The sequence below is a fragment of the Heterodontus francisci genome, chromosome 15 (genome assembly GCF_036365525.1).
Source record: "Heterodontus francisci isolate sHetFra1 chromosome 15, sHetFra1.hap1, whole genome shotgun sequence".
NCBI classification, from domain to species: Eukaryota; Metazoa; Chordata; class Chondrichthyes; order Heterodontiformes; family Heterodontidae; genus Heterodontus; species Heterodontus francisci.
In genome coordinates this window covers 13,398,513-13,542,691 of record NC_090385.1, presented here as the reverse complement: position 1 = coordinate 13,542,691, position 144,179 = coordinate 13,398,513, and the positions used below count along the sequence as shown (strand labels likewise).

Here is a 144,179-nt window from a genome sequence, read left to right as displayed (position 1 = left end):
AGACATAAATATTGAAATCTGAAACTTTCATTCTTGTGACAGCAAAAGAAAAATACCATCTTGCAAGGATTTATTGCAGTGATTAATGGATTTGCATCCCACAACTGTACCTCTTTCACAATGCGAATGCACACGTAAACACCTCTTCACCACCCCCCCGCAACCCTCCTGCCCCTGCACATCTCCCAGCAGTTACCTGAATCTGACCCTTTATCTTTCTTTCTGCTCTATCCCCTCTACAGTTCTCAGCTTTGGTTTCATTTTACAGAGCTCATGTTAGGCTAATATCACACATCTCTAGGACACAGGGCTAGTCATTGCACCAATTCAACTGAGTACCATACACAGAACAAAAAGCAATTTAGAACACAAATTCAGATGTACCTCTCAAAAGAATTTGGGTAGTAGACTATTCATAAAATGACCAACAAAATTCATGTGTATCCAGGTAGCTGGTAGGTTACTTAATTATTGGTATGCCACAACTTTATTACCAGCCTACCTGATCAACAAATTTGACCAACATTGTGATCAAACTAATGAGGGGTTTTCATCGAGTAGGTAATGAGAAACGGTTTCCACTGGCAGGAGGGTCAATAACCAGAGGATACAGAATTGCCAAAAGAACTGGGGGGAGATGAGTTTTTTTTTAAAACGCAGTGTTATGATGATCTGGAATGCACTGACTGAAAGGGTGGTAAAAGCAGATTCAATAGGAACGTTCAAAAGGGCATTATATACTTGAAAAAGAAACATTGCTGGATAGCTATTTCAAAGAGCACAGACACAATGAGTCTAATGGCCTTCTTCTGTGCTGTACGAATATTTGATTCTACAATTGCAGGCAAGAGAAACTGCTTAAGCTCACCTGCCATTCAAACTCACTGTCTGACCAATCCCAATAGGTACTGATTGATGAAGATACGTCACTACAAACGCTACCCTCTGGAAAGAGGTCAAAGGATGCACTTTGAGTGAATTCCTGATCGTCCAGCAGGGAATAGCAGTCCTCCTGATCTCCGCATGAAACGGATGAAAAGAGTTCCTCACTGCATTCAGAGCTCGCTACACTTGTTCCACAGGAAGTCAAATTCCATCTACACTTGAACAGAAAAATGTTTTAATTTCTTGAATTTAGTGAAAAGACAGTTTCATTCAGTTTAAAAATAAAAGCACCTTAAATATATTAGCTTGCTGCTGGTTAAGTCAGGAGCTTAAACCAGAAGCTCTGGACTTTGCTGGCAATTCCTTTACTTTCTCAGAGGAGACATGAAAGTGAACGTACAAGCCAGAGTCACCCCAAGAAATGTCCACAGCAGAGTGGAAAAAAAGTGGGAATTTCTTTTTGCTGTTACTCAAACAAAACTGCTCTCCTTCCTCACTCTTGTCATTCACACCAAGTATCCAAGCCGGAACTCACTAGACCCCTGTACCCAAGGATCCAGTGACCAAGATGTCACCCTCAAAAGGTAAAAAAAAGGCTGAAATGCAGAATCTTTGCTGGTCTCAGCCCGCTACTATTGAGCTCCATGTGTGCCTGTTGCACAGGTCTGGTGAGACCTACCGATGCAGACAGCAGCACAGTTGCTAGGTGGAGGAGTCTCCAGCAAAAAGAGATGGCACCAACTTTCACTTCCCATCAGCTGGTCACACTGCCTCACCATATACGCCATCTACAAGTTAGGTGGCACAGTAAACGCTGTAGATAGGGTCAGAAAGTTGCAAAGGAATATTGACAGATTAAATGAATGGGCAAAACTGTGGCACATGGAGTTCGATGTGGTAAAGTGAGGTCATCCACTTTGGGCGCAAGATAGATTACTTTCTAAATGGAGAGAAGCTAGGAACTGCAGGAGGAACAACAACTTGTATTTGTATAGCACCCTTAGCATAATAAAACGTTGCAAAGCACTTCACAGGAGTTATAAAACCAAATATTACACCAAGCCACATGAGATATTAGGTCAGGTGGCCAAAAGTTTGGTCAAAGAGGTAGGTTTTTAAGGAGCGTCTTAAAGGAGAAGAGAGGGAGAGAGGCAGAGGTGTTCAGGAAAGGAATTCAAGACCTTGGGGTCGGAGAAGGCGCAGCCACCAATAGCGGAGTAATTAAGATCGGGTACGCTCAAGAGTAGAGCATGGCTAACTGACCCGAACCCGACAGGACCAGACGCGTGTCAGGTTCGGTTTGGGTCGGACCCACTCTATCACCACCTCCAGTAAGTGGCACCAATGTTAATGTACTTTTTGGACTTGAAAAGGTGGTTTTGTTACAGTTTTTTAAGCTTGTGTTGATAAGTGAAAAACGAAAGGTTGGTTAACTGATGGTGGGGTCGGTTAGGGGTCGGATGTGGTTCTCGGGTCGGGTTTCATTTTCAGACCCGAGCCAGCCTGTACTCAAGGGGCCAGAATTAGACGAGCGCAGATATCGGAGAGGGATGTGGGGCTGGAGGAGATTACAGAGATAGGGAGGGGTGAGGCCATGGAGGGAATTGAAAACAATGATGAGAATTTTTAAATCAAGATGTTGCTTAATCAGGAGCCAACGCAGGTCAGCGACTACAGCAGTGATAGGGGAACAGAACTTGGTGCGATTTAGGACAGGGGCAACAGAGTTTTGGATGAGCTCAATTCTATGGCGAGTAGAATGTAGCAGACCAGCCAGGAGAGTGTTTGAATAATCAAGTCTAGCGGTAACAAAGGCATGAACGAGTGTTTCAGCAGCAGATAAGCTGAGACAGGGATGCAGTCTGGTGACGTTGTGGAGGTGGAAATAGCTGGTCCTCGTGATGGTGCAAATATAGTCGGAAACTCATCTTGGGGTTTAAATATAATACCAAGGGTTGCAAACAGACTGGTTTAGTCTCAAACTGTCGCCAGAGAGAGCGATGGAGTCGGTAGCAAGGGAACAGAGTTTGGACTAGGCAACGAAAAAGATGGCTTCAGTCTTCCCAATATTTAATTGGAGGAAATTTCTGCTCATCCAGTACTGGATGTCAGATAAGCAGTCTGACAATTTAGCAACAGTGGAGGAGTCGAGAGCGGTGGTGATGGTAGATCTGGGTGCCAAAAGGATACATATGAAAAATAATGCAGTGCGTTTTCCTGCCACTCAGTCAGAAAGGACTGACACTATAATGCTACCCTAAAAACCAGCACCACCAACCTGTCTACTGACCAGAACACATTGGGTTCCATGGTCAAGCTTTTTCCAGCTGGAAGACACAATTACACTCGATCTCTTATAAACTACAATACTTTGCTCCATGTGTAGCTAGGCCCTGGCACCTCTCCACCTACAAATACGCTTCCTCAAACCCACCAACAGCTTTCAGAGGAGTGCAAGGCACACAGCCTTCCAAGTTGACACCTCCTCAAAATACACTCAACCAGCATGACCATTCTTCTTGCTGTGGACAACTGCTCCAGACCAGAAAGCAAAGACAATGTGTTGGATCAAAGATGCCATCTTTACTCCAGAACCCAGGAAAACCCACACCATGACCAAGACTTTCACATCACATCACCCTCTGAACCAACAACTTGGGCATCCATGCAAGCCAATCCAAATCGGACCCAGGTTCAAGGTAGATGGACCTCAGGAGGCCATCTTATCTGCTAGCAGAAATCAGCAAGCTCAATGAAATATCTGCAGCGAGCCATCCGTTCCTCAATACTCCATAAGTGAGCTGGACATCCTGCTGTGGCTCCACTTCAGCAACTGGGTCAGAAGCGACACAATTGCTGACATTTTTGCTGTGCACATTTCGTAGGCTTTGGATGCACACGAATTACAGAAAAATTATTTTGATGGTCAACAGTTACCAAGGTGGGTAAGCAGAAATATTTCTCAGCGTTAACCTTTCATCAATATCGAGCTTGCAAGAAATGCCATTGAATGTTTTGTGGATGTGACCACCCAACCCCACCCCCTCTCATCCCAACAACCAAACTGCACCACCCCCTCCAAAACCAATACATAACAATCCTAGAGAACCTTGTAATCTCATGTATATAAAATTGGATTTGGCTTTACCATGCACCAATATGCCTTATTATAAATAGGCAGATTCATGGCATCTGATCTCAAAACACTAATAAAATTCCAGCAATCCGGGTAACAGAATTCAGTCACTGTAAACAAACAGACTTGAATATAAGCTTTTAAACTTTTTTGTTTCGGGAACAAAAACATTGGATTGTGGGGACCCCTGGTTACTCTGGAGGTTGCTTTCTTTTCTGAGAGGGTGAGAATGTATTGCACTGGAGTCACGGCAGCGAGCAGCAATGGTAAGAGATAAAATTTATGATTTGAGCTTGATGCCGAGTTTCATTGAGATAGAGGAGCTTTGGTGGACAGTCAATCTTCCCAAAAATCTTGTAGAGCTCTGCTTTGCTGACAGTATCGAATGCTTTACTGAGATCCACAAAACAAAGGTAAAGGGGTATACTCTGTTCCCTACACTTCTCTTGTAGCTGGTGTATGGAGACAACCATATCCACAGTAGATCTGCCAGCACAGAAACCGCACTGCTCTTCCGGTACATTCGGTTTGCAAGTTAATGGAGTCTTTCAAGTATGACACTAGCAAAGGCTTTTCCCATGACATTAAGGAGTGAGATATCCCTGCAGTGTTGCAGTCTCATCTGTCACCTTTTTTTGTATAGTGAGATTATTTTGGCATCATGCATCACCTGTGAAACAGAGGTGGCTTCAGTGGATCGGACATGTCTACAGGATGGAGGACAGCCGCAGACCCAAGGACCGTCAATATGGTGAGGTAGCTGGGTCCAGATGACCAGTGGGGCACCAAAAGCTCCGCTTTAAGGATGCTTGCAAGCGTGACATGAAGACCCTAAATGTCGACTATCGCACTTGGGAGTCACTAGCTGGTGAAAGAGGGAAATGGTGACACATCCTGTGGACTGGTGTACACTACCTCGACAAGCAGTGGCTACAGCAGCTTGGCAACAGGCACCAACGTCAAAAACAGCAACTCACAGCGTTACTTGGCAGTTTCATATGTAGCACTTGCGGCAGAACCTCGTCTCTCAAGGATTGGCCCTCACAGCTATCAGCAAAGGTGCACCATGAGAAGACACCCCACTTAAATAGATTTTTTGCTGCATGTCCATCATCTTCCATAGATAAAAGACTGCCAACCATGAGCTTCACTGCAATTTCCTTGCTTTCTGATTGTGAGCTTTGTACATTGCAAAACTTCAAGACTTGTAAAAAGTTATGTTTTAAGTTGCACAAACATTTTTCAACCCTTTCTTACCCACACAGGCACAGACACGGAAGGGGCAAGAGAAAGTGCTGGTGTCAATCCATCTTTCCAATTGCTGGTGAAAACCTTTGCAATCAGCACAGGTAGATAAATTTCAAAGCAACTTAAGTCAGAGGGTGAGAAAAAGCAAGGAAAAACTTTTCCAAATTAAAACATTTGACAGTGAATACGTATTCAAGAACCAGCCATTCCTCCAGCAGTGAGAAAACAAACCTGTGAAAAGGCAACCAGAGAAATCTACTCAACACATTTTCTTTAAGGTAACTCTGCCTTAGAGAAACATTTTTAGTTGAATTTAAAGTTCAGACAAGTTAGCTCTCCCTGTGGATTTTAAAGAGAGATCAGCTGCTCCTTTCATGGAAGAAAAAACATTGCACAAGTGAAGTAACAGTTTAAATGAGCATCAAATCATGGCTGGAATACATATCATATACAATCAGTGGAGCAATTAAACCACTATGAGTGGCATGGACAGAGTGGATAGTCAGAAGCTTTTTCCCAGGGTGGAAGAGTCAGTTCCTAGGGGACATAGGTTTAAGGTGCGAGGGGCAAAGTTTAGAGGGGATGTGCGAGGCAAGTTCTTTACAGAGGGTGGTGAGTGCCTGGAACTTGATGCCGGGGGAGGTGGTGGAAGCAGGTACGAAAGCACCGTTTAAGAGGCATCTTAACAAATACACGAATAGGATGGAAATAGAGGGATACGGTCCCCGGAAGTGAAGATTTTAGACAGGCATCAAGATCGGCGCAGGCTTGGCGGGCCGAATGGCCTGTTCCTGTGCTGTTCTTTGTTCTATTATGGGACTAGGTAACACCCCACGGTTTGCTTGCTATTACCCACCTGTTGGTATGGAGTCTGTGCAATGGGTCAGTTCTGTGGCATGACGAAAGCTGGCAGCCAAAATCACTGAAGTCGAGACTGGCGACATCACTTGTGTGCCCCCTTTGTGGTAACAAGGGGAATGGTTCATCTGGTGCCAGGAACTTGCCATACAAATCATCTGACATTTTCTATATGGGTATAAAACCTGCCAATGAAAAAAAGGATAATTTAATACATTATGTTGATGCAGGAACTGTTAATGTTCAGTCTTGAGGTGTTGACATTAACTCCAATAACATTTGCCACTTTACAACAAAAGACTGACAATCCACATTAACAGTCCTGCTCATTCCCTTCCCGTTATGATACGCACTGATTTCACAGGAGCCTTCTGACCTGTAATGTCATAGCGTTGGGAACATGGCCAAGCTCGTAGGACCAAAGAATTGAACTAGCACTTTTCTTGATTGTGGATTCAGAGACTTGAGCACATAATCCAGGCTGACACAACAGTACAGTATTGCCGGAGTGCTGCACTGTTGGAGGTACCGGCTTTCAGATGAACATTAAACCGAGGCTCCATCTGCTCTCTCAGGTGGACATAAAGATCCCACGGCACTATTTTAAAGAGCAGGTGAATTCTCCCCGGTGTCCCGACTAATGCTCACCCCTCAACCAACATCACTAAAAATACCTGGTCATTATCACATAGCTGTTTGTGGGAAAAATTTTGCTGGGCAAAAATTTGTTGTCACAATCCTACATTACAACAGTGACCGCACTTCAAAAGTACTTAATTGGCTGTAAAGCGTTTTGGGACATCCGAGGCCACGAAAAGTGCTATATAAATGCAAATCTTTCACTTTAATTTTTAGAAAGGACATATTGGATCATATATTCTTAGCAGTTAACCACATCACTCTAGTCTTCCAACTTTTCGTTTCTACTCTGGAATTAAAAAGCATTTTGCCTCGACTCTGAATAACTTGCTCAGAAATTCAGTTCTATTTGTAGGACAATCCGATATGCAAAGTAGCCTTAGGCTTAGAAAAGGCAATAAGTGCATTTTTCAGGGTTGGATGCTCCCACACAGCTCCAAAGTCAGTCCATAAGTTGCAAAGCCCACTAAACGCAAGTGGAGACATTACAGGGTCAAGCAGCTTCACTTCACATTGCCAATACCTGAGTGCAGGAGATCCAAAATGGCAGATCTGGCAGGGAGGGAACTTACTTTTTCAAAATAAAAATGTATATTTTTTACAATTGTTTAAAACGACACAAACACTGGGAAACATTTTCCCCTCTCATACTTTCCCTTTAACTGAAACGCTTTTCAAAGTATGTGGACTGGACAGGTTATAAGCCGTATTGTTAACTTAAACATTACACTGGACATGGTTTTAAAGAAAACAAAGTTATTTGTTTACAAGTTCTTTACACTTTCTGGACATGCCAAACATATCAAGGCTGAAAGGACAAGTGAGCAGGCATCCGGTTCCTAGTCCTTGACCTTTGCCAAAATCATTCAGTAACCAACATTTCTACTCTGGAATTAAAAAGCATTTTGCCTAGACTCGGAATAACTTGCTCGGAAATTCAGTTCTATTTGTAGGACAATCCTATATGCAAAGAAGCCTTAGGCTTAGAAAAGGCAATAAGTGCATTTTTCAGGGTTGGGTGCTCCCACACAGCTCCCAAGTCAGTCCTTAAGTTGCAAAGCCCACTAAAAGGTGACCTTGGACATCTCATCTGACAATTTTCCCTGCCCTGCGCTCTATGGGACAGTGTTTGGCCAGATGGCAGCTTCGCCATGACACAGTGAGTCACCGAGAGCCAATGCGGACAATTCAAAAAGCCTGAAGTCGCCATCAAACTAAGTGAGGCTGTTTTGCACGTTCTCCCATATCAATCTATTTAACAGAAAGTCCATGTCTAAATTGGTGGCTATAATGCAGTAATTTTTCTCACCCTCCACTGAATGAGATTCTTTCTTCAAAGTTGCATTTGTTTCAAATCTTGGCAACACTTGTAACACACTGCAGCTTCTATTGCACTGTTAGTTGTTGCATTGCACATCTGGCCACTTCTAGTTGAAGTACCTCTGCCAAAAAGGTGATGTTTAACTGAAATGCCATGAAGATCTCTGCACAGCCTCCAAAAAATAACATGGTAATGATCAAGAAGTGGTATTTACATGAGTGGGAAAATCTTTAGTGAAATTAGATGCAACCCACAGCATTAATGCATTGTGTCCCAGCACAAGCAGAAATCTGTGCTGACAGAAACAAGGGTTAGCTTGAGTTTTAACCTGACACAACAGAAGAGGTCAGGAATTTGTACTTTGTGGACTCTATTATGTTTTTATAGTCAGATTCCAATGTTGAGCCCACTTGCACACTCTCCACAGGCTGCTTCCACTTGTAAAGATATTGCATCATATTTATTGGTAAAATTGAGACTTTGATTTATGTGCAGCAACCACAATTATCTTTTAGATTACGATGTCAGAGAAATGACAGCCCACATTTGTATATAAAGGAGATTAATGACTATCCTTGGGAGTAGGGAATGTCAGACAAGGCCTGATTAAGAACACACTACGCTTCGGAATTTCAGATAGGTCGCGGGCATGAAATAATTCCTAAGTGTGAGGGAAGGTATGATTGTATGACAGGTACCTTTCTCAACAAAAACCAGTGGCAAAAAGGCGGGTAACCAAGAGGACACAGATATAAGGCAAAAAGGAACCAGAGGCGACACGAGGAAACTTTTGAAAATGCAGTGAGTTATAACAGACTAATAGATTTTTGGACACTCAGGGAATCAAGAAATTTGGGGATAGGGCAGGAAAGTGAACTTGATGTAGATGTGTGTGTGGAGCTGGAGGACGTATGTGAGGTTTTAAATTATTACTTTTCATCTGTGTTCACAATGGAGAAGGACAATGTAGGTGCAGAGATCAGAGAGGGGGATTGAGATATACTCAAACAAATTAGCATTGGAAGGGAGGAGGTATTAGCTATTTTAGCGGGCTTAAAAGTGGATAAATCCCCAGGCCCAGATGAGATGTATCCCAGGCTGTTATGTGAGGCAAGGGAGGAGATAGCAGGGGCTCTGACACAAATTTTCAAATCAGCTATGGCCACAGGAGAGGTATCAGAGGACTGGAGGACAGCGAATATGGTACCATTATTCAAGAAGGGTAGCAAGAATAAACCGAGTAATTACAGGCCGGTGAGTCTAACATCAGTGGTAGGGAAACTATTGGAAAAAATTTGGAGGGACAGGATTAATCTCCACTTGGAGAGGCAGGGATTACTCAAGGATAGAGAGCATGGCTCTGTCAGGGGGAGGCGTCCAACAGACTTGATTGAATTTTTTGAGGTGACTAGATGTGTAGATGAGGGTAAAGCGGTTGATGTAGTCTACATGGACTTCAGTGAGGCTTTTGATAAGGTCCCGCATGGGAGATTGGTTAAGGTGGTAAGAGCCCATAGGATGCAGGGTAATTTGGCAAATTGGATCCAAAATTGGCTTAGTGGCAGGAGGCAGAGGGTGATGGTCGAAGGTTGTTTTTGCAATTGGAAGTCTGTGACCAGTGGTGTACTGCAGGGACCGGTGCTGGGACCCTTGCTGTTTGTAGTGTACATTAATGATTTAGATGTGAAGATAGGAGGTATGATCAGTAAGTTCGCAGATGAACGGAAATTGATGGTGTTGTAAGTAGTGAGGAGGAAAACCTTAGATTATAGGACGGTATAGATGGGCTGGTAAGATGGGCAGAGCAGTGGCAAATGGAATTTAATCCTGAGAAGTGTGAGGTGATGCATTTTGGGAGGACTAACAAGGCAAGGGAATATATGTGTGGTAGGACACTAGCAAGTACAGAGGAGCAGAGGGACCTTGGTGTACTTGTCCATAGATCACTGCAGGAAGCAGCACAGGTAGATAAGGTGGTTAGGAAGGCATATGGGATACTTGCCTTTATTAGCCAAGGCAAAGAATAGAAGAGCAGGGAGGTTATGACGGAGCTGTATAAAACGCTAGTTAGGTCACAGCCGGAGTACTGTGTACAGTTTTGGTCGCCTCACTATAGGAAGGACGTGATTGCACTGGAGAGGGTGCAGAGGAGATTCACCAGGATGTTGCCTGGGCTGGAGCATTTCAGCTATGAAGAGAGACTGGATAGGTTCAGGTTATTTTCCTTAGAGCAGAGAAGGCTGAGGGGTGACCTGTTTGAGGTATAAAAAATTATGAGGGGCATAGATTGGGTACACTTTTCCTTAGCGGAGGTGTCAATAACCAGGGAGGCATAGATTTAAGGTAAGGAGCAGGAAGTTTAGAGGAGATTTGAGGAAAAACTTTTTCACCCAGAGGTTGGTTGGAATCTGGAACACAATGCCTGAAGGGATGGTAGAGGCAGGAACCCTCAACATTTAAGAAGTATCCAGATGAGCACTTGAAACGCCATAGCATATGAGGCTACAGGCCAAGTGCTGGAAAATCGGATTAGAATAGATAGGTGCTTGATGGCCGGCAGAGACACGATGGGCCGAAGGGCCTGTTTCTGTGCTGTGTAACTCTATGATCAGCCATGATCTTGTAGAATGGCGGAGCAGGTTGAAAAAGGGACTTAAAGCCTACTCCTATCATATTTTTATGAAGAGGAAGTGATGGGAGAATCGGCACAAAGCCGGGTAGTGTCAATACATTCAAGAACACAGGCAAAATGGGATGTTGGTGTTAGGATAGAGACAATTGGTATCAATAGTGTTTTTTTTGTGACAAAAGGAATTATGGAAGCTAACCTGAAAAATTGGGTGAGGGTGCAGAGGGGCAGCAGAGAGAAGATTGGAAATCAATGATATCGGACCACATGTTGGTTGGCAGAAGCAATTTAAAGTGATACGGGTTCAGAGCAGTGTCTGGTGACAATGGGCAAAGAGGAGAATCTGTTTGAGTTGATGAAATGTACAAGATGACACTGGCCAGCCAGGTGTGTCAAGCTCTGGATGTGATACAACATGCGAACTTAAGAGGACAGGGCTGCTGCTGATCACAAGCTACATCCAGATGTGGGAGGCCATTCAGCCCATCTTATCCTGTTGAAAGTAAATATACATTTCTCCTGCCCATACAATTCCATTAATTGCATCTTGACCAATGTACCCTCTAATTTTGTTTTGGAGTGCACAGGCGATCCCCTTAAAATTTGTTTTTGCACAACTGCACATGCACAGTAACTTAAAGGGGCCGACTTGTGCGCGGTCTGCGCAGGGACTTTAGGGTTGCTGTGCGCCCATGAGGCTTAGAGGAAACATTGATAATGACCGAATCTAAGGATTTCATTTACACTGCCCTGCCTGGAAAATCTGTCCAATTGTTGTTCATTTTGTATGAAGAAATTCTTCCTACCATGTGTCCTAAACTGACCTACCAGCTGCATTTAACCTATGACCGCCTTGTCCTGGTGCCTTGACTCTGTTTGAGGTTGTGCTTCAAACTTACATAATTTGTACCATTTAAACTCATGCAAGTTTCTGACAATTTGTTCCTTCTCTCTCTACACTCAATTGACAATGAAATGAATCAAGCACATAAGAGAAAGACTTGCATTTCTATAGCACCTTTCATGACCTCAGGATGTCACCGAGCACTTTACAACCAATGAAGTGCTTTTGAAGTGTACTCACTGTTGTAAATGTAGGTAACATGACAGACAATCTCCACACAGCAAGATGCCACAAACAGCAATGAAATAAATTACCTGATCTTCTCTTTTAGGTGGTATTGAGGGCTAAATATTGGCCAGGAAAAGAGGCAGAACACCTCTTTCTCTTCTTCAAAAGAGTGCTATGAATGTTTCACACCTGCTTGGGAGGGAAAACACAGCCTTGGTTTTAACGTCTCATCTGAACAATGGCACTGATAGTGCAGCACTGAAGAGCCAGCCGAGATTACATGCTCAAGTCTCTGGAGTGGGGTTTAAACCAACAATCTTCTGACTCGGGCAAGAGTAGTACCCACTGAGCCATGGTCTCTCCTGTAAACAGCCTTCCTGATTTGGTGATTAAAACTGAACACAGTACACCAGGTGGGTTTTTAAAAAAGGTAGTTTGAGCACAACATCTTGTGACATATAATCTACTGATCCAGAAATACTAAGCAGCATGTTAACATGCAGGTGCAGCAAGTAATTAAGACAAATGGAATTTTGGCCTTTATTGCTAGGGGGTTGGAGTTTAAAAATAGGGAAGTCTTATTACAACTGTACAGGGTTTTGGTGAGGCCGCACCTGGAATACTGAGTACAGATTTGGTCCCTGTATTTAAGAAAGGATATACTGGCATTGGAGGCAGTTCAAAAGAGATTCACTAGGCTGATTCCTGGGATGAAGGGGTTGACTTATCAAGAATGGCTAAACAGGTTAAGCCTTTATTCATTAGAGTTTTGAAACGTAAAAGATTCTGAGGGGGCTTGACAAGGTAGATGTTGAGAAGACGTTTCCACTAGTGGGGAAGTCTTGAATTAGGGGACATAGTTAAAGAATAAGGGGTCACACATTTAAAACTGAGATGCGAAGGAAGTTCTTCTCTCAGAGGGTAGTGAATGTCTGGAATTCACTACCCCAGAGAGTTGTGGAGGCTAGATCACTGAAAGTATTTAAAGAGGAGGTAGATAGATTTTTGAAATATCAGGGAGTGAGGGCTATGAGGAGCTGGCATGAAAGAAGAGTTGAGGTCTGGGGAAGATCAGCCATGATCTTATTGAATGGTGGGGCAGGCTTGAGGAGCCAAATGGCCTACGCCTGCTCCTATTTCTTATGTTCTTATATTCTTATTGCTGTCCTATAATGATTTGACTTATGAAGTACCAAACCTGGTTACCTTCAGACCCCTTTCCACTTCTTTAGCTACATTCTCACTACCCATTGTACACTTATGGCACCCAATTTCTGATTCAATGTGCAGTCTTTTGCACATGTCATGAATTTCACTTGCCACTGAAACATTCATTTGTAGATATCAACGCCTTTAGTTATAATTGCTTCTTCCAGTTTTGCTGTCTCACCTCAGGGACCAATTTGAGCAGTTTCCAAATCCATGGTATTAATGTAGATTGGACCCAGTTTCTGAACTTCCAGCCACCCCCAAACACATAAATCCTTAATAAGAGCTCACAACAATGTGCATTTATATGGTGCGTTTATCATGAAACGCCCCAAGGTGCTTCACAGGAGTCTAACCAACACCAAGCCACATGAGATATTAGGCAGGTGACCAAAAGCTTAGTCAAAGAGGTAGGTTTTAAGCAGCATCTTAAAAGGAGGAGAGGAGGGAAGGTTTAGGGACGGAATTCCAGAGCTATGGGTCTATGTAGCTGAAGGCACGGCTGCCAACAGTAAAGCAATGAAAATTAGGGATGTGCAAGAGGCCAGAATTAGACAGCGCAAAGATGTGAGAGTTGAAGGAGGCTACAGAGATAGTGATGGGCAAAAACATGGAGGGATTTGAAAACAAGGATGAGAATTTTAAAATCAAGGTGGTGGCGAACCAGGAGCAATGTAGGTCACCGAGCACAGGGATGATGGGTGAACGGGACTTGGTGGGAGTTAGGATACTAGCAGCAGAGTTTTGGATGAGTTTATGTTTATGGAGGATAGCAGATGGGAGTCCAGCCAGGAGAGCATTGGAATAGTCAAGCCTAGAGTAAGAAGTCTTTCCTTCCTTCAGACAATTCCTTGTATCCAGATAAGGGTGGAAACCAATATCAATGATATTTCCTAAAAAAGGTGATCACTATAAAATCAGAACATTTCTGAAAGAATTTCTCAGTGAACTCCTTCTAGACTAGTGAATCGCACAAAAGTGACTCAAGAGTCTCTTTTCTCTTACCTACAACCTATATCAAACTGCAAGAGGAAAAAACACAAGACACCCATTCTTACCTGCAGCACTAAGTAAAAAGCCAAAGAGCAACCCGATCGACAGATGTCCCCACCCCAATCCACATCTCTTAAAACACTCCTTTCCTTTTCGGCCTCCTTGTCTCGAGAGACAATGGGTAAGCACCTAGAGGTGGTCAGTGGTTTGTGGAGCAGCGCCTGGAATGGCTAGAAAGGCCAATTCTAGAGTGACAGACTCTTCCACAGGCGCTGCAGGTGAAGTTGTTTGTCGGGGCTGTTGCACAGTTGGCTCTCTCCTTACACTTCAGTCTCTTTTCCTGCCAATTGCTGAGTCTCTTCAACTCGCCTTTATGGCTGTCCGCCAGCTCTGGCGATCACTGGCAACTGGCTCCCACGACTTGTGGTCAATGTTGCAGGACTTCATGTCTCGTTTGCAAACGTCTTTAAAGCGGAGACATGGACGGCCAGTGGGTCTGATACCAGTGACGAGTTCGCTGTACAATATGTCCTTGGGGATCCTGCCATCTTCCATGCGGCTCACATGGCCAAGCCATCTCAAGCGCCGCTGGCTCAGTAGGGCATACATACTGCGGATGTTGGCTGCCTCGAGGACTTCTGCGTTGGAGATAAGATTCTACCACTTGATGTCAAGGATTCTCCGGAGACAGCGAAGAAGGAACGCGTTGAGACACCGCTCTTGGCAGACATACGTTGTCCAGGCCTCGCTGCTGTAGAGCAAGGTACTGAGGACACAGGCTTGACTTTTGTGTTCTGTGTCAGTGTGCCATTTTCCCACACCCTCTTGGACAGTCTAGACATAGCAGCAGACGCCTTTTCCATGCGCTTGTTAATTTCTGCATCGAGAGACAGGTTACTGGTGCTGGTTGAGCCTAGGTAGGTGAACTCTTGAACCACTTCCAGAGCGTGGTCACCGATATTGAGGAATGGAGCATTTCTGACGTCCTGTTCCATGATGTTCGTTTTCTTGAGGCTGATGGCTAGGCCAAATTCGTTGCAGGCAGCTGCAAGCCTGTCAATGAATCTCTGCAGACACTCTTCTGTGTGGGGTGTTAATGCAGCAAAGAGTACACATTGCTTGTAAGCACATTTACTACATGCTACACTTCAGCCTATTCTGCATCACCATAAGAAACAACACACAAAATTTATTAAAGGTAAATTTAACATCGTGGAGTTTCCTCCATTGGTGCAACCCAAATTGGACCCAAAATGCACACATTTCCGAAGCCATTCTGCCAATGTCAAGTTACCCTCAAATCTTCTGTCACTATCATTAAAGTAAGCCCGATCATAAAATGGAGTAAATTAACGTAAACAATCAGGGAAAGCACCAAACTCACACCATAAAATTCCATACTTGTGGAAGAAAAATAAATTCCAATTCATTTCACCATGCACATCAAGTTTAGGAATCTGCCATTGGAGAAGCTTTACAATTTTTAATGTGACTTACATTTATGCTATTAAAATCGAAAGAAAACAGAGTAGGTTTCAGTGAGGATTAATTAAACAAAAACTGCAGCCAGAAAATTGATTTTTCTGCCACAGTTGAAATCTGGTCATACTGTAAGTGTAAATGCAGGAAACTTGCAGACAAAGCCACTGTTGTAATGTCAGAAACGCAGTAGCGAATTTTGGAGACAGCAAGTTCCCACAAAATACTAAAATAAATTAGATAATTTTTTTGTTGTTGCTTGAGGGCTAAATTAGGGTCAAGGCAGTGGAGAAAACTCTCCTGCTCTTAAAATAGCATCATGAGATCTTTACATCCACCTGAGAGCACACACGAGCCTTGGTTTAACCTCTCATCTGAAAGATGGGACCTGTGACAGAGTAGGCATAAATGGGTCATTCTTGCGTTGGCAGGCTGTGACTAGTGGGGTACTGCACGAATTAGTGCTTGGACCCCAGCTGTTCACAATATATATCAATGATTTGGATGTGGGGACCAAATGTAGTATTTCCAAGTTTGCAGATGACAAAACTAGGTGGGAATGTGTGTTGTGAGGAAAATAATAAGCGGCTTCACGAGGATTTGGAAAGACTGAGCGGGCAAGAAAGTGGCAGATGGAATATAATGTGGAAAAATGTGAGGTTATCCACTTTGATAGGAGGAACAAATGTGCAGAGTATTTCTTAAATGGTATGAGATTAGAAAGTGTAGATATACAAAGGCACCGACCTGGGTGTCCTTGTCAATAAGTCACTGAATGCTAACATGCAGGTGTGGCAAGCAATTAGGAAGGCTAATGGTATGTTAGCCTTTATCACAAGAGGATATGAGTACAAGAGTTGTCCAGTCTTGCTTCAATTGTATAGAGCCTTGGATACTCTGCATTTGGAGTAGCATGTGCAGTTTTGGTCCCCTTACCTTGGGAAGGATATTATTGCCATAAAGGGAATGCAATAAAGGTTCACCAGACTCGTTCCCCAGATAGCAGAACTGTCCTATCAAGAGAGATTGGGGAAACTGGGCCTGTATTCTCTAGAGTTTCGAAGAATGAGAGGTGATCTCATTGAAACCTACAAAATACTTAAAGGGATAGACAAGGTAAATGCAGATGTTTCCCCTGGCTGGGGAGTCTAGAACCAGGGGACACAATTTCAAAATAAGGGGGAAGCCACTTAGGACAGAGATGAAGAGAAATTTCTTTACTCAAAGGGTTGTGAATCTTTGGAATTCTCTACTCTGGAGGGCTGTGGAAGCTCAGTTATTGAGTATGTTTAAAGTAGAGATTGATAGATTTCTGAATACAAATGACATAAGGGGATATGGGGATAGTGTGGGAAAAAGGTATTGAAGTGGATGATCAGCCATGCTCACATGAATGGCAGGGCATGCTCGATGGGCATGCACTCCCTCAGTACCACACTGGAGTGTCAGCAAAGATTTTGCGCTCAAGTCAAAGTGATGGTAAGAAAATCATACAGCGCAGGAGGCCACTGAGACCATTGCAGCAGTGAGCTATCACATCGGTCCCATGCCCTCGCCCTTCCCCTGTCGCCCCAGAGTGGGGCTTCACAACCTTCTGCCTCAGTGAGCTAGGGCTGCCAGCAGATGCCCCACACAGCAGTATACACAAGTCAATAGATTCACACAACTGTGGCTGGAAAACTGTAGTTTGGGGCGGGGGGGGGGGGGGGGGGAGAGGGGTGAAGAAAAGTGGAGGCATGTGGAGGTAATTGGGGGGGGGGGGGAAGATTGTGCGATTAGGGTTATTGGGGAGTGGAGATTGAGGAGGATTGGGTCAGTAGGGGATGGGGGGGTGGGAAGAGATGTTTGGGTCGGTGGGATGGGGGGTTGTTTGAGTGGAGGACGACTGGGGGGGGGGGGGGGGAGAGACGTCTGAGGGTGGGGATTTTTGGGGGGGAGGAGATTTTGGGGAGGAGGAGATGTTTGGGGGGGGGGGGAGGAGGAGATGTTTGGGGGGGGGGAGGAGGAGATGTTTGGGGGGGGGGAGGAGGAGATGTTTGGGGGGGGGGGAGGAGGAGATGTTTGGGGGGGGGGGAGGAGGAGATGTTTGGGGGGGGAGGAGGAGATGTTTGGGGGGGGAGGAGGAGATGTTTGGGGGGGGGAGGAGGAGATGTTTGGGGGGGGGAGGAAGGAGGAGATGTTGGGGGGGGGGGAGGAGGAGATGTTTGGGGGGGGGGGAGATGATGTTTGGGGGGGAGGAGGAGATGATGTTTGGGGGGGGAGGAGATGATGTTTGGGGGGGAGGAGATGATGTTTGGGGGGGGAGGAGATGATGTTTGGGGGGGGAGGAGATGATGTTTGGGGGGGGAGGAGATGATGTTTGGGGGGGGAGGAGATGATGTTTGGGGGGGGAGGAGATGATGTTTGGGGGGGGAGGAGATGATGTTTGGGGGGGGAGGAGATGATGTTTGGGGGGGGAGGAGATGATGTTTGGGGGGGGAGGAGATGATGTTTGGGGGGGGAGGAGATGATGTTGGGGGGGGAGGAGATGATGTTGGGGGGGGAGGAGATGATGTTGGGGGGGGAGGAGATGATGTTGGGGGGGGAGGAGATGATGTTGGGGGGGGAGGAGATGATGTTGGGGGGGGAGGAGATGATGTTTGGGGGGGGAGGAGATGATGTTTGGGGGGGGAGGAGATGATGTTTGGGGGGGGAGGAGATGATGTTTGGGGGGGGAGGAGATGATGTTTGGGGGGGGAGGAGATGATGTTTGGGGGGGGAGGAGATGATGTTTGGGGGGGGAGGAGATGATGTTTGGGGGGGGAGGAGGAGATGTTTGGGGGGGGGAGGAGATGATGTTTGGGGGGGGGAGGAGATGATGTTTGGGGGGGGAGGAGATGATGTTTGGGGGGGGAGGAGATGATGTTTGGGGGGGGAGGAGATGATGTTTGGGGGGGGAGGAGATGATGTTTGGGGGGGGAGGAGATGATGTTTGGGGGGGGAGGAGATGATGTTTGGGGGGGGAGGAGATGATGTTTGGGGGGGGAGGAGATGATGTTTGGGGGGGGAGGAGATGATGTTTGGGGGGGGAGGAGATGATGTTTGGGGGGGGAGGAGATGATGTTTGGGGGGGGAGGAGATGATGTTTGGGGGGGGAGGAGATGATGTTTGGGGGGGGAGGAGATGATGTTTGGGGGGGGAGGAGATGATGTTTGGGGGGGGAGGAGATGATGTTTGGGGGGGGAGGAGATGATGTTTGGGGGGGGAGGAGATGATGTTTGGGGGGGGAGGAGATGATGTTTGGGGGGGGAGGAGATGATGTTTGGGGGGGGAGGAGATGATGTTTGGGGGGGGAGGAGATGATGTTTGGGGGGGGAGGAGATGATGTTTGGGGGGGGAGGAGATGATGTTTGGGGGGGGAGGAGATGATGTTTGGGGGGGGAGGAGATGATGTTTGGGGGGGGAGGAGATGATGTTTGGGGGGGGAGGAGATGATGTTTGGGGGGGGAGGAGATGATGTTTGGGGGGGGAGGAGATGATGTTTGGGGGGGGAGGAGATGATGTTTGGGGGGGGAGGAGGAGATGTTTGGGGGGGGAGGAGGAGATGTTTGGGGGGGGAGGAGGAGATGTTTGGGGGGGGAGGAGGAGATGTTTGGGGGGGGAGGAGGAGATGTTTGGGGGGGGAGGAGGAGATGTTTGGGGGGGGAGGAGGAGATGTTTGGGGGGGGAGGAGGAGATGTTTGGGGGGGGAGGAGGAGATGTTAGGGGGGGGAGGAGGAGATGTTAGGGGGGGAGGAGGAGATGTTTGGGGGGGGAGGAGGAGATGTTTGGGGGGGGAGGAGGAGATGTTTGGGGGGGGAGGAGGAGATGTTTGGGGGGGGAGGAGGAGATGTTTGGTGGGGGAGGAGGAGATGTTTGGGGGGGGAGGAGGAGATGTTTGGGGGGGGAGGAGGAGATGTTTGGGGGGGGAGGAGGAGATGTTTGGGGGGGGAGGAGGAGATGTTTGGGGGGGGAGGAGGAGATGTTTGGGGGGGGAGGAGGAGATGTTTGGGGGGGGAGGAGGAGATGTTTGGGGGGGGAGGAGGAGATGTTTGGGGGGGGAGGAGGAGATGTTTGGGGGGGGAGGAGGAGATGTTTGGGGGGGGAGGAGGAGATGTTTGGGGGGGGAGGAGGAGATGTTTGGGGGGGGAGGAGGAGATGTTTGGGGGGGGAGGAGGAGATGTTTGGGGGAGGAGGAGGAGATGTTTGGGGGGGGAGGAGGAGATGTTTGGGGGGGGAGGAGGAGATGTTTGGGGGGGGGAGGAGGAGATGTTTGGGGGGGGGATGGGGAAGAGGGGACGTTGAGGGGGGGGGAAGAGGGGACGTTAGGGGGGGGGGAAGAGGGGACGTTGGGGGGGGGGAAGAGGGGACGTTGGGGGGGGGGAAGAGGGGACGTTGGGGGGGGGGAAGAGGGGACGTTGGGGGGGGGGGAAGAGGGGACGTTGGGGGGGGGGGAAGAGGGGACGTTGGGGGGGGGGAAGAGGGGACGTTGGGGGGGGGGAAGAGGGGACGTTGGGGGGGGGGAAGAGGGGACGTTGGGGGGGGGGAAGAGGGGACGTTGGGGGGGGGGGAAGAGGGGACGTTGGGGGGGGGGAAGAGGGGACGTTGGGGGGGGGGAAGAGGGGACGTTGGGGGGGGGGAAGAGGGGACGTTGGGGGGGGGGAGAGGGGACGTTGGGGGGGGGGAGAGGGGACGTTGGGGGGGGGGAGAGGGGACGTTGGGGGGGGGGAGAGGGGACGTTGGGGGGGGGGAGAGGGGACGTTGGGGGGGGGGAGAGGGGACGTTGGGGGGGGGGGAGAGGGGACGTTGGGGGGGGGGAGAGGGGACGTTGGGGGGGGGGAGAGGGGACGTTGGGGGGGGGGAGAGGGGACGTTGGGGGGGGGGAGAGGGGACGTTGGGGGGGGGGAGAGGGGACGTTGGGGGGGGGAGAGGGGACGTTGGGGGGGGGGAGAGGGGACGTTGGGGGGGGGGAGAGGGGACGTTGGGGGGGGGGGAGAGGGGACGTTGGGGGGGGGGGAGAGGGGACGTTGGGGGGGGGGGAGAGGGGACGTTGGGGGGGGGGAGAGGGGACGTTGGGGGGGGGAGAGGGGACGTTGGGGGGGGGAGAGGGGACGTTGGGGGGGGGAGAGGGGACGTTGGGGGGGGGAGAGGGGACGTTGGGGGGGGGAGAGGGGACGTTGGGGGGGGGAGAGGGGACGTTGGGGGGGGGAGAGGGGACGTTGGGGGGGGGAGAGGGGACGTTGGGGGGGGGAGAGGGGACGTTGGGGGGGGGAGAGGGGACGTTGGGGGGGGGGAGAGGGGACGTTGGGGGGGGGGAGAGGGGACGTTGGGGGGGGGAGAGGGGACGTTGGGGGGGGGGGAGAGGGGACGTTGGGGGGGGGAGAGGGGACGTTGGGGGGGGGGAGAGGGGACGTTGGGGGGGGGGAGAGGGGACGTTGGGGGGGGGAGAGGGGACGTTGGGGGGGGGGGAGAGGGGACGTTGGGGGGGGGGGAGAGGGGACGTTGGGGGGGGGGGAGAGGGGACGTTGGGGGGGGGGGAGAGGGGACGTTGGGGGGGGGGGAGAGGGGACGTTGGGGGGGGGGGAGAGGGGACGTTGGGGGGGGGGGGGAGAGGGGACGTTGGGGGGGGGGGAGAGGGGACGTTGGGGGGGGGGGAGAGGGGACGTTGGGGGGGGGGGAGAGGGGACGTTGGGGGGGGGGAGAGAGGGGACGTTGGGGGGGGGGGAGAGGGGACGTTGGGGGGGGGGGAGAGGGGACGTTGGGGGGGGGGGGGAGAGGGGACGTTGGGGGGGGGGGGGAGAGGGGACGTTGGGGGGGGGGGGAGAGGGGATGTTTGGGGTGGGGGGGGAGAGGGGATGTTTGGGGTGGTGGGGGGAGAGGGGATTTTTGGGGTGGGGGGGGGATAGGGGATGTTTGGGGTGGGGGGGGGGATAGGGGATGTTTGGGGTGGGGGGGGGGATGTTTGGGGTGGGGGGGGGGATAGGGGATGTTTGGGGTGGGGGGGGGGAGAGGGGATGTTTGGGGTGGGGGGGGAGAGGGGATGTTTGGGTGGGGGGGGGAGAGGGGATGTTTGGGGTGGGCGGGGGAGAGTGGTTGGCGCTGTCCCTCAGCAAATGTCCCCCGGCTGCTACAGATGCACCGAGTTACCCGGAGTGCGCACTCCACACGGGAGACTGAGCGCTGGGACCCGCAGGCCAGGCCTCGAGCTTCAGCTCTCCAGCCGTTGTGCCCCGCACTGCCGGAGCACAGGATCCCGATCCCGATCGCCCCGGCAGACAGAAACCCCGTCTCCACCTCCCCCCGCGCCATTGCTCCTGCTCACTCACCCGCTCCGCTCCGTCCACTCTCTCTGACCTCACTTCCGCCGCCTTCATCACTTCCGCTCTCTCACACTGCCCGCCAGGGGGCGGCAGAGAGGCCAGACTGCAAACTGGTGAAGAATCAGTCAGAGCAATAGTCATTAATATAAACATAATTCATAATTATATTAAAATAATTATTGCAAACATAATATTTCTTATCATTAACACAAGTGTAAGAATATTTATTGAAGCAATCTTTAATGCAAACAATTATTTATATAAAAATAATCGTTAATACAAACATAACATTTCTTAAAATAATATTTAATGCAAGCAGAATTAATATTTCTTAAAATAATTATTTCAAACATAAATAAGAATATTTCTTAAAATAATTATGCATGCAAAGATAATTGTGTCGGGTTTGTATTAGTAGCATTGCAGGACATTCTAGACAAAGGGCTGAATTTTACTGGCCCCTTGACCCCACGGGTCGCGGTGCGGGGGGCCAGTAAAATGCTGCAGGGAGAGGCCCGTCTCAACCCGCGATGTCGAGAAAGGCCGGCCGCAAACTACCGGCGGGAGCGGGGACCTCGGTGCGGCCCCCCGCCGCACGGCGGCAGCACCACAATTAGCATACGGTAAACGGTACTTACCTTTGCTGATTATGCAGCCCGCCGCCTCTCCACTGACACGTCCAGATTTTTCGCTGAACGGGCGGCCGTCACGTGCCATCCCATTCAAGATTTGAAAAGCCAGCGGGTCCTCAGAGGCAGAAGCTGTCGCCTGCAAAGGTAAGTTCTGTTATTCAGGGATCTAACATGGGTCACACACTGCATTCTGAAAGGGAAGGGGTCTGGGATTACTGGAGGGAAAGCTGTGCTGGCATGAAGGGAGGGACCGTGTACCATCGCTCTGTTAACAGTGTATGCTCTGTGTTTGTGAGGGGACAATGGCACACTAGGCACCCTGTGTGTGGGGAGGGTGCCAGAAAGGGCAGGAGCATTAAGGTTATATGGATAGTGGGGGCAATCGATTCAGCTGGTAGGATCTTGATGTGGTCATGTTGTGCCACTCTTGAGTGTTGGCCAAGATGGGCAAGGCCATGGCACACCACATTGTTGATCCAGGAAAGCAGCTGATGTACCCGTCAACACCAATCCCTGCCCTGTTAAGAACCTTCGAATACATGAAGGGTTCAACTTTATTCATCACATGGAAATAAGTATGGCTCATCCTACATTGTGTGATCCTCTGTACGTGAGAATCCGTATGCGCCAGAGGCAATATCAACAGGCAGGTCCGATCCACGTAGAGGCCCCCGGTCATGAGCAGCAGCCCCCAACGGGAGCTTGCCATTACATTTGCTATGCATCTACAGGTCCCACATGACATGCCATTGGATTTGAGAACACCAGTGTCAGAGGAGATTGCGCATATTGTTACGACCGACCGCTCATGTCCAAAGCCCTCAATCAAAATATACAATTCTGATTGTGGTGGGAGAAACGCACTGATAATTCAATACCGTCCCTCCACAGATCAGCTAACATATCATTTAAAAACTTTCCAAATTAAAGAAAGACCCACCAAATTGTACCATCTATTAACCCCTGAATGAGGCTAACCAAACCAGGTGCCTTGAAATCAACAAATTAACTCTTTAATTAAAAGAACTAAATTCTTAAACACTATGAACATTTCAAAATAGGAAAATTAGAGTCCTTGCAAATTTACAGTCCAATGTTGTTCGAAGTCCTCGCAGAATGTTGTTCGAAACCCAGCGAATTTCAACAATTAACAACTTGCAAACACTTTCAACAGAATCAATCTGATTTTAGAGATTTTATAAGGGATAAAAGATTGTCACAGTCTAACTTCCCTTTCTTCAATTTAAATTACCAGAGATCTCCGTCTTGGCTTGACATTTTAGAATTTTGAAGGCTCACTCCCAGTGGCTGTTTCCATGGTATCAAGAATGCACTCTTTGAATCGCAGTCTCCAAATGGTCATTTCTAAGGCAACGAAAATGCACCTTCCTATAACTCCTAAGGCTTGCTGGATTGTAAAGCAATACTGATCCTCTGCAAACCTTAAAGAAAACCGCATATTCCGAAAAAACTACAGGACCATGACACCTCCGCCCCTAGAGGAATGGAACGCCATTCCTGAAATGCATTTCATTACAATGGGTAAAAAAAATACAAATTGAAAAAACACTAAAAAAAAATTTCATGCATTTACAGATATACACATTTCTAAAAAAAAATGTTTAGACTACAGCAACAAGTTCCACCAGAACATTTCAGCTTTAAATTTTCAAAAGGTTGTTCCAATTAACCCATTTCAAATTTACAAGCAGAATCTTCCAATTGTTTCATGTTTTCCTTCCAAGTGTCCCTATTGTCCATCACCTCAGCCAGGTGAGCTGCACAGCTAGGATCACTGACCACTACGGGGTTCACTATTCTCTGAGAGGTTTCTTGAGTACCCCTTAACCTATGTGACACTGGAAAACCTTGTCCGGTGTAACAGAAGCTGATTTTTTCTTACCCTGGGCTGTCAATGGAATTTGACAGTATCCTTCCAACACATCTGTCTCTTTGAGACACATTGTGTTGCCCACTCTGTCCATACAGTCCTTTAAATGAGAATTTGTCTGCCTTCTTTACCACAGTGACCTTTCTCGAGTCTATGCAAGTTTGAGCTGACCCACCAGGTTTAGTCATCAGGACCATCTGCGAATTCCAGCTGTCCTGACTAGGTTCATCTAAGCTGCCCTTCAGCATGCATTGTACCTCTGCTTCCACTTGGGCCTGTCTGTCTGGCTATAAGCAACAAGGATGTTGTTTTAAAGGAATGATTCACCCTATACCCACATCATGTGTACTAAGGTTGTACATCCTGGCTTATCCCTACAAACTTTTTGAAACATTGTTAGGACTTCACGCTGTTTTGCCTCTAAGTGTAAAAGCCTATTGTTTAATTTTCCTAGCCATTCTGCATTCGCTGATTGGATAGTTAGAGGTTCAATCTGAGAATTTCCTAGGCCTCCTTCTGCCTCATCCTCACTATCCTTTCCCTTCTCCACAGTCCCGATTACCTGACATATCTGTACTGGCTTATCCTCCTCCCTGCAGTAATATGGTTTGAGCAAATTAATGTGACACAACTGGCGATCAGGGGTGTCAATCAAGTCATTTACCTTACCCACTCTTTTGATCACTCTAATTAGGCCACTGAACCGTGCTTTCACTGGTTCTCCCTGTGACGGTAACAGCACCAATACCTCATCCCCTGGTTTTATGGGAGGTTGTGGTTTCCCCACCATTAGGCATGCCCTACAAAATTGTCTCACATCCTTTGTAAGACCCGGCCAGTAATAATGTTTGCTTATGTGTGATTTGGTCTTCCGAATTCCCCTACGTCCTGAAAAAGGAATGTCGTGTGCCAACCTTAATAATCCTTGCCGATATCACAGCTGTGTCCTCTGTCTGAGTGTTCAAACTGTCTCACTAACTGCTAGTTCAAACTGAATTGTAACAAATGTATCGCACCAGGCTCACTCCCAGTGGCTGTTTCCATGGTATCAAGAATGCACTCTTTGAATTGCAGTCTTCAAATGGCCGTTTCTAAGGCAATGAAAATGCACCTTCCTGCAACACCTAAGGCTTGCTGGATTGTAAAGCAATACTGATACCCTGCAAACCTTAAAGGAAAACCGTATATTCCAAAAAAAAAACTACAGGACCATGACAATATAGAGAGGGTGGTGACACGTCTCTGTGCCCTACTCAAGGATGACCAGCAGCCCATGGGATCTGGTGGACATCCCATGCCTTTGTTCCTCATAGTGGCAGTGGTTTTCAAGCCTGACGCCTCTGCAGTCTTTTAGGGGCCCACCAGAGACCTCTGTGGGGTCACACAGTCAGCAGTGCACCGCTGCATCAGGGAGGTCAGCAATGCCCTGCACCGGAGGGCCAGTGAGTATGTCTGCTTCAGGACGGACTCCCACAGCCAGGCCCAGAGGGCCATTGGTTCTGGCATCATTGCCAGAGAACCAAAGGTTGTAATGTTCATAGACTGCACTCATGTGGCCATCAGGCCTCCCGCCAGGCTACCACCTGCAGACGTCACATTAAAGGAGCCCTCTCGATCTAGGTGAAGCTGGTAGATGCTTGCTGCGAACGTGTGACCGCTTTTCAGGCAGCTGCCATGACACCTGGGTCTTGCGCCAGTCCTGGTTGCCACCGCTGTTCACTGAACTGGCTCAGATGGTGGGGTGGCTTCTTGGAGATAAGGGCTATCCTTTGTAGACATGGCTTCCGACACCAGTGAAGACCCCACCACTGCTGCAGAGGAAAGATACAATGCCAGCCACTGAGCTACATGAGCCACCACTGAGCAGGAGATCGGCATGCTGAAAGAGTGCCTCCAATGCCTGTATGGATAGGATGATGCCATGTACTGCGGGCCGAAAAGGCCAGCTCCTTTCTTTGCTGCTCTGCACAACTACACACCCAATAGGGGCCAGGCTTGGCATGATAAGGAGAGACGTCAACAGGATTCCTCCTCGGACTATGAGGACGCTGAGGACCTACAACATTAAAGACGCATGGGAGGGCAGATGGCACCCAGGGTCTGCACGCAGGGCTAGCAGTAAGCTAGGGATGTACGCAAGTGGCTTATTAGACAAAGGCTGTCTGTCTGCTCCATAGGAACCGACCTGAGCTCTGCAAGTCACACATCGCCCTCGCTCACCTGCTGTGCACCAGTCCACATCTGCAGCATCCCTGTGTAAACCATTGGAGGCAACAGCTGACTGAGCCAATGTCCATGTCACTGCATCCATGGAGATGCTCATGAGTAACGGTGGCATGGCAATGATGTTATTGCATATGTTGGCTCTCCTAAAGGGCCAACAGTGCAAAGGGATGTGACATTGGCGTTACATGCTGGCACACATCATTCACACAAAGGACACACATGCTAGTGAGGAATATTTAGTGAAAGGCGTATTTAAATTGCTGTGACACCCGTGCATTCCCATTTGTGTCAGTGTGTTCTCTGTAAACCTCTGTAATACCTTTTATGGTCTATTTATGTCTCACGTCCTGGAATGTGCAAATTCAAGATTATTCACCCAGGTGCAGCACGCCTACAAGAAGGAATTTATTTTTTTATTTTTAAAAATTTTTTATTAGAGATACAGCACTGAAACAGGCCCTTCGGCCCACCGAGTCTGTGCCGACCATCAACCACCCATTTATACTAATCCTACACTAATCCCATATTCTTACCACACCCCCACCTGTCCCTATATTTCCCTACCCCCTACCTATACTAGGGGCAATTTTATAATGGCCAATTTACCTATCAACCTGCAAGTCTTTTGGCTTGTGGGAGGAAACCGGAGCATCCGGAGAAAACCCACGCAGACACAGGGAGAACTTGCAAACTCCACACAGGCAGTACCCAGAATTGAACCCGGGTCGCTGGAGCTGTGAGGCTGCGGTGCTAACCACTGCGCCACTGTGCCGCCCACTTGAGTGGAAAAAGAGGATCGCAATTTCAGACACTGGGACACAGCAAAGTGGAAAGTGCTGGGGTCACTCAGCAGGTCAGGCAGCATCTGTGGAGAGAGAAGTAGAGTTAACTTTCAGGCTTGGACAATTTAACTCCGCTTCTCTCTCCACAGATGCTGCCTGACCTGCTGGATTTCTGCAGCACTTTCTGCTTTGCTGCCAGATTGACAGCAGCTCCACTCTGCAGCAATCAGGTAAGTATTTATTTGACAGCTGTCAGGAAGCAGGTGCCGAGGCGCTTTAAATAGGGCCCCAGCACCTGCGACACAGCTGTCAAAAATTCTCGCTGTGCCGAATGTCCCACCTCTCCCCACGTAATATGGAGAAGGCAGCTCGGCGCCGTGATTCTAATGAGGCCCCGCATGTAATATTGCAGGGCCCCTGCGGCGGCCGCTGAATGCGCAGCGCGGCACCCGAATACAATTCAGCCCAAAGTCTTAAACTCTGGTAAAGGTTAACTAACAACTCTTTATTATTTACAGTTACTATATGTACTCTCCTAGCATCCTTCGTGCTGCTATACCTTCTTTTCAAGACCCATCTCATGTCACTGTTACATCATCACTCTTACAGTGGGAGGGGGCTCTCTCACTGTCTTCAGTATTAACCCTTTACATCCTTATACTACATCTCCCCCCCAAGTCTTTATCCAACATTTTCCAAACATATATACATTTATGACTTCACTACTACTCTCTCCCCCTCCAAGTCTCTGACTTTACAGATTCAGTCTCATCGGAGGTTTGACAACTCTCCCCAATCTGGTTGTAATCTGTCTGGGTTGATCAGGAGTCTTGGTAGGGTGTCTGGGTTGCTGACTTGGTTTTTCATTTCTCTGGGTTGTAGTATTCTATTCAGTTTGGGTTTGTTCATCTTCATCTGGATCTTTTTGTGGAATAGGAATGATATTCCTCTGATTCCTTTGTATATTCCCTACATTTGATCGTATAACATATGATCGCTGATAGTCCTCATGTTTATGGATTACTCTACCTTCTCATTCCAGGACACGGATCCAAACTTTTTGACCATTATTTAATTTGGGTAAACTTGTTGCTCAAAATCTCCTATCACAATTCCTGGTTTGTTTCCTTCTGTAGGAGTTTTCTCTTTTAGTCGTTTGGTCGTACAGAACTTGAGTATTGCTGAAAACAGAGACATTTTGTTGAAGCTTTTCATCTTGCTCTCATCAGGACAATCCAGAAAGAATACCAATGTAAGATAAAGCAACAAATTTATACTGTATGAGAAGAAAGTGCTGATTGTTGGCAAGTGGACTCTGATTGGTAGAGGAATTGCCATGGAGAATGCACCAGTTTATGGTGACTGACAGTTAACTGCCAAGCTTTGAAATTTAAACCAGGCAGCTTGACTGTGATTGGTCAAGGCATTGCCCTGAGGAATGAACCAATGAAAGGCTGTCATTTATTTTGTTTAGCTGAAACAGGCACAATGTGTGTACATGTTCTTTCTGTCTGTAAAGAACAGGGCCCTGTGTATTAATATATGTAGCTTCTAGTACACGCAAATGTGCCACACTGTGAGCCCTACTGACAATCTTAAATTGGTTGTCAGCATAATTCTTAGCACAGAGGATTATTTAGCAAATGTTGCCCAGTCGCAGAATCACATCTAATGTTGGACACAGTGTTTTGAGTTTTGCAAGCACACATTGCGCCTTTTTCAGCTAAACAAAATAAGTGGCAGTCTTTTACTGGAGTACCTCTTCGAATTTATCAGTAGCCTCGTTGATTCCTTGTCTGACAATTACATCGTCCTCTATCGCTCCTACTGATTACAGGAGGGTGTTCACTTGCTCCAGTTCAGGTTTGATACGGACTTGAGAAGCAATTGTGAACCTAAAGAACCTTTTTCTCCACACTAGTCAATTTGGACCTGATTGGGACCTTCTTGATTCTGAAAACTGTCAGGCATTCCCAATTTTGGATCCATATTGCTTCCTTTTGTTTGCTAGGTTTTTCTAGGGTATACAAGCATGAGAATATTTCTTAAAATAATCTATAATTGTTATGATCCCGTAGTTTTTATCAGGAAGAATGCGGTGTGCCTTTAAGGCTGGAAAAAGAGCCGTACTGTTTTAAGGCAGCAAGCTCTAAAAACTGAGCAAAAGAATGCATTCTCATTGCCTTGGATACAGCCACTCGGACTGAGTATCACGAGATTCATTTGGTACAATTTAATTTTGAACTGGCTGATAGTGCAAATAGACTGTTCTAAGAGAGGACACTGACAGACAGCTGTGTGTTAGCACCTGAAAGAAGAGCTCTCAGCCAATTTAAACCTTTTCCAGCCTTAAAGGCACACTGCATTGTTCCCCCCAAAAAACTACAGGATCATAACAATTATAGATTATTTTAAGAAATATTCTTACTTACGTTTGTATTAAAGATTATTTTACATTAAGAAATATTATTTTGCTTGTATTAAAGATTATTTAAGAAATATTCTTATTATGTTTGCATTAAATATTACTTCAATAAATATTATGTTTGCAATAATTATTTTAAGAAATATTCTTATTAATTGTCATATAAGGATATAAAGGGTTAGTACTAAAGACCCCTCCCACTGTATGAGCAATGATGTAACAGTCGCATTAAAATTCTAAAAAAGTCAAGCTGAAACCGAGGTCTCTGATAATTGAAACTGAAGGAAGGGAAGTTAGACTGTGACGATCTTTTATCCCTCAAAAATTCTAAAGCCAGATTGATTCTATTGAAAGTGGTTGCGAGTTGTTGATCTACTGTGGTTATTGCTGGAGAAGAAAAGCATCACTTACTGTTGGAATTAGGGCGGCACAGTGGCACAGTGGTTAGCAGCGCAGCCTCACAGCTCCAGTGACCTGGGTTCAATTCTGGGTGCTGCCTGTGTGGAGTTTGCAAGTTCTCCCTGTGTCTGCGTGGGTTTCCTCCGGGTGCTCCGGTTTCCTCCCACATGCCAAAGACTTGTAGGTTGATAGGTAAATTGCCCCTAGTTTAGGTAGGTGGTAGAGAAATATAGGGACAGGTGGGGATGTGGTAGGAATATGGAATTAGTGTAGGATTAGTATAAATGGGTGGTTGATGGTCAGCACAGACTCAGTGGGCCGAAGGGCCTGTTTCAGTGCTGTATCTCTAAACTAAACTAGACTACGGACTTTCCTACTGTTGAAGAACCTTTTTTCTCTCCATCAGATGGCTGTGAGGACTTCAAGAAACCTTGGACTTTTTCACCTCCGGCAGGAGTGTAAAGTTGCAAGGACGCTAATTTTTCTATTTTAAATGTTGTTTATATCTTTGTAGTGTTTAAGAATTTAGTTTTTCTAATTAAATAGTTAATCTGTTGATTTAAAGACACCTGGTTTGGTTAGCCTCATTCGGGCGTTAATAGATGGTACAATTTGGCTGGGTTTTTCTTTAATTTGGAAAGTTTAAAATGATATGTTAGGTGATCGGTGGAGGGATGGGATTGAATTAACAGTACATTTCTCCCACCACAATCAGAATCGTATATTTTGATTGGGGGCTTTGTCTGGAGCAGTCGGTTGTAACATAATGCAAACGTAATTAACAATATTTCTTTTAATAATCTTTAACGTAAGCATAAGAATATTTCTTAATGTAAAAATCCTTAATCCAAAAATTGATACCGCTAAAGATAATCATAAACAATGTTTCTGAATGTAATAACCTTTAATGCAAGAATAATTATTAAGAATATTTCTTAATGCAAGAATATTCATTAATGCAAGATTTCGACTCATCAATCCGCTTCTCCTTCATGTTGTTGTAATGAGAATGTATAAAATATACAGATTAAAAGAACTTGTATACATTCAGTGCTTTATCACACCCACAACACACCCCAAAGCACGTTACCTCCAATAAATTACTTTTAAAGTATAATCACTTGTCTTGTGTAGATAAATGTGGCGAGAAGAAAATGACGTGCATCTCTAGATAGCACCTTACACTGCCTCACGGTGTCCCAAAGTGTTCTGCAAACAATGAAGTAGTTTTTGAGAATGCTCTCTGCTATAAAGAAAACAGACAGCTAATTTGTGCAAAACCCAACATATAATTAACAATGACAACTTAAAAAGTAATTCTTTGGCTGTGGTATGCTTTGGGGAGTTCTGGGCAGTCTGGGCCCATGAGCTTGCCCCACTATTCAATACAATCATGGCTGATCATTCACTTCAATTCCTTTTCCCCACACTATCCTCATATCTCCTTTTGCTGTTTGTATTTAGAAATCTGTCAATCTCTGCTTTAAACATACTCAATGACTGAGCTTCCACAGCCCTCCGCGGTAGAGAATTCCAAAGATTCACAGCCCACTGAGCAAAGAAATTTCTCCTCATCTCTGTCCTAAGTAACTTCCCCTTATTTTGAAATTGTGTCCCCTGGTTCTAGACTCCCAAAGCAGGGGAAAACATCTTAGCTGCATCTACCCTGTCTATCCCTTTAAGTATTTAAAGATTGGCCCACTAAAGGACAAAGGAGGAATGTTATGCTTGGACTCAGAGAAAATGGGTGAGATTCTAAACGAGTACTTTGCATCGGTATTCACCGAGGAGAGGGACATGACGGATGTTGAGGTTAGGAACAGATGTTTGATTACTCTAGGTCAAGTCGGCATAAGGAGGGAGGAAGTGTTGGGTATTCTAAAGGGCATTAAGGTGGACAAGTCCCCAGGTCCGGATGGGATCTATCCCAGGTTACTGAGGGAAGCGAGAGAGGAAATAGCTGGGGCCTTAACAGATATCTTTGCAGCATCCTTAAACACGGGTGAGGTCCCGGAGGACTGGAGAATTGCTAATGTTGTCCCCTTGTTTAAGAAGGGTAGCAGGGATAATCCAGGTAATTATAGACCGGTGAGCCTGACGTCAGTGGCAGGGAAGCTGCTGGAGAAGATACTGAGGGATAGGATCTATTCCCATTTGGAAGAAAATGGGCTCATCAGTGATAGGCAACATGGTTTTGTGCAGGGAAGGTCATGTCTTACCAACTTAATAGAATTCTTTGAGGAAGTGACAAAGTTGATTGATGAGGGAAGGGCTGTCGATGTCATATACATGGACTTCAGTAAGGCGTTTGATAAGGTTCCCCATGGCAGGCTGATGGAGAAAGTGAAGGCGCTTGGGGTCCAAGGTGTACTAGCTCGATGGATAAAGAACTGGCTGGGCAACAGGAGACAGAGAGTAGCAGTAGAAGGGAGTTTCTCAAAATGCAGACGTGTGACCAGTGGTGTTCCACAGGGATCCGTGCTGGGACCACTGTTGTTTGTGATATACATTAATGATTTGGAGGAAAGTATAGGTGGACTGATTAGCAAATTTGCAGACGACACTAAGATTGGTGGAGTAGCAGATAGTGAAGGGGACTGTCAGAGAATACAGCAGAATATAGATAGATTGGAGAGCTGGGCAGAGAAATGGCAGATGGAGTTCAATCAGGGCAAATGCGAGGTGATGCATTTTGGAAGATCCAATTCAAGAGTGAACTATACAGTAAATGGAAAAGTCCTGGGGAAAATTGATGTCCAGAGAGATTTGGGTGTTCAGGTCCACTGTTCCCTGAAGGTGGCAACGCAGGTAAATAGAGTGGTCAAGAAGGCATACGGCATGCTTTCCTTCATCGGACGGGGCATTGAGTACAAGAGTTGGCAGGTCATGTTACAGTTGTATAGGACTTTGGTTCGGCCACATTTGGAATACTGCGTACAGTTCTGGTCGCCACATTATCAAAAGGATGTGGATGCTTTGGAGAGGGTGCAGAGGAGGTTCACAAGGATGTTGCCTGGTATGGAGGGCGCTAGCTATGAAGAGAGGTTGAGCAGATTAGGATTATTTTCATTAGAAAGACGGAGGTTGAGGGGGGACCTGATTGAGGTGTACAAAATCATGAGAGGTATAGACAGGGTGGATAGCAAGAGGCTTTTTCCCAGAGTGGGGGTTTCAATTACTAGAGGACACGAGTTCAAAGTGAAAGGGGAAAAGTTTAGGGGGGATATGCGTGGAAAGTTCTTTACGCAGAGGGTGGTGGGCACCTGGAACGCATTGCCAGCGGAGGTGGTAGATGCGGGCACGATGGATTCTTTTAAGATGTATCTAGACAGATACATGAATGGGCAGGAAGAAAAGAGATACAGAACCTTAGAAAATAGGCGACATGTTTAGAGAGAGGATCTGGATCGGCGCAGGCTTGGAGGGCCGAAGGGCCTGTTCCTGTGCTGTAATTATCTTTGTTCTTTGTTCTTTGTATTTTGTAAGTTTCAATGAGATCACCTCTCATTCTTCGAAACTCTAGACAATACAGGCCCAGTTTCCCCAATCTCTTGTCATAGGACAGTCCTGCCATCCCAGGAACAAGTCTGGTGAATCTTCATTGCACTCCCTCTATGGGAATAATATCCTTCCTAAGGTAAGGGGACCAAAACTGCACACAGTACTGCAGGTGCGATCTTCCTAAGGTTCTATACAATTGAAGCAAGATTTCACTACTCCTGTACTCAAATCCTCTTGCGATAAAGGCTAACATACCATCAGCCGTCCTAATTGCTTGCTGCACCTGCATGTTAGCTTTCAGTGACGTATTTACAAGGACACCCAGGTCCCTTTATACATCTACACTTTCTCATCTCTTACCATTTAAGAAATACTCTGCACATTTGTTCCTCCTGTCAAAGTGGATAACCTCATTATGTTTCCACATTATATTCCATCTGCCACTTGCCGGAAGACCTTACACAAATCAACGATTCTCGGAAGACCGCCATCATTAACAACGAGCTCAGTAGACTCAATGTGGACATTTCAGCACTTCAGGAGACACGCCTCCCTGCGAGCGGATCTCTAAGAGAGCAAGACTACACCTTCTTCTGGCAGGGTAGGGATTCTGAGGAACCAAGACAGCATGGAGTGGGTTTCGCCATCAGAAACTCTTTGCTCAGCATGATAGAGCCACCCTCAAACGGCTCGGAACGCATACTGTCCATCCGACTGTTCACCGCCTCTGGTCTAGTATACCTACTCAGCATCTATGCTCCAACACTCTGCTCCCCACCTGAAGCTAAAGACCAGTTCTATGAGGAACTCCATAATATCATTAGTAGCATCCCCAACACCGAACACCTATTCCTGCTGGGTGACTTTAATGCCAGGGTTGGGGCTGACCATGACTCATGGCCTTCCTGCCTTGGGCGCTTTGGCATTGGAAGGATGAATGAGAATGGACAGAGACTGCTTGAGTTGTGTACCTATCATAACCTCTGCATCACCAACTCATTCTTTCACACTAAATCCTGTCACCAGGTTTCTTGGAGGCACCCAAGATCACGTCGTTGGCACCAGCTGGACCTCATCGTCACAAGGCGAGCTTCTTTAAACAGCGTTCGAATCACACGCAGCTTCCATAGTGTGGACTGCGACACCGACCACTCCCTGGTGTGCAGCAAGGTTAGCCTCAAACCAAAGAGACTACATCACTCCAAGCAGAAGGGCCGCCCGCGCATCAACACGAGCAGAATTTCTCATCCACAACTGTTATGTAAGTTTCTAAATTCACTTGAAAAAGCCCTTCAAAACACTCCCACAGGGGATGCAGAGACCAAGTGGGCCCACATCAGAGACGTCATCCATGACTCAGCAATGACCACCTATGGCAAATGTGTGAAGCAGAACGCAGACTGGTTTCAATCTCACATTGAAGAGCTGGAACCTGTCATAGCCGCTAAGCGCATTGCACTGCTGAACTACAAGAAAGCCCCCAGCGAGTTAACTTCCATAGCACTTAAAGCAGCCAGAAGCGCTGCACAAAGAACAGCCAGGCACTGCGCAAATGACTACTGGCAACACCTATGCAGTCATATTCAGCTGGCCTCTGACACCGGAAATATCAGAGGAATGTATGATGGCATTAAGAGAGCTTTTGGGCCTACCATCAAGAAGATTGCCCCCCTCAAATCTAAATCAGGGGACACAATCACTGACCAACGCAAGCAAATGGACCGCTGGGTAGAACACTGCCTAGAACTGTACTCCAGGGAAAACGCTGTCACTGAGACTGCCCTCAATGCAGCCCAGTCTCTGCCAGTCATGGATGAGCTGGACATACAGCCAACAAAATCGGAACTCAGTGATGCCATTGATTCTCTAGCCAGCGGAAAAGCCCCTGGGAAGGACGGCATTACCCCTGAAATCATCAAGAGTACCAAGCCTGCTATACTTTCAGCACTGTACGAACTGCTTTGCCTGTGCTGGGACGATGGAGCAGTACCACAGGACATGCGCGATGCCAATATCATCACCCTCTACAAGAACAAGGGTGACCGCGGTGACTGCAACAACTACCGTGGAATCTCCCTGCTCAGCATTGTGGGGAAAGTCTTCGCTCGAGTCGCTTTAAACAGGCTCCAGAAGCTGGCTGAGCATATCTACCCTGAGGCACAGTGTGGCTTTCGAACAGAGAGATCCACCATTGACATGCTGTTCTCCCTTCGCCAGCTACAAGAGAAATGCCGTGAACAACAAATGCCCCTCTACGTTGTTTTCATTGATCTCACCAAAGCCTTTGACCGTCAGCAGACGTGGTCTCATCAGACTACTAGAAAAGATCAGATGTCCACCAAAGCTACTAAGTATCATCACCTCATTTCATGACAATATAAAAGGCACAATTCAGCACAGCGGCGCCTCATCAGACCCCTTTCCTATCCTGAGTGGCGTGAAACAGGGCTGTGTTCTCGCACCTACACTGTTTGGGCTCTTCTTCTCCCTGCTGCTCTCACATGTGTTCAAGTCTTAAGAAGGAATTTTCCTCCACACAAGATCAGATGGCAGGTTGTTCAACCTTGCCCGTCTAAGAGCGAAGACCAAAGTACGGAAAGTCCTCATCAGGGAACTCCTCTTTGTTGACGATGCTGCATTAACATCTCACACTGAAGAGTGTCTGCAGAGACTCGACAGGATTGCAGCTGCCTGCACTGAATTTGGCCTAACCATCAGCCTCAAGAAAACGAACATCATGGGACAGGACGTCAGAAATGCCCCATCCATAAATATTGGCGACCACACTCTGGAAGTGGTTCAAGAGTTCACCTACCTAGGCTCAACTATCACCAGTACCCTTTCTCTTGATGCAGAATTCAACAAGCGCATGGGAAAGGCTTCCTCTGCGATGTCCAGACTGGCCAAGAGAGTGTGGGAAAATGGTACACTGACACAGAACACAAAAGTCCGAGTGTATCAAGCCTCTGTCCTCAGTACCTTGCTCTATGGCAGCGAGGCCTGGACAACGTACGTCAGCCAAGAGCGACGTCTCAATTCATTCCATCTTCGCTGCCTCCGGAAAATCCTTGGCATCAGGTGGCAGGACCGTATCTCCAACACAGCAGTCCTCAAGGCGGTCAACATCCCCAGCATATACACCCTACTAAGCCAGTAGCCTGAGATGGCTTGGCCATGTGAGCCGCATGGAAGATGGCAGGATCCCCAAGGACACATTGTACAGCGAGCTCGTCACTGGTATCAAACCCACCGGCCATCCTTGTCTCCGCTTTAAAGACGTCTGCAAACGGGACATGAAGTCCTGTGACATTGATCACAAGTCGTGGGAGTCAGTTGCCAGCGATCGTCAGAGCTGGTGGGCAACCATAAAGGCAGGGCTAAAGCGTGGCGAGTCAAAGAGGCTTAGCAGTTGGCAGGAAAAAAGAAAGAAGCGCAAGGAGAGAGCCAACTGTGTAACAGCCCCGACAACCAATTTTATCTGCAGCACCTGTGGAAGAGTCTGTCACTCTAGAATTGGCCTTTATAGCCACTTCAGGCACTGTTTCACAAACCACTGACCACCTCCAGGCGCTTACCCATTGTCTCTCAAGACAAGGAGGCCAAAGAAGAAGAAGAAGAAGGTGCCCCTTTTACCTCCGACAATGGATCCTGTTTAGCCATTGCTCGGGTAACTACACACGCAGGAAATATTCTCAGAACTTGCTCCTGTAATTGCTCCGTTTCCTTAATCTCGCATGGTTCCTCTGTAACCATAGGAGAAACTGATATTTTTGATTCAGCCAAAACGTTTCCTAGGAGTAGATCAATTCCCTTTACTGGTAAACTGTGGACAACACCTACAGTTACTACCCCAGTTATTAAGTCACTCTCTAGGCGTACTTTATACAAAGGTACAGGTATACACACCCAACCAATTCCATTAACTAAAACTTTAGCGTTCAAGGCGCTGTCTGGTGGAAACCTCATATCTTTCCCCAGCAAGAGTGTTTGGGTTGCTCCTGTATCCCTGAGTATAATGGTAGGTTTTCCTGCTTCACTTACAGGATATGGAGTTACCCTCCCCTTTGACAAAAAATCATTATAACTCTCAGGTATTTTATTCTTAACCTCTACACTCCTCTTAGTTTTAGTATCTGGTTTCACATTCACAAATGTCATTAAAGCTATAGTCAGGTCTGCTATACTCTCAGTCAGAGTCTTTTCCTCTGCACTAACTTTGCGTACCCCAACAAGTCCTATGGGTTTACCTCACAATTTCCAGCACTTTGAGCGAAGATGACAAGGAGGCCAAAGAAGACTTTCTTGCCCACTCACTAAGTCTGTCCAAATCCCCTTGAAGCCACTTTGCATCTTCCCCACAACACACATCACACATTTCCACCTAGTGTTGTGTCATCCATGAACTTGGAAATATTATATTTGGTTCCAAATCCAAATCACTGATATATCTGTGAACAGCTAGGGCCCAAGCACTGATCCCTGCAGTACCCCACTCGTCACAGCCTGCCAACACAAAAATGACCCATTTAATCCTACTCTCTGCTTTTTGCCTGATAACCAATCCTTAATCCATGGCAGTATGTTACCTCCTATCCCATGTGCTTTAATTTTGCTCACCAACCTCCTGTGGGGGACTTCATTAAAAGCCTTCTGAAAATCCAAGTATACCATATCCACTGACTCCCCTTTATCAATTTTGTTAGTAACATCCTCAAAAAACTCCAACAGGTTCATCAAACATGATTTCCCACCTGTAAATCCATGTTGACTATGCCCACTCAGATCATTATTATCCAAGTGTCCATTTATCACATCCTTTAGAATAGATTCTAACATTTTCCCAATGACTGATGTAAGGCTAGCAGGTCTGTAATTCTCTGCTTTCTCTCTCCCTCCCTTCTTAAATAGTGGGGTGACATTTGCTACCTTCCAATCTGCAGGAACCATTCCAGAATCTATAGAACTTTGGAAGATGATTATCAATACATCCACTATCTCCATAGCTACCTCTTTCAACACTCTGGGATGCAGAATATCAGGTCCTGGGGACGTTATCAACCTTCAGCCCCACTAATTTCTCCAATACAACCTTCTTACAAATATCAATTTCCTTCAATTCCTCATTCCCACTAATCCCTTGGATCTCTATTTCTGGGAGATTTCTTGTATCTTCCTCAGTGAAGACAGACACAAGTAATCATTTCGCTTCTTTGCCATTTCTCTATTCTCCATTATAAATTCTCCTGACTGCCTGTACTGGACCCACATTTGTCTGAGCCAAACGTTTCCTTTTTAAGTACCTGTAGAAGCTTTTACAGTCCATTTTTGTGTTTTTTACTCGCTTACATTCATATTCTATTCTCCCTTTCTTTATCAGTTTCTTGGTCCTCCTTTGCTGTGTTCTAAAATCCTCCCAATCCTCAGGTTTACTGCAATTTCTGGCAACGTTATTGGCCTTTTCTTTTAATATTATAGAATCCTTAACTTCCTTTGTTATCCATGGTTGACTGTCTTTACATTTGGAATGTTTGTGCCTTGAAGGAATGTATAGTTTCTGTAAATTATGTGATATTTCTTTAAAGACTACCCATTGCCTATGTACTGTCATACCTTTGAATGTATTTTCCCAATCCACCTCAGCTAATTTGCCCCTCATACCTTCATAATTTCCTTTGTTCAAATTTAACACCCTGGCTTCAGATTCAACTACCTCACTTTCAAACATAATGTAAAATTCTATCATATTATGGTCATCCCTAAAGGTTCTTTTACAGCAAGATTACTAATTAGCCCTTTCTCATTACAAAATACTAGATCTAAAATAGCGTGTTCTCCAGTTGGTTCCTCATCATACTGCTCTAGAAAACCATCCCTAACACACTCCAGAAACTTGTCCTCCATAGCATTAGTGCTCATTAGGTTTACCCCGTCTATATTGGGATGAGGTCCTGCAGGCTGAGTTTAGGGAGTTAATACTAGTTATTAGTTATTACTAGTGAGTATAGAAATAGGAAAATACACCAGATGAATGCATGGCTGGAGAGATGGTGCAGGAGGGAGGGCTTCAGATTTATGGGGCATTGAGACTGGTTCTAGGGAAGGTGGAACCTGTACAAGCCAGACGGTCTGCACCTGAACAGGACTGGGACAAATATCCTTGCAGGAAAGTTTGCTAGTGTTTTTGGGGATGGTTTAAACTAGCTTGGCAGTGGGATGGGAACCTGAGCGCAGTCTTAGTTAGGACAAATTTCAGGGCAGTGAACAGGAGACAGAAAATTAGCGAGCGACTCTGAAAGACAGAAGAAGCAAAGGTTAAAAAGTGTGCAGCACAGGAATTTGGCATTTATTAAAATGCAAGGAGTACAGCAAAAAAAGCCATTGAGCTGAGGGCACAGATAGACACATGGCAACACGATATTGTTGCTATAAAGGAAACTTGGCTTAAAGAGGGGCAGGAATGGCAGCTCAACATCCCTGGATATAGAGTTTTCAAGCAGGATAGAGAGGGAGATAAAAAGGAGAGGCTGTAGCATTATTTGTTAAGGAATCAATAACAGCTTTGAGGAGGGATGATATGCTAAATGAATCATCAAACGAGGCCATATGTGTGGAGCTCAGAAATAAAAAAGGGGCAGCCACACTACTAGGAGTGTACTATAGACCCCCAAATAGAGAGGGAGATAGAAGAACAAATATGTAGGCAAATTCCTGAGTGCAAAATCTATAGGGCAATAACAGTTGGGGATTTCAACTACCCCAATATCAACTGGGATGCAAACAGTGTGAAGAGCACAGAGGGAACAAAAGTCTTGAACTGCGTTCAAGAACATAAAAGTTCGGAGCAGGAGTAGGCCCCTCAACCCCTCAGGCCTGCTCCGCCATTCAATAAGTTCATTGCTGAACTGATTACTCCACATTTCCGCGTACTCCCGATAACCTTCCACCCCTTTGCTTATCAAGAATCTATCTACCTCTGCCTTAAAAATATTGAAAGACTCTGCTTCCACTGCCTTTTGAGGAAGAGAATTCCAAAGACTCACGACCCTCTGAGAGAAAAAATTTCTCATCTCTGATTTAAACGGGCGACCCCTTATTTTGAAACAGTGACCCTAGTTCGAGATTCTCCCACAAGGGGAAACATCCTTTCCACATCCATCCTTCAAGACCCCTTAGGATCTTATATGTTTCAATCAAGTCGCCTCTTACTCTTCTAAATTCCAGCGAATACATGCCTAGCCTATCCAATCTTTCCTCATAAGACAGCCCACCCATTCCAGGTATCAGTCTAGTAAACCTTCTCTGTACTGCCTCCAACACATTTACATCCTTCCTTAAATAAGGAGACCAGTACTGTACACAGTACTCCAGATGTGGTCTCACCAATGCCCTGTATAGCCGAAGCATAACCTCCCTACTTTTGTATTCAATTGCCTTCGCGATAAATGATAACATTCTATTAGCTTTCTTAATTACATGCTGTACCTGCATACTAACCTTTTGCGATTCATGCACTCGGATACCCAGATCCCTCTGCATCTCAGAGCTCTGCAATCTCTCACCATTTAGATAATATGCTTTTTTTAAATTCTTCCTGCCAAAGTGGACAATTTCACAAGTTCCCACATTATACCCCATTTTCCAGGTCTTTGCCCACTCACTTAACCTGTCTATATACCTTTGTAGCCTCCTTACGTCCTCTTCACAAGTTACTTTCCTACCTAACTTTGTGTCATCAGCAAATTTAGCAACCATACCTTCGGTCCCTTCATCTAAGTCATTTATATAAATTGTAAAAAGTTGAGGCCCCAGCATAGATCCCTGTGGCACACCACTCGTTACATCCTGCCAACCAGAAAATGACCCATTTACACCTACTCTCTGTTTCCTGTTAGCTAACCAATCTTCTATCCATGCCAATATGTTACCCCCTACACCATGAGCTTTTATTTTCTGCAATAACCTTTGATGTGGCACCTTATCAAATGCCTTCTGGAAATCTAAGTACAGTAAATCCACCGGTTCCCCTTTATCCACAGCACATGTAACTCCCTCAAAGAACTCCAATAAATTGGTTAAATATGATTTTCCTTTCACAAAACCATGTTGACTCTGTCTGATTACCTTGAATTTTTCTAAATATCCTGCTGTAACATCTTTAATAATAGCTTCTAACATTTTTCCTAAGACAGATGTTAAGCTGTAGTTTCCTGCTTTTTGTCTTCCTCCCTTTTTGAATAAAGGAGTTACATTCGCTATTTTCCAATCTAAAGGAACCTTCCCCGAATCTAGGGAATTTTGGAAAATTAAAACTAATGCATCAACTATCTCACTAGCCACTTCTTTTAATATCCTTGGTGTCGTAAATAGTGAGGAGGAAAGCCTTAGATTACAGGACGTTATAGATGGGCTGGTAAGATGGACGGAGCAGTGGCAAATGGAATTTAATCCTGAGAAGTGTAAGGTGATGCATTTTGAGGACTAACAAGGCAACGGAATATACATTGGATGGTAGGACATTAGGAAGTACAGAGGGTTAGAGGGACCTTGGTGTACTTGTCCATAGATCACTGAAGGCAGCAGCACAGGTAGATAAGATGGTTAGGACGGCATATGGGATACTTGCCTTTCTTAGCCGAAGCATAGAATATAAGAGCAGGGAGGTTATGATGGATCTGTATAAAACACTAGTTAGGCCACAGCCGGAGTACTGTGTACAGTTCTGGGCACCACACTATAGGAAGGATGTGATTGCACTGGAAAGGGTGCAGAGGAGATTCACCAGGATGTTGCCTGGATTGGAGCATTTCAGCTATGAAGAGAGACTGAAAAGGCTAGGGTTGTTTTCCTTAGAGCAGAGAAGGCTGAGGGGGGACATGATTGAGGTATACAAAATTATGAGAGGCATGATAGGTTAGATAGGAAGCAACTTTTTCCCTTAGCAGAGGGGTCAATACCCAGGGGGCATAGATTTAAGGTAAGGGGCAGGAGGTTTAGAGGGGATTTGAGGAAAAAATTTTCACTCAGAGCGTGGTTGGAATCTGGAACGCACTGCCTGAAGAGATGGTAGAGGCAGGAACCCTCACAACATTTAATAAGTATTTAGATGAGCACTTGAAACGCCAAAACATACACGGCTACGGGCCAAGTGCTGGAAAATGGGACCTGAATAGTTGGGTGCTTGATGGCCGGCAGAGACACGATGGGCCAAAGGGCCTGTTTCTGTGATGTATAACTCTATGACTTGGAAGAAGTCCATCAGGACCCAGGGACTTGTCAGCCCGCAGTTCCAACAATTTGTTCAGTACCACTTCCCTGGTGATTGTAATTTTCTTGAGTTCCTCCCTCCCTTCCATTTCCTGATTTACAGCTACTACTGGAATGTTACTTGTATCCTCAATAGTGAAGATCGATGCAAAATATCTGTTCAATTCATCTGCCATCTCCTTATTATCCATTATTAAATCCCCAGACTCATTTTTTATAGGACCGACGCTCACTTTGTTAACTTTTCTTTTTTAAATATCTATAGAAACTCTTACTATCTGTCTTTATATTTCTAGCTAGCTTTGTCTCATACTCTAATTTTACCTTCTTTATCAATCTTATAATCCTTCATTGCTGTTTTTTATATTTTGTCCAATCTTCTAACCTGCCTCCCATCTTTGCGCAATTATAGGCTTTTTCTTTAAGTTTGATACTATCTTTAACTGTTCTAGTTAACCACAGATGGCGGGTCCCACCCTTGGAATTTTTCTTTTTCATTGAAATGTATCTATTCTGTGTATTCTGAAATAAACCCTGAAATGTCTGCCACTGCATCTCTATTGATCGATCCCTTAACCTGATTTGCCAGTTCACTTTAGCTAGCTCTGCTTTCATGCCCTCATAATTGCCCTTATTTAAGTTTAAAACACTAGTCTTGGACCCACTCTTCTCTTCCTCAAACTGAATGTAAAATTCAATCATATTATGATTGCTGCTACCTAGGGGTGCCTTAACTATGAGGTCATTAATTAATCCTATATTGTTGCCCAATACCAAGAGAACTTTTTTAGCCAGCAGGTAACAAGCCCAACAAGAGGGAACGCAATTCTAGATTTAGTCTTCGGTAATGAAGCTGGGCAAGTGGATGAAGTATCAGTGGGTGACCTTTTTGGAGGTTGTGAACATAATACAGTTAGTTTTAGCATAATCATGGAGGACAAAGATGAAACAGGAGTAAAGGTTCTAAATAGGGGGAAGGCAAATTTTACAAAACTGAGAGGTGACCTGGCAAAAGTGGACTGGATACAGGTATTAGAAGGAAAATCAGTGGCAAACCAGTGGGAGGCATTCAAAAGTGAGATACTATAGGCACAGTGTAGGCATGTCCCCACAAAGATAAAGGGTGGTACTGCCAAATCTAGAGCCTCCTGGTTATCTAGAAGCTTAGAGTTAAAGCAGAAAAAAGCTTATGATGATCACAAAAATCTTAATATTTTAGAAAGCCTGGAGGAGTATAGAAAATGCAGGGGTGAAGTAAAAAAGGAAATTAGAAAAGCAAAGAGAGGACATGAAAAATTATTGACAGGTAAAATCAAGGAAAACCCAAAGATGCTTCATCAGTACATTAAGAGCAAGAGGATAATTAAGGAAAGTGTAGGGCCTATCAGAGATGTACAAGGAAACTTATGCGTGGATGCAGAAGATATGGGCAGGGCTCTTAATGAGTTTTTTGTCTCTGTCTTCACAAAGGAGAGGGTTGGTGCAGATATTGTAGTTATAGGAGTGTGAAATATTAGATACGATAAGCATGAGAGGAAGTACTAAACATCCTTGAAAGTGGATAAATCGCCAGAGCCAGATGGAATGCATCCAGATTGTTGAAGGAAGCCAGGGAGGAAATAGCAGGTGAGCTGAGGATCATCTTCAAATCCTCACAGATAGAGGCAAGGTACCAGACGATTGGAAGTCTGCGAACGTTGTACCATTATTTAAAAAGAGTGTGAGGGATAGGCCAAATAATTATAGGCCAGTCAGTCTGACCTCAGTGGTGGGTAAATTGTTAGAATCAATTCTGAGGGACAGGTTAAGCTGCCACTTAGAAAGGCACGGATTAATCAGGGATAGTCAGCATGGATTTAATAGGGGAAGGTCATGTCTTACTAACTTAATTGAGTTTTTTGAGGAAGTAATAAGGAGGATTGATGAGGGTAGTGCAGTGGATGTGGTCTACATGGATTTTAGTAAGGCATTTTGACAAGGTCCCACATGGCAGACTGGTCAGTAAAATGAAAGCCCATGGGATACAGGTGAATGTGGCTGGTTGGATCCAGAATTGGCTCAGGGTTAGGAAACAAAGGGTAGTAGTCAACAGATGCTTTTGTGAATGGAAAGCTGTTTCCAGTGGCGTTCCACAGGGCTCAGTGTTGGGTCCCCTGCTGTTTGTGGTATATATTAATGATTTGGATTGTGGGAGGCATGATTGGGAAATTCGCTGATGACACAAAAATTGGCCATGTAGTTGTTAGTGAATAGGATAGCCGTAGACTCCAGAATGATATCAATGGTTTGGTTGAGTGGGCGGAAAAGTGGCAAATGGAATTCAATCCAGAGAAGTGTGAGGTAATGCATTTGGGGAGGGCAAATAAAGCAAGGGAATACACAATAAATAGGATATTAAGGGGGAGAACAAGTGAGAGACCTTGGAGTGCATGTCCACGGGTCCCTCAAGGTGGCAGGACAGGTAAAGTGGTATGGTAAAGGCATATGGAATGCTTTCCTTTATTGGCTAAGGTATAGAATACAAAAGCAGGGATGTAATGCTGGAACTGTATAAAATGCTGATTAGGCCACAGTTGGAGTATTACATACAGTTCTGGTCACATTACAGAAAGGACCTAATTGCTCTGGAGATAGTACAAAGGAGATTTACAAGAATGTTGCCAGGGCTTGAAAGTTGCAGCTATGAGGAAAGATTGGATAGGCAAGGGTTGTTTTCCTTAGAAGAGAGGAGGCTGAGGGGTGACATAATTGAGGTGTACAAAATTATGAGGGGCCTAGATAGAGTAGATAGGAAGGACTTGTTTCCCCTAGCGGAGAGGTCAATTACCAGGGGACAGAGATTTAAGGTGATTGATAGAAGGATTAGAGGGGACATGAGGAAAAACTTTTTCACCCAGAGGGTTGTGGGTATCTGGAATTCACTGCCGGGATCAGTGGTGGAGACAGAAACCCTCAACTCTTTTCTAAGATACCTGGACATGCACCTGCAGTGCTGTAACCTGCAAGGCCATGGACCAGGTGCTGGAAGGCGGGATTAGATTGGGCGGCTAATTTTTTCCAGCCGACACGAACACGACGGGCTGAATGGCCTCCTTCTCTGCTGTAATTTTTCTATGGTTCTACGGTTCTATATGCAAATTGAAGTCACTCACGATTACTGTATTGCCACATGCTTCTCTAATCTCCTGCTTAATACCATACCCCACACTACCACTCCTGTCTGGTGGCCTATAAACAACTCCTACCAGTCTTTACAAAATATTGCAGATGCTGGAAATCTGAAATAAAAACAAAAAGTTCTTGAAATACTCAGCAAGTCTGACAGCAGCTGTGGAGAGAGAAGCAGAGTTAACATTTCAGGTCGTGACCTTTCATCAGAACTGTTCCTACCAATGCTTGCTGTTTCATAGCTCCATATACTTAAATTGGTTAATTTCTTAATTGCCTGCTCATTGAGAAGAAATCATTTACCCTTCAAAAGGGTTTTCTTTGGCACATAATGCTTAAGGTGGGATTGTTAATTTAACCTGGGAAGTGCTAAATCACTTTCTACACAAACAGAAGGAGCGGAACCCAGTTGTATTAAGGATTATGGAGGCCCGAAGGCGGAAGTGAAGTCAGGTGCGGGGCGGAACGGAAGTACGGTCTGTTTGTGTAGGGGAAGTGAGGTCAGGTACGGGGCAGAAGTTCCTTTGATGTGTCGGGGGAACGGCTGGGAAGGAAGTGAGGTCAGTTGCGGGGCGGAAGTGTGGTTTGTCTGTCGGGGACAGCTGGGAAGGAAGTGAGGTCAGTTGCGGGGCGGATGTGCGGTCTGTGTGTAGGGGCCGAGCGGGTGTGAAGTGAATGGGAGCCGGGAGTGTTGCAAGGCAATTGCGGCGAGTAAGTGCAGCTATTTTATGTTCTCGGTTATGGTTAAAGTTGGTTTCGCCGACTGCTCCTGTCAGGCCTGAATTCCCCCGGTGTAGGGGCTTGCCGTCACTGTGTCCAGGGACCACCCTGAGTATCAGTTTTCAGGGCCCTGGGACTATATGACGCCCCCTGGCCCTGTATTTATGTTCCATGTTTACTATTGAGGGGGAGCTGTTTCTGGCTCTCTAATAAGACCAGGTGTCAGTTTTGGTTCTCGGTCTCTAGGTTCTGGGTATCTATGCTGACACCCCAGTGCAGGACTGAGGGACTGCTGCCCAGAGGTGCTGTCTTTCAGCTGAAATATTGATCTGAATCTTTGTCTGCTTGCTTGGGTGGATGTCAAAGATCCCATGGCAATGTTTTAAAGAACAGCAGGGGAGGTCTCCCTGGTGTCCTGGCCTATATTTAGATATCAATCAACATTACAAAAAAAACAGATTATCTTGTTGGCAGTTGTTTTCTACATTATAACAGTGACTACACTTCAAACGTATTTCAATAACTGTGAAGTATTTTGGGATGTCATGAAAGGCACTATGTAGATGCAGGATTTTCTTTTAAAATGTTTTAAATTTCTACAGTGCAAATTGGGTGTGAAGTTGCAAATTGCCCAAGTAAGGAGAGAAAGGACTTGTGTTTTTATAGTGCTCTTCATGGCCTCAGGATGCTTCAAAGCCCTTTAGGAATGTGGGAACAGCAATCGGCCATTCATCCCCACGAACTGCTATTCAGTTTGTATCTTTATTAATTGGCAATGGTTCTGTAGCCATTGATACCCTTATCTAATGAAAATCTTTCAATCTTCAGTTGAAATTTTCAATTGACCTCCAGCTTCAACAGCCAATGAAGTATTTCTGAAGTGTTGTATTATAAGAGACTCCCTTCAGGGAGCCTGGGTCCTCGTTCTGCTGTCATGTTGGGCAGTGATGCTAACTTCACATGTCCAATGTCAATGCACCATGAGTGCAAAGTGATAGCTGTAGTGTGAAGAGCATTGGTTTGAAATTAACAGTCGGCAATTAGGACACCAGTGGGGAGGGTGAATTATCGCTTGTGTTGCAGTTTATGTAGTGCACATCACCATCAGATCAGAATGTGCTGGTTGAAGTGAGGATACTGCAAATAATCACTTGCAGATGTCAGTTAACATGATGGTGAGAATATTGATAGATAGAAGCTTTGTGATGTCTTGTGAGAGTTATGCATTTTTGCCTGGAGTTTTGAAGGATTCTTTAAGATGCAAGTATGTGTGATGACTTAATTGCAGCAACCTTTGTGTTGTCTGACTTGGCCAAGGATGTAGTGCAGTCTAATCACCATCTTAAAGCAATGGAGTCAGTTGGAGGCATCACCTGGAGACTGGGTATGTGAACACTCAGTCATATATATGGTGCGTTCTTTGCTTCTCTACAACACAGTCAAGGTAGACAAACAGTTGTTGCTGAAATGCTCTCAATGCTGGGACCACAATTGCGTGGGTTGCATGCATGCTGTGGTCAAGATTGGTGATGAGGCACTTGCTCATGTTATACTTAGTTCTGCCAACCATCATCCTGCTCGTGAGGAATTCCAAGAAAGTGGCAAGAGAGGACTGAAATTGTCAGTGGTCCAATGACCAATGAGTAATGAGTGTTGTTTTGAAGGGGCACTATCAATAGAGACTCTTTGCCATGAGAGGTTAGGCTTGGTGATGGCAGGTTCATAATTTGATAGCCAAGTCAGGATACTTTACCAACTGTCCTGAGTTGTTTAGATCTGGAGCTTTTGATCTGTCATTTTATTCATTCACTAACAAGGCCAGCATTTACTGCCCATCGAGAGGTTGTGGTGAGCCACCTTGAATACAACTGAGTGTCTTGTAGGGCCACTTTAAAGGACAGTTAAGAGTCAAACACACTGCTGTGGATCTGGAGTCACATATAGGCCTGAAGGCAGGTTGCCTTCCTTAAAGGGCATTGAGTGAACCAGATGGGTTTTCACAACAATTCACTAGTCTTGTGGGTCACCATTACTGAGACGAGCTTTTTATTCCTTATTTTATTTAATTGCATTTGAATTTCCCAGCTGCCGTGGTGGGATTTGAACTCGTGTCTCTTTAGTCTAGGCTTCTGGGTTACTAATGCAGTAACATAACCACTCTGCTACTGTTCCTGTCACTGGGGGTTGGGATTCTCTTGGTTCTCGATAATTCTTTGTCAGTACCCAGTGAGTGAGATCATCTCAGATGATAAATGAGCCAGGGTAGCTTACCAGTGCTTTGTGCTTGTAAGTCGTGGGAGTTGAGTTGGCTATGCTTTATCAGTAATCCTGTGCATCAATGGTCCCTAAACCTCGTTCTTGCTAATCTGTGTCTAAGTTCTCCTGACTTGGGTAAATGTGGTGTGTTTGTAGGGCGAGTGAGCAGTTCATAGCAGAGCAGCAGCAACTCTGTGGAGTTTTCAGTAGCTTGGTTTTGACTGTTTTGAAGAAAATGCTGCTGAACTAGGATAACAAGACTGAGGGGTCATGTTTCTACTAGGTTGAATTTTTCTTCCAGCACAATTCACCCAAAATCAGCCAAACCAACTCAAAAGATTGAGGAATCTCAAGTGTGAATTATGCTTGGCACAAATCGAGTTTCTGTACTATTTGTTAGTTTAAAATAAATTACACTAGAAGGTGGTCCTGCCCAGAAAATTGGCCTTATCCCAAGATTGAAGTCATCACCATAGCAAGTTTCTGCTAATTGTGCTCGTTTGCAGGTGTTCCAGGAGGCTCTTAATATGTGGATTTAATAGGCACCAGGATACAGACACCTTTTTAAAAGCTTTTAAATATGAAAAAAAATTACTAAGAAACAGAGGACTACATCAATGTAACCAGTAAATAGCGCTCCATGGTTTTTTAAAAGTCATTTTCAGTTATTTGAAGTTGAGTTACTCACCGATAGTGGATTGACACTGATTTGAAATGCTTATTTTTTGTGATTATCTCATTTTTAGCTGTATTAATCATGAATATTTTAAAATGAAGATAAAATTAATAATTACGTTCTAAAACCAATTTCACTGGTTCATGGAGGTATTTGCATTTGATATGCAAATGAGTTTGAGCACAACTTGAGCAAAAAATTCAACTCTCAATCAAGCACAGTTTATACCTGGATTGCCAATTGCATCTAAAGAGATAACTCTACCTCTCCTAGGTTTTATACAGCAAACAATCATGTTAGCACGTAAACTATCATAAGTGTATGGACAAGTCCTAAATTTTATGACCATTCACTTGACTCAAAAGATGAGGGCAGCAGCTGCAGGCAAACACCCATCACCTCTGAGTGCCCCTCCCAAAATAGCACACCATCCTCACTTGGACGTATATGACCATTCCTTCATGGCCACTGTGTCAATATTGTGGAACTCACTAACTGACAGCATCAAGGAAACACCTTCACCACAGGAGCTGCAGCAGTTCAAGAAGGCTCACTGCCACCTTTCCAAGGGTAAAGAGGAATGGGCAAAGTGCTGGACTTTTTAGTGACGTGCATGTCCTGAGAATGAATAACCAAAGATTGTTTATAGGTGGGGTGAGGGGGAGAAAGTCTTGGTTACAGTTACTCACATTCTGGAACTGGAGTAAACCATTTCATTCCCCCCTTCCCTTTCTCTCTCTTCTCTTTTCTCCCCCCCCCAAATCTCTACAAAGTGCACCTTTGATTTTTACAATTGCTGCAAGGATTCCATAGATCTTTTTGGGGCTGGTCAGGTGGACTGAATGGATGTTTGTGCCCTGTACCTTCCTGCGTTCTTATCATGCCATCAGGTTAACCCTTAGAACCATAGTCTGATGAACCCAGTGGATGTTTTAAGTTCGATTGGTGTTTTATGATTCAGGTGTGAGTGCAGGTGACTTGATTTCATTGAATGCTGTTGAGTAGCAGTGATTATGAAATGTGTAAAATCTATGTAGTTCAGGTTGCATTCCCACTTGCACAGACGTTTGAATGTTATAAGCGCCACAGGCATGAATTAAAATAGAAATTTCTTTTAGACTTTAAACAAAAAATTTGAAGCAAATGGAATGGATCACATTAGAACACCCATGAGAATGTATAAGAATGATACCAAAGCTAAAAATATTAAATTATGCTGACCAGTTGCATTGTCTAAGCTTGTATTCCCTGTGTTTAGAAGATTTAGTTGAGGTATTGAAAATGATTTAAGGATTCAAAGGGTAGATAGACACTATTCCCTCTGTTGGGGTGGCGGGTGGTGCTGGAAAACAGAACAAGGAGGCATGACCTGAGCCACTAGTTTTGATCCATATGCTCTCCTAACTCATCTATTCAGATTTGCTGGGGCGGCGCAGTGGTTAGCACTGCAGCCTCACAACTCCAGCGACCCGGGTTCAATTCTGGGTACTGCCTGTGTGGGGTTTGCAAGTTCTCCCTGTGTCTGCGTGGGTTTCCTCCGGGTGCTCCGGTTTCCTCCCACATGCCAAAGACTTGCAGGTTGATAGGTAAATTGGCCATTAGCAATTGCCCCTAGTATAGGTAGGTGGTAGGGAAATATAGGGACAGGTGGGGATGTGGTAGGAATATGGAATTAGTGTAGGATTAGTATAAATGGGTGGTTGATGGTCGGCATAGACTCGGTGGGCTGAAGGGCCTGTTTCAGTGCTGTATAACTAAACTAAACTAAAACTTAACAGAGCTGGACTGTTTGTATATGGGGTGTGGGAGTTTCTGGCTAGGCCAGCATTTATTGTCCATCCCTAATTGCCATTGAGAAGGTGGTGATGAGCTGCTGGCTTGAACCACTGCGGTCCATGTGAGGTAGGTACACCCACAGTGCTGTTAGGAAGGGAGTTCCAGGATTTTGACCCAGCGACAGTGAAGGAACGCCAATATAGTTCCAAGTCAGGATGGTGTGTGACTTGGAGGGAACTTGCAGGCAGTGGTGTTCCCATGCATCTGCTGCCCTTGTCCTTCTGGGTGGTAGACGTTGTGGGTTTGGCAGGTGCTGTCGAAGGAAGTGTGGTGAGTTGCTGCAGTGCATCTTGTAGATGGTACACACTGCTGCCACTGTGCGTCAGTGGTGAAGGGAGTTAATGGTGATGGATGGGTCCCAATCAAGCAGGCTGCTTTGTCCTGGATGGGGTCAAGCTTCTTTCAGTGTTGTTGGAGCTGCACCTAGCAAGTGGAGAGTATTCCATCACACTCCTGACTTGTCCCTTGTAGATGGTGGGCAGGCATTGGGGAGTCAGGAGGTGAGTTACTCACCACAGAATTCCTAGCCTCTGATCTGCTCTTGTAGCCATAGTATTTATGTGGCTGCTGCAGTTCAGTTTTTAGTCAATGGTAGCCCCCAGGATGTTGATAGTGGAGGATTCAGCGATTTGTAATGCCATTGAATGTCAAGGGGAGGTGGTTAGATTCTCTCTTGTTGGAGGTGGTCATTATGTGGCATGAATGTTACTTGCCATTTATCAACCCAAGCCTGAATGTTGTCCAGACCTTGTTGCATCTCTGCACAGGCTGCTCCAGTATCTGAGGAGTTGCAAATGTTGAATATTGTGCAATCATCAGCAAACATTCCCACTTCAGACCTTATGATGAAGAGAAGGTCATTGAAGCAGCTGAAAATGGTTGGGCCTAGGACACTACCCTGAGGAACTCCTGCAATGATGTCCTGGGACTGCGATGATTGACCTCCAACAACTACAACCATCTTCCTTTGTGCTAGGTATGACTCCAACCAGCGGAGTGTTTCCCCCTGATTCCCATTGACTTCATTTTTGCTATGGCTTCTTGATGCCATACTCGTTCAAATATAGGCAGTCACACTCACCTCGCCTCTTGAGCTCAGCTCTTTTGTCCATATTTGGATAAAGGCTGTAATGAGGTCAGGAGCTGAGTGGCCCTAACGGAACCAAACTGAGCGTCAATGAGCAGGTTATTGCTAAGTAAGTGCCACTTGATAGCACTGTTGATGACACCTTCCAACACGAGCGTAGACTGATGGGGCGGTAACTGGCTCGGTTGGATTTGTGTACAGGACCTACCTGGGCAATTTTCCACATTGTTGGGTAGATCCTAATGTTGTAGCTGTATTGGAACAGCTTGGATTGGGGCACGGCTAGTTCTGGAGCACAAGTCTTTTCAGTGCTGTTGCCGGAATGTTGTCATGTCTCATAGCCTTTGCAGTGCCTTCAGCCATTTCTTGATATCGCTTGGAGTGAATCGGATTGGCCGAAGACTGGCGTCTGTGATGCTGGGGACCTCAGGAGGAGGCCGAGATGGATCATCCACTTGGCACTTCTGGCTGAAGGTTGTTGCAAATGCTTCAGCCATGTCTTTTGCATTAGTGTGCTGGGCTCCCCCATCATTGAGGATGGGGATATTTGTGGAGCCTCCTCCTCCTGTTAGTTGTTTAATTGTCCACCATTCACGACTGGATGTGACAAGACTGCAGAGCTTAGATCTGACCTGTTGGTTGTGGGATTGCTTAGCCCTATTTATGACATGCTGCTTCCGCTGTTTGGCATGCACGTAGTCCTCTGTTGTACATTCACCAGGCTGACTCCTCATTTTTTAGGTATGCCTGGTACTCCTGGTATGCCCTCCTGCACTCTTCTTTGAACCCATTGATGTCAGGAAGCATGTCACACGAAGGGTAATAGAAACCTGGAACACTCTTTCCCCCAAAAAAAGACTGAGGCTGAGTTTCAATTGAAAATTTCAAAACTGAGTGATAGATTTTTGTTGGGTAAGGGTATAAAGGGATAGGGAATCAAGGCAGGTTGTTCGAGTTATGGTACAAATCAGCCTCTATCTAATTGAATTGTGGGGCAGAATGGCCGCCTCCTGTTCCTATGTTCATAACCTGTTCTTGCTGGTTGGTTCATAGAAAGTATTCTCATTCAGTGTGATTTTTATTTGCTTTAGTATGTCCCACAAAAGTTGTTTCCTTGGACCCAGAACACCAATGGAAGTTGAATTGATGGTAAAACAGCTAAAAGATTTAGACAAAGAAACCTTCAGAAAAATACTCAAAGGTAAGTATTTATATTTATTACTTGGGATTGTAATTTTTCTAAGAAAATGAGCATCAAATGATATGTTTCTTTCATTTTAAAAATTCAAGATTGGTAGTTATAATGTCTAAAATATTTATAGCAAAATCTATAAATGAATGTCTCCTGAAAAAGCAGGCACTTATTCAGAGACCCAAAGAGCTTTTGTGGTAAAATGTAACTCTGAATCCATGGACACTCGCAAATTCCGAACTATGGACAGCATTCAATGCCACCGAGCATTTTTACAACTTAAAACATGGGACGCATACTGTTGCAAAGCTGCTGTATCTGGAACTTTCACCACTGATGCTTCCCCTTGCAGCTTGCTTCCTTTCTGCCCTCAAATTCTGCTCAGGTCAGTGCATGCTGTCGGTCAGCGTGAGGTGGCAGCAGATCTTTACCCAGCATCCATAGCGGCAGAGAAACAGCTGTATCTCTGAACGCTTGCACTGCTCTGTCCCAGGGATAGAGCAGTTTCCCTGCTGCAATGGATGCTGGATAAAGAACTCACCGTTCTACTGAAAATTGTTAATTACGTACATGGACCACTTTGGGGGGGGGAGAAAACAGACAGCTGCGGCCAGCCCGTAAGCTGTCTAGTTTACAGGTTTCACCGAATTGTCTGCATGTCACAGCTGATGTATTTGCATCAACAGCGTTTTGACTTTCGTCTTGTGCAAATACCCCTTTCCCCTTCAACAGCTTTTAACTCTTAATCTGGGCTGACACTTAAACAGGGGCACGCTGCACTATTGGAGGTACTATCTTTTGGACTTTGGAAACCGAACTCTGTTTCTCTCTCCACAGATGTTGCCAGACCTGCTGAGTTTTCCAACAATTTTTTGTTTTTTTTTATGTAAACAGATTATTTATCTCATTGCTGTAAGTGGACCCTTGCTGTGTGTAAATTGACATTAAAGCTCTTCAGGACTTCCTGAGGGTGTGAAAGGTATAAATAAAGTCCTTTTTCCTTTTCAATGTTCAAGTTCATCCCTGACTTGAAATTATAGTCCTGTAGCTAAGCATCGTACATGCTAAGAGAAAGGTTTGTCCTCAGACAGGTGATCATCGACCCTTCCAAACTCTCTCCATCACAGCTGCTCTTGTCTTTATTTTACGGTTGCTACCCTCATTACTGATCTTCTGAACATTCCTCTCTTCATTTGAGCTCTCCATGCCATCAAGTCGAATAATTGAATACATATTAAGGGGAAAATACTGAGTCGTATAGAGGAACAGAGGGACATCGGAGTGAATGTCCACAGATCCCTGAAGGTAGCAGGGCCGGTCGATAAGCTGGTTAAGAAGGCATATGGAATCCTTTCCTTTTAGCTGAGGTATTGCATAATCTATAAATCATTCGTTAGGCCACAACTTGAGTACTGTGTGCAGTTCTGGCCACCTCATTACAGAAAGGATGTAATTGCACTAAAGAGGGTACAGAGGAGAATTACGAGGATGTTGCCAGGACTGGAAAAATGCAGCTATGAGGAAAGATTAGATCGGCTGGGGTTGTTCTCCTTGGAACAGAGATGGCTGAGGGGAGATCTGATTGAAATGTACAAATGTTTGAGGGGCCTGGATAGAGTGGAGGTGAAGGGCCTATTCACCTTAGAGGTTATAGACTAGGGAGCATAGATTTAAAGTGATTGGTGGAAAAATTAGAGGGAAGATGAGGAAAAACTTTTTCACCCGAGGGTGGTGGAGGTCTGGAGCTCACTGCATGACAGGGTAATTGAGGCAGAAACTCTCAACTCATTTCAAAAGGAGTCTGGATATGCACCTCAAGTGCCGTAATCTGCAGGGCTGCGGACCAAATGCTGGAAGGTGGGATTAGAAAGGGTGGATTGTTGTTCGGCCGGCACAGACACAATGGGCCAAGTGGCCTCTTTCTGTGCCTTAAACTTTCTATGATTCTAAGTACAATCTCTTTCTTCACTCTATATTGTCATTGTGTTGAAACCTAGGGTCATTGCACCATTTCCTTCTCTTGTCATTCCTAGAATCTCAAAACCATGGACTCCTGAACTCTTCTCCCTCCCCCTTCTCCTGGTATTCCTGTTCCTTGCATAGTCTATTGCTCTTTTCACACCTGGGTGGCATTATTCAGATATAATTCTCAGTTTTGCCTGTCAAAATGAGACGCATTAATTTTGTCATATGGAACATTAATTTTGAACTATTATTGGATTTGAAATCTCTTTATTTAAAGAGACCACAGCAGTGGCTGAAAACGTGGCTGCACATATTTGCATTCTAAAAGACAGTTGAATAAGAGACAATGGAACTGCTCACTGATTCAATTAACAAAGATTGGTCTGGGCAGCAGTGATGGTCTGGTTAATTTTGGTTAACCGTAACTGAATTAGAGTTTTAACGTTAATAAACTTACACCTTGTTTAAATCTAAGAAAACGTGTTTGGTTGATTTCTTTGCCATTACAATTAGAGGGCACTGAACACTAATTCACTGAGGGGAAGTTAAAAACATAGTGTTTTAAAAATTAAACCCTGTTACGGCCAAACCAGGCAAAGGCTGAGAGGGGAACCCGAGACCCCTGCCTCACCTGGTCATTACACTTTTTAAAAAAAAAAGATATCTTTTAAGTGCAACTTTCAGGAATGTAGTGGAACAAAGCCGTTGTCATTATGAAAAATGCTTATTGCTTTCCTGTGTTTTAATGGGGCAGGCTGTATGGTACATTCATCACGTTAAGAGGAAGCAATGTTTTGGAATTTAAGTGCTTTTTTTGAAATATTAAAACTAATGTGTGCAGACAAAAATCATCTTGCAACAGCCAATCTTCTGAACTAAAACTGTAGTAAACGTGATTGTCTCTCGTAGCGGTTGTCAACTCGCTTGAAGGAAAAGACTCCAAAGAGTCTGTGAGGAGCATCGCTGAGACAGAGAGCCTATCTGAGCAGCAGCTAAGTTATATCCTAGCAGGCATGCACACTGTGCTTGACGAAGCTCTGCGGTTACCACAGTCTTCCCTCAAACAAGAGGTGAGTGGAACTTAGATTGCCGTTGTAGGTAAGATCCGGGAAAAATCTCATCCTGCACATGGAGCAACTCCACTTGCATTTTATAAATGGGATCTTGCTTATTATGGTAACCAGTCTTCCAGAAAAATATGAAGATGGTAATGGGGAAATTCCACTGGAAGTCTGTACAACCTGTATATTGAGGGTTTTTCAGGTTAGTCATATCGTTGAGTAAACCAAATTCAGGCTAGCCGAGCTGTGCAGGTTATGAAATTCAGTGATTATCAATATTGGGATGTACTAGTGTGTATATCTGCAGCATTCCTATTTCAGTGTTGTTGATCTGATAAATTGAAGACAATGGTTTCTAATCAGTTTTTTTTTATTTGATTTTTTTTCAGGTGTTTAAAGGCGATCTAAGGGACCTCAGGTAATACATTTAATGGTGAAACAAATGTACTAAAAGTTGCTCTCTTTTTGTATTCCTTTCGTGAGTTCATTTGTTATCAATGGTTTGCACTGCACATCCAAGAAAGCAAGGGATTTGTTTTGCCTTTTCTGTGGCTTTTGTAAACTTTCAGTGCTTTTCCTGCAATGGAACAGGGTATGACAGTGAGTTCTGAGCTCACGACAGTGCATTACCATATGAGGAACTGTAAAATAACTTGCCCGAGCCTAGATACAGCAAGATTTGAACATCCTTGATTTTAATTGCTCCACCAGTGCTGACCATGCCTTCAGCTGCCGAGGCCCTACATTCTGGAATTCCCTCCCTAAACATCTGTCTCTTTAAGACCCTCCTTAAAACCTACGTCTTTGACCAAGTTTTTGGTCACCTGCCCCAACATCTCCTTATGTGGCTCAGTGTCAAATTTTGTTTGATAATGGCTCCTGTGAGGCACCTTGGGTCATTTTACTGCATTAAAGGTACATTATAAATGCAAGTTGTTGCTGTTTATAACAAAAACCTTCTGTAGTATAGGCACGTGTTGCAGATATGAATAAAACCAGCGGGATGTGTTGACTGAAGCAAGTGAAGTGATGGAGCCGCTGTCAAAGGTGCTGCATGCTCTTATCTGGAACAGTTGCTTTGCTTCTGACTCTGGTGCATGCATCTGAGCTGCCTGTTTGGCCTCAATTGTGTAGTGGCTAACGCCTGCTCCCAGAGCCTGGGAAACTGGTTTCACTTGTATAAAATCAAAATACTGCAGATGCTGGAAATCTGAAATAAAAACAAGAAATGCTGGAAATACTCAGGTCTGGCAGCATCTGTGGCGAGTGAAGCAGAGTTGACGTTTCAGGTCAGTGACCCTTCATCAGAACTCCGGTTTCACTTGTGCTGCCCTCCAGCAATGGTCTCTAGTCACTGCAGAGTTTTTATGAGACTAATAACACAAATTGTTCAGCAACTTGTTGCAATTTGCCATTCATGGAGTATTCCTTACTCACAAGTTGCTGGATGATTCATACATTAATAATGGTAAGTGTATCAAACGCATCTTTAACTTGGCAGAGAGTTCTAGCCCATTATAAATAAAGGTATATCTGAGGAGCAGAACCAGCAATTGTTTTAGCTGATGCATTTTAATGAACTTTTGTCTTTGATTTCAACAAAAAGTTACATTTCATAGCTATGATGTTTTAATCAGGAATCTTTCCTTTCACTTTTCACAGCCTTAATCACAAAAAGGAATGTTTGAATAATATGCAGTAAGATGATTAAAGATAGCAAGTCCAAGATGGGCTACATTTCAGAACTAAAAAGTACCAATAGTAAAACTCAGACCTTTTTTAATACCTCTAGCCAACATTTTTCTTTAAAACCAATGTCCTGCGAAAAATATTACCAAGTTGAGAATCCTCTAGTTACCTTGAGCATTTGCACATACATTACCGAATAAACTTGCTACAGAAAATTTAAGGCAAGTACTTGATGATATAAGTACCCTTTCAGTGGCTACGTGTATGTTTCTGGAATGCCATTCAATGTTTCCATTGTCCATTGACTCCAACCTCTGCACTGAGTGCACAGGGTGTGAAGTTGGGAGTTTGGTGAGTGAGGGAGCCCGGTGAAGAGGGGAACTATAAATTAAGAAAAATAAATGTAATTAACACCATAAACGCAGGGCAGGTTATGTCACGCTGCAACATGTGGGAGCTCCTGGATGCTGCTTCAATCTTTACAGCCACATCTGTATTAAGTGTCTGCGGCTTGAGGAGCTTCGGCACAGAGTTGATGAACTGGAGGCCGAGCTGCAGACATTGCGATGCGGCAGGGAGAGCAAAGGTTAGCTGTACACTTTGTTCCAGAAGTCAGTCACCCCTTAGGATAGGGTCTTCTGATTTGGTCTGTGGTCAGGGACACGAGGGTGTGACTGTGAGTCAGGCAGCTAAGGGGATTGGGAAGGTGGGAGTGGAGGAGCCTCAGTCCTTGCAATTGAGCAACAAGTTCGAGGTTCTTGCAGTTTGTGTGGACAAGAGCAAGGGCTGAAGTGTGGATGGGCTGATGGACCATGGTACAGGAAGTCATTCAAGTCAGGGAGAGTTAAAAGGAATGTAGGGGTAGTTGAGGACAGTGTAGTCAGGGGATAGACACTGCTCTCTGCAGTCAAGAGTGAGAATCCAGAAGGCTGTGTTGCCTGCCCAGTGCCAGGGTTCGTGACATCTGCTCAGGGCGAGTGAAACTTGCAGTAGGAGGGGGAGGATCCAGTTGTCGTGGTCCATGTAGGTACCAAGACATAGGCAAGACAAGGAAAGAGATTCTCATCGGGAGTACGAGGAGCTAGGCACTAAATTAATGAGCAGGACCTCAAAGTTAACAGTCTCTGGATTATTACCTGAGCCACGTGCAAATTGGCATAGGGTAAATAAGATTAGAGAGATGAACGTGTGGCTGAAAGACTGGTGTGGGAGAAGTGGGTTCTGGTTCATGGGGCACTGGCACCAGTATTGAGAAAAGTCGGGGCTGGACCGTTGGGACGGACTTCACCTGACCCATGCCGGGACCAGTGTTCTCGCGAGTCATATAACTAGGGAAGTAGAGAGAGCTTCAACCTGAATAGAGGGGGGGAAGGGATCATGTCTGGAAAGACTGAGTAAATTAAAGGGAAATGACAAGGCAATAAATCAAGGTAGCAATAAAGGTAATCAGAGTATGGCAGGAAGGGACAGTGATTGCAAACTTGTGTGCCAGCAGATAGGGCCAGAGTTTACAGAAACAGTTTTTAAAAAAAAACTGAATTAAAGGTAAATGCCTGCAGCATTTGCAATAAAACAGAAGAGTTGTCAGCTGAAATAGAGATTCATATGTGAGACGTGATGGCCATTACAGAGATGTGTTGACGAGGAAACCAAAGCTGGGATCTGAATATCCAAGGGTACATGACATTCAGGAAGGACAGGAGTCTGGGAAAAGGTGGTGGGGCAGCTCTCTTAATTCAAGAGGCCAGTAGTACTGTAGTGAGAGATAACCTTGGTTCTAAAGATCAAGATGTGGAATCCGTTTGGGTGGAACTAAAACAGCAAGGGGCAGAAGGCATAGGTGGGAGTTGTTTATAGGCCACCAAACAACAGTGGTAATGTAAATCACAGTATATATCAGGAAATTAGAGGTGCATGTAACAAGGGTAATACCATAATCTTAGGGGATTTCAATCTATATATAGACTGGGTAAACCTAATTAGTACTGTTGAGGACAAATTCTTGGAATGTCTGCGAGATGGTTTTCTAGAGTAGTATGTTAAGGAACCAACTAGGGAACGGGCTATTTTAGATCTAGTATTGTGCAATGACAAAGGGCTAATTAATCTTGTAAAGGAGCCTTTAGGAAAGGGTGACCATAATCTAGAATTTTACATTAAGTTTGTAAGTGATGTAGTTCAATCATAAACTAGGGTCTTGTATCTAAGCAAAGGAAACTATGAAGGTATGAGGGACAAATTGGCTATGGTATATTGGGGAACTATGTTTAAAAGGTATGACATTGGACAGGCAATAGCTAACATTTAAAGAGTTAATAGTTTACAACAAAAATTCATTCCTTTAATGCACAAAAACCAAGCATGGGAAGTGTTCCAATCATGGCTAATGAAAGAAATCAAGGATTGTATTAGATCAAAGGAAGAGGCGTATCAAGTTTCCAAAAAATAATGGTACGCTTGAGGATTGGTAGCATTTTAGAATTCTGTAAAGGAGGACCAAGAAAAAGATTAAGAAAGGGAAATTAAAAATGAGAGTAAACGAGCGAGAAACATAAAAATGGACTGTGAACTCTTCTATAGGTATGTAAAGAGGAAAATATTAACAAATAAATGTGGATCCATTACAAGCAGAGTCAGGAGAATTTATAATGGAAGAAGGAAATGGCAGGGATACTAAACAAATACTTTTTCTCCATGAACACAGACAAATACTAAAACCTCCCAGAAATAATGGAGAATCAAGGGACTAGTGTAAATGAGGAACTGCACGATATTGATATTAGTTTTTTTTTTAAAAGTACTAGCGAAATTAATGGGACTTAAAAGTAGATAAATCTCCTGGACCTGATTGATCTACATCCCAGAGTGTTGAAAGATAGCTGTAGAGATAGTAGATGCATTGGTGGTCATCTTTCAAAATTCTGTAGACTCTGGAATTGTTCCTGCAGATTAGAGGTGGCATTTGTAAGCCCACTATTTGAGAAAGGCTGGAGAGAGAAAAAGGGTTACTACAGACCTGTTAGTCAATTATCAGTCATAAGGAAAATGCTAAATCTATAATAAAGGATGTGAGAACAGGATACTTAGAAAGTAATGGTAGAATTGGGCAGAGTCAACATGAAGGGGAAATCATGTTTAACAAATCTGTTGGAGTTTTTTGAATATGTAACTAGCAGAATAGATAAGGGGGAACCGGTGGATGTGGTATATTTAAATTTTCAGAAAGCTTTTGATAAGGTCCCACACAAAGTTAAATAAACAAAATTAGAGCACATGGGATTGGGGAGAATATACCGGCATGGATTGAGAACTGGTTAACGGACAGAAAACAGAAGGAATAAATGGGTCATTTTCATGTTGGCAGGCTGTGACTAGTGGGATACTGCAAAGATGAGTGCTATTCACAGTCTATATCAATGATTTGGATGTGGGGATTAAATGTAATATTTCCAAGTTTGCAGATGACACAAAACTAGGTGGAAATGAGAGTTGTGAGGAAGATGCTTCAAGAGGATTTGGAGAAGCTAAGCGAGTGGGCAAAAATTTGGCAGATGAAATACAATGTGGAGAAATGAGAGGTTATCCACTTTGGTAGAAAAAACAGAAATAGAGTATTTGTTAAATGGTGAGAGGCTGGGAAGTGTTGAACTTCAAAGGGACTTGGGTGTCCTTGTTCATGAGTTACTGAAAGCTAACATGCAGGTACAGCAAGCAATTAAGAAGGAAAATGGTATGTTGGCCCTTATTGCAAGAGAATGAGACTGGAGGAGTAAAGATATCTTACTGCAATTATATAGAGCCTCAATGAGACCGCACCTGGAGTATTGTATTCAGTTTTGGTCTCCTTACCCAAGGAAAGATATACTTACCACAGAGGGAGTACAATGAAGGTTCACCAGATTAATTCCTGGGATGGTGGGATTGTCCTATAAGGAAAGATTGAATAGGCTGGGCCCTTATTCTCTAGAGTTTAGAAGAATGAGAGGTGATCTCATTCAAACATAAAAAATTCTTACAGGGCTCGACAAGATTGGTGCAGGAAGGATCCCCAGGCTGGGGAGCCTAGAACCAGGGGACAGTCTCAGAATAAGGGGCAGGCCATTTAGGAGTAAGGTGAGAAGGAATTTCTTCACTCAGAGGGTAGTGAATCTTTGGAATTCTCTGCTCTAGAGGACTGTGGAAGCTTAGTCGTCGAGCATGTTCAACACTGAGATCGACATCAAGGGATACGGGGATGGTGCAGGAAAATGGTGTTGAAGTAGAAGATCAGCCATGATCTCATTGAGTGGTGGACTGGGCTCGAAGGGCTGAATGGCCTACTACTGCTTCTATTTCTTATGTTCCAGCCCAGAAAGGGAGCAATCGAAGCTGTGGAGTCTCCTTCCTACAGGTCATAAATTGTTGGCGATTAAAAAAATTATCGTTTTTTTTTTCTTGTTCTTTGTCTCTCTTTTTCTCTCCCTTTCTCAATCCAATCTTTCTTTCCCTCTTTCAGCACCTGATTTGACTCTAACTCACCCTCTTCCCTTCTCTCATTCCTCTGTTTCTTTCTCCAACTGTAAATTTCATTTTTTAAGGAGATAAACTCTGTTCTGTCGTTCACCAATGCCCCATTGCCCTCATGCTGTTATCAGCTTGCATTTCCAGGAATTTGCAGGGCAAAAGATTTTTAAACTGAAAAGTGAGGGGTAAAGTCTAACTGCGAAATTGTGCGCTCCAGCCAATTCTGAGCCAGTGAACTTTGACGTCCTGAACAGCGCAGCTTTTATTTCTAAACTACAGCACTTCACGTTTCATTTAGCTGCTGTTACTAATTTGGTCAATTGAAAATATGTAGAGGATGCACCAAGCACGCTGTGAACCCTTACTGCTGTATTCGGCATCTAAAAATTGTGCCAGTTATTTCCAGTGATCGTACACTTGCCCAGGCAGAGGATAATGAGATTTTATTCATCAACGTCCAGTATTTTCTATTTCACATCAGGTGTGTCAGCACCTAAAGTGGAAAGATAAATGAATGTTTTGGGCGGAGATCTTTTTGTTAGAACGTGCAGAAGATCTCCATTTGGAATGTTATCCTGTTGTGTCTTTTCACAGTTGCTGGTGGCCCTGCTGTGTGTTTTCTGGTATGAAAGGAAAATGGTAGAAACATGCAGGTCAGCATTGGTTAATTGTAGGAAGAGTTTTCAGCATCTGTAGAGAGAGTAAGACTCATTAATATTTCAGACACATTCCTTCCGGGCTGAATGATCAGCAGACATTTTAATCAGGAAAGAGATAAAAGGAAAGGGAGGAACAAATAGGTAAGAAAACATCTGACATGACTATTTTTCTATTCTTAATTCCTTATTTGTACTACCGAAGAGTGTCAGCAGATGGCAGAGGAATTGAAGTTCCATATGTACTCTGTCACTCAAGGTTAACCATTTTAGTTTAAAAGAAGCTACAAGCTGGTGCTTTGCAAATATGTGCTATACTGCAATAGCTAGTAAGATTTTATAACGGTATCATTCCCTCCCATTTGAGAAAAGGCAATTGCAACTTTGCTTCATTTCCAAAATGTGAAGGAAAATACTTTTTGAAGGGCTTCAAAAATCTTCAGACGTTCACTAATGATAGGATTTTACAGCACAGAAGGAGGCAATTTGAACCACCATGCCACTACCAGCTCTCTGAAAGAGCTATCTGATTAGTCCTGCTCTCACCATAACCCTGCGCATTTTCTCCCATTCAACAGCAACAACTTACATTTTATATAGAGTCTTTAACGTGTCTTTAAAATGTCCCCAGGCACTTCACGAGTGTTATCAAACAAAATTTGACACCGAGCAGCATAAGGAGATATTAGGATAGGTGACCAAAAGCTTGGTCAAGAGGTAGGTTTTAAGGAGTGTCTTAAAGGAGGGTAGAGAGGTTTAGTGAGGAAATTCCAGAACTCAGACAACTGAAGGCAATGGTGGAGCGATTAAAATAGGGGATACGCAAGTGAAGCATTTATCCTTTCCTAGGATAAGTTTTCTTTGAGTATAATTTGGTAGCCAACAATAATTTGTGGAACGATCTTTTTTAGTTTGGATCCTATCCAGAGCATAGGGATTGGCCTGGTCAAAGATACCAGTGACGCCCTGTGCAGCTGTGAATGTGGTCCCCCTTCACCCCTCCGTCCTTGTGGGAGAGATATGTTTTCCAGTATAACAAGCCAGGTTTTAAGTTTAAATTGAATGGGTGTGAAATCTCGGGTTGACGAGTGCAGAAGTGGACAATGCTGGTCAAAATGCTTCTCTTTTAATGAATAAAATGGAGTGGAGAGCCAGCAGGAAATTTTGAGAAGGAATTTGAAAAATTTTGCCTGGTCAATATCTAGAACTCAACTAAAATAACCAAAACAGATTATTTTATCATTATCGCTGTCTGTGAGACCTTGCTGTGTGCAAATTGGTCTCTGCCTTTACTGCAATACAGCAGTGACTACACTTCAAAAGTACTTCATTGGTTGTAAAGTGTTTTGGAATGTCCTTGGGTTTTGAAAGATGCTATTTCATTGTTAATTGAAGTAATCACTGAAATGTGGAGCACTAAAGTTAAGTATCAAACATCAAGTTGTCAAGATATGTAACCATTAATTTTATTGCTGAATCCCCTGAATTGTACATGCTTTGTAATTAATGATGTATAAATCATAAGCAGTGCACATTTCAATCTCCAATCTCATTCACTTTGTACCTAAGGAGGGGGGTGGGGAGAAGTCACATGAATTGTGCCTGATGTAATTCTGTCCCAGTTATGTCGAGTTTGTGTAATCTTTTTCCCATTTGTGTTCCTCTGATGTCATTTGTATTAATATTAAGTGTTATGCCACTTAGAATCACTTCAGTTTTAAATTAAGAGCATGTATAGATTTAAAACACCAGTGCCTGAAATATTTTCCTAGTTGCAACTGTGTCCTTGCACTAATCTGTCAAGTGCTTCCGCAGCATTTGTATTTTGTGGTACATAGATATTAAGAATGTGTTATTACAGCGTGTCTAATCTAATGAATGTTAAGTTTCTCAAGCTTCTCTGGGAAAAGATTATTCTCCATTTAGTGAGCTGTTCCAGATTAAGCAATCCTTTCAGTTAAACATTACCTGCAAAGAGATCGTTTTTTTTTCCTTTTGAGAACTCACTTGAGCTTTGCGTAATGGTGTTATAAACAGATTAACTGGTCATTTGTCCCCTTCCTGTTTGTGAGACCTTTTACTGGGTGCAGATTAGTTGTTGTGTCGACCTACGTATCAGTATTGACTAAAAATCATAAGTAAATCATTAGTTGTGAAGTGCTTTCGACCATTCTGAGGGATAAAAAGACTTGCATTCATATAGCACCTTTCATGACACAGGATATCCCAAAGTGCCTTACAGCCAATGAAGTACTTTTGAAGTAAAAACATAAAGTGCTGGAAAAACTCAGGTCTGGCAGCATCTGTGGAGAGAGAAGCAGAGTTAACGTTTCAGGTCAGTGACCCTTCATCAGAACTCAAGTGTACGTATTTTTTTTTTAAAAGTAAAAATAAATTAGGAAATGGAATATTTCCGTGCAGCTTCTTTAATGATTCTCCCATTTCTTCCCTCCCTGGGGATAGCACTCCATTAGTTGAGAACTCCTCGGGCGCATTCTTACTTCCTAAATCCATTTTCCCCATAGTTACATGTAACGCCCCCCCCCCGCCTGTCCCCCTACTGTTAGGCGCTCGCTCCTTGCTTTTCTCCGCCCCCCCCCCCCCCCCCCCGTCCCCTAGCCCCTAGTTCCAGGACGCTCTTCCCCATTTCCCTCTTCTCGGTCAGTCCCTCCCGCATTTGGTCGAGTGGCCGAGAGGAGGGAAGCAGCACGGGCCTGGAGCTAGCAGCTGGAAGGGAGGGTGGGGAGCGGGGAGCGAGTGGCCAGAGAGCGGATTGGGTTGGGGGTAGGAGCGGGGAGCCAGCAGCCAGAGAACGGGGTGGCGGGGGGTGAGGAACAGGGAGCAAGCAGCCGCAGGGGGGGGGGGGCGGGTGGTGGGGGTGAGGGTGAGGGTACGGAAGCGGGGAGCGAGTGGCTGGAGAACGCGGTGGTCGGGGGGTTGGAAGCGAGGAGCGGGATGATTGCTAGGGGGTGAGGGTGGGAGGCCGGGGTAGAAAGCGTCACGGCCTGGAGCGAGCGGCCAGTGGGGCGGGAGAGAGTACCTGATTGTTTTCCTGTGCATGCACCGCTTAGTCCTGGCAAGTGGGAAGCTGCACATGCACAGCATCTGACTGAGTGCAGGAGACCATTTGCACACGTGCGCAGCTGGGAGTGCTCTGATGACTTCGGCGGGCTACTGCTTTGTCAGGAGTCACTTTGTTTTTTTATTTGCTCCACCATTTGTGGCAATACTTTTAGTTGCGAAGGCCCAAGTCCTGGAATTCCCTCCCTAGACCTTTCCGCCTCCACCTTTTTGCCTCTTTTAAGATGCTCCTTAAAACCTACCTCTTTGATCAAGCTTTTTGCTCACCTATCCCGAGACCTCCTTCAGTGACTGTTTTTATTGATATTGATATCACTCTTGCCAAGTGCCTTGGGTCCAATGTTTCCTTGAAACAGTATGGCCACACAGCAACCCAGTGCAGACTGAGCACAAGACGGTCTTTCAGTTACTGTGTGTGTGCACAGCAGCACCAAAAATTTAAAGGTTCCGTGCATTTAAATAAATAGGCTGCACGTAACAAAAGTTAGAGGGGATATTGCTTGGGATGTTTTGCTACATTAAATGCACTAGATATAAATGTAAGTTGTTAATAGTTTTGAGATGCTATTCACTCACTGACTTTCCCTTTTGTTCTAACCTCCCTTTTCCTTCCCTCCTGCACTTGTTTAAATCCTGTTACAGTTTTCCAATTCGATAAAAGGTCAACGACCTGAAACATTCTCTTTCTCCTCAAATGCTGCCTGACCTACTGGGTATTTCTAGCATTTTCTGTTTTTGATTTAAGATTTCCAGCATCTGTAGTATTTTACTTCTGTTGAAAATGAGCATTTCCTGGTATGCACGTTACGCTGTTTGTTGGGGAGTGACTTTGGTGTATATAAAAAAAAAAAAAAAATTTAGATTCCTTTCCCATAACTTGTAGATTGGATTTTACAGTAAACATTTTGAACCAACCCTTTTTGATCAGTACTTAACATATTTTCTGCAATTTATCTATTTCAGGATTCCAGAAGAATTTATTTCTGACTTTGCAAGTGTTGTGTTTGGTAACAGGTTGGTTTATTATTTTTACTTGTTCATCAGATGTCACTGATGCATGCTACAATGATTGATACCCCAGGAAACAATTCTATATTTCAGCTACTTCATGCATGTGTTTATTTTTCTTTGTAGTATTGTCTTCTGAAGAATTAAGTTGTAACAGGGATTCCGGTACTTTAAACTAGTCAGAATAAAGGAAATAAAAGGAAAATACTTTAGATGCTGGAAATTTGAAATAAAAACAAGAAATGCTGGAAATACTCAGCAGGTCTGGCAACATATGTGGCGAGAAGCAGAGTTAACGTTTTAGGTCAGAAGGTAAACTTTGGTTAATCAGCTGACAGCAAAGTGCCTTAAACTAGAACTTTTGGTTTCAAATGTTATTTGTTGGCAGTCTCTATGAGCTTTGAATGATCTGATATTCGGTGACGTAAACACAATAATGGGTTTGTGTGTATTGATTTATGGAGCAGGATTTTGGTGCCACTTTGGGGGTTGGAACGGAGGTGGGCAGGCGTGGAATTTCCCGCCGCTGGATCACAATCCAACGCCTGGCCATTTTCATGGAAGCTGAATTGGGCGTGAGACAGTTACCCGCCGCAAGCAGCAGGTCACTTAAAGAGGCCAATTAAGGCCGTTAATCAGAGGCTTTCTGGAATTTTCTGGTCTGCCTGCGGGCCCACCACAGAGTCGGAGTGTTGGGAGCACGGCAGGTCCCTGGAGGCAGCCTCCTGGTGGCAGACCATTGGGAGTGAGGCCAGTACTCCGCTATCACTTTGAGGCCCCTTCCCTGTTGCCATACCTACCTGGCCACAGTTCCACATTGGCCCTCCAGCTTCGAGAGCCTGCCTGCTGTCCTTAATTGGATGGCAAGCGCACCATGTGGCCACTAATTGGCCAATTCAGCAGCAATCACGGTCAGTTACTGTTCCCGACACGGTGTGGGGTTAGGACCAGCATTTGACCTAGACGTTGGGGTCCTGACCCAAAACGCAAAATCCTGCGCATGGTGTCTGATGCAATGCTTGTGCCGATGAACTGAGTGAAGTCACCAATAACTTTTGTTTATGTATGTTTTTTTAAAAAAAAAGTAATCTGGGAGATGTGGGTTAGATGTTGATCGTATACCCCTGTTCAAATCTAGTCCAGACTGCTGAGATGAAAATCTCTGCATTCTACTTTACCCTGAGCTAAGTTTCCAATTTCATATCGTCTCTTATAAAGACCAGCTGCTTTCACCTCTAATATCACCCATATCTGACTCTGCCTCAGCTCGTCTGTTGCTGAAACCCACATCCATGCTTTAGTTACCTCCTGGTTTTGATTATTTCAATGCTCTGCTTACTGGTTTTCCATCGTCCACTCTCGGTAAACTTGAGCTGCTCCTGCAGTGATGTCCTGAGTTTGAGGTGATTGGCTCCAACAACCACAGCCGTCTTTCTTTGCGTTAGGTATGACTCCAACCAGTGGAGAGTTTTCCCCTGATTCCCATTGATTTCAATTTTGCTAGTGCTCCTGGATGCCATGCTCGGTCAAATACTGCCTTGATATTGAGGGTAGTCCCTCTCACCTCACCTCTGGAATTCAGCTCTTTTGTCCATGTTTGGACTAAGGCTGTAATGAGGACTGGAGTTGAGTGGCCCTGACGAAACCCAAACTAAGCATCGGTGAGCAGGTTGTTGCTGAGTAAGTGCTGCTTGATAGCACTGTTGGCATCACATTCGAGCACTTTGTTAATTATTGGACTCTGCCAGTGCCTCTGTGTCTCTCCCTTGTTACAAAGATACACAGTTTCTTTAATTTTTTTCTCACCTGATGCCCATTCAACTGATAGGACTGCTCTGTTCCCAGACTAAAGTGGACAAAGAGTGATTCTATGGAAATGCCATATTTCTCCTCCCTTTTTCTCTTTTCCTCACCCCACCACCCAACCCCAACCGCTCTTCATCCCTTCCCCTTTGGAGAACTGTCTGACATCTGGTTGTCATGTCCCCACTTCAGTATTGCTGAGACCAGGAAGTTGATGGACTTGGGGGTCGATCTAATATCGCAGTTGAATTGTACACCACTTCCAATTTCATTATTGGTGCTAATATTTTAAAGGTTGCTTTTGCTGACGCCACCACTAGGTGGCGCTGCAAAGGCGCATGCGCAAATGCAGCCTGTTCCACTAAAACGTCACAGTCTGCGATGTCAGGCAGCTGCCAGGATTAAAGATGGCACTGCTCAAATAATCACACGATGGCAACATAAACACATGGCAGCCCACAATGGCGGGAGGGAGGGAGCGAGCGGGCAGGCGGGTGAGCCATTGGTCGGTGAGCGAGTGGTCGGGGAGGGGGCAGGGGGGTTGCCGGGGGAGCTGTGAGGGGGTGGGGGGTGGGTTGGGGTGCTGTGAGCGATCGGGTGGGGGGGGTGGCTGTGAGCAAGCGGGCCGGGGGCTGTGAACAGGTAGGGGGGGGGGTGGTGGTGGAGAGCGCACCCGCTACCAGCAGGGTCTTTGGCCGCACTCTCCCCGCACCCACTGTCTCCCCAACCATCTGCCTGCATTACGCGATGATGTCATCTGCACATGCACCAACCAGTCCTGACACTGGGGAGCGCAGAGGGTGGGAACCAATCTGCGCATGTGGGCAGATTGGCACAGTCGGATGACGTAAGCTGCCGGCTGCGTTGTCAGTAATCACTTTGTATTTTAAACCAGGGTAAGTGGGCTAACTTTAGAATTAAATGGGGTTTGATTTAGCAGTTTTCCAACCAAGCATTTCTGTACTGGGTATATATGAATGCATAAAAGATTAGTTGGGAGTTATGTAGTCAACATTGGCATGCAGTTTACCCAATTGGTTAGTGGGTAAATATAGATAGTATGATAATAACCCTAACAGGTTACCAATCAATGCTAGGTTAATTAATCTTATCCAGGATGGCGCTGGAGGCAGGGGATTTGAGCTCAGAACCCCACTGGATTGAAAAAATGCCAGCTGTTGATGGCTATCTAGTGCCCCCTGCTCAGAAGCCTGTGTATTTCACACCAGGTGAGGGTATTAACTGGCTCATTTGTGACGCATGCCACTGTTTAACTATCTTCACACTTGGAAGGATGTTGGGACAATAAAGCGGGTCCAATGCAGATTCACTTGGATGCTGTCTGATATAAGTAAAGACAAATACAGTGAAACCTGTAAATTACAGATACCTAAGGGACTGGCATCAGCTGTTAGTTTTTTTCATAGGTGCCCTTGTTTTCAAAATGATCCATGGATGTAACTGTAGAAATTTTCTGTAGTGCTTTACCCAGCATCCAGAGCATCAGAGAAACCCCTGGGACAGATCTGTGCAAGTGTTCAATCCCAGAGGTAGGGTGATTTCTCTGCCTCTGTGGATGCTGGGTAAAGAGCTCACCATTCCACAAAAGCTAATCCTTTCACAAAACCTGCTGTCACCTCACACTGGTTATGTGTCCCATGTTTTAAGTTGAGAAAAGGGCTTGGTACATTGAAGGCTGTCCATAGTTCATAATTTGCAAGTGGTTTCAGAATGCCTCGTATATATTTTACCATGGAAGCTATTTGCATCTCAGCAAATTTCAATTTTTTGAGTGTCCGTTTATGCAAGTTTCACGATGAAGAAAAGCTGGTTTAAGGAAATTGAGGCTGTTACTGGAATGAAGAATAGGGAGTGATTTGATGGAGGTATTTAATATTTTGAAGGGATGGGACAGAGTAGATAGAAAGAGACTTTCCAGTGATGGATCTGAAAGAAGGGAATATAGAGTTAAAATTGGATCCAAGAACTTTAGGACTGATGGGAAAACTCTTGCACAGGCTGTGGAATTACTATTGGAGTTCATGATTGAAGCAGAGACCATGTCAACATTTAAGGGTAGGTGGTTGAAGAAAGTGGGGGAAATAAAGGGATATGGGAATGGGTCAGATACATAGGAATAGGACTAGTGCTAATGTGAAAGATAAAGATGAACACAGACAGTCTGCTTCTGTGTTGTAATTTCTGTGTAATTCTCCTGATGCTCATTAGATTGGCGCATGAAAGAAAGTTGGGCAAAAACTCAGTTGGAGTTAAAACTAGTATGTGAAATTTCTGACCATTTTCAGAATTCTCTTAAATGTCATAGTGCAACTCGTTCATTAAATGGTAATGTAACTTTGTAATTTCAAAAAGCATTCTATTTGAATTTCGTCATTTAACTATTTATAAACGCTTGTAGTGCAATACAGTTTGTTTTTGATTTAAGACGGTCAGTATTGGAGGCTGCAGCCTTGCAACACAGGAATCGATTGCCAACTATTCAAGATTTCAGATGGCGAGTTGATGTGGCTATTTCTTCCAGGTAAAATAACATTTTAAATCAATTTTTTTTCTGCCACTTGATTTCAATCTCCAGTCAATATGTGTTATTTTCTGGCGAAGTAGTGAAGCTGGCAGTAGTCTCTGCCTGGGCTTCTGTTAATGCTCTTCCTTTCCTGTCTACAGTCCTTTGGATACTAGCTGACACAGGAGAACAGCATGTCATACTCAAAAACATCAACTTGCATTTATATAACACCTTTTACCATAATAGGATGTCTCAAGGCACTTCACAGGAGCGTAATTAAACAAAGTTTGACAGAAAGGAAGGGGATACTGGGACAGGTGACCAAATGCCTAGTCAGAGTAGGTCTTAAAGGAGGCAAAAGAAAGACTTGCATTTCTATAGCACCTTTCATGAGCTCGGTGCATCCAAAGTGATTTACAGCCAAATAAGTACTTTTGAAGGGCAGACACACTATTGTAATGCAGGAAATGCAGCAGCCAATTTGCACACAGCAAGCTCCCACAGACACCATGAGATATGAACCAAATAATCTTTGTGTTGATTGAGGGACAAATATTGGCCTGGATATTGGAGATAACTCTCCTGCTCTTCAACAAATAGTGCTTTGGGATCTTTTACATTCACCTGAGATCAGATGATGCCTTGGTTTAATGTCTCATTCAAAAGACAGCATCTCTGACAGTGCAGCACTGCCTCAGTACTGTAGTGGGAATGTCAGCCAAGATTTTCTTTGCTCTTTGGCATAGGACTTGAACCCACAGCCTTCTGGCTCAGAGGCAAGAGTACTTCTAACTGAACCACTCAGGACAGAGAGGTGAAAAGGTTTATTTTAATGAATTCATGGGATTTGGGCGTCGCTGGCTAGGTCAGCATTTATTGTCCATCCCTAATTACCCTTGAGAAGGTGGTGGTGAGCTGCCTTCTTGAACCACAAGTCCATGTGAGATAAGTACAGCCACAGTGTGGTTAAGAAGGGAGTTCCAGGATTTTGATCCAGGGACAGTGAAAGAACGGCGATATAGTTCCAAGTCAGGATAGTGTGTGGCTTGGAGGGGAACTTGCAGGTGGTGGTGTTCCCATGCATCTGCTGCCCTTGTCCTTCTGGGTGGTCGAGGTCGCAAGTTTAGAAGGTGCTGTCTAAGGAGCCTTGGTGCGTTGCAGCAGTGCATCTTGTAAATGGTATACAATGCTGCCGCTGTGCATTGGCGGTGAAGGGAGTGAATGTTTGTGGATGGGTTGCCAATCAAGCGGGCTGCTTTGTCCTTATTGGTGTCGAGCTTATTGAGTTGTTGGAGCTGCACCCATCCAGGCAAGGGGAGAGTATTCCATCACACTCCTGACTTGTGCCTTGTAGATGGTGGACAGGCTTTGGGGAGTCAGGAGGTGAGTTACTCGCTGGAGGATTCCTAGCCTCTGACCTGTTTTTGAACCTACGGTATTTTGCATCAGTATTCACCAAAGAGAAGGACTTGGTGGATGATGAGCCTAGGGAAGGGAGTGTAGATAGTCTCAGTCATCTCATTATCAAAAAGGAGGAGGTGTTGAGTGACTTGCAAAGCATTAAAGTAGATAAGTCCCCAGGGCCTGATGGGATCTCCCCCAGAATACTGAGGGAGGCAAGGGAAGAAATTGCTGGGGCCTTGACAGAAATCTTTGCATCCTCATTGGCTACAGGTGAGGTCCCAGAGGACTGGAGAATAGCCAATGTTCCTTTGTTTACGAAGGGTAGCAAGGATAATCCAGGAAATTATAGGCCGGTGAGCCTTACGTCAGTGGTAGGGAAATTATTAGAGAGAATTCTCCGGGACAGGATTTACTCCCATTTGGAAACAAACAAACTTATTAGCGAGAGGCAGCATGGTTTTGTGAAGGGGAGGTCGTGTCTCACTAATTTGATTGAGTTTTTTGAGGAAGTGACCAAGATGATTGATGAAAGAAGGGCAGTGTATGTTATCTATATGAACTTCAGTAAAGCCTTTGACAAGGTCCCTCATGGCAGACATGTACAAAATGTGAAGTCACACAGGATCGGAGGTGAGCTGGCAAGATGGATACAGAACTGGATCGGTCATAGACAGAGGGTAGCAGTGGAAGGGTGCTTTTCTGAATGGAGGGATGTGACTAGTGGTGTTCCGCAGGGATCAGTGCTGGGACCTTTGCTCTTTGTAGTATATGTAAATGATTTGGAGGAAAATATAGTTGGTCTGATTAGTAAGTTTGCGGACGACACAAAGTTTGGTGGAGTTGCGGATCGTGTTGAGGATTGTCAGAGGACACAGCAGGATATAGATCGGTTGGCGACTTGGGTGGAGAAATGGCAGATGGAGTTTAATCCGGACAAATGTGAGGTAATGCATTTTGCAAGGTCTAATGCAGGTGGGAAGTATACAGTAAATGGCAGAACCCTTAGGAGTATTGACAGGCAGAGAGATCTGGGCGTATAGGTCCACAGGTCACAAAGAGACAACGCAGGTGGATAAGGTAGTCAAGAAGGCAGACAGCATGCTTGCCTCCATCAGTCGGGGCATAGAGTATAAAAATTGGCAAGCCATGTTGCAGCTGTACAGAACTTTAGTTGGGCCACACTTAGAATATTGCATGCAATTCTGGTCCCCACACTACCAGAAGGACGTGGAGGCTTTGGAGAGGGTACAGAGGAGGTTTACCAGGATGTTGCCTGGTCTGGAGGGCATTAGCTATGAGGAGAGGTTGGATAAACTCGGATTGTTTTCACTGGAACGACTGAGGTGGAGGGGCGACATGATAGAGGTTCACAAAGTTATGAGCGGCATGGGCAGTGGATAGTCAGAAACTTTTTCCCAGGGTGGAAGAGTCAGTTACTAGGGGACATAGGTTTTAGGTGAGAGGGGCAAAGTTTAGAGGGGATGTGCGAGGCAAGGTCTTTACAGAGGGTGGTGAGTGCCTGGAACTTGCTGCCGGGAGAGGTGGTGGAAGCAGGTACGATAGCGAAGTTTATGAGGCATCTTGGCAAATACATGAATAGGTTGGGAATAGAGGGATATGGACCCTGGAAGTGCAGAAGGTTTTAGTTTAGGCAGGCATCAAGATCGGCGCAGGCATGGAGGGCCAAATGGCCTGTTCCTGTGCTGTATTCTTCTTTGTTCTTTATATGGCTACTCCAGTTCAGTTTCTGGTCAATGGTAACCCCCACGATGTTAGTGGGGGATTCAGCAATCGTAATGCCATTGAATGTCAAGGGAAGATGGTTAGATTCTCTCTTGTTGGAGATGGTCATTGCCTGGCATTTGTGTGGTGCGAATGTTACTTGCCACTTTTCAGCCCAAGTCTAGATATTGTCCAAGTCTTGCTGCTTTTCACAGACTGTTTCAGTATCCGAGGAGTCGCGAATGGTGCTGAACATTGTGCAATCATCAGCGAGCATCCCCACGTCTGACCTTATGATTGAAGGAAGGTCATTGATGAAGCAGCTGGAGATGGTTGGGCTTAGGACACTACCCTGAGGAACTCCTGCAGTGATGTCCTGGAGCTCAGATGATTGACCTCCAACAACCACAACCATCTTCCTTTGTGCTAGGTATGACTCCAACCAGTGGAGTGTTTTCCCCCTGATTCCCATTGACTTCAGTTTTGCTAGGGCTCCTTGATACCACACTCGGTCAAATGCTGCCTTGATGTCAAGAGCAGTCACTCTCACCTCACCTCTTTGGGAGGAAATTCCCGAGCTTAGGGCCTAGGCTGCTGACAGCATGGCAGCAAATGAAAATCAGGAATGTATAAGATGCCGGAATTGGAGTACTGATATCTTGGGGAGTTATAGAGCTGGAAGAGGTTACAGAGATGCAGATCTATATCCTCCCTATGGAAAAAGTATATGACCTTGTCATGACTAATGTCAAATACCCATTTCATACTGCTACATGTGCCATACTCCTTTATTCACCGGCCTGTAAAATCTCTGAATTTACAATATGCACAATGCTCTTTATGGTACGGTTATAGAATTTTCCTTACTTTTGTTGAATCAAATGAAATAACCTTGCTTCACTCTACTGTTAAAGAAAGAAGTATTTATATAGCACCTTTCACAACCTCAGAACTTCTCAATACATTTTACAGCCAATGATGTATGTCTAAAATGTAGTAACTACTGTTGTTGAAATGTGTAATGTTAAACTGCATTAGGACTGATCTGTTTGAATCATCTCTGCCTTGATCAGCTAGCAAGTCACTGTAAACTTGCTCAGTCATCCATCCACTTCATGAAAAACATTTGAAAAATTGCTTTCGAAAGGAAACTAACCAAAAAGGTTGCTGCTTTGATGGTGGCTGAAAGTGATATCTTTCAACATGATTTATGTTTGTAAATGGAGGTACTGCAGGAGAACTTATCCTGAAGAAAATATCCTAAAATGTAAACAGTGTTTCGAATTGGAATTTACTACTCTGTAATGCATTTCTGCATGATTGTAAATTAAGCCTGAGTTTAAAAAAAATCTGCTATTCATAACTTATGTCTGGCAAGCCCCCCCCCCCCCCCCACCTGCCAAGAATGAGGAAAAATTAATTTCTCCACATGAACATTGATTTTAAACTATTGATGGTGAAGAAAGAACTTGCTTTAAAAATCAGGTGGATACTTTGGCTGGAGAGAGACATTAGCATATCAACAGACAAGTACTTCAAAGGACAAAATAGCTACTCCCTGCTCCAATTTTAATCTACAATGGTAGATTTTGATTACCAGACGTTGAAGCATTCCAGGTTCACTACTGAGATGACCGAATACACAGACATAGTTGGGGCAGTTTGGTCACATGACTGACTGGAATTTTTTTGAATTTGAGCTTCCAACAGAATTTTGAAATCAGAAGGCCGTTGGCTCCTGGACTGAGAACACCCCTCTTCTGTCTGCTCTCACCTCTCTCTCTCACCAGCTTTGGAAGCCATTGAAGACATGAGAAAAGTCTCCTGCAGTGAACAAGGTTTAAGAATAATACTGGGCCCCAACGAAAGAGCTGTCTACAATCAAGGACTTTACAGTGAGCTGGAAGCACAGAAACAGTAACAAAAAACCCCCTTTAGAGACTGCCTCAAACCTCTCCATTCTAATTTTCTTCTCTTTTTCTGTCCCTGTTTGCATGTGTATCGCACGTGCATGCTACGTATATCCGTTGGCGTTAACCGTATTAGAATTTAAGGTTTAATAAATTTTACTTCTTTAAACCGAAGAAAGCCTGTTTATGCTCATTTATTTGCCTTATAATTGGAAAGCTGTGAACAAGGATTCACAAAGTGGGAGCTCAAAACCGTGTGTTTAAAAATAAAATGCTGTTATAATATGAACAGGTGAAGACAGAGTAGACCCCTAGACACCTTTCTCACTTGGTCGTAACACTTATGTGTAACTTAAAACTACTTTTGTCATAGTGAATTTATAATATATTAAAATCTGCAGTAAAAAAATTGGAGCAAAGGCTAAAGGGCTAGTTAATGAGACTACTACTTTGTCAATGGTCTACAATGAATTATTGAGGATAGGAGGAGGCTATTCAACCCACTGAGTCCTGGTGCGCCATTCAGTCAGATCATGGCTGATCTGCGCTTCATTTACTCTCCTTTCCTCCTTATCCCTTGATGTCCTTGGGCAACAAATATTTACCAATATTGAAAGCTTGAGTAGGCACCCCATCCCACCAACATCCATAGCCTTTTGGCGGGGCAAAGAAATGCATGTTTTTTTCGTGTATAGCTCTCATCCCAGATACAATAGCTGGAAAAGTAATTGTTCTTCTACTATGGCACTCACACTGACTTTCTATTTGCAGTTCTTTGACCCGTGCCCTGCAGCCTGCTATACTGATGCAGCTAAAACTGTCGAACGGTAACATCGATCGTTTTGAAGTGAGTACTAACAGCATTCAAGTGTATTTATATCTTTTTCATATATCCTGGGTCAGCTGACTTGAGGCAATGGCATGAGCATCGGTGACTGAATTTGGGCAGGTTCACTGCTACTTGTACAGACTTTCGAAACTGCAGCTGAAATATTTCAAAGTGTGACATTCTACAATTTGTGGTGCTAACTTCTGCAGTGCTTTGTCTAGCAGCATGTACTTGGCAGGATGCCTGGAAGAAGTGTTGGAGCTTCTTGATTGTTGAGAGCTCTTAAGATTTCTGAGCATTCAATAGGTGTCAGCCATTGCTCAGTGCATAGCACTGTCACCTCTGAGTCAGATGGTTGTTGTTTCAAGTCCCACTCCAGGACTTGAGCACAAAGATCTAGGCTGACACTCCAGTGTAGTACTGAGGGGATGGTGCATTATCGGAGATGCAATCTTTTGGATGAGACGTTAAACCGAGACATACCAGCCCCCTCAGGTGGATGTAAAAGATCCCACGGCACTACTTGAAGAGGAGCAGGGGAGTTCTGCCTAATGCCTTGACCAATATTTATCCCTCAAAAGCATCCGAATAACATTATCTGGTCATTATCACATTGCTATATGTGGGAGCTTTTGTGTGCGCAAATTGGCTGCTGCATTTTCTACATTACAACAATGCTTCAAAAGTATTTCATTGGCTGTAAAGCACTTTGGGGCATCCTGAGGTGGTGAAAGACGCTATATAAATGCAAATATTTGTTTTCTCCAAGTTGTGACAGGGCACTTCAAGACTCAGCAGCTCCTAGTCTTTCTTGTTCCCAATTAAAATTAAGAATTTTATCTGTCCTTGCCTGGGAACATTTAGCTAATTTACTAAAATCCTCCTCCCTCAACCTTGCAGGTTTTGAAGTAGAGGCTAATTTAATGAGAGGCAATATTTTGCTGTTCCATGGGTGCGGAAGCAAAGCAGAGGTTCTAGTACCTAGTAAGGAGTAGGGTGATAGAAATGGGGACTAGGAGCTGGATTTTAATTGGCCATTGTAAATTGCCCCTAGTGTAGGTAGGTGGTGGGGAATATGGGATTTACTGTAGGGTTAGTATAAATGGGTGGTTCTTGGTCAGCACAGACTCGATGGGCCGAAGGGCCTGTTTCAGTGCTGTATCTCTAAATAAATAAAATAAAAAAAGTAAATACAGGGCAAGCAACCCCGATCTCAGCATTTTAAATCTCACCATGGCAAGTGGTGAAATTGAATTCAGTAAATCTGGTAATTCCTGGGCTAACACCAGAAAATTACCACTAATGATGCTGGATTGTCTAAAAACCCAACTGATTCACTAATGTCCTAGGGACCCCAGTCTGGTGTCTCTGGTTGACTGTGCCCTCAGGGCCATAAATACTGCTTTCTCAATGTCACCCACATCGCAAGAACAAATATATTTTAAGAGAACAAATCATAATCTGATATTTCTTGTGCCCGTTTCAATTTGATTTTTTAAAAAATTCATTCATGGGATTTGGGTGTTGCTGGTGAGGCCAACATTTATTGCCCGTCCCTAACTGCCCTTGAGAAAGTGGTGATGAGTCACCTTCTGGAACTGCTGCAATGTGTGGTCTGGAAGGACTTGTTTTCTGTATTGTTTCATGATTGACAGGTCTAGTACATATTCCCAGTGAGATCAGAGCATTGGAAACAGACCTTTCCAAACCACCAGTCCTGCCAAATTCAAGAAGGCGAGCCTAGCCTAAAAGTACAACCAGAAATAGAAATGAAGGACATTGCAGCAAGGGGAAGACATGAGGACTTTGCAGACCAAACAACCAAAGCTTAGTTTTGTTACTCCGGGTTTAAAAGAACGGAAGATTTTTGCACCATGAATAAATTGCCAAGATACAATCTTGGGTCTTAGTTCGCTGTTAGTATTAGGCTTTGTAATGTTAACAGGAAGATCAGCTTGTAATTTGAGTTAATCAGTAAACACAGGAGGGGCCAGTGCTGAAAATGAATGGTAATTAGAATTTGAGATGCATCAAACTTATATAAGTATGAGTTGCTGCCAATTGCAAACGTTATATAACCATTTGGTTTGCTGCCCATTCCTGTACCGACTTCTATTAAAGACCACAAACTGAACTATTTAATCTTGCAGCATTTGTGCCATATACTTAGCATTAACTCTGAATTGTAACTTTCTTCCATAAACTTAGAGCTTTAAGGACAAGATCTGTGATTGCACATTTGATTATTCCAATACTTCCCTGACAGGGGAAAGATCCTCTATCCTCTGTGAACTTCAGCTCATGCAAAATGTTATTGCCCGTACCCATCTCGCACTAAGTTCCAGTCACCCATCAACCCTTTCCTGACCTACGTTGACTCCCAGTCACCCAGTGCCTCAAGTTTAAAATTCTTATCCTTGTTTTTAAATCAATTCATGGCCTCATTTCTCTGTATCTCTGTAACCTAATCCAAACCTACAAACACCACACATTCTCCTGACTCTGATTCCTGGCTCTTGTGCATTCCAGCCCTGCCTTCGCTCATTAATTGGCAGCCATGCCTTCAGCCGTCTGGGAATTCTCCTCTTCAAACCCCCTCTGCCTCTCTAAATGCAGCCTCCCTGATCTACATTCAACTACTTTTAAATGCAATGTCCTTGTTCTTGTTAGGAATCCGTGAATTGAACAAATCTGCAAAGCTCTGTAGTTGTATGATTTTGTTAAGCTAAGTAGTCCCTCGACTTGTTTTGAGATAGTGTTCTTTTATAAAGCCAGTATTCTCAGCAAAGCGTGACTTTTAAACCGGAAAGCGGTTTGACAATTGTTTGCTTTAGGTATAGTGCTATGCAAGAATTTCTCCCCACTTATTGTGGGATGCAATTTTGGCTTCTTGCACATGCTTGATTTTTCATTGCTTTACCATTAGCAGCTTTGCCTTCAGCTACAGAGGCCCTAAGCTCTGGAATTAAAAATAGAAAACGCTGGAAATACTCAGCAAGTCGGGCAGCACCTGTGGAGAGAGATGCAGAGTTAACGTTTCAGATCTGTGACCTTTCGTCAGAATCCCCTCCCTGGACCCCTCTACCTCTCTCTCCTCCTTTTAAGCCGCTCGTTAAAAGCTACCTCGTCACCTGTCCTAACACCACCTTATGAGGCTCAATGTCAGAATTGAAGAGCTTGGGCCATTTTACTACAAATATAAATGCAAGTTGTTGTACTGTCCAGTGGTCACCGAGAAGATACGCCTGGGTTGACGCATTAGATAAATTTTCTTCCGAAGTTCCAAGAGTGATTGATTATTGATTAGTCATCCAGATCAAACACGAGTACTCGAGGACTAATCCCTCAAATATACCATCTCGTGTGATTCAGCAGATAATAGCAGATAATTGCAGCATGGGTTGGTACCTGGGATCTCGATGTTGTGGCCATTTCGGAGACATGGGTAGAGCAGGGGCAGGAATGGATGTTGCAGGTTCCGGGATTTAGATGTTTCAGTAAGAACAGAGAAGATGGTAAAAGAGGGGGGGGGGGGTGTGTGGCATTGTTAATCAAGGAGAGTATTACAGCGACAGAAAGGACGTTTGAGGACTCGTCTACTGAGGTAGTATGGGCCGAGGTTAGAAACAGGAGAGGTCACCCTGTTGGGAGTTTTCTATAGACCTCCGAATAGTTCCAGAGATGTAGAGGAAAGGATAGCGAAGATGATTCTCGACAGGAGCGAGAGTAACAGGGTAGTTGTTATGGGGGACTTTAACTTTCCAAATATTGACTGGAAATACTATAGTTTGAGTACTTTAGATGGGTCAGTTTTTGTTCTGTGTGTGCAGGAGTGTTTTCTGACACAGTATGTAGACAGGCCAACCAGGGGCAATGCCACATTGGATTTGGTACTGGGTAATGAACCCGGCCAGGTGTTAGATTTAGATGTAGGTGAGCACTTTGGTGATGGTGATCACAATTCGGTTAGGTTTACCTTAGCGATGGGCAGGGACAGGTATATACCGCAGGGCAAGAATTATAGCTGGGGGAAAGGAAATTATGATGCGATTAGGCAAGATTTAGGATGCGTAGGATGGGGAAGGAAACTGCAGGGGATGGGCACAATCGAAATGTGGAGCTTATTCAAGGAGCAGCTACTGCGTGTCCTTGATAAGTATGTACCTGTCAGGCAGGGAGGAAGTTGTCGAGCGAGGGAGCCGTGGTTTACTAAAGAAGTTGAAGCGCTTGTCAAGAGGAAGAAGAAGGCTTATGTTAGGATGAGACGTGAAGGCTCAGTTAGGGCGCTTGAGAGTTACAAGCTAGCCAGGAAGGATCTAAAGGGAGAGCTAAGAAGAGCAAGGAGAGGACACGAGAAGTCATTGGCGGATAGGATCAGGGAAAACCCTAAGGCTTTCTATAAGTATATCAGGAATAAAAGAATGACTAGAGTTAGATTAGGGCCAATCAAGGATAGTAGTGGGAAGTTGTGTGTGGAATCAGAGGAGATAGGGGAAGTGTTAAATGAATATTTTTCGTCAGTATTTACAGTAGAGAAAGAAAATGTTGTCGAGAATACTGAGATTCAGACTACTAGGCTAGATGGGATTGAGGTTCACAAGGAGGAGGTGTTAGCAATTTTGGAAAGTGTGAAAATAGATGAGTCCCCTGGGCCAGATGGGATTTATCCTAGGATTCTCTGGGAAGCCAGGGAGGAGATTGCAGAGCCTTTGTCCTTCATCTTTATGTCGTCATTGTCGACAGGAATAGTGCCGGAAGACTGGAGGATAGCAAATGTTGTCCCCTTGTTCAAGAAGGGGAGTAGAGACAGCCCTGGTAATTATAGACCTGTGAGCCTTACTTCGGTTGTGGGTAAAATGTTGGAAAAGGTTATAAGAGACAGGATTTATAATCATCTTGAAAAGAATAAGTTCATTATCGATAGTCAGCACGGTTTTGTGAAGGGTAGGTCGTGCCTCACAAACCTTATTGAGTTTTTCGAGAAGGTGACCAAACAGGTGGATGAGGGTAAAACAGTGGATGTGGTGTATATGGATTTCAGTAAGGCGTTTGATAAGGTTCCCCATGGTAGGCTATTGCAGAAAATACGGAAGTATGGGATTGAAGGTGATTTAGAGCTTTGGATCAGAAATTGGCGAGCTGAAAGAAGACAGGTGGTGGTTGATGGCAAATGTTCATCCTGGAGTTTAGTTACTAGTGGTGTACCGCAAGGATCTGTTTTGGGGCCACTGCTGTTTGTCATTTTTATAAATGACCTGGATGAGGGTGTAGAAGGGTGGGTTAGTAAATTTGCGGATGACATGAAGGTCGGTGGAGTTGTGGATAGTGTCGAAGGATGTTGTAGGGTACAGAGGGACATCGGCTGCAGAGCTGGGCTGAGAGATGGCAAATGGAGTTTAATGCGGAAAAGTGTGAGGTGATTCACTTTGGAAGGAGTAATAGGAATGCAGAGTACTGGGCTAATGGGAAGATTCTTTGTAGTGTAGATGAGCAGAGAGATCTTGGTGTCCAGGTGCATAAATCCCTGAAAGTTGCTACCCAGGTTAATAGGGCTGTTAAGAAGGCATATGGTGTGTTAGCTTTTATTAGTAGGGAGATCGAGTTTCGGAGCCACAAGGTCATGCTGCAGCTGTACAAAACTCTGGTGAGGCCGCACCTGGAGTATTGCGTGCAGTTCTGGTCACCGCATTATAGGAAGGATGTGGAAGCTTTGGAAAGGGTGCAGAGGAGATTTACTAGGATGTTGCCTGGTATGGAGGGAAGGTCTTACGAGGAAAGGCTGAGGGACTTGAGGTTGTTTTCGTTGGAGAGAAGGAGGAGAGGTGACTTAATTGAGACATATAAGATAATCAGAGGGTTGGATAGGGTGGATAGTGAGAGTCTTTTTCCTCGGATGGTGATGGCAAACATGAGGGGACATAGCTTTAAGTTGAGGGGTGATAGATATAGGACAGATGTTAGAGGTAGTTTCTTTACTCAGAGGGGCGTGGAACGCCCTGCCTGCAGCAGTAGTAGACTCGCCAACTTTAAGGGCATTTAAGTGGTCATTGGATAGACATATGGATGAAAATGGAATAGTGTAGGTCAGATGGTTTCACAAGTCGGCGCAACATCAAGGGCCGAAGGGCCTGTACTGCGCTGTAATGTTCTAATCTAATAGTCTGACTTGAGTTTAGTGAATTGTTTGCTGTGTCATAGTGCACCAGCGTTTCCGAGTCCTTGCTCATGTAGGGAATGTCAGCCCAATGTAGCATATGACAAATATCCATTGAAAGTCCTCTGTCACTAGTAGCATTGGAAACTCAAATGCAGTATCATCACACCCATTAATTGCTGCCTACTTAATTCCCAAGCACTGTGATGTTTAACCAAGGACTACCCTTTCAGTAGCTCCAGCATCTAACTTTAGAGTGTTGCTGATGTTTGAGGCCAATGAAGTTCAGAATCTTGTGAAATTGAGCGTTGATGCTAGAAAATTTGATGGAAAACTGAAGAACCAGTCATCAGTCCAACAGGCCAAGAGGGTCTTCCTGAAGCTAAATGCATCAATTGGGACCGGTCATTCCCAGTCCTTTGAACCCAAGTAATAACCACTTCAAGTTGCAAGGACAAATTTTCAGTTTGTTGCAGATGCACACACTCTAATCCCATTTGCTACAACAATCCTGTAACTAAAAGCTAATCAGTTGTTTTTATATTGTAATGCCAATGTGCTCCCACTTCCTATTGATCAGGCAGGGAGTCCAGAAGATAATTGAGCTGAAGGGCTATATTTCGATTTGCGAAAAGTATTTTCCCTGCTGCGACTCTTGCATTGCACTTCCTGTGAGACTTCATTGGAAAAGTGAAAGCTAGAATTACATAGTATACATGCCACAAACAGGCCATTCGGTCCATCTGGTCCATACTGCTGTTTATGTCCAGTGGACTTTACTCTGTTCAATCTAACCCTATTAGCATATCATTCTATTCCTTTGTCTCGTGTTTATCTAGCTTCCATTTAAATGCATCTGTACTATTCATATAACTGCTGCTAGTAGTTATGGGTTCCTCACTCTGGATAATGAATTGTCTCCAGATTCATGGCCTCATGGGAATATCTGTCTACCCTATCAAGCCCTTTCATAATTTTAAAATTTCCATCAGGTCACCCCTCCGTCTTTTCTACAGAAAAGAGCCCCCATCCTGTTGAATAGGTATAATTTCTCAGTTCTGCTTTTTTCATTGTTGTAAACACAAGACGCGTTGCTTTTATTTACTTACAGTACATAACTAACTGGTGTAAGTATGTCCACTTCATTTTATATGCTTTATTTATTTTTCAGGTACCAGTTGTGAAGTTCCAGGAGTTGCGATACAACGTTGCCCTAATCCTGAAGGAGATGAACGACTTGGAAAAAAGAAGCATTCTCAAAATTCAAGATTAGTATATTTCACAAAATGTCAAAAACAAAACTCTGAACCAGTTTGGTGTGCCAGGAGCTCAGCTGCAGCCTTCTATCTGAGACAGTTTAGCTTTTTTAAAGCTTCCATTCCCAGAGAATTTTTCACTATTTTAGTACATTTGCAGAGTCATCCAAGTCATGACTGGTGCACTGAGATCACTGGTGCATCACAGGCTTCTTGAATTAGTTCCCAGTGTTCAACAGCCTTAAAACGTCTATCTTGCAAAGCCAACCTGTGTGCCAGTCAATGCTGTTGCAAATAGATCAGCCCAAACCACGTTCTTACTTTCCAGCACTTTATATAAAAAGGAAAATTACATCTGCAGAAGCCTGGATAATGGGGTGACAGAGGGGGAATCTTGGAAAGTGGAGTAAAATGCAAGAAAGGATGCAGCAACTTTAATAAACAGGTAATGATGTATTGTCAAAACTGGAAATTGATCACAGAATGTAAATCATGTCCTTTGAACATGATCAGCCCTTTTCGTATATTTGCCGTTGCAAGCTTTTAAGTTGAACCACCTTCAACTTAATGTACAGTAACAGATCCACTTTCAAATATAGTAAAACCTCAAAAGTTGTATAACTTGTAGTTATATAAGATGACATACTTTTGGCATTCCATTTTTAGACTAATAATGTTTGACTGGTGCAGAAACTGATGATTGAGCTTGTGTGTCAGCTGTGGTTCAGCTGGTAGCACTCTTGCCTCTGAGTCACAACGTTCTGGGTTTAAGTCCCACTCCAGGGCTTAAGCACAAAAATCAAGGCTGACTTTCCAGTGTCAGATGCACAGCCTTTCAGCTGAGACGTTAAACCGAGACCCCACCTGATTGCTTGGGTGGGTGTAAAGGATCTTGTACTATTTTGAAGAACAGCAGGGGAGTTATCCCCACTGGTCTCACCAATATTTTATCCTTCAATCAACAGCACAAAAAACATTATCTGGTCATTATCACATTGCTGTATGTGGGAGCTTGCTAGTGCAACTTGGCTGTTGGGTTTCCGACATTACAACAGTGACTACACTTCAAAAAGTACTTCATTGGCTGTAAAGCACTTTGAGACGTCTGGTGGTCCTGAAAAGCGCTATGTAAATGCAAGTCTTTTTTGGGTCTCCAAACCAACTCCTGAAAAATCCATCCAAATAAGAGTCTGTCTGGCCACTGTGGAGTGTACACTCTTTGCCCATAGGGAGGCATCCAATTTATCCTGGTCCAAAGGTCTTTAATTCAGATTGGCAAGAGTCAATGCTTAAGAACTAATGATGTCACATCTTTAGACTTGCACTGTAGGAACCCAGTTGTTAGTCATTCTGAGGCTAATTCTTTTGGTGTTGGCCTCTCTTCCAAAATTGCTTATGGAAACTGGGAGACAATGGAAAAAATAAAGTAGTTAAACATGTTTTAGTCCCTTTCTTTCTTTCTCTCTTCCTCTTTATCTCCACATAACTCGTGATGGCATGGACTGTTGCATGGGGAACCGTTCCATTACACCTTTCTTCATGTGAGTTTTGATGGTGAATCATGTTGATTTACCTGCTGATTTACCATGGAATGTATCGCGGCTGAGCTTGGCTAAATTCGTGCCCAACGCTGACAGGGATGCACTTTGCAACAGTGCATAGCAACTGGGGAACAGGAGCAGGAACTTTGACCAGTATTGGTGCTGAAACAAATTGTAACAATCTGCTGTGATCCTTGGATTTTCTGGCAGTCTAAAGATTAAAGCAAGATAATTTCATACATTACATTTCTGTTATGATGCCCAAATATTTTTGTGGCTCATTATATCCCATGTACAGTCTTCAGAGTTTTGTATGCATAATGATGCTATTACTTTATCACCAAAGTAGTGACTTGACTCATTCTCACCTCTGAGTCAGAAGCTTGAACATTCCCATCCCACTTCAGGTTTTCAGCATGTGGTTTAGGTTGCCATTTCAGTACAGTACTCAGGGAGTGCTGCATTGCTGGCACTATTCAAAGGAACAGCACAATACTTCCAGTGCTCTGACTAACATTTCTTCAATCATCATCATTAAAAACTTAAGTTGTCATTCATCTAACTTGCTGTTCATTGTGCACAAATTGACTTGTGTTTACCTGCATAAATCTCTGCACTTTATTTGAATTTGATTGTGTATGACATGTTTTGAGACATCCTGAGCAATATGGTAAGGTACAGAAATGTGTGCTCTTCTGTGACAAAACCATCCCTTACAGATCAAGAATCTACATTTAAAGTTGCAGAATTCATTTCAATCCTGCAGATGTAATATTTCAATATTTCACGAGGGGCTAAATATAAATTGTAGGACACATGGATTTTTGTGCCTGACCTTAATTAGCCAAGAAGCTTCTTGTGAAACTTGTTTTAATGTTTTACTGCTAGAGTTTTTAAAATAGTAATTGTCAACATTCCAGCAATGCTACCTGAATAATTGCTTGATTGTAGACAGTGGCCATTACCATTTTAAATGATTGTTCACAGAAAGCATCTAGAGGTCAAAGCTTTAAAAAGACTGGTGTGATAGAGCAATGGAATAACTAATGCAGCATTATGCTTGATCGAATCTTACTATTTAACATATATTTTCTTTCTCTATTCTTTCAAAATGTATTATTTCAAATTTCTCTACATCTTCCCAGCTTCCTCCCCATCAATCTCTCCTGCAGCCTTTGGTATTTCATGTAATGCTTAAAATATGAACTTGTCCCTCTCAGGTAATAGCATAACGAAACAGGCCAGAATTTGCTGTCAAAGTAGTGGTGAGGCTGATGGCGTTTGCTGTTATTTCTGCCAAAATGGTACAGTACTTTCCGGCAGGGGGCCAGGTTTGCAATTAAACATGAATTTTATTTATTTTTATTTAGCGATACAGCACTGAAACAGGCCCTTCGGCCCACCGAGTGTGTGCTGACCAAGAACCACCCATTCATACTAACCCTACAGTAATCCCATATTCCCTACCACCTACCTACACTAGGGGCAATTTACAATGGCCAATTTATCTATCAACCTGCAAGTCTTTGGCGGTGGGAGGAAACCGGAGCACCTGGCGAAAACCCACGCGGTCACAGGGAGAACTTGCAAACTCCGCACAGGCAGTACCCAGAATTGAACCCAGGTCCCTGGAGCTGTGAGGCTGCGGTGCTAACCACTTTGCCGCCCCAAATATCAAAGTTGCTGGCTGAATTGTGCTACTCTGCTGTTAGGCAGCAAAATGCTGTTTTGCAAAGCTGTCACACCATTGAAATACGTCGAATGGCATGACTGTGTATTTGTTTGGTAGAAATGAAAACTCACTGGATAATGTCTTGTCATTTAATAAAAGCAAAATACTGCGGATGATGGAAATCTGAAATAAAAACAAAATGCTGGATATACTCAGCATGTCTGGCAGCATCTGTGAAGAGAGAAACAGTTAACGTTTCAGGCTTGTGACCTTTGATCAGAACATGCCTTGCAATTTAGTGTAAGTACCCATTTAACAACATGGTAAGAGTTAATTACTGCCAATCAACCTCTACCACTGAAAATTAACTATTACAAGTGGGGAGTCTCATTTCTTCAGGTATTGACTATTTCAAAAATGTAAATACTACTTTTACTTTGCCTTTTTCCTCTTTCACTATCCAATCGTTTTCTCTCTACCTGATTCGACATTGAATTAATTCACTCTAATTTACACTTTTCTTCATCCTTGTGTTTATTTCTTAATCTTTCAATCTGATTTGGTTAAGATTAATTTGATTGCCCTGTTTCCCTTGCTGTGCTGTTATTGGATCACATTTTCATTTTAAATTTAAAAAAAAAAACCTGAACATGCAAAAATAGGTCTAACAGCAGACACTGTTACATGCCATGTCACAGAAAATTGTGGGTCATTATAATTCCGTATGAGTCTGGACCATTCATCTTTATAAGAAACAAGAGTAGCTCCAATAGTCACTTGCAGAATACCATTTGCCACACCTTTCCATTCTGAGAAATAATCTTTTACCATCTGGCCTCTTGCCACATGGCCACATTCTGCTTAATCCATGAGCTGTTGTTTTTGTTTTAATTGTCTTTTGTGTGAGCCATTTCATAATGCCTAATGAAAAATCATCCCAGACTCTAGTAGATTAACACCTTCCTTTTGTTCTGTTTTCACCCACCCCTGCTTTATTTGCTTAAAACCGATTACATTTCTCACCTTTGCCAGTTCTGATGAAAGTTCGCTGACCTGAAACGTTATCTCTGCTTCTCTCTCCACAGATGCTGCCAGGCCTGCTGAATATTTCCAACACTTTCTGTTTATATTTCACATTTCCAGCATTCGCAGTATTTTGCTTTTATTTTAGTGTTTAATTCACTGCCACTTCTTTTCCAGGAATGCCTACCTTGAAGTTCTGCCCTTCTCTCCCAAGGGATTTTCATTTGTCTCTTTTACCTTGATCACCTTTTATTGCTTTCTATTTCCCCCTCTGGTGTTTGATAGTGTCTACCAAAACTCGTTTTCACAGCCACATCTCTTTCCTCAGTGACTGTCTCCAGCTCCGACTTATTCCACGTGGGTTCCAACTGAAGTTCCACCTTTCGTATTTTGAATCTACCCAGGATTACAGGTGTCTCCGAGAAATACAACGTTCCTCGGACTGCTGCTCTTGCTGCATCCTGAAATCCACACTCAGGGCCATGCACCACCACATGTACACACTGGACCTCTCCAGAAGCACAGCCTCACCTTGTCTCCGAGCTGTTCTACTCCACCGTTTCATTTCATCCTTGTCATATCTGACGCATTAACAGAAAACATTTTTTTTCTTCCTTTTCAGGTGTTAAGGAACGCAAGCTCAGCAGCTAATGCGGACTAATGCCCCTCCCGATCCTCTTTCCCCTTCACTTCCCTTTGACCCCATCCCTTCTGATCTGATCCCTTGCCATGTATTCACTAAAACCTCTGACCTTCCCCTCTCTAATGCTGAATGATCTGTACTCAGCAAGAGACTGTTTTAACCCCTTATACCCCCAACTCAATGAATTTCGTGTTCGGCATGACCTTGAGCTCTCCCTCCCTCTGGGCCCATCCCTCTGGACTCTTACTTTTCCTTGATCTTTTTATTGAGAGCTGTCAGCGAGACATCAGCCATCACAATTTCTCTGCTCCCCTCGCTCACTCTAACCTGTCTCCTTCTCAACTTGCTGCACTCTGTTCTCTCAGGTCCATTTCTGACATTGTGATCAAACCTGCAGACAAGGGTGATGCTATTGTTGTCTGGTGTGCTGACCTCTACCTTGCAGAGGCTGAGCGCCAGCTCTGACATTTCTTCCTATCTCCCCCGGACCATGACTCCACCACCAAACATCAAGCTACTGTCTCCAGAACTGTCACTGACCTCACCTCCTCTGGAGATCTTCCCTCTACAGCTTCCAACCTCATAGTCCCACAACCCTGGACAGCCCACTTCTACCTCCTTCCCAAAATCCACGAACAGGACTGTCCTGGCAGACCCATCGTTTCAGTCTGTTGCTGCCCCACTGAACTTATTTCTCTCTATCTTGACTCTATTTTTTCTCCCCTGGTCCAGTCTCTTCCCACCTACATCCGTGACTCTTCAGACGTCTTACGTTGTTCTGACCATTTCCAGTCTCCTGGCCCTACCCATCACCTCTTCACTATGGATACCCAATCTCTCTACACCTCCATCCCCCACCAGGACGGTTTGAGGGCTGTCCGCTCCTTCCTTGAACAGGGGCCCAACCAGTCCCCATCATCCACCACCCTTCTCTGCCTGGCTGAACTTGTTCTCATATTGAACAACAATTCCTAATGGTAATGTCACTGGACTAGTAATCCAGAGGCCTGGGCTAATGCCCTGGGGATACTGGTTCAAATCCCACCTTGGCAGCTGGTGGAATTTAAATTTGATTGATTAAAATCTGGAATTGAAAGCTAGTCTCAGTAATGGTGCCATGAAACTATCAATGGTTGTCGTAAAAACCCATCTGGTTCACTAATGTCCTTTAGGAAGGAAATCTGTCGTCCTTATCTTCTCTGGCCTACATGTGACTCCAGACCCACAGCAATGTGGTTGACTCTTAACTGCCCTCTGAAATGGCCTAGCAAGCCACACAACGACACCCACATCCCATGAAAGAATAAAAAAAGAGCTCCACTCTCTTCCTTCAAATAAAAGGTGTTGCTATGGGTACCCACATGAGTCCTAGTTATGCCTGTGTTTGTGGGATATGTGGAACATTCCTTGTTCCAGTCCTACTCAGGCCCCCTCCCCCAACTCTTTTGCCGGTACATTGATGATTGTATCGGTGCAGTTTCCTGCTTCTGCCTTGAAATGGAAAATTTTATCAACTTTGCTTCCAATTTCCACCCTTCTCTCACCTTTTAGATGGGCCATCTCCGATGCTTCGCTTCCCTTCCTTGACCCCTCTGTCTGCATTTCTGGGGATAGACTGTCTACTAATACTCATTAGAAGCCCACCAACTCCCACAGCTGTCTCAAATACACTTCTTCACACCCTGCCTTCTGTAAGGATTCCATTCCGTTCTCGCAATTTCTCCGTCTCTGACGCATCTGCTCTGATGATGCAACCTGCCACAACAGTGCTTCTAATATGGCTTTTTCCTCGTACAAAGATGCCCCCGCTCTCTTTTCCCCCCCCCCCCCCCCCCCCCCCCCCCCAGCAAACTGTGGTTGACAGGGCTGTCAACCATGTCCGGCCCATTTTCCACACTTCTGCCCTCACCCCTTCCCTTCCCTCCCAGAGCCGTGACAGGGTTCCCTTTGTCCTCACTTTCCGTCCTACCAGCCTGCACTTCCAAAGGATCATCCGCCACCATTTCTGCCACCTCCAACATGATGCCACTACCAAACGCATCTTCCCCTCCCCTCCCCTCTCCTGTCAGCATTCCGAAAGAATTTGTACCCCTCCGCTACACCCTGGTCCACTCCTCCATTACCCCCAACACCTCATCCTCTTCCCACGACACCTTCCCATGCAATCGCAGGAGGTGTAATATCTGCTCTTTTACCTTCTCTCTCCTCACTATCCAAGGCTCCAAACACTTCTTTCAGGTGAAGTAGCGACTTACTTGTACTTTCAATTTATTCACAATCAACTGTATTCGCTGCTCACAATGCGGTCTCCTCTACATTGGGGAGACCAAACGCTGATTGGATGATTTGCGGAACACCTCCACTCAGTCCGAAAATGTGACCCCGAGCTTCTGGTCAGTTACCATTTCAACACACTCCCCTGCTCTCATTTCTGTCCTGAGATTGCTGCAGTGTTCCAGTGAACGTCAGCACAAGCTTGAGGAACACATTTCATTTACCAATCAGGCACGCTACAGCCTACTGGACTGAACATTGAGTTCAATAATTTCAGAGCATGACCCACCCTTTTTAAAATTTTATTTTTTATTTTATTTTGCATTTTTTAACCATGTGCCTGCCCACTGGTTTTTTCATGTCTGTGCTTTTGGCTAGGGCTGGTCATTATTCTGTCATTTAACACCCTCTCTGCACTAATGCTTTGTCTTTCACCACACCATTTGCACCTCTTTCCCTTTGCCCTTGTCAGTTAATCTCTCTAGCCCTCTGTCCTATCAACATCCTACCTTAATTTCTCTGTCTTCCCCCTCCCCCCCCACCAAACTTTATTTGCTTAAAACCTATTGCATTTCTAACCTTTGCCAGTTCTGATGAAAGATCACTGACCTAGTAGATTAATAATTGAAGCAAGTCTGCTCCATAATGATTTGGATGAAGGGATCAAAGGTATGGTTGCTAAATTTGCTGCTGACACAAAGATGGGTTGAAAAGTAACTTGTGAAGAGGACATAAGGAGGCTACAAAGGGATATAGATAGGATAAGTGAGTGGGCAAAGACCTGTCAAATGGAGTATAATGTGGGAAAGTGTGAAATTGTCCACTTTGTCAGGAAGAATAAAAAAAAGAAGCATATTATCTAAATGGTCAGAGACTGTGGAGCTCTGAAATGCAGAGGGATCTGGTTGTCCAAGTGCATGATTCTCAAAAGGTTAGTATGCAGGTACAGCAAGTAATTAGGAAAGCTAATAGAATGTTATCATTTATCGCGAGGGCAATTGAATACAAAAGTAGGGAGGTTATGCTTCAGCTATACAGGGCATTGGTGAGACCACATCTGGAGTACTGTGTATAGTACTAGTCTCCTTATTTAAGGAAGGATGTAAATGAGTTGGCATTACAGCGAAGGTTTACTAGACTAATACCTGGAATGGGTGGGCTGTCTTATGAGGAACGATTGGACAGGCTAGGCTTGTATCCGTTGGAATTTTGAAGAGTAAGAAGCGACTTGATTGAAACATAAAATCCTGAGGGTCTTGTCAAGGTGGATGTGGAAAGGATGTTTCCCCTTGTGGGAGAATCTAGAACTTGGGGTCACTGTTTAAAAATCAGGGGTCGCCCATTTAAGATAGAGATGAGGAGAATTTTTTTATCTGAGAGTCGTGAGTCTTTGGAATTCTCTTCCTCAAAAGGCAGTAGAAGCAGAGTCTTTGAATGTTTAAGGCAGAAGTAGATAGATTCTTGATAAGCAAGGGTGTGGAAGGTTATCGGGGGTAGGGGGAAATGTGGAGTAATCAGTTCAGTCATGAACTTATTGAATGGTGGAGCAGGGTCGAGTGGCCTACTCCTAATTCGTATGTTCGTTTAACATACCACATTGTAGGTCTGAAGTAAAAACAGAAAGTGCTGGAAATATTCAGCAGGTCAGGCAGCATCTGTAGCGAGAGAAGCAGAGTTACCATTTCAGGTCTGTGACCTTTCATCAGAACCCTGTCTATCAACTGGCACCATTTTTCTTTTCAACAGAATTTTGGAAAATTATAAACATTCAAGTTCCAGTGATTTATCTATTGGGTTTGAGTTACTTCAGTACCATTTCCTTTTGAAAAATAGCCTCCGCTACCATTCAAAAATCATCAAAATAATGGATAGCTACAAATTTTACAATTCTTGTCTATACAAAACATTCAATAGAATGTACTTTAACATGAACTGCTGCCATTGTAATTGGAAGAATCCAGTTGTCACTCCATGAAGGGAAACAAAATGGGCTATTAGGTACATAGGCCATTGTGATGCAATGCTTTCACTCTGCCATGTATCTGGGCCAATTCTGAACAGAGCCATTAGTTCATTTTTCTTTAACCCTCATCATTGTCAACACTCTGAACATTTATCCATAAACTCCAGAAAGAGTTTTAATTATTTAATCACCATTCTCTGCAGTCATAGAGTAAATAATACATACATTAATTGTTCAAAACCTAGATAGCCAACACCATAGTAAGGTACGTAAACAAAGAACTAGTTCTGGCTGTCTTTATCGTGATGCCATTTAAGTAGGGCACTGGTGTTTACAATCTCATCTGTTCAATAGCTTAGCAGAGTTCTTAGTATTTCCCTGCAGCAGTGTACCGCTCATCTTTCACACATTGACTTGGAACTTGTGGTTACCTTTCAGAATAAATTTTCTTGATTCTAAAGCAGGAGTCAAGGCTGTAGCATTTGAAGGAACAAGGTACTCTTTTGAAAAAGGGCTTTTTTCCAACCTTCGCTCCATTTATTGAGAATGAGCTGAAGAAATAGTCAAGGCCAGAAAAGACGATTAGAAGGAAAAACTTGCACTTCTCTTTGAAACATTTCCAAGCACTTCAAATACCAAAAGGAAAAAAAGCTTACATTTGTCTAGTGCCTTTCATGAACCACAGAGACATTCCAAAGCACCTTGCAGCCAATTTGAATTGTTGTCACTTGTATAGTGTAATAATACAATTAAGCTTAGCCAATTTGCACACCGCAAGCAGCAATGTGATAATGATGACATGAAATGTTTTTGTGATGTCGATTGAGGGATAAATATTTACCAGGGCACCCATGATAACTCCATGCTCCCCCTTCAAAATAGTGCCATGGGATCTTTTAGGTACAACTGAGAGAGTAGATGGGCTTCAGTTTGACATCACATCTAAAAGGCAGCATCAGGCTTGATTTTTTTAAAATAATCAATTGTCTGGGACTTGAACCCACAACCCGATGCTTTACAGACAAGAGTGCTATCAACATGAGCCACAAAGATAAATGCAATACTAGTTTCAAATGCAGTGAACATAACAGCCATTTTGCACAAAGCAAGATGCCACAAACAGGTGAGGGGAATGAGAAAGATTGAGTATGATACCTGGATAACTCCTTGCTCTTCAAATAGTGACATGCAATGATGAGCATCTTCTGCAGCCCCGCCTACTAGAATTCTCTCACTCCAGTCTTCCGTCTAGCCCTCTGCTTACTTTCAGAAGTTTCCATTTCTTCTACCATTCCTATTCTGCCATCCCTTCTCAATGTATGTGTTCCATCCCTTCAGTTTGGTGTCCACCTTTTATCTTTCTTTTTTCTTTCTTTTGGGCCTCCTTATCTCGAGAGACAATGGATACGTGCCTGGAGGTGGTCAGTGGTTTGTGAAGCAGCGCCTGGAGTGGCTATAAAGGCCAATTCTGGAGTGACAGGCTCTTCCACAGGTGCTGCAGAGAAATTTGTTTGTTGGGGCTGTTGCACAGTTGGCTCTCCCCTTGCGCCTCTGTCTTTTTTCCTGCCAACTACTAAGTCTCTTCGACTCGCCACAATTTAGCCCTGTCTTTATGGCTGCCCGCCAGCTCTGGCGAATGCTGGCAACTGACTCCCACGACTTGTGATCAATGTCACACGATTTCATGTCACGTTTGCAGACGTCTTTATAACGGAGACATGGACGGCCGGTGGGTCTGATACCAGTGGCGAGCTCGCTGTACAATGTGTCTTTGGGGATCCTGCCATCTTCCATGCGGCTCACATGGCCAAGCCATCTCAAGCGCCGCTGACTCAGTAGTGTGTATAAGCTGGGGGTGTTGGCCGCTTCAAGGACTTCTGTGTTGGAGATATAGTCCTGCCACCTGATGCCAAGTATTCTCCGAAGGCAGCGAAGATGGAATGAATTGAGACGACACTCTTGGCTGGCATACGTTGTCCAGGCCTCGCTGCCGTAGAGCAAGGTACTGAGGACACAGGCCTGATACACTCGGACTTTTGTGTTCCGTGTCAGTGCGCCATTTTCCCACACTCTCTTGGCCAGTCTGGACATAGCAGTGGAAGCCTTACCCATGCGCTTGTTGATTTCTGCATCTAGAGACAGGTTACTGGTGATAGTTGAGCCTAGGTAGGTGAACTCTTGAACCACTTCCAGAGCGTGGTCGCCAATATTGATGGATGGAGCATTTCTGACATCCTGCCCCATGATGTTCGTTTTCTTGAGGCTGATGGTTAGGCCAAATTCATTGCAGGCAGACGCAAACCTGTTGATGAGACTCTGCAGGCATTCTTCAGTGTGAGATGTTAAAGCAGCATCGTCAGCAAAGAGGAGTTCTCTGATGAGGACTTTCCGTACTTTGGACTTCGCTCTTAGATGGGCAAGGTTGAACAACCTGCCCCCTGATCTTGTGTGGAGGAAAATTCCTTCTTCAGAGGATTTGAACGCATGTGAAAGCAGCAGGGAGAAGAAAATCCCAAAAAGTGTGGGTGCGAGAACACAGCCCTGTTTCACACCACTCAGGATAGGAAAGGGCTCTGATGAGGAGCCACCATGTTGAATTGTGCCTTTCATATTGTCATGGAATGAGGTGATGATACTTAGTAGCTTTGGTGGACATCCGATCTTTTCTAGTAGTCTGAAGAGACCACGTCTGCTGACGAGGTCAAAGGCTTTGGTGAGATCAATGAAAGCAATGTAGAGGGGCATCTGTTGTTCACGGCATTTCTCCTGTATCTGACGAAGGGAGAATAGCATGTCAATAGTCGATCTCTCTGCACGAAAGCCACACTGTGCCTCAGGGTAGACGCGCTCGGCCAGCTTCTGGAGCCTGTTCAGAGCGACTCGAGCAAAGACTTTCCCCACTATGCTGAGCAGGGAGATTCCACGGTAGTTGTTGCAGTCACCGCGGTCACCTTTGTTTTTATAGAGGGTGATGATGTTGACATCGCGCATGTCCTGGGGTACTGCTCCCTCGTCCCAGCACAGGCATAGCAGTTCATGTAGTGCTGAGAGTATAGCAGGCTTGGCACTCTTGATTATTTCAGGGGTAATGCTGTCCTTCCCAGGGGCTTTTCCGCTGGCTAGGGAATCAATGGCATCACTGAGTTCCGATTTGGTTGGCTGGATGTCCAGCTCATCCATGACTGGTAGAGGCTGGGCTGCATTGAGGGCAGTCTCAGTGACAGCATTCTCCCTGGAGTACAGTTCTAGGTAGTGCTCAACCCAGCGGTCCATCTGTTTGCGTTGGTCAGTGATTATGTCCCCCGATTTAGATTTGAGGGGGGTGATCTTCTTGATGGTTGGCCCAAGAGCTCTCTTCATGCCATCATACATTCCTCTGATGTTTCCGGTGTCTGAGGCCAGCTGAATATGACTGCATAGGTGTTGCCAGTAGTCGTTTGCGCAACGCCTAGCTGTTCTTTGTGCAGTACTTCTGGCTGCTTTAAGTGCTGCGGATGTTAAATCGCTGGGGGCTTTCTTGTAGTTCAAAAGTGCAATGCGCTTAGCGGCTATGACAGGTTCCAGCTCTTCATTATGAGATTGAAACCAGTCTGCATTTCTCTTCGCACTTTTGCCGTAGGTGGTCAAAGCTGACTCATAGATGGCGTCTCTGATGTGGGCCCACTTGGTCTCAGCATCCCCTGTGGGAGTGTTTTGAAGGGCTGTTACAAGTGAATTTAGAAATTTTTGTAACAGCTGTGGGTGAGAAATTCTGCTCGTGTTGATGCGCGGGTGGCCCTTCTGCTTGGAATGATGCAACTTCTTTGGTCTGAGTCTAACCTTGCTGCACACCAGGGAGTGGTCGGTGTCGCAGTCCGCACTGTGGAAGCTGCGTGTGTTTTGAACACTGTTTAAGGCGGCTCGCCTTGTGACAATGAGGTCTAGCTGGTGCCAACGACGTGATCTTGGGTGCCTCCATGAAACCTGGTGACAGGGTTTAGTGTGAAAGAACGAGTTGGTGATGCAGAGGTTATGATAGGTACACAACTCAAGCAGTCTCTGCCCGTTCTCATTCATCCTTCCAACGCCATAGCGCCCAAGGCAGGAGGGCCATGAGTCATGGTCGGCCCCAACCCTGGCATTAAAGTCCCCCAGCAGGAATAGGTGTTCGGTGTTGGGTATGCTGCTAATGATGTTATGGAGTTGTTCATAGAACTGGTCTTTAGCTTCAGGTGCGGAGCAGAGTGTTGGAGCATAGATGCTGAGTAGGTGTACTGGACCAGAGGTGGTGAGCAGTCGGATGGACAGTATGCGTTCCGAGCCATTTGAGGGAGGCTCTTTTATACACCTTTTATACACCCTGCAAAGCATTATGATACATTGTCTTTATTGATGTTCCTTTGTCCTATTACCCTGAAGTTATATCCTTGGTTCACTGCATCCCATTTAGTAGAGATCTCCCTCTCCTTAATCATCTATTTAAAGTGTAAATGTTGTGCTTTTCTATGTTTCCTTCAAACTATTCTATGCAGTTGGGATAATTCTTGTTACTCTTCACCACACCCTCTACAATGTGCATATTTATCCTATGAAGAATGATGTCTAAATTGACCGAGCATCAATCCAGCAATTTCATCATATGGAGAGAAGAGAAAGAATGTACTCCAGTTAAGTTATATCCTCTACATTGGGGAGACCAAGCGCAGACTGGGTGACCGCTTTGCGGAACATCTCCGCTCAGTCCGCAAGCAGGACCCTGAGCTTCCGGTTGCTTGCCATTTCAACACTCCCCCCTGCTCTCATGCTCACATCTCTGTCCTGGGATTGCTGCAGTGTTCCAGTGAACATCAACGCAAGCTCGAGGAACAGCATCTCATCTACCGATTAGGCACACTACAGCCTGCCGGACTGAACATTGAGTTCAATAATTTCAGAGCATGACAGCCCCCCATTTTACTTTCATTTTTAGTTATTTTTTCTTCCTTTTTTTTACATTCCTTTTTACATTTTTTACAATCTTTTTTTGCATTTATTTCATTTCATCTTAGTTTGTTCAGTTTGCTTACCCACTGTTTTTTTCAGGTTGTTTTTCTTCAGGTTTGCACTTGCTGCTGTTCAATATTCAGTGTATTCACACCTAATCTTTACTAATGCTTTGTCTTTCAACACACCATTAACACATTGTTTGCCTTTGCTCCGTGACCTTTTGGTCAGCTATGTGGCCCGGTCCAATCTGTACCTTCTCCTTTGTTATCTCTTGCCCCACCCCCACCTCACTTGTTTATAATCTGTGACTTTTCTAATATTTGTCAGTTCCGAAGAAGGGTCACTGACCCGAAACGTTAACTCTGCTTCTCTTTCCACAGATGCTGCCAGACCTGCTGAGTGACTCCAGCATTTCTTGTTTTTGTTTCAGATTTCCAGCATCCGCAGTATTTTGCTTTTAAGTTATATCCAGTGCCTTGTGAAGGCGCAACATAGATATTGTTGACTTTTAATCTAATTTTCTGCCTTCATCCCAACATTCTATCTGGCTTTTTTAATTGCTTCTACATGTAATCATGAAATTGAAAATGATGTATGCAATTTCAGGCCTCTCTATAAAGAAAGAAGGAATGACTTGCATTGATATAGTGTCCTTCAGGACCTCAGGAAATCCCAAACCACGTTATAGACAGTGAAGCGCTCATTTGAAGTGTGGTCAGCTAATTTATCCACAAATAGCAATGTGATAATAGCCAGATAATCAGTTTATAGATATTGGTTGATAAATAATTATTGGCCAGGACAAAGGGGCGAACAGCCTTGCTTTTAGAAATAGTGCCCTGGGATCTTTTACCTGAGAAGACATTTGGGCATCATTTTAGGGTCTCATCCGAAAGCTGCCACTTCCAACAGTGCAACACTCACTTAGTATTGCACTGGAGTTGCACCCTGGATTATATGTTTAAATCCACAAAAAGCAGGACGGACTCAATCTGGCCGATTACTGCTCTATCAGCCTACACTCAGTCATCAGCAAAGTGATGGCATGTATTGTCGACAGTGCTTTAAGACAGCACTTACTCATCAATAACTTGCTTAGCGATGCCCAGTTTGGGTTCCACCAGGACGACTCAGCTCTGGACCTCATTACAGCCTTGGTCCAAAGAAGGACAAAAGAGCTGAATTCCAGAGGTGAGGTGGGAGTGACTGCCCTTGACATCAAGGCAGGATTTGACCAAGTGTGGCATTGAGGAGCCCTAGTAAAATTGAAATCAATGGGAATCAGGGGGAAAACTCTCCACTGACTGGAATCATATATATCAAAAAGGAAGATGGTTTGATTGTTGGAAGCAAATAATTTCAGTCCCAAGACATTGCTGCAGAAGTTCTTCAGGGCAGTGTCTTAGGCCCAACCATCTTGAACTGCTTCATCAATGGCCTTCCTTCCATCATAAGGTCAGAAGTGGAAATGTTCACTAATGATTGCACAGTGTTCAGTTCAATTCACAACTTCTCAGATACTGAAGCAGTCTGTGCGCGCGTGCAGCAAGACTTGAACGACATTGGGCTGATAAGTGGCAAGTAACATTTGTGCTACACAGTGCCAGACAATGACCATCTTCACAAGAGAAAATTAACCACCACCTCCCTTGACATTCAACGGGATTAGCAATCTTGAACTTCCCACCATCAACGTTCTGGGGGTCACCATTGACCAAAAACTTAACTAGACCAACCATAAGGGTAGCACAGTGGCGTAGTGGTTAGCACCGCAGCCTCACAACTCCAATGACCCGGATTCAGTTCTGGGTACTGCCTGTGCAGAGTTTGCAAGTTCTCCCTGTGACTGTGTGGGTTTCTGCTGGGTGCTTCAGTTTCCTCCCACAGCCAGAGACTTACAGGTTGATAGGTAAATTGGGCATTGTTAGTTGCCCCTAGTGTAGGTAGGAGAATGGTGGGGATGTGGTAAGGTATATGGGATTAATGTAGGATTAGTATAAATGGGTGGTTATTGGTCAGCACAGACTTGGTGGGCCGAAGGGCCTATTTCAGTGCTGTATCACACTATGACTCTATATAAATACCATGGCTACAAGAGCAGGTCAGAGGCTGGATATTCTGTGGTAATTAACTCTCCTCCTGACTCCCCAAAGCCTTTCCACCATCTATAAGACACAAGTCAGGAGTGTGATAGACTACTCTCCACTTACCTCGATGAGTACAGCTCCAAAAACACTTAAGATGCTCGACACCATCTAGGACAAAACAAAACATTTAATTGGCACCCCATGCACCACCTTAAATATTCACTTCCTCTATCACCAGTGCACAGTGTATATCGTCCACAAGATGCACAGCAGCAACTCGCCAAGCGTCTTTTGACAGCATCCTACAAACCCATGACTGCTATCATCTAGAAGGACAAGGGCAAAAGGTGCATGGAAACACCATCACCTGCAAGTTCCCCTCCAAGTCACTCACTATCCAGACTTGGAAATATATGACAGTAGCTTCATCGCTGGCTCAAAATTCTGGAACTCCCTACCTTACCAATAGTTTTGAGCAGGAACCCCTTTCTATATCATTGCTGGTTGCTTTTTATTACTCTGTTGCTATAATATCTACATTTCCAGCATCCTCCTTCGAATAGTTTCCATTATTTTACTTGTTGGTGATGTTTAGGAAAAGAGCCTGTACTGGCCTAACTGTGATTTACAGCTCGTAACTGTACTCTGATGGATAGGATGCATTTGGAGAATCGTTTTTGTAATTTCTTAACCAGCCAAGGAATACCCAGTTCGTGACTTTTCCATCTGAGCATCTATTCTCCCATTTTAGATCCCATACAGAGGTAAGAATGAATGTCGGGGCCAACTAAACAGGGGTGCTTTCCTTTTGTCGTTGCAATTCACTTTAGTTTAATACAAGAATTCTAATGGAAAAGGAGACGCCTGTAGAAATCTGACAACACAACAGGTTAATATATATATAGCAGTTCTGAAGAAGGGTCACTGACCTGAAACGTTAACTCTGCTTCTCTCTCCACAGATGCTGCCAGACCTGCTGAGTTTTTCCAGCACTTAATGTTTTTATTTCAGATTTCCAGCATCCACAGTATTTTGCTTTTATTTTTATGTAAATATATAGTCTTTCATAAGTAACCTTTAAATATTCTTGTTTTCAGAAATGGTGCATGCACAATTTGGGTAATCTCATTACAGCTATGTACCTCCCCATTTTGGTTCAAAGTCTGGATTGGACATCAGTGGCACATTACAGTTATATAATGAATCAACATGCTGTTTACAGTGATATACAAGAGTGCTTTGGGATGCCTCGCGTGTGCGATAGAGAGAGATGACAAGTTCTCAAACCAAAATAGAAACACAATTATGTAACCAATATCCTTTTTGTCAAGACTTCAGGCTTTTTATTAGAAAATTAAACTGCATTTTCTTGCTTTTGTTATTGTAATGTATTTGATTTCAAGAAGGCTCTTGATTTTTTTTCTGACCAAGTATTGATGACTGCCAGAATTTGCCCTATTTACATCTGAATAAATACACACTCTTGCAGCCATTCCAGCAGTGTTGTGATTACTAATTCGGCAGACCAAAGTTGTTTATATACTGTCGGTTTGCGGTGGATTATAATCCTAACCCCTTTTTGGGGCTATCCTGGATCAGGCGTACTTCTCAGATGATCACTCTCAATTTAAGATTGAGAAAGTCAGATCCTAAAGATACTAAAGACATGAAGGGAATGGGTCTGAAGAACTGATCTAGCCCTCCCAAAGGAAAGGAACCAGCTGAGAATATTACCATCCTCTAGACAGCCTTTTTAAAACAGTTTCAGCCAAATTATAATAACCCAGATTTTATGAGCATCTGGGAATCTCTCCTCAGTAATGTACCTCCCCACCCAAGAGTACACGGAGACAGGTACATGAGTTAGCAGTTAAAGAAGACTATGTGAGACAATATAAATTCTAAATTATATAAAAGTTTAGTAAAGAACTGAACATGCAATTCAATTGCAACATTAATAGTTCTAGGAAAAGATAAAAAATACAATTTTATTCTAGTAGAGAATCCATTTTTTAAAAATACAAATATTGTTACAGTATAATATTAAAATAGGATATCCGTCAATTATTAAAGTAACACCTTAATTCTCCGAGTAGAAGACTACAGAGTTAGTGAGATACCTCTATCCCAGTTAGGGGTAGAGTTATCATTACCTCATTCCATTAGTCTTACTTTACCATGAGAGACGCTGGAGCGAGTCCAATGAATCTAAAAATGTAATGTGTGCTCCCAATATTTATACAGTTTTCCAAGTTGCATAACTAATTTCTTATGCATGGGGGTGTTATCTCAAATGTAAGTGAGTGCGGCCCCCTTTCTTTCCCAAATAAGGCTGTCTAATTGTTATTTTCTAGATAAGGTCCGTCCTCTTGTTTCCTAAGACAGGTTATATAATTGTTAATTTCTAGGTAAGGTGAGTCCTCTTTGCTTCCTAAGACAGGTTATATAATTGTTAATTTCTAGGTAAGGTGAGTCCTATTTGTTTCCTAAGACAGGTTGTACAATTGTTATTTTCTAGGTAAGGTCCATCCTCTTTGTTTCCTAAGACAGGTTGTACAATTGTTATTTTCTAGGTAAGGTCCGTCCTCTTTGTTTCCTAAGACAGGTTGTATAATTGTTATTTTCTAGGTAAGGTCCAGGCCTCTTTGATTTCTAAGAAAGTCAAGCTGCAAACTTTGTGATTCTCAATTTTTCATTAGTCATCTAACTGTGTTTCAAGACTATAATTCACTTTTTGGGTTAGGTTAGCTTTGTCAAAAATTCATTTGACTGCAGTTTAGGGCTATCAGTAAAACTATATATTCAATGTTGTACCATGTGGTGAGGTTCATGACTTTGGGAGCAAATCCCTCTTATCAGAAGCTGCCTTTATAGTTCTAGGATGAGACAAGCTTTTTCACTCAGAGGCTCATTTAGTTTTATAGAGATGAACTTTTTAACCTTTTAGGAAGATGAACACTTTTTATTATTTTAACCCCTCTTTCATAGGAAAAAAACTCTTTTAACCTTATAACCCTTCATTATGGCTAGATGCCTTCACAGGTTTAATACTTTTAATTTATTACTCAGTTAGTGCTCTAATTCTTCCAGAAGGAGAATACCTCCTGCTTTCACGTGTCTCTAGCTATCTTTTGTTTTCTTACCCACGCAAAAAAGTTCCAACACCGTTTTATGTAAACGGCACTACGGCATTGCCTTACATAAGAGATGATGTAATCTACACTACACATACAGTCGCCAAACGAAGGGAACACACTGAATAAAAGTTACTGGATCAAAATCATTGGCGGCAATTATTAGCTGAACTGTTTCACAAATGTATTTTTTGCAGGCTAGCTGAATGATAAAAGATAGGGAATCTCACATTTTGTTAGAGGGTATTGACAAGGGTTTGGTTTGCAACTCGTATACATTTCAGTTTTAATGCTGAAACAGTGAGTGTGATAACAGATTTATATAAAACGCCGAAAGTGTCACTTTAAAACATTTTCCCTTGAAAAAATATTTCAAGAGCTGTAAAGACGCATTTCAGCGTTGGAGCATCGGTATCGAATGTTTGTGCAATGTGTTTCTATATTGTGGGGATGGTGCATTGTAATATTTGGTTGTCTTTTCGCACAGATTAAATATTTAGCTCTTGAAAATGGGTGTGCACATTTACACACTATTAATGACCTGTTACAGTTTCTCAATAATTATAGGGCACTGTCTATGGGGAACAAACAAGAAACAGCTTCAAAGGTAAAGTGGGAAGAGAGCGAGAGAGAAAGATGTCAATCGTGCAAATCCTCGAAAATAATTCAAAATAAACAAAATGTTACAGAACTTGCTGGTTTTGTAACAGTCTGAGTCAGGCCAATGAGAGGCTGCGAACGGCTGTCATGTGATCGCGCTTTATGTAACACATTTTTTTCATTGTGCATAAGGTTCTCTCTTCCATCGGAATTGGGGGTTTAAAAGGTATTGGGAGCCACAGAATGATAGTGGTGTCACTGTGAGGTGAGGACTTACTAAGGGTTGAGTCCTTTCCCCACTGCCACTGCCTCCTCCAGTATGGCTTCGGAAGGCAGCGGGGTGGAGGTGATGCTGGAGCTGGCAGCAGAAGCTTTCAGGGCGAGGAACTTCCAACTGGCCGCCGAGATCTACCACCAGTGCCAGCCCGAGGAGACGGAGGAGTTGCGCCTGAAGCGTGCCCACTGCCTGGTGCTAGGAGAGCGGCTGAGTGAAGCCCTGGAGGAGTACCAGCTCCTGTCCCAGAAAGGCAGGCTGCGAGCCGAGCACCTGGAGGTGCTGGTCGGATACCTGGCCGACAGCATCAAGGGGAGCGAGGGCTGGGCAGAGGGAGAGCCGCCCTCCAAGGGCTTGCTGAGCTGCCTGAAGTGCACTGGCACCTTGTTCGAGCCGGTCACCCTCCGGTGCGGTCACAGTTACTGCAAGAACTGTCTGGAGAAGGAGCGAGAGAGAACCACAGCCTCATCACCCTCCTGCAAACTTTGCAAAGAGAAACTCCCCGCCGCGGGCGCCTATAGAATTAACGTGGTTTTAAACAGTTTCTTAGGCAAGTACTTCCCGACAGAGACCAGAGCACTAACTCTTAGACATGAAGGGAACGTCCTATATAAGAAAAACAAACCGCTGGCTGCCTTAGAGAGGTATCACGAAGCAATTGCGTTAGGTAATGTGCAATTAATATTATGTTTTAACCTCATTTTAGTACTTTAGAACAGTGTGAATTGGGGCAGTGAAAGTCTGTGTTTTGACAATTGCAAACGTTTGGAAGTAATTAAGTGTCCAGAATTAATTTCAAAGCGTCACGGTTACAGGTACAAAAGTTGCACAATTAAATTTTACTGGACGAGGTAGTGGAAAAAGAAGTGAGCAAAAGTGTAATGGGGAGAGCTGCCCTACAAAGTCACAGGGAACATATGTGGATTATAAGCTGGCAGTTAGATGGAGAAGGCATTGGGAATATGTTTTAGGGAAGCGGGAGGTTTAATTGAGGTTAACAAAACAGGGCGTGTTGCATAAGATGTGATCCTGCCTTTTGACCGTTTTGTCATATTGTCCTATGGTTAGGTAGCAGCTGTTATGTAACCTGAGTGAAGGAAATGGGTCGAACACAAACTTTCCCAGCTGAAGCTTTTAATTTGCAATTCAGGTTAATTGCAGCGTTTTAAAAATGAATTAAAAATAGGGAAGCTAGGGCTTAAGAATAATTCTATGGTATTAATAACTTTAAATTTAGACTCCTCCATCAAAAAATGGCTCTCAAAAGGCTGATAATTGCAGTTGTCTAGAATGTTAAAAATATTTGAGACCACTGTTTATCCATTTGTAATGCACCTGACAAAATAGATAATGAGCCAGCTAGAGTAAAGCTTCCCTATCACTGCTGTAGTTATAGTTCTGCAACTACCTTTTGAAAGCATCGATTGGAAGGGTCAGACAGTACAGAAAATGATGGACAGGAAAAGACCAACTAGCCCATCAAGGCTGCACTAAACTCACGATGGCTGAAGCTTCATAACGAGACCCCCTTCAACTGACAGCCTTCCTGTCGCTATATAATTGCCTGCGAGAGGAGACAAACCCAGGACCAAGAGAAGGAAAGGCACTCTGGAATATTCCTGACTGACCTCCTCATTTCACTTTGCTGTACATCTCATCCAGTACCTGGACTGAGAGTTGGCAAAGTGTAGCCAACCCAAACAAGCCACTACTGGCAATATCCTATGATATGGGGGAGGCGGTGGCGTAGTGGTATTGTCACTGGACTAGTAACCCAGAGACCCAGGGGTATTGCTCTGGGGACATGGGTTCAAATCTCACCACAGCAGAAGGTGGAATTTGAATTCAATTAATAAATCTGGAATTAAAAAGCTAGTTTAATGATGGCCAAGAAACCCATCTGGTTCACTAATGTCCTTACCTGGTCTGGCCTACATGTGACTGCAGACCCACAGCAATGTGCTGACTCTTACACGCCCTCTGAAATGGCCCAGCAAGCCACTCAGTTGTGTCTAACCGCTACAAAGTCAATAAAAATGAATGAAACTGGACGGACCACCCGGCATCGACCTAGACACCGGAAACGACAACGGCAAACCCAGCCCTGTCGACCCTGCAAAGTCTTCCTTACTAACATCTGGGGGCTTGTGCCAAAGTTGGGAGAGCTGTCCCACAGACTAGTCAAGCAACAGCCTGACATAGTCATACTCACGGAATCATTTCTTTACAAACAATGTCCCAGACACTGCCATCACCATCCCCGGGTATGTCCTGTCCCACCGGCAGGACAGACCCACCAGAGGTGGCGGCACAGTGGTATACAGTAGGGAGGGAGTTGCCCTGGGAGTCCTCAACATCAACTCTTGCATCAGATCAAACAGGGACAAGGAAACCTCCTGCTGATTACCACCTACCACCCTCCCTCAGCTGATGAGTCAGTACTCCTCCATGTTTGAACAGCACTTGGAGGAAGCACTGAGGGTGGCAAGGGCACAAAATGTACTCTGGGTGGGGGACTTCAATATCCATCACCAAGAGTGGCTCAGTAGCACCACTACTGATTGAGCAGGCCGAATCCTAAAGGACATATCTGCTAGACTGGGTATGCGGCAGGTGGTGAGGGAACCAACAAGAGGGGAAAACATACTTGACCTTGTCCTCACCAATCTGCCTGCCGCAGATGCATCTGTCCATGACAGTCTTGGTAGGAGTGACCACAGCACGGTCCTTGTGGAGACAAAGTCCCGCCTTCACATGGAGGATACCCTCCATCGTGTTATGTGGCACTACCACCATGCTAAATGGGATAGATTTCGAACAGATCTAGCAATGCAAAACTGGGCATCCATGAGGCGCTGTGGGCCATCAGCAGCAGCGGAATTGTACTCGACCACAATCTGTAACCTCATGGCCCGGCATATCACCCACTGTACCATTACCATCAAGCCAGGAGACCAACCCTGGTTCAATGAAGAGTGCAGGAGGACATCCCAGGAGCAGCACCAGGCATACCTCAAAATGAGGTGTCAACCTGGTGAAGCTACAACACAGGACTATCTGCGTGCCAAACTGCGTAAGCAGCATGCGATAGACAGAGCTAAGCGATCCCATAAGCAACGGATCAGATCTAAGCTCTGCAGTCCTGCCACATCCATCCGTGAATGGTGGTGGACAATTAAACAACTAACTTCCGATGAAGGGTCACTGACCCGAAACGTTAACTCTGCTTCTCTTTTCACAGATGCTGCCAGACCTGCTGAGTGGTTCCAGCATTTCTTGTTTTTATTTCAGATTTCCAGCATCCGCAGTATTTTTCTTTTATTTAACTAACTGGAGGAGGTGGCTCCACAAATATCCCCATCCTCAATGATGGGGGAGCCCAGCACATCAGTGCAAAAGATAAGGCTGAAGCACTTGCAACAATCTTCAGCCAGAAGTGCCGAGTTGATGATCCATCTCGGCCTCCTCCTGAAGTCCCGAGCATCACAGATGCCAGACTTCAGCCAATTCGATTCACTCCGCGTGATATCAAGAAACGACTGAAGGCACTGGATACTGCAAAAGCTATGGGCCCTGACAATATTTCGGCAATAGTACTGAAGACCTGTGCTCCAGAACTTGCCGTGCCCCTAGCCAAGCTGTTCCAGTACAGCTACAACACTGGCATCTACCCTGCAATGTGGAAAATTGCCCAGGTATGTCCTGTACACAAAAAGCATGACAAGTCCAACCCGGCCAATTACCGCCCCATCAGCCTACTCTCAATCATCAGTTAAGTGATGGAAGGTGTCATCAACAGTGCCATCAAGCAGCACTTGCTTAGCAATAACCTGCCCAGTGAAGCTCAGTTTGGGTTCCGCCAGGGCCATTCAGCTCCTGACCTCATTACAGCCTTGGTTCAAACATGGACAAAAGAGCTGAACTGGTGAGGTGAGAGTGACTACCCTTGACGTCAAGGCAGCATTTGACCGAGTATGGCATCAAGGAGCCCTAGCAAAACTGAGGTCAATGGGAATCGGGGAAATCCCGCATACCTAGCGCAAGGGAAGATGGTTGTGGTTGTTGGAGGTCAATCATCTGAGCTCCAGGACATTACTGCAGAAATTCCTCAGGGTAGTGTCCTAGGTCCGACCATCTTCAGCTGCTTCATCAATGACCTTCCTTCAATCATAAGGTTAGAAGTGGGGATGTTTGCTGATGATTGCACAATGTTCAGCACAATTCGTGACTCCTCAGATACTGAAGCAGTCTGTGTAGAAATGCAGCACGAGCTAGACAATATCCAGGCTTGGGCTGATAAGTGGCAAGTAACATTCGCGCCACACAAGTGCCAGGCAATGACCATCTCCAACAAGAAAGAATCTCACCATCTCCCCTTAACATTCAACGGCATTACCATCACTGAATCCCCCACTATCAACATACTAGGGGCTACTATTGACCAGAAACTGAACTGGAGTAGCCCTATAAATACTGTGGCTACAAGAGCAGGTCAGAGCTAGGAATCCTGAGGCGAGTAACTCACCTCCTGACTCCCCAAAGCCTGTCCACCAAGGCACAAGTCAGGAGTGTGATGGAATACTCTCCACTTGCCTGGATGGGTGCAGCTCCAACAACACTCAAGAAGCTCGACACCATCCAGGACAAAGCAGCCCGCTTGATTGGCACCCCATCCACAAACATTCACTCCCTCCACCACTGACGCACAGTGGCAGCAGTGTGTACCATCTACAAGATGCACTGCAGCAACGCACCAAGGCTCATTAGACAGCACCTTCCAAACCCACGAACTCTACCAACTGGAAGGACAAGGGCAACAAATGCATATGAACACCACCACCTGCAAGTTTCCCTCCAAGTCACACACCATCCTGACTTGGAACTATATTGCTGTTCCTTCACTGTCGCTGGGTCAAAATCCTGGAACTCCCTTCCTACAGCACTGTGGGTGTACCTACCCCAAATGGATTGCAGCGGTTCAAGAAGGCAGCTCACCACCACCTTCTCAAGGGCAATTAGGGATGGGCAATAAATGCTGGCCTGGCCAGCGACGCCCACATCCCATGAATGAATTTTTTTAAAATTCAAAACTTAGCACCTTTGGAATGCATCTCGAGCATTTTACCATTTGGGGTACTGGTAATGCCCACTTTCGTTTAACCCTTTGCCTGCCGAATGCACCAGATCTTCATATGGGCACCACAACAAAAATATATAGCAATTTAACAAGTCCTCTTTTAATTACTTCATGAATTCACAAATAAAAATCAGTGAGTTTAGAGCGAAATTCAAATTTCTAACTGGGTCCCTCCTTCCAAAAGGAAATTCATAGAATGAAGAAAGTTCCTCATGAAGGTGCAGTTATTGTAACCCGAGTTCTGTTTTCCCACCTGAGTGAGACTGAAGAAGTGTACATCTTAAAAAATATTTGCACCACTATCTGTTTATGATTTTAAGGTTCGAATCACTCAGGATTAAATGGTTTATATGCTCACATCTGTTTTCTCTGGTCCTGACTCAGAGTTTTTGATTGCCAAAGACTCTGGAGTAATTATTGGAAATTCACAATGTGATTGTTCAAACTGTGCGTTCCTGAAATCACACTATTGCAGAAGAGTCAGTTTGTAATTAAGATGTAATCAAATGCCATTTGAAAGGTTTTCATTGTAACAGTTTTTTTATCGTTTTGCATGTACATGACTATAAATAGTTAAGATATTGTATCTTTATTTGACTTTTATGTAATGATGGACGTTTTATAATCGCTCCAGTCAAGCTTTATTGTAATAAATTGTTGCTGCTAATTTCTTATTATTTTATAATTGAAGAGTTGGATTCCTCTTAAAAATTACTTTTCCAGTCCCAATGAGTTTATAAGAGTAAGGTTCAAATGTAGTTACTTTGGAAATACCATGGATAGTGCATGGATACACCAAGGAATATGTGATAAGTTACATTCAAATGAAACATCCATATACATCCTTAGATAAGCAGGAAGAAATGTTGGAAAACACAGTAGGTCCATCAAAATCAGTGGGGAGAACAGAGTTTAATTATTTTGGCCTTGGAGCACTAACAAGAAAGAGGGATATTGATACTTGCAGGCTGAAGATCATTTCAGCAGAAAGCACAGTCAGTGAATTATTCTACCAATATATCTCAGTGAACCTTAACGTATTATAAAATGAATGATGTGACAATTTCTTGCATCCTTTTCTGTTCAATATGTGCTTTGTTTTCAGCACCCAAAGACCATTTGTTGTGGAGCAATCGTGCACAGATTTATGTGAGTATGAACTGCTTCGAAGATGCACTATGTGATGGAAGTGCTGCCTGTAGCATCCAGCCTTTCTGGCCTAAGGTGAGATTTCCAAAAACTCTGCATTCTTCAGTTTGTTTCATCATTATGACCATCATGGTCATGTTGTAATATGAGCAATATTTGCATCTTAAACAACCAATGTGCTTTGTTGTTAGGGTCACTTAAGAAAAGCACAAGCACTGGCTGGGCTACAGAAAATGGACAAAGCTTTGAAGGAGTATCTAATTTGTATCGCTTTAGATTCAGAAAATAAAACAGCAAAAATGGAAGCCCAAAAGGTAATTAAACATTTATAATATATAGCTGGAACACATAGGTTAGATATGCAAAATAAAGATAGTTTAATTTAGTATCAATTTATAAGTTCTTAATGGAATATTTAAAGATCAAATTAGTAGAAAATAAACTAAATAAGAACAAGAGTAGGCCATTCAGTCCCTTGAGCCTGTTCTGCCATTCAATTAGATTATGGCTGATCTTTATCTTAACTTCATTTACTCAGTTGGTTCTGTATCCATTAGTAACCTTATCTAACAAAAATCGATAAATCTCAGTTTTTCAATTGACCAACAGCTGTCTCGGGGCAGAGATTTCCACAGGTGTAACATCACCCGTCCAGCTCTAATTTTGAGGTTATGCCCCCTTATTCTGCACTCTCCCATCATGTGGGTCATTCACTTTGTATTAATGGTGACCCTTTTCTCAGCCTGTACATTGTTTCTTTCTTCAATTTATTAAAGTTTATTTTAATTTGCGAACCCGGCGTGGAAAGCAATAAATGTGGAATTCATTCTGTTTTTGGGTACAACTTCTGCTGGTATTATATTGAAAGTATTTTTTGTCTACTTTTCTGGTAGATTACTCTTGTCATTTTTCAAACATGAAATTTGATCCTTTTATTGAACCTGTCACTGTGATTAAAGTTTATGAAATATGAGATAAATTGTAATGTTACATTTCCTTCAACCAATTATATTTCAATAGCTCAATCCGTAAACAACTGGTATGCAGGACATTGGAATTCAAGTGACATCACAACCTTTTTTAAAAATCAAATTAAAATCATATTAAATCCATGTTTCTTTGTTCCACTTTTCCAGATCCTGTGTGACCTGCTTTCGCCCATTGCTGATAATATGCTCCAAAGGTTACCCGACATAATGCAACTTATGTCTCCACGTTCACGAATTAAGGGAATTGTCCTGAACTCACTGAATTCCAGAAATTCCAGCAATGTATTTGAAAATTCATGCAAGGTACGTGTAATAGGACACTGTCATATCTCATCCTGAACTCAGATACTTACTTGGAAGATTAGAGGTGAGGCTTTTTACTGAATTTCCTTTGCATGCTTCTTCTGTAATTCATCACTTTACATCTACAAAGACAAGAAGTTGCATTTATGTAGCACCTTTAACATTGTAAAACATCCCAAGCTGCTCCACAGGAGTATAATCAAAATTTGACACCGAGCCAAAGAAGGGGATACTAGGAAGGTTGACCCAAAGCTTGGCCAAAGAGGTAGGTTTTATGGTGCATCTTAAAGGAGGTGAAACAGGTGACAGGTTTGGGCAAGGCAATTCCAGATCGTAGGACCTAGGCAGCTGACAGCACAGCTACCAGTAGTGGGTAAAGGAACTGGAGGACGCATGGGAAGCTGGAATTGGAGAAGCGGAGAAATCTCGGAGGGTTGCACAGCTGGAGTGCCTTAAAGGAAAATGGGAGGCCAACGCCATGGTGGGATTTAAATATGAGGAAAGAGAATTTTAAAATCAAGGCACCAGGAACCAATGTAGGCTAGTAAATGTAAATCATGCTGTCAGATTCTTTTCGTGGGAATAACGGTCAAAACATCTGGAAATGGGACCAATTGGATTGGGTTGGTAAACACTTTATCAAGCCAACTATACTGGTTCTGAAACCATGAATTTCTGAGTGAAGCCTGCTCGCCAGCTAGGCTGGCATGCTAATTCTGTGGAGAGAGAAACAGAATTAGCGGGCTGGGATCTTGTTCTCCGGCTGCTGGGAGTGGCGGCGGATGCAGAAAATGGCAGCTGCTGCACAAGCGCCCCACGCTGCTGCGACCTTGCATCCCGTGGCCACTTTACATATGCACGGTGGTCACCCCTCCCGATCATGTGCCGGGGGCGGCCTTGGCGACGCCGTTCATGGCATCACCTGTTGAAGGAGCAGGGTGCTGGTGCCATTTTTAAAAGGCTGCCAACCCTTCAAACAGTACGCCATAACCCAGAGTTCACTCCTTCACCGACCTCCCCCGACCCCATCCACAACAAAATGCAGAGTTCACCACTTTCTCCCCACCCTCAATAAAACAGAATGCAGAGTTCGCCCTTTTCCCCACCTCGGTGGCACCAGCTTTCCCTGGGCGGGAAAGTGAAGGCGCGTGAGTGCCACATGTTGTGCTGAAGATCGCTGCAGATTACATTTTAATTCATGCAAAGGTGTAATTTAAACATGTAAACTCAGGTCCCGTCACAGAGGGGTCGCCACGGAGCTTCCCTGCCGCTGGGAAGATCAGGCGGGGCAATCCCGGTGTCTGTTTCCATGGTGGCTGATGCCGCTCTTGATTTTCTGGCACCACCATCGCCCCCCTGCCACCCTTCCCACTCCCTCCCCCACCCCCCACCACAGAACCCAACGTTGGGCTGGGAACAAAATCCAGGTTGAGAAAAGATCTTCAACCTGAAATATGAATTCTCTCTCTTCACAGCTGCTGCCAGATTTGCTGAGCTTTTCCAGCATTTTCTCTTTCTCTTTCAGATTTTCAGCATCTGCAGTATTTTGCTTTTGGACGCTAATTCTTTGATGGATTAACAAATACTAAAGAGATGAATAAAAAATACTGTTCTGTTAGAATATTGCTTGAAATATAGAGAACTCCAATCATGCATTGTAAGATTCTGAGTTTCAGAATTGTGACTTTTTTTTCCTTGAAGGTAAATGTAGATAAAGCTTGCGTTGACACCAAACAAGAATGGAAGGCTCACTCATACTGTAATTTAGCCAAGCCAGCTCAAGTGATGAGTGACAATGAAGACACACTGAAAAATTTACCCACTGAACCAACTCGTCCTGAAAAAAAGAATATTTTGAAAACAAAGCATAATATTATGAAAGAAGATAAACCTGGAACAACCGATAGCTACAACAAATGCAAACGAGGTACAGTATTCAGTCAATCTGATCCATAGGAAGTCACTGCATGAGCGTACCTGAATAAGTCTATTTCCTTTTTTAATACCTGGATTTTCACCAGTGCTTTGGAGATGGTTTTCTGCAATCCTTACTGTTTACAAGTGAGATCACTGGTTGTCTAAGCCAAATTTTATTTTATATTACACCTGTTGTGCCAGCACTTTGAGTCACTGGAGGAAGTGATGTCGTGTCACACATGACCAGAGAGTTGTGGGTATAGCTCGACAGAGAGAAATGTGTATAGATGTGCTCCTGTGTGTATATATGTTCTAATTTAAGTTATAGTAAAAACTCATATATTCTTTGGATATTACTTGTTATCCTGTGAATCTTATAGTAGTTCACACACCAAAGGAACAAGTAATATGACAATACCAGGCTACAAGATTTTCCAGGATTTTTCTGGTATTTTTAAGGACCATATTCTGCCATTCCATCCATTTTTCCACAAAGACCACTCATCAGTGGTCTCACTATTTGCAGCTGACCATTCTCAATTCTTAACAGTTTTAGCACCTGAAACTCCCATCCCTGTAATAAGGATATTTTCTTCATTGCAATCTAAGGAACAACCTATCTAATAGCGCATTATATTATGAGCAAAGGTTATTTTAACTGTTGTCAATAATTAGTATTGAACGAAATAATTTTCATTCTTCTTTAATGCCACAGTATTTGAGATGTGTAGTTTAAAATCTTTTATTCAAACATGTAGCCAGAACACAGAGTCCAAGCAGAGAACATGATGTCCTACCGAAGCTCGTCGATGCATTTGACCTGGAGTGTTCCCTGTGTATGAGGTACATGATGGCTTCTGCCAGTCTTTTAGTACTTAAGAGCAGCATGGACAGAGTGGATAGTCAGAAGCTTTTTCCCAGGGTGGAAGAGTCAGTTACTAGGGGACATAGGTTTAAGGTGAGAGGGGCAAAGTTTAGAGGGGATGTGCGAGGCAAGTTCTTTACACAGAGGGTGGTGAGTGCATGGAACTTGCTGCCGGGGGAGGTGGTGGAAGCAGGTACGATAGCGACGTTTAAGAGGCATCTTGACAAATACATGAATAGGAAGGGAATAGAAGGATACGGTCCCCGGAAGTGCAGAAGGTTTTAGTTTAGACCGGCATCAAGATCGGCGCAGGCTTGGAGGGCCGAATGGCCTGTTCCTGTGCTGTACTGTTCTTTGTTCTTTGTTCTTAACCCTTCCGACATGATTGTTGTCTTAGAATTAATGATATGCAGTTATACAGCGCCTTTCATGACCTCAGGACTCTCCAAGATGTTTTAAAGCAAATTAACTACTTTTGAAGTGTGGTCACTGTTATAATGGAGGAAACCTAGTTCCCAATTTTCACAGCAAGCTCTCAGAAGGAGAAATGTGATAATGACCAGATAATCTGGGGTTTTTTCTTTAGGTGTTGGTTGAGGGATAAATATTGGCCGGGACAATGGGGAGAATTTTGCCCATTCTTCTTCGAAATACTGCCATGGGATCTTCTAAGCCAACCGAGAGAACAGAAAGGGCCTCAATTTAATGTCTCATATGAAAGACTGCACTTCCAACAGTGTAGCACTCCCTCAGTATTTGCAATTATATACCACCTTTCAATGCTTCAGCACATCTCAAAATTCAGTGATGACACATGCTGATTGGCTCCTGTGTAGATAACTGTCATTGTAAGTTCATTACATAATTTACGTAAGAAATAGGAGCAGGAGTAGGCCATTCGGCCCTTTGAGCTCTTTGAGGCTGATCTTCTACCTGAACTCCATCTTCCCATAGTATCCCCATATCCCTTAATCCCCTTAGTATCCAAAAATCTATCAATCCTGTCTTGAACATCTTCAATAACTGAGCATCCACAGATCTCTTGGGTACAGAATTCCAAAGATCCACAATCTTTGAGTGAAGAAATTTCTCCTCATCTCAGTCCTAAATGGCTTACCCCTTAGTCTGAGACTATGATCCCGTGTTCTAGAGTTCCCAACTTGGGGAAACATTTTCTCAGCAGCTACCCTGTCAAGCCCCTTATGAATGTTTTGTTTCAATGCGATCACCTCCATTCTTCAGGTTTAGCCTACTCAATTTCTCCTCATCAGCATTCCTTTCCTTCCAGGAATCAGTCTAGTGAACCTGTGTTGCACTCCCTCCAATGCAATTATATCTTTCTTTAGGTCAGGGGATCAAAACTGTACACCATACTCCAAATGCACTGAGACTCCTTCCTAATTGCTTGCTGTACCTGAATGCTAATTTTGAGATTCATGTACAAGGACACCGAAGTCTCTCTGAATACCAATATTTCCCAATCTCTTGCCATTTAAAAAATATTCTGCTTTTCTATTTTTCCTTCCAAAATGGATAACTTCACACTTCTCCACATTATATACCATTTTCCATGTTCTTGCCCACTCACTCAACCTGTCTATACCCTTTTGCAGTCACTTTGTGTTCTCCTCACAGGTTACTTTCCCAGCAAACTTGGATAACAGGCAAGCAGTCGCCTCATCTAAGCCATTGATATAGATTGTAAATAGCTGAGGCCCAAGCACCGATCCTTGTGGCACCCCGATAGTTACAGCTTGCCAACCCGAAAATGACCCATTTATCCCTGTCCGTTTTCTGTCTGTTAACCAATCCTTAATCCATGCTAATATATTTCCCCCAATTCCATGAGCCCTAGTTTTGTGTAATACTTCCTGTGCAGCACCTTACTGCATGCTTTTTGAAAATCCAATACATTCCATCCGCTAGCCTCCCCCGCACCCCCCCCCCCCCCATCTACCCTGCTAGCTACAACCTCAAAAAACTCTAGCAGATTTGCCAAACACAATTCCCCTTTCATAAATCTGCGATTAGTTTGCCTAATCATTATTATGATTCTCTAAGTGCTGTGTTAACACATGCCTAATAATAGATTCTAGCATTGTGCCTACTACTGATGCCAGGCTAACTGGCCTATAGTTCCTGTATTCTTTTCTCTCCCTCCTTTCTTGAAAAGTGGGGTTATGTTTCCTATCTTTCAATAGGGAATTCTAGAAGATTAAAACCAATGAGTACACTGTCTCTGTTGCAACTTCTTTTAAAACTGGGCCATCAGATCCTATTCATTTCTCCAGTACTATTTCTTTGCGAATAATCATATTCTTAAGTTCCTCAATTTCATGAGACCCTTAAGGGGGCTATCCTGGTTTATAATAATGGACGGTTATAGAATCTTAGAATTGTTACAGCACAGAAGGAGGCCATTTGACCCAACAAGTCTGTACCAGTTCTCTGCAAGAGCAATTTAGCTAGTCCTACTCTCCTTTCCCCAGAGCCCTGCAATTTTTTTCTCTTTAGATAGTTATCCAATTTTTCCTTTTGAAAGCCACAATTGAATCTGCCTTCACCACCGTCTCAGGTAGTGCATTCAGATCCTAACCACTTGCTGCATAAAAAAGCTTTTCCCCATATTGCCTGTGGTTCTTTTGCCAATCACCTTAAACCTGTGTCCTCTGGCTCTTGACACTTCCTCCAATGGGAACAATTGCTCTCTACCTACTCTGTCTAGACCCCTCATGATTTTGAACATTTCTATCAAATCTCTTCTCAATCTTCTCTTTAGAGACCTGGAGTTATTTTCCTTAGTCGATCCACATAACTGAAGTCCCACATCCTTGGAACCATTCTTGTAAATCTTTTCTGTACTCTCTCTAAAACCTTCGTATCCTTCCTAAAGTGTGGTGCACAGAATTAGACACAGTACTCCAGTTGAGGCTGAACCAGTGATTTATACAAGTTAAAATACGTACTCGGAGAAGGAGCTGGCCATTCGGCCCCTCGAGCCTGCTCCACTATTCTATATGATCATGGCTGATCTGTTTGTGGACACAACTCCACTTTCCTGCCTATCCCCGATAGCCTTTGACTCCCTTGTTTGTCAAGAATCTTTATACCTCTGCCTTAAAAACATTCAGTGACCCTGCTTCTACTGCTCTCTGGGGAAGAGAGTTGCACAGACTCATAACCCTCTGAGAAAAAAAAATTCTCCTAATCTCAGTCTTAAATGGGCGACCCCTTGTTTTTAAACTGTGCCCCTTAGTTTCAGTCTCTCCCAAAAGGTTCATCATAACTTCCTGGCTTTTTTATTCTGTGCATCTATTTATAAAGCCCAGGATCCTGTATGCCTTTTTACCCACTTTCTCAACCAGCCCTGCCATCTTCAGTGATTTGTGCACATATACCTTCAGGTCTCACTGCTCCTGCATCCCCTTTAGAATTGTAGCCTTTAGTCTATATTGCCTCTTCTCGTTCTTCCTACCAAAATGTATCACTTCATACTTCTGTGCATTAAATTTCATCTGCCACGTGCCTGTCCAGGCTGTCTGTGCTCTCTTGATGTCTATCACTATCCTCCTCACAGTTCACAATACTTCCACATTTTCGTCATCTGCAAATTTTGAAATTGTGCCCTGTGCACCCAAGTCTGAGTCATTAACACACCTCAAGAAAAGCAGTGGTCCTAGTATCCCACAGTATAGCTTCCTCCAGTCTAAAAAACAACTGTTCACCTCTGCTGTCTGTTTCCTGTCACTCAACCAATTTCATATCCATGCTGCCACTGGCCCTTTTATTTCATGGACTTCAACTTTGATGGCAAGCCTCTTATCTGGCACTTTATCAAACGCCTTTGGGAAGTCTATATAGACCATACCAAGTTCAGTAAGGGGACAATGCTGGTTTATAATCATAGGCTAGTTGATCAACCTAACTTGCGTGCAGTCAGAGATGTGTGATTGCAGCTCTTCAAAAAAAAAAAATCAAAAACAAAATCCTCAAATAGGACAGCATACTCGAGTCAGTGCAGCTAGTATGCGTGGCAGAGAGTTACTACAATAGCTGTAAACTGAACATGGAGTGTGACCTTGGTGTTTTCCTCCTGCTATACAACAGCTGGCGAAATTAGTAGAATTCCCGCTTCTTCAGGTTTCTGCCTTGTTATTCTCATCCTCTTAGAGCTCAAAGCAGCTCAAAGTATTTCCAAGTGCGGACTCACAAAGGACAATAATCAGATTAATTAGTGTTGAGCTAATGGGGGGGGGGGGGGAGGGGGAGAGAGTCAAGAGTTGGCAACATATTAATGGAGTTAGCTTTTCAGCCAGACTCTCCAATGTGCCACATCACTCAACATGGAAGTTACACCATTCAAATAGTTTAAATAAGAAAGACTTGCATTTATATAGTACCTTTCATGACCTCAGGATGCCTCAAATTGCTTAATGAGCATTGAAGTACTTTGAAGTGTAATCACCATTGTAGTGTAGCAAACGGCCAAGTCAATTTGCACACAGCAAACTCCCGCAAACAGCAAATAAATAAATGGCCAGATCATCTGTTTTGAATGTTGTTTGAGGGATGAATATTGGCCAGGACACCAGGAGAACTGCCCTGCTCTTCTTCAAATTGAGCCTTAGGATCTTTTACATCCACCTGAGAGGTTTAACGTTTCTTATCTGAAAGACAGCACCTCTGACAGTGCAGCACTGAAGTGTCGGCCTAGATTGGATGCTCAATTCTTTGGAGTGTATCTTGAACCCACCACCTTCTGACTCAGAGGTGAGCGTGCTGCCACTGAGCCAAGACTAATACCATGGTAAATAAGAAAAAATAACACATTCATATCAAATTCCTTTTGCTGTTTTAATAGTCATGGCATGGCATAACACCTCTATTAAAACAGAAAAGGAATTTGATAGAAACATATGCCCTCTCACATGAATGTAAAAAATTCCATTGCACTATATTGAAGAGCAGGGCAGTTCTTTCCAGTGTCCTGGTGAACATTTATCCCTCAACCACATCACTAAAACAGTTTATCTAGTTACTATCACATTGATGTTTGTGAGATCTTGCTGTACATAGATTGGCTGTCATATTTCCTGTATTTCAACAGTGACTACACTTTAAAAAAAAATACTTAATTGGCTGTAAAGTGCCTTGGGACATCCTGAGGTTGTGAAAGGTGCTATAGAAATGCAAGTCTTTTTCGTTCTGATGAAAGAATTATTGTAACTCTGTGCTGTCTAAGGTTTTCAACAGACATGGGTCTTACTTGTCAAGACTGTTGTAAATCATTGCCACAAATCAGGTGTTTACATTTAGTATACTGCAAATCTTACTGGAGTTTCCTTACATGGAAGATTTTAAACAATCTCAGATTTGCTGACGACATTGATCTTTATAGCAACATCTAAAACAGATTTACAGAACATAACTAATAAGGTGCACATGGCGAATAAAGAATTTGAATTCTATAGAATCATACACAGCCATCATTACTGTGCCAGTTCTTTGAAAGAGCCAATAGTCCACTCCCTTGCTCTTTCACGTCTCCCTGAATTTTTTCCCCCTTCAAGTATTTATCCAATTCCCTTTAGAAAATTAATAGTCAATCTGATTCCAGCACGTCTTCAAATAGTGTATTCCAGATCATAACAAATTGTTGAGTAATGCTTTTTTCTTCTTCTCCCTTTTTTTGCCCATCACCTTAAATCTATGTCATTTGGTTGCCAAGCTTCCTGCCAGTGGAAACAGTTTCTCCCTATTTACCCTATCAAAACCCCTCACAATTTTGAACACCTCTATTAAATCTCCCCTTAACCTTCTTGCTGAAAGGAGAACAATCTCAGCATCTCTAATCTTTCCAAATAAGTGAAGTCCCTCATCCTGGGTACTTTTATTAGAAAAAAAAGACCGAGCTCAGGTCATTTGGGAAGTATCAGAAGGATGTGTATATTCCAGTTGGAGGGGGTGCAGTTGAACAGGTGCTGTTTTTGGAAGAATATGGAAGACTAGGGATAATTTGGTTTCAAAACAAAAGCAAGAGTTTGTGATGTGCTGGTTATCCCCTTATTATTATACGGATCTGAGTGTTGGATCATGAGAAAGGTTGACAAGTAGAAGATACTAACAGCAGCAATGATTTGTTTGAGAGAAATACCGTGAGTGTCCAGGATGCAAAGCATCAAGAATGATATAATACAAGCGTGACTTGGACAAGAAACAGCATTTCTACAGAAGATCCAAGAACAATCCAGCGAAGGTTTGGGTAGGTTTGAAGAATGGAAGCAGCCAGAGTACCTTTTCATGGCCCTGTGCACAGATGTAGCTGGAACAAGAATCTGAGGAATGCCAAGGAAGCATAAGATAGGCAATGTCAAGAATGACTTATTACAGAAAAGATTCAGATAATTGTAGTGGCCTGGTTAGTTCAGACAGTTGGAGTGAATTATTTTGGCCCCCATCTTCGCTGCTGAGCCAACAGGCAGGGATTTAGTCACTAGGGTAATAGGGTGAAGTACTGTGCAGAAAGAAATAGAGTGAGAATCATAGGTTTCTGACAACTGTCTGTTAGCAGAAGAATAATCACTTTTTAATTCAGTCTTATCTTTATCTCTTTGTACATTGTAATAACTAGGTCAAAAACATGGGCTTGATGAGTTGACAATTAGAAGCTAAAATATGGTCCTGCCTCCGCAGGAATATATATCTATCTGTATAATAATTTAAAACATTTGCATATAGCACATGCATCCGCACTTGCTTACCATCATACCTTCTTCATTGACTCCAGGATAAATGGCAGCAAATCTGAATAGATGAGTTAGGAGAGCATATGGATCAAAACCAGTGGCTCAGGTCATACATTGCATCCGAGCTTATTGTTGTAAAACAGCATTAAGAGTGAAATATATATGTTGTATGACTATTTGAGTCGCTTAATGGTTCTCTTCAAATAACTTTAAGTGTTTGCACAGGCAATACTGTGTGATTCTCATTTCTAGGACTTGGGCTTCAATCTAGCTGAGGTTATAGGGATGAAAGTCTCTGTCGCTGGCTCCTATATAGAGTGGGTTTGAACAGTCTCGGTCGAGTTCCATCAGGCATGGGCCATAAACTGTCCCTAGTTTGGCGTTAATCACTCACATGAAGTGACCCTAGGATCACTGGTGTAGGAAATGGTACAAACGTCACAGTGGAGCGGCAAAGAGCTTTCTCCTGAGTTTGTGGCAGAGTAGAAGGGACTTTGTTCTACATCTAGTTGTGCTTCACCTCACGTTTTGAATTCTTGATTTCGCCAGTGTGTGCCCAAACTGAGAATTTTCTATTCTCCGAGCATTAACATCCCTCAACTTGATCACCAAAAAAAACTTTTAAATTTGTGGCAATGACATCATGATAGTAATTTCTACCTTTTACCTCTATTGCAAGATGTTGTGGTCTGCCTTTTTTGCATATGTTTTCTTTTAGGCTGTACTATGAACCCATCACCACGCCTTGTGGACACACTTTTTGTCTAAAATGTATTGAACGATGCATGGACCACAGTCCAAAATGCCCTCTTTGTAAAGAGGTCCTACCTGAGGTAAGTCCACGTCATATATCAGACCGACCATTGTGACCAGTGCTCAGAATGCTACCAGAACTGAGGTTATAATCATCAGGAAAAATTGAACAGTATGGGGCTCTTTTCATTTGAAAAGAGAAGAACTGAGGGGTCTGATAAGTGTCTTTAAGATTATGAAAGGGTTTGACAGGCTAGACGTAGAGAAGACGTAGAGCAAAATAAAAACTTGGGACCAGAAATATAAGATAATCACTAATACATCCAATAGGGAACTCAGGAGAACCTTTTTTCCCCAGAGAGTGGTTAGAATGTGGAACTTACTCCAACAAGGAGTTGTTAAGGCGAATAGCATAGATGCCTTTTAAAGGGAAGCTAGATAAACACATGAGGGAGAAAGAAATAGAAGGATGCATTGATGGGGTCAGATGAAGCAAGGTGGGAGGATGCTCATGTGGAATATAAGCACCATGTGGATTTGTTGGGCCGAATGGTCTGTCTTTGAGCTGTTGATACTTTGCAATACTTAGTGCATGGTAGAAATATACAAACATATGAACTAGGAGCAGAAGTAGGCCATTCGACCCCTCTTGCCTGCTCTGTCATACCATAAGATCATGGCTGGTCTGTGTGTCTCAAATTCCACGCTCCCATCTACTCCTGATAACCTTTGATCCCCTTGCCTAACAAGAATCTATCTACCCCTGCCTTAAAATTAAAAGAATTTTCTATTCTCCGAGCATTACTAGATTGATACCTGGAATGAGTGGGTTGTCTTATGAGGAAAGGTCGGACAGACTGGGCTTGTTTTTACTGGAGTTTAAAGTGTAAGGGGAGTCTTGATTGAAGTTTATAAGATCCTGAACGGTCGTGACAAGGTGGTAAACCTCCTCTGAAATGCCTCCAATGCATTCACATCCTTCCTTAAATAAAGAGACCAAAACTGCACACAGTATTAGAGATGTGGTCTCACCAAGACCCTGTATAACTAAAACATAACATCCTTACTTTTATTTTCTATTCTTCTCGTAATAAAGGATAGCATTCCATTAGCTTTCTTTATTACTTGCTGTACCTGTATACTAACTTTTTATGACTCATGCACCTTGGAGTACTGCAGTCGTTCTCCGTTTAAGTAACACTCTGCTTTTTTCATTCTTCCTGCCAAAGTGAACAACTTCACATTTTCCCAGATTATATTCCATCTGCCAGATTTTTGCCCACTCACTCAACCTATCTATATCAATCTGCAAGCTCCTTATGTCCTCTTCACAACATACTTTCCTACCTATCTTTGTGTCATCGGCAAATTTAGCTACCATGCCATCGCTCCCCTCATCCAAGTCATTGATATAAATTGTAAAAAGTTGAGGCCCCAGCACAGACCCCCGCGGGACTCCACTCTTCACATCCTGCCACTCAGAAAAGGACCCATTGATGCATACTCTCTGTTTTCTGCCAACCAGTCAAATTTCTATCCATGCTAATCTGTTACCCCCCTACACCTTGAGCTCCTACTTTGCGCAATAACCTTTTATGTGCACCTTGTCAAATGTCTTCTGGAAATCCAAGTACAGTACGTCAACGGGCTCCCCTTTATCCACAGCACATGTTACTCCTTCAAAGAACTCCAATAAATTGGTTAAACATGATTTCCCTTTCACAAAGCCATGCTGACTGTTCCAGTTACCTTGAGTTTTTCTAAGTGCCCAGCTATAGCCTCCTTAATGATCGATTCTAACACCTTCCCCACAACAGTCGTTGAGCTAACTGGCCTATAGTTGCCTGTTTTCTGCCTCCACCAACCCCCCCACCCCTCACCCCCCTTCTTGAACAGAGGGGTTATATTTGCTATTTTCCAGTCTGATGGACCTTTCCAGAATCTAGGGTAAGGATAACCAGAGTGTGACAGGAAGTGATAAGTGTACAAACATAAAACTGCACCAACAGTTAAGGTCAAAGTAGAGAAGAATGGTTAAAAAAAGACAGAATTAAAGGCCCTTTATCTGAATGCATTCGTAACAAGATGGATGAATTGATAGCACAAATAGAAATAAATGGGTCTGATATGATCGCCGTTACAGAGATGTGGTTGCAAGGTGACCAAGGCAGGGAACTAAATGTTCAAGGATATTTGATATTTCAGAAGGATAGGAAGAAAGGAAAAGGAGGTGATGTAGCTCTATTAATAAGGGATGAAATCATTACAGTAGCGAGAAATGATCCTGTTTCAGAAGATCAAGATGTAGAGTCAGTTCGGGTGCAGATAAAAATACCAAGGAAAGAAGTCACTGGCAGGAGCTGTAGTTTATAAGCCTCCTAACAGCAGCTACACTGTAGGACAGAGTAATAATCAAGAAATAATGGGGCTTGCAGGAAAGGCACTGCAATATAGTCATAGAGTGAAGCAGCACAGAAACAGGCCCTTCAGCCCATCGTGTCCATGCCAGCCATCAAGCACCTATCTTTTCAAATCCCATTTTCCAGCACTTAGGCCATAGCATACAAGGCTATGGGCCTTCAAGTGCTCATCTAGATACTTCTTAAATGTTGTGAGGGTTCCTTCCTCTACCACCCCTTCATGCAGTGTGTTCCAGATTCCAACCAGCCTCGGGGTGGAAAGCATTTTTCCTCAAATTCCCTCTAAATCTCCTGCCCCTTACCTTAAATCTATGCCCCCTGGTTGTTGACCCCTCTGCTAAGGGAAAAAGTTTCTTCCCATCTAACCTATCTATGCCCCTCATAATTTTGTATACCTCAATCATGTCCCCCCCTCAGCCTTCTCTGCTCTAAGGAAAACAACCCTAGCCTATCCAGTCTCTCTTCATAGCTGAAATGCTCCAGCCCAGGCAACATCCTGGTGAATCTCCTCTGCACCGTCTCCAGTGCAATCACATCCTTCCTGTAGTCTGGCGACCAGAACTGTACACAGTACTCCAGCTGTGGCCTAACTTTTGTTTTATACAGCTCAATCATAACCTCCTTGCTCTTATATTCTATGCCTCGGCTAATAAAGGCAAGTGTCCCATATGCCATCCTAACCAGCTTATCTACTTGTGCTGCGATATTCAGTGATCTGTACACCAAGTACACCAAGGTCCCTCTGACCCTCTGTATGTCCTAGGGCCCTACCACCCATTGTATATTCCCTTGCCTTGTTAGTCCTCCAAAAATGCATCACCTCACACTTCTCAGGATTAAATTCCATTTGCCACTGCTCTGCCCATCTTACCAGCCCATCTATATTGTCCTGTAATCTAAGTCTTTCCTCCTCACTATTTACGACACTACCAATTTTAGTGTCATCTGCAAACTTGCTGATCATATCTCCTATATTCACGTCTAAATCATTAATGTACACTACAAACAGCAAGGGTCCCAGCATCGATTCCTGTGGTATACCACTGGCCACAGGCTTCCAATCGCAAAAACAACCCTTGACCATCACCCTCTGCCTCCTACCACTAAGCCAATTTTGGATCCAATTTGCCAAATTGCCATGGATCCGATGGGCTCTTACCTTCCTAACCAATCTCCCATGTGGGACTTTATCAATCGTGTGTGATTTTAATCTTCATATGGATTGGACTAACAGGAAACAGAGAGTTGGGATAAATGGGGCATTTTCAGGTTGGCAAACTGTAACTAGTGGAGTGCCACAGAGATCAGTGCTGGGGCATCAACTATTTGCGATCTATATTAATGACTTGGATGAAGGGTATTGTAGTCAAATTTGCAGATGGTACAAAAATAGGTAGGGAAACAAGTTGTTAGGAGGACACAAAAGTGTCTGCAAAGAGATATAGATATCTCCAAAGACTTGCAGGTTGATAGGTAAATTGGCCATTGTAAATTGCCCCTAGTGTAGGTAGGTGGTAGGAGAATGGTGGGGTTGTGATAGAGAATATGGGATTAATGTAGGATTAGTATAAATGGGTGGTTGTTGGTCGGCACAGACTCGGTGGGCCGAAGGCGCTGTTTCAGTGCTGTGTCTCAAAATTAAAAATAAAATAAAAGGTCAAGTGAGTGGGCAAACATTTGGTAGATGGAGTATAATGTGGGAAAATGTGAGGTTGTTCACTTTGGCAGGAAGAATAAAAAAGCAGAATATTGCTCATATGGAGAGAGACTGCAGAATGCTGGGTGACCTTGTATATGAATCACTAAAAGTCAGCATGCAGGTACAGAAAATAATTAGAAAGGCAAATGGAATGTTGACATTTATTGCAAGGGGGGATGGAGTATAAAAGTAGGGAAATCTTGCTACAACTGTGTACTGCATACAGTTTTGGTCTCCTTGCTTAAGGAGGGATTGGACGCAGTTGAGAGAAGATTCACTAGGCAGATTCCTGGGATGGAGGGGTTGTCTTATAAGGAAAGGTTGAACATGTTAGGTCTACACTCATTGGAGTTTAGAAGAATGAGAGGTGATCTTATTGAAAAATAAGATTCTGAGGGGGTTCGACAGGGTAGATGCTGAGAGGATGTTTCCCCCTCGTGGGGGAATCTAGAACTAGGGGGCACAGTTTCAAAATAAGGGGCCTCCCTTTTAAGATGGAGATGAGGAGGAATTTCTCCTCTGAGGGTCGTTAATCTTTGGAATTCTGTTCCCCAGAGAGCAGTGGAGGCTGGGTCATTGAATATATTCAAGGCTGTTAGATTTTTGATTGACAAGGGAGTCAGGGGTTATGGAGGGGCAAAAAAGTAGAGTTAAGGCCACAGTCAGATCAGCCATGATCTTATTAAATGGCGGAGCAGGTTCGAGTGGTCGAATGGCCTCCTCCTGCTCCTATCTCTTATGTTCTTATGTAAAAACTACGAGCACTGAACAGTTGCATCCTGAGAGGGGTGGTGTATCATAGAAGATTCACTGTATGCAAGTAAATCTGAGTGCTGCCCTGGTTCTATCTGTAAATTAGAATAAACTGTACACAGTGAAATGGCTTCTCATCTTAAATAGAAACCGTTTTTCTTCCTTTCTGCAGTATCAGGCACTGAGAAAGTACAACAGAACTGTTCTAATAGAAGAACTAATCGCACATTACCTGCCAGAGGAACTTGCTGAACGAAATAAAGTGAATGACGAAGAGATAGCCGAATTGTCAAAGTAGGTCAATCGTAAAACTGATACATTTAGGAATTCCATTATTAACAGTGAGAGAATTAATATCAATAACTCTCTCCATCATTATTTGTTTAGAAATCAAGCTATTAAAGAATTATTCTTCATGTCACTGCACATTTGCTGTCACCAGTCTATTTCTGTAGACCTTTTCGGATACATTTGTTCACTGCGTGCCAATGACATAATCAGGGCTACTGGGTGGAGGTGATTCTGAACTAACTTGTGTTCAAAAAGCTGAATTAATGCACATAGTTCAAATTATAAGTTTGCTGAGGCCACTAGGGTAAGGGCTGTATTTAGCAGTGCATTAACCCTGCATATTTAGCTTTGATGCAAAGCTATTTAGACTTTGTACCCATGCTAAAGAAAGACTTGTATTTACATAGTGTCTGTCATGCCCTCAGGATGTACTAAAGCACTTTACAACCAATTAGTACTTCTGAGTGTAATCAGTGTTGCAATGTAGGAAATGTAGTAGCTAGTTTGCACTCAGCAAGCTCTCATAAACAATGTGATAGTGATCAGATAATACATTTGCTGGGATGTTGATTAAGAATAAATATTGGTTTGGGCTCTTCTTTAAAACAGTGCCATGGGATCTTTTACATCCATCTGAGAAGGCAGATTGGGTGGTGGTTTAATGTCTCATCTGAAAGGCTCCCTTGGTACTGCACTGGAGTGTCAGTCTAGAATTTTGAGCTCACATCTCTGGAGTGGGATTTAAACCCAGAACCTTTTGATTCCAAGGTGAGAGTGTTACTCATTGAGTCACAGTTGACCCTAAATGTGTGGGTTGGGGTGGGGGTGGGGGGGGTGGGGTTGCAATTTCACTTAGTAAAACTGATGTAAATGGGGCAATAAGGGCCTAACAATTGGGCCCATAGCACCTACTACTTCAGTAACTACAGCTATCGGCCCACTGCCACTTTCACTGGGCCTGAGCCTTGGGTGCTCAAAGTGCAAGCTGGCTTGAGGCAGTAAGGCCCCCATCTAGTGTGCAAATCGGGGTCCTGGAGTGTCCTAAGAAGGTGAGGGAAACCACTCTTGCCACAAGTTCAGTGTACCTACATTGTCTTAACGATAGAATAGGTCTTACCAAGATGTAGGAATGGATTACATGAATTCTATTTGAAAAATGGTTTGATAGGATCTGTATCATTGTGAAATGGCACAGTTGAATTGCTTATCATAAAGGAAAAAGGATAACTTAATGTCAAGCTGAGCAATCTATATATACATATATGTACGTATCTGTACTAAAATGGAACTTATATAAATAAGATGGATGATGTACTTTACTGTTAACTCATTAATTCTGGAAAATATTTGTTTTTTCCCAGTCTCAACAAAGATGTGCCAATATTCATCTGCACTATGGCATACCCCACTGTCCCCTGCCCACTGCACATCTTTGAGCCTCGTTATCGGTTAATGATTCGAAGATGCATGGAGACTGGCAACAAGCAGTTTGGAATGTGTTTGAGTGATCCAGTTAAGGGGTGTGTAGTAACAACAATTTTCATTTTTTGTAGTGCTTTTAACGTAGTAAAATGTGTCAAGGAGCTTCACAGAATCATTATCAAACAAAATATGACACTGAGCCGCATTAAGGCAGATAACCAAAAGCTTAGTCAAAGAGAGAAAAAAAAGACCTGCATTTATATAGCATTTTTCATGACCACCGGACGTCTCAAAGCGCTTGACAGCCAATGAAGTACTTTTTTGAAGTGCAGTCATTGTTGTTATGTAGGAAAAACAGCAGCCAGGTTGTACACAGCAAACTCCCACAAACAATGACGCGATAATAACCAGATAATCTGTTTTTGTGATGGTGATTGAGGGATAAATATTGGCCAGGACTCCAGGGATAAATCCCCTGCTTTTCTTTGAAATAGTGCCGTGGGATCTTTTACATCCAACCAAGCAGGCAGATGGAGCCTCAGTTTAATGCCTCTTCCAAAAGACAGCACCTCTGACAGTGCAGTCCTCCCTCAGTGCAGTCAGCCTAGATTTTTAAGCTCAGGACTCTGGAGTGGGAATTAAACCCACAGCCTTCTGATTCCAAAGTGCGAGTGTTACCTGTTGAGCCACGGTTAACACTAAATTTGTGGGTTGGGGTTGGGATTTCACTTCGTAAAAGTGATGTTAATGGGGCATTAAGGGCCTAACAGTTGGGCCAATAGCCCTACTGCTTTGGTAACCACAACTATCAGCCCATTGCCACTTTCACTGGGCTAGTATTCTACTGGAGTGTCAGCCTTGATTTTTGTGCGCACGCCTTGGAGTGGGACTTGAACTTGGAACCTTGTGACTCAAGGGAAAGAGCACTACCAACTGAGCCAAGTTTTGAGGAGCATCTTAAAGGGAGAAAAAGTGGTAGAGAGGTTTAGCGGTGGAATTTCAGAGCTTGGGGCTTAGGCAGCTAAAGGCACTGCCACCGATGGTGAAGTGATTAAAATTAGGAATGCACAAGAGGTCAGAATTGGAGGAGTGCAGAGATCTCAGAGGGTTGTAGGGCTGGAGAAGGTTACAGAGACAGGGAGGGGGTGAGGCCATGCAGGAACTTGAAAGCTAGGATATATCTTTATTGTATCATATAGCACAGAAGGAGGTCATTCAGCCCATTGTGCCTGTTCCAGCTCCTTGAAAGAGATATCCAATTAGACCCACTACCCTTCCCTTTCCCCATAGCCTTGTAATTTTTGTTTGCATTCAAGTATTTATCCAATTCCCTTTTGAAAATTCCTATTGAATCTGCATGCATCATCCTTTCAGGCAGTGCATTCCAGATCATCATAACTCCCGGCATTTAAAAAAAAAATCTAATCTACTCTATGCGTCTTCTCCTTAAATCTGTGTTGTCTAGTTATTGACCCATCTGCTAGTGGAAACAGTTTCTCCCTATAGAATCTTGTCAAAATCCCTCGTGTTGCTTGTGAAAAAGACCATAAAACCACAAAATCATATTAATATGACTTAAAAAGTTTTTAAAATCTGGAATAAAAACGAAATACTTGGCAGGTTGATCAGCACCTGTATAGAGAAAAGGCCGATTCATGTTTCTATACCTGTTCCAATGAATGGACTTGTGGAATGATCTCTCTCCTGTAGCGATACTGACTGATTTGCTATGTATTTCCAGCAGCATCTGTTCTATTGTTTCTTGTTATTATGATCATTGGGTGGGTATTTTAAAGTACGAGAGATACAAGAAAAACTAATAATAAATCAAAAACCGATTTATTTTTAAGTAAAGAAATGGTGATGGAGAAATTAATGAGACTGAAGATTAATAAATCTTCAGGACTCGATGGTTTACACCCCAGGGTATTAAAAGCAGTAGGTGAGGAAATTCCAGATGCTTCAGTCATGTCCTGCCAAAACTCTCTGGATTTAAGTATTGGATTGGATTAGAAGATTGCCAATGTCACTTCATTATTTAAGAAGGGAAAGTGAAGCCAGAAAACGAGAGACCTATTAGTCTCACATTTGTTGTGGGGACGTTACTAGAATTTATTATTGGGGACAGAGTGACTAAGCTCTTGGGCAAACATGAACTGAGCAGAGAGAATCACGCTTAAAGGGCTGAATACCCTACTCCTGTTTCGATCTTCCTATGTTCCAGGGCTGACCCTTTTTGAAGAGGACGTATGTGTTTCTGGTTTAAGCTATCTTCATAAAGACCAGTGTCTAAAATACCTTGTGGGAATGAGGTAAAATTCCTTCTGACAATCATTTGAATGAAAAAGAAACTCTATTGGGGGTTATAGTTAATACTTTGGAAGACTGTAGCAAAAATACAAGAAGACATTAATAAACTTGCAGAATGGGTGTGTAATCTGTAAATGAATTTCAATATGGATAAAAGTGAGGTGTGGCATTTTAGTAGGAAGAACAAGGAAACCACATACCCCTTGGAAATTGAGAGTGTAAATGGGACAAAAAAGCAATAGGATCTCTGGGTACAGATACATAAATCATTAAAAGTAGTGATGGGGGTTGGTGCTTTGTTCACCAGAAAAGAGAACACTGAGGGGTAGTCACGATAAATCTAATAGAGAATTCAGGGAAAACTTATTTACCTAGAGCGTGGTGAGAATGTGGAACTTGCTACAACATGGAGTAGTTGAGGTGAATAGCATAGATTCAATTAAGCAAAAGTTAGATAAACTTATTAGGGAGAAATGAATAGAAAGTTATGCTGATTGAGTTAGATGAAGAGGGATGGGAGCAGGCTCACGTGGAGCATAAACACTAGCATAGACCAGTTGGCTGAATGGATTGTTTCTGTGCTGTATACTCTATGTAAGTCAGTGCAAGTAGGAAGTCCTGAGGAGGACTTTTATGCTCGTGGCGGGGGCCTAGATACTGGGGGGAAACCAACAAAGAGATCCCCGTGCCCCCTCTTCTACGGAAGTCCTGCTGAATTTAGTGCCAATCAGGAAATTAACTGGACAGCAGGTCTTCTATAGGATTTAGGACCCGATCGGCAGTAGTCCCGGCCTTGCTGAGCTGCTGGCCAATCAGAGGCTGGCACTGTGTAATGACCAGACACTGAGGAGCGGCACTGGAACCAGGCTTAAGGTAGGTCAGGGTGGGAGGGGTCTCGCAGGGTGGGGGTCACGGCGGAAGGGGCGTGGGCAGGGAGTGGCCCTCAGTGGGCCTCTGCCTTCCCGATGCCGGGTCCCTCAAAGGCACTTAGTGCCTGAATGAATGAGGGCCCCCCCCCACCCCTCCACTGAAGCGGGAAGCAACACACACGGTTTTTCATGGTGTGCTTCCCGTGCAGCAGCAGGGCAGCCCGCTGCATGGGTAATTGCGGCTGTGGCAAGAAGAGGCCCTTAATTGGGGGGTTTATTACCCAGTTAAGGGCCTCAATTGGCGGCGGAATAAATTTTGGTGGTGGCGGTGGGAGAACAGAAAATTTCACCCCTCTCTACATTCATGCTGACTTTTCTGCTAAAGTTATTAACGGAAGGAATTTAATCTCTTTGCTCATTAGCTTTGTTTGTGATCTGGATATAATTACGCACATATGTAATGTCTCTGGATCAGGCATATTGAAAGTGACTCTGCAGCTTGTTTTGTGCTGTTATCTTTCCCATTAGACATGTGTAACTCTGAAGTGGAAATTCACAGTTGGCTCTTCTTGGCTGTTTTGAGATATTGAGCCTATGTGAAAACTTTCCTAGTCTCTCTGTGTCCCCATAAGTCTGCATAATGCAATGGGTGTGGTAGCTAAGTGGCTCTGGTGCTATTTTAACAACAGAGGTTATGAGTTCAAATTCTACCATGCCCAGTTTCTGAAATTGAATTTAGTAACAATTTCTATGCTAGAGCCAGCAAATAACCATGAAAATAAAAACTCCTGAATTGTCGTAAAAATCCAACTGGTTTGCTATTGTCCTTCAGGAACAGGAATCTTTGAGTCCAGAAAGATCTGGCTAGCTTGCCCACATCCCGAGAACAAATCCATAAAAAATCCAGTGTAGGTATTTAAATTTGCCATCTCTTATGCAAGTTTAATGCACAGATTATTAAAAGAACTAGCATTTATATTGTACTGTTGACCACTTCAGGACATCTCTAAGTGCTGTGCAGCCAATGAAGTACTTTTGAAGTGTAATCTATGTTGTAGGAAACATGATGACCAGTTGGCAGGCAGCAGCATCCCACAAACAGCAATGCGACAGTGACCAGATCATGTTTTAGTGATGTTGGTTGAGGAATATATGTTTGCTGGGACACTGGGAAGAACTTTTCTGCTGTTTGAAATAGTGCCATGGGATCTTCTATCTCCACCTGAGAAGGCAGACATAGCCTTAGTTGAATACCTCTTATGAAAGACAGCACTGCCAATGGCCAAGCATTTCCTCGCCACTACACTGGGTTTGTCAACGTAGATCACGTGCTCAAGTCTCTCAAGTCGGACTTGAACATACAATTTTCTGACTTAGAAGCAAGCATGCTACCCATGGAGCCACTTTAAAGTAACTGTGAGACCTGCATAGTTAGTACAGCTACATTATAACTATGTTTATTTTATCCTGCGCAGTTTTGCTGATTATGGCTGTATGCTGGAGGTCAGAAGTGTCGAGTTATTTCCAGATGGTCGTTCAGTCGTAGACACTATTGGCAGGAGAAGGTTTAAGGTGTTACGACACAATGAAAAGGATGGCTACAGTTGTGCAGATATAGAATACATTGAAGATGAAAAGGTGATGCTTTATTAAGGACACTGTTTGTGATCTCTAAGCCCTCATTATACTTTGATAATTGCGCAAGGTTTGTTGATGTATTTAATACAAGGGACTTTTTTAGAATTAAACCTTATTTGCAGTAGGATTTCGCTGCAGCTGGTGAACCTGTGAATAAACTCATAGAATTGCAAAGTGCAGAAGGAGTCCATTTGGCCCATTGTGCCTGTGCTGGCTCTTTCAAAGAACCATCTAATAGGTACCTCCCTCCTGCTCATTCCCATAGCCCTGCAAAATTTTCCTTTTCAAGTATATATCCGATTCCCTTTTGAAAGTTACAATTGAATCTGCTTCCACCGCCCTTTCAGGTAGCGCATAACTCACTGCGTAAAAGAATTTCGCTTCAATTATCTTTAAGTACGTGGCAGACGTTAATTTGGGGTGGGGGGTGGAAATAGCAGAAGTGCATCTATAGTCACAAGCCATTTATCTGACCATCAGTAAAGGAATTTCTCTAATGTGTACATTATATTTTCTGTAATCTCATGAACCTTTCCATGTAATAGGTAGAGGGAGAGAACTATGCTGAACTTGTTCGTCTACATGACTTGGTTTATGATCAAGCTTACATGTGGTTCAGCTCACTCAAGCAAATATTGAAGACTCGAATTCTGAGCCATTTTGGACCAATGCCAAAGAAGGATGCGGATATACAGGTGCGTTGGCTCACGACTGCACGTGTGCCAGAGTTATGGTTTAGAATTTATTTTAGTGAGCAGGCATCCAGCACAAGCTTTTCAAATGGCAATTTACAAAATATTCACATCACAGAGACAGCCCATTCGGCCCAACAAGTCCATACCGGTGTTTAAGCCATCTCCCACCCCTCTTCAGCTAACCCCATTAACATATGCTTTTATTCCTTTCTCCCTTATGTGCTTGTCTAGCTTCCCCTTAAATACATTTATGCTATTCACCTCACCTACTCCTTGTGGTAGCGAACTCCACACTTTAACCACTCTCTGGATAAAGATTTTCTCCTGAATTCATAATGGATTTATTAGTGACTATCTTATATTTATGGCCCCTAGTTTTGGATTACCCCACAAGCGGAAACATCATCTTTATATATACTCTAACAAACCCCTTCATAATTTTAAAAGCCTCCATTTGGTCACCTCTCAGCCTTCGCTTTTCTAGAGGAAAGAACCCTAATTCTAAGATTTAATTAATAAACCTCTATGGTTTTTCTCCTGTGTTGCTTGAAGAGGTGTCCTGGAGATTAGTGTTTAATTCCTGGAGACTCCAGGGCGATACTGGAAGGTTGGCAACTCTAGGTATATATATTTTGATCTCTGTGTGTCCTATCAGTTGACCTTTGTTTTGTGTTTTTCTTTGTCTCCCAGGCAAGTCCAAATGGCCCAGGTTGGTGTTGGTGGCTGTTGGCTGTGCTCCCACTAGAAAGTCGGGCCCAGCTGCCCTTTCTGGCAATGACGATGCTTCAAGAACGCTTGAATGTCATTCGACGTGTGTTATTATTCATGTCGCGCAACTGCCCGCGATGACTAACTGCCTGGTTTGGGTCCCAACTCGTGTGGTAGGAACAATTGTTGCCACCACACAACTGACATTTTTCTACATTCATGTCTTACTGAAGCAGTCTGATGAAAGGAATCTCATCTAGTGAAGGATGTGCATGGTCAGGATGATATGAAGGGTGTTACTGATGATATAATCAATTGACGACAGTTAGTGCTGAAGTCTCAGTACATTTTTGTGACTATTTTTACAGCCTGAATCCCAATAATATCTTATTTTGAGAATGTATATTTTTGTTAAGTCATATGAATATTTATGGAGTAAAATAAGTTTTTAAATTATTCATGCTTTCTTATCTACTTAGAATTCAATCTGAAGTTGAGCTAAAAAATCTGCAAGGAATATACAAACTACAAAATAGTTTGAAATAACAACAATTAATCCGAAAGGACATAGTGAGGGAAATGTATTATTTATGTCTGGAATACAATATACTGGGAGATACAAATTTGCATGAAAGCTTTCTCTTTAGAGTGAATCTTAAAAATTTTACATTTTCTGCTGAAGCTTATGCTACAATATTTTCTTGTTGCTCTTTTTAAAACACAAGACTAAACTCTTCGCCCCCTTCTGCCAAGAAACCAGAGAGACAACTGATTCACAGATACCCAACAATAGTTTGCTGAGATAGCTGTAAGGAGGCACACAAGAGCAGGCCAGGGTTGACAATCCCTCTGATTTTCCTATTCTCCCTTTTTCTACCCCTTCCACTCCCTCAGTTGGCATTCAGTGCTTCCTGGCAGTGACACAACTGAGATCAGGCACTTGCATCTTTATCGCACTGCAGCTTGGTGCTCTGACCTATTGTACCACTCTACCACCCACAATTTCTACTAGTTAAAATGTATTTAAAACCTGATGTTAAGTAGCATTTATAGTTATGAGACGCACCTTGTCTTCCATGGACATCATTACCTCCAGCACAAAATAATACAAGAACGGACCACTTAGCCTTAGCCACCATGGACGTTTGTGTTTTTTTTACTTGAAAACATGTTTGCACCTTGTCGAATTTGGATTGTCATTATATTATCAGTAACATTCAGTTTAACCTGAAAATTTGCACGTTCCTTCTCGTGTGTTCTCATAAAGCCAAAGTAAAATATATTTATTATCTTATTTTTGCAACAATCCATGTAGTGTGCATTCGGAGGTATGCAGTAATTTAATCTGCCTATACCAACAGAATCTGTCACAATTTGCGTGAACTATTCTGTCATACATCTTAAGAAAAGCATTGGGCTCAATATACTAATGTAGGTTAGGATTAGGTAGCAGAATTCTGCCTTTTAATACTCTTTCAGATTATATAGAGTACTGTTTGGTTGAGAACTGTGTATGTTTTATAAACACTGTATTCAAATCATGGACGTTTGGATGTAGCGTGCGTGCATAATTGTGGAATTGATTTTTGTCTGACGATCTTGACTAGTCGATGCCCCTAGCCTTAATAACTGTGATTGCATTTCTGGCAATTGGTAAAACTGGACTATGTTCAGTGCATTTCAACTGACCCCACAATCTTTCATGCTTGAATGTAACATATTGCTTCAGTGTAACCACTCAGATATGCTGTGAAGTAATTTTGAAGGCCTACCTACCAATTAAAGGCTAGGGGTTCGGCACTTTTATTCTGGGTTATTTCGCGGTAGACTGTCCTGTTTGCATTGAGTGGGATTAGGTAGGAGAGTGCCGATTAGAATCGAGCCGCAAATTATTCACATTTGCACTGTCTTCAGGTAACACCCAATATAAAAATTTAAGAATTGAGAGGCACGGTTTCCTCTCATCAAAATGAGGGAATGCCCAGAACAGCAGTAATTTGTTTCCATCCCGAAGGATTCATTTTGATGTGGATTACTTAGCAGCATTTGGCAAATAAGAACAATTCACCCTACAATTTCAATAAAATAACTGTGCCTCTTTAAACTATATTTCTAAAATTATTCATGCATATCCTAATGTTCCAATTTAGCCTGCATAGTCCAACATTTCCACCCCATCAAATAGCTTTCTTTTTCACAAACTAATGCCATTTGCTTTATAATGAGGTGTAAGTTCTGATCTTACTGCTAATCATTATTTTCTGCTCCGTTGAAAATTGGCCTAGTGTTGTCCGAACTGGATAATTTTGTTCAGCCACTTGTTGAGCTGAGTTAGGTTAACACCCTTTTTGGTGGATTATATGGAGTATGTATTTACAGGTGAAGACCACAAGAAAGAGCAGTTACACACAATAAATGGACCTGGCCAATATAGGGGTGTAATTGCATTTAAGAAAGCTGATTACATATTATTGTAAAGCAACTTTGACTTCACAAGATAAATGCAGATGGTGGAGTCCATTTAGACCATCTTAAGACATCCATCCAAAATGGACAAAATGTCACATTGCCCCATTGTGTCATAGGAACATAGGGCCATTCAGCTCGAGCCTGTTCCGCCATTCAATTAGATCATGGCTGATCTTAACTCCATCTATCTGCCTTTGTTCTATAGCCCTTAATAACCCTTGCCTAATAAAAATCTATCCATCTCAGTTTTGACATTTTCAGTTTCCCCCAGCTTTTTGGAGGCGAGAGTTCTAGATTTTCACTCCCCTTTGTGTGAAGAAGTGCATTCTGACATCATCCCTGAATGGCTCAGATCTAATTTTGAGGAGAATGCTCCCTTGTTTTGGACTCCCCCACCAGAGGAAACAGTTTCTTTAGCAACTCCTTCAATTGCCTTCACCACCTTAATTAAATCACCCCTTAATCTTCTATATTCAAGAGAGTACAAGGCTAGTCTATGCAACGTGTCCACATATTTTCACCCTTTTAACCGAGATATCTTCTGTTTCTTGAGTGCTAGTGTCCCTTTCACAATCCTACCAAGAAGAAGTTCTGTGTCCGAAATGGTCCTTTCACTAGTTTTCACCTGTCTTTTTTTCTAGTTTCTTGGCTCATCCAATTAACCATAGGTAAAACAACTTGCAGTTATATAGCATCATTAATGTAGTTAAACATCCCAAGATGCTTCACAGGAGCATTACCAAACAAAATTTGTCACTGACAATATTAGGGCATGGCTTGGCCAAAGAGGTAGATTTTAAGTAGTGTCTTAAAGGAGGCGAGGTGGAGATGCAGAGAGGTTTAGGGAGGGAATTCCAGGGCTTAGGACCTAAAGTGGTATTACCTTGTATACTTTTATAAGTTTTCCTTCCAGGTACCCTGTTGCAAGACTAAAGAGCTCAGATTCTCCAATTTATCCTTTACTTAGAATATAATAGCACAGAAACAGACCATTCGGCTCAACTGGTCTGCACTGGTGTTTTTACTCCATCCTTGTAACTGAATTCTTTGACACCAGGAATCATCTCTGTGCTTTTATTCTACACTGCCTCCATAGCTTGAGAAGTAATCTGACTAGGGCATGTATAATTTTACCCTGACATCCTCTGACTTACACCCGATTGATCCAGCAATATACTAAGCTTTTAGTCTGGTTGTTGCCGCTCCATGGTAATTGTTATTGCTGAATTTTTTAACAGCACCAAATCCCTTTCCGATTCACCTGCTACACCATCCAATGTGATGCCCATTTTCCCTTCCAATACAGAGTACTTTACAGAGTCTGTATTGAATTTTGTGAAGCAATGTTGCATGAATAGGGATTTGTGCATTTCAGTGCTGAATAAAAGTGAATGCCACTGTATTGTATGATTAGGTTTTGTGCCTTTGCCCCTCCCCCTCCACCATCCAAATCATTGATCCTGGCATATCCTGCTTGCAGAGATCAATGTGAACTTATTTGATTTTTTAAAAATTCACATTAATTTCATTACATTTGTGACTGTACTTCATCTTGTTTCTGGACCTCTCGTCGCCCACTCGGCTGTGGATGCGGAGAGAACAATTGGAGCTTTCAAAATTGACATTGATAGATTTATGTTGGGTCAGAATATCAAGCGTGATGGAGCAAAGGTGGGTAGATGGAGTTGAAGTGCAGATCAGCCATTATCCATTTGGCGGAACAGACTGGAGGGGCTGAATGGCGTGCTGTTGTTCCTAATTATGCATCAATTGCTGAGGATCTGGAATGCACTCCCTGACAGTGTGGTGGCAGCAGATTCAATCGCAGCTTTCAAAAGGGAATTGGATAAGCACCTGAAGATGAAACGATTTGCAGGCTACGGGGGAGTGGGAGTAGCTGAGTTGCTCTTATAGAGAGCCGGCATAGGCACAACAGGCCGAATGGCCTCCTTCTGTATGTAACCATTCTATGTTACTATATGTTTCTGCAGTAAGTAGGAAAACAAAAGGGCAGCTGCCTCCTGAAAGTTCTGGGATTTAATGTCTCCTCAATGTTGCAGTTGCTTATGTAATAAATGTACAACTATTCCTGTGAAACAAACTGAAGATTCTGTTGAGTGTCTTTTTGCCCATTGTTGTTTCTTAGTGACTAGTCACGAGTTTCCAGCTATGTTTGTGGTTTATATTAATGGGGACACTCATGAAGCAAATAATTAAATAAACTAAGATTTGGAAGTGCAATTAAAATGAAATATTTGTGGCGAGTACAGTTAAGATAACCATGATGCTAATAAAACCATGCTTAACCTGTAATTTGTGGTCTTTATCCTTATACTTTCTAAACACAATGCTCCAATTCAAGAGATGAGTGTTTTGTGATATACCATTTATCCCATTAATGAGAATGATATTCTAACTTGTGCCTGATTTATGTGAGTGAATCATTAAAGTCTGTTTGAATAGTAGATGTTCCATCTTTCTCCGGTGTGTACTCTGTTTATATAGTACATGTTTTTTGACAGCACCTCCCCAGCCCTTGATCTCCACCATCGAGAAGGACAAGGGCAACAGGTGCATGGGGACACTGTTACTTTTTAAAAATTCATTCATGGGATGTGGGCATCGCTGGCAACTCCAGCATTTATTACCCAAAGCTAATTGCCTTTGAAAGGTGGTGGGGAGCTGCTGCCTTGAATACAACTAAGTGTCTGACAACTAAGTAGGCCATTTCAGAGAGCAGTTAAGAGTCAACCACATTGCTGCGGGACTGGAGTCACATTATAGCAAGTACACAAAGCAGGTGAGGATGGCAGATTTCCTTCCCTAACGGACATTAATAAACCAGATGAATTTTTACAACCATCTGAGTTTCATGGTCACCATTACCAAGACTGGCTTTTTATTCCAGAATTTTATTTAATTAATTGAATTTAAATTCTCCAGTGACCACGGTGGGATTATGAACTCATGTCTCTGCATAATTAGTCCAAGCCTCTGGATTACTAGTCCAGTCACATAACCACTATGCTACCGTACCCCACAACCTACTCCAAGTTCCCCTCCAAGTTATTCTGACTCGGGGAGTGGGAGCGGGAGTGAGGATCAGGAACAGAAGTCAGAAAGGCGACAGCACTGATGCATTTGTCTTTTAGAGTACCAGGGTTAATATGAAGCATTGTGCTTTTCCATTGCTCCCACAACATTTCTGACAGAATTAAGAACAATTTCATCAAATAATGAGCTACTTTTGTATTGTTGTTTGGCTGCCCAAGTCTGTCCCCCGGGTACTGAGAATAGGTTTAACAGCATAAGCACCAAGAGCCGGATCATAGAATCAATGATACAGGAGGAGGCCGTTCGGCCCATTGTGCCTGTGCCATCTGTTTGGTAGAGCTTTTCAATTAATCCTCTCCTCTTCTTTCCCCATAACCCTATATTTTTTTCCCTGCAAGTATTTATCCAATTCTCTGATTTCCACCCCCCCACCACCCTCCCCGCACCGGCTTTCAGGAAGTGCATTCCAGCTCATAAAAACTTGCTGTGTAAAAGAATTTCCCCTTATCTTGCCTCTGGAACGCAGACACCAGGTTCCCAGAATCCTGAATGAAAAGAACTGTTTTTTTTAAAAAGCTGAAACCTTGGACAATTGAACCTATCCTGTGCTGGTCGGACAAACTAACATGGAATTTACGTTTGCTGCTGTGTGAGTGGAGATACAGGAAAGTCAGAGGAAATAAAGTACAACTGTTAAAACAAATGGCCATTATTTACAATGGTGTGAAGACTGTTAGCGTCTTTTTTGTTTAACTCCTGGGATTAAATGATTTCACCTTCACAAGAGAAAATGTTGAGAAGCCTTCTGTGCTCAAAATTTTTTCTGTTGATCTTGTAATGAAAGAACTTGAATTTATATAGCACCTTTCACAACTTCAGGACGTCCCAAATGGGTTTGCAGCCAATTAGGTACTTAGGAAGTGTAGTTACTGCTGTAATGTAGGAATTGCAGCTGTTAATTTGATAACACCAGATAATACATTTTTTAATGATGTCGTCTGAGGGGGTGGGGGAGGGGTACCCCTGCTCTTCTTCAAATTAGTGCCACAGGATCTTTTCTGTCTCACCTGAATGACAGCACCTTAGGCTAGATTATGTGCTCAAGTCTGTTGTCATGCTTGGGAAGAGGAAATTATGAACTATACAATGAACTTGTGAAACAAACCCAAAACAGATACTTCTCAACAAAACAAAATGGAGTCGTGAGGTCAGGTGATATTCTGTACTGTTGATACACATGGAATCTGCAACAACCCTAAACTAATATTTTTTTATTCATTTATGGGATATGAACATCACTGGCTAGGCCAGCATTTATTGCCCATCCCTAATTGCCCTTGAGAAGGTGGTGGTGAGCTGCCTTCTTGAACTACTGCAGTCCATGTTGGGTAGGTAGACCCACAGTGCTGTTAGTAAGGGAGTTCCAGGATTTTGACCCAGTGACAGTGAAGGAATGGCGATATAGTTCCAAGTCAGGATGGTGTGTGGCTTGGAGGGGAACTTGCAGGTGGTGGTGTTCCCATGCACTTGTTGCCCTTCTCCTTCTGGTTGGTAGAGGTCATGGGTTTGGAAGGTGCTGTCTAAGGAGCCTTGGTGTGTTGCTGCAGTGCATCTTGTAGATGGTACACACTGCTGCCACTATGCATCGGTGGTGGAGGGAGTGAATGTTTGTGGATGGGGTGCCAATCAAGCGGGCTGCTTTGTTCCAGATGGTGTCGAGCTTCTTGAGTGTTGTTGGAGCTGCACCAATCCAGGCAAGTGAAGAGTATTCCATCACACTCCTGACTTGTGCCTTGTAGATGGTGAACAGGTTTTGGGGAGTCAGGAGGTGAGTTACTCGCTGCAGGATTCCTAGCCCCTGACCTGCTGTTGTAGCCACGATATTTATATGGCTACTCCAGTTCAGTTTCTGGTCAATGGTAACCCCTAGGATGTTGATAGCGGGGGATTCAGCAATGGTAATGCCATTGAATGTCAAGGGGTGATGGTTAGATTCTCTCTTGTTGGAGATGGTCATTGCCTGGCACTTGTGTGGTGCGAATGTTACTTGCCACTTATCAGCCCAAGCCTGGATATTGTCCAGGTCTTCCTACATGAACTGCTTCAGTATCTGAGGAATCGCGACTGCTGCTGAACATTGTGCAATCATCAGCGAACATCCCCACTTCTGACCTTATGATTGAAGGAAGGTCATTGATGAAGCAGCTGAAGATGGTTGCGCCGAGGACAAGCCTGTTTGGACAAGCCTTGGAGATAAATGACCCATTTTGTGTTAATGACTGCTTCTCTCTAACGAATTGAGCTAACAAGGGCATTGCAGACTTGGTGATTCCAAATTCAAACTGAAGAGAAAGAGTGTGAAAAAACACCACTTTACCAAGATAGA

At 43.8% G+C, this 144,179-nt stretch overlaps 3 protein-coding genes across 8 annotated transcripts in view; 2 read left to right on the top strand and 1 right to left on the bottom strand.

Annotated features, from left to right (window-relative positions):
* The window catches only part of fam199x (family with sequence similarity 199, X-linked), a 46,208-nt gene extending 24,352 nt beyond the window's left edge, over positions 1 to 21,856 (bottom strand). For 2 of the 4 annotated variants that reach the window (XM_068047127.1, XM_068047130.1), the window contains exons 1-3: positions 21,814 to 21,856; positions 6,126 to 6,312; positions 869 to 1,097 (exon numbers count right to left, since the gene is read on the bottom strand). In XM_068047127.1, coding sequence (XP_067903228.1) covers positions 869 to 1,097; positions 6,126 to 6,292 — 396 coding nt within the window. In that variant the 5' untranslated portion in view covers positions 6,293 to 6,312; positions 21,814 to 21,856. Of the gene's footprint in view, positions 1 to 868; positions 1,098 to 6,125; positions 6,313 to 14,055; positions 15,090 to 21,634; positions 21,658 to 21,813 lie in introns of those variants that run through there. The other 2 variants (XM_068047129.1, XM_068047128.1) reach the window with 2 other exon arrangements.
* A 24,847-nt stretch (positions 21,857 to 46,703) lies between these two features.
* Positions 46,704 to 103,086, top strand: commd5 (COMM domain containing 5). 3 transcript variants are annotated; one of them, XR_010976423.1, is made up of 9 exons: positions 46,704 to 46,806; positions 53,762 to 53,871; positions 56,737 to 56,897; positions 57,278 to 57,306; positions 67,781 to 67,831; positions 72,075 to 72,170; positions 77,963 to 78,038; positions 85,346 to 85,875; positions 102,696 to 102,782. XR_010976423.1 is itself a non-coding variant. In XM_068047124.1 (8 exons), exons 2-8 carry the CDS (start codon positions 53,763 to 53,765, stop codon positions 85,445 to 85,447), a joined length of 624 nt encoding a protein of 207 aa, XP_067903225.1. In that variant the 5' UTR covers positions 46,704 to 46,806; position 53,762; the 3' UTR covers positions 85,448 to 86,869. The 3 variants fall into 3 exon arrangements, 2 of the variants coding, with proteins under 2 accessions (XP_067903225.1, XP_067903227.1); XM_068047124.1 differs by lacking the exon at positions 102,696 to 102,782 and having other exon boundaries at positions 85,346 to 86,869; XM_068047126.1 differs by lacking the exons at positions 77,963 to 78,038; positions 85,346 to 85,875 and having other exon boundaries at positions 102,696 to 103,086.
* Positions 103,087 to 105,380: 2,294 nt separating this feature from the next.
* On the top strand, positions 105,381 to 141,173 carry LOC137377485 (LON peptidase N-terminal domain and RING finger protein 3-like). The gene is made up of 12 exons (XM_068047123.1): positions 105,381 to 106,273; positions 111,849 to 111,967; positions 112,084 to 112,206; positions 113,029 to 113,184; positions 114,886 to 115,111; positions 115,860 to 115,944; positions 123,431 to 123,545; positions 128,510 to 128,631; positions 129,990 to 130,148; positions 134,705 to 134,867; positions 135,413 to 135,562; positions 136,253 to 141,173. The coding sequence occupies exons 1-12, from the start codon at positions 105,652 to 105,654 to the stop codon at positions 136,409 to 136,411; spliced, it is 2,199 nt and encodes a 732-aa protein (XP_067903224.1). The 5' UTR covers positions 105,381 to 105,651; the 3' UTR covers positions 136,412 to 141,173.
* The last annotated feature ends 3,006 nt before the right edge of the window (positions 141,174 to 144,179 follow it).

Bases quoted from the DNA above. Each gene is read 5' to 3' on its own strand.
- LOC137377485 (XM_068047123.1), top strand. From the start codon at position 105,652: ATGGCTTCGGAAGGCAGCGGGGTGGAGGTGATGCTGGAGCTGGCAGCA. The intron at 106,274-111,848 runs GTAATGTGCAAT...CTTTGTTTTCAG, and splicing joins TCACGAAGCAATTGCGTTAG to CACCCAAAGACCATTTGTTG. The intron at 112,207-113,028 runs GTAATTAAACAT...CCACTTTTCCAG, and splicing joins CAAAAATGGAAGCCCAAAAG to ATCCTGTGTGACCTGCTTTC.
- commd5 (XM_068047124.1), top strand. From the start codon at position 53,763: ATGTCCCACAAAAGTTGTTTCCTTGGACCCAGAACACCAATGGAAGTT. The intron at 56,898-57,277 runs GTGAGTGGAACT...ATTTTTTTTCAG, and splicing joins AGTCTTCCCTCAAACAAGAG to GTGTTTAAAGGCGATCTAAG. The intron at 72,171-77,962 runs GTAAAATAACAT...TTCTATTTGCAG, and splicing joins GATGTGGCTATTTCTTCCAG to TTCTTTGACCCGTGCCCTGC.